We start from the raw sequence: 144,179 nt of genomic DNA, 5'->3' as shown, positions 1-144,179 counted from the left end.
TTATCCTAATAACTTTGATAACTATTAAAAGACATCTTGCTTTCAAGACGTTTTTAGAAGTTATTATTAACATCGAAGACATCAAACTTATTCCCTCTTTTACTACTTACAAATTAACTTAATTGATATAGATGAAGGATTAAACTTTTATAATAATTCAATTCAAGTGTATACCTTGTGAGTATTCATCATTCAAGGTATTGCATTTCCATAATATAGGATTTCTGCTTTGAAAAAGGGAAAAGTAAAGGTTTGGTATTGATAAGGTTACAATCATTTCTCCAAATTGTTCAAAAACGGAATCACAACTCAACGTTTTTACATATATTTCGTAGATAAGAACGATATCTTCCATTTGTCAAAGTCGCAGTTCTGCCCTTTTTTGATTGAACCCGTATGATATCCCAGGTTTCGACTTATTGCCAGAATTATGATTTTCAAAAGCAGATTAACAAATGTCACTAATGAAACAGAATATGCTTACCATTTTAGTGCACCTAAATACAACCCTTGATTAAATAAGATTCGTGTTCCTCAAACTGCAGTATGGTTTTGATTTCTATCTTGGTTGCTTTTTAAATCTATTTGTATTGGCCATGCTATTGTCTTTCTATAAAACATTTGTTATAGCAATATGGTTGGATCCTATATTTCAAACATATACAGTCGATATTGAAATTGTCGATGCTTTCAAATCATAAAGTTTTCGGTTGATGAAGTCCGTATTATGACGGCGAACGCTGTTTTTTTGGTTTGGTCCAACCACGTAAAGTTAACAACTTCTATTTGAACCTTTTGAAAGCGACGTTTTTAGAATAAACGCCGAGCCGTACAAAGAATGTGTCTTTTGTGTTGCGCAGAGAATTTCACAAATCGTCGTTAAGATACATTCTATGAAGTGTCACTATGACATTATCCTATTTTGTATTGTTTTTATAGGATATTAAAATATATTCAAAACTGTGTAAAGGGGCACTAGCTGTCAAATTTATGGTCACCGATTTTAATGAAATTTTCATAAAATTATATGATTTATAACAATGTAAAACATTTATCCAAACTATTAAAAGTCTAGAATAACGAATTTAAAGGGCACGGGCATGACGGTACGTATTTTCGTTTCGTGTGTATTTTAGTCTATACGCCATCTTAATAATTATCGAGTTGACCTCTAAAGTCATCCAATGACTATATAAGTGAGGTTAACATAAAAAAAAGATGTAGATAGATTATGCAAACTCGTGCTGTTAGATTCTTTTGGTCTGTCTTTTTAATTTCAAATTATAGATGAAATAAAAAGTTTATCGTCGTTTTTACCTGTATAGGAATGATTGTTTGTGGACCAAATCAGACAATCAAATGATTTACCTTTGTAAGGGGTTAAATCAAAATTAATATGAATACGGATTTAATGGTGTTGAATAATTTAATTGCAAGTGAATAATTCCTAATCGATGGGTTTTTTTAGCTTATTTTGACAAAATTGAACAATCCTGGCTGCTAAAAGCTAATAATCATTTCGCTATTTGCATTTCATCAATGATTAAGCAAACAAAATAATATTAGATTGTTTATATATCTCGTTGCTAGAGCCCCTTTTATTATTCTGGGTTTGTCTGAAAAGCTTTCCTTGTCATTGTCCAACATGGAGCATTATGTTCGAAGCAATGTCTGCCGACAATGGACATATATGTCCATAGAAAGCTAAGTAAACTAAAATAACTACTGTTTAACTTTCGTTTTTTTTTCAAATCAACTAATTTCGTTGTGAATTATATAAAATTAACGAAAAAAACATATACTGTGTGACTACCAAAAAGACAACTATATATTAAATGAATAGAAAGCAATTGACAAGGACATGAACAATTACAATTCACTATACTGTGTTCATTAATGAGCAAAATCCATACCATATAGTAGATAATTCAAGAAGATGTCATATAAAAAGTATTACAAAAATACTGACCTGCAGCGGAAATTCATAAAAGGAAGAACCATTAAAACTGGAAAAAACCGAACGATATCCTTATCAAAGGGTTACCTGTCGTCGTATGTATGAATGACATGCATTTGTATCTTTTAATCTTCACAATGTATTATACAAACTAATATGATCTTAATAATTCGTTTTCTACATCGTTTGTATGGCCCACGTAAATTAAGAACCGTTGAAAAGTGTTGCTTCCTTGTCCTGCTTTGTTATATTATTTTAAAATATTAAGTTGAATAATTAATCTGTGAGTAATCTTTTCAGTATAAATTCAAATAATCTGTCTAAAGTTTAGTATGACAAAGTATTATTTTTTTCTTCCTTAGCGTTCGAACTTTTTCGATCGTCAATAGATTAACTTTTTCTCCTAATTTGGTCGAAATAAAGTATAAAGTTATTTGTTTATATAAATAAGGCCGTTAGTTTTCTAGTTTGAATTGTTTTACTTTGTTATATCGGGGCTTTTGATATCTGACTATGCGGACTGGGCTTTGTTCATTGTTGAAGGCCGTACGGTGACCTATAGTTGTTAAAATTTTGTGTCATCGTGGTCTCTTGTGGACAGTAGTGCCACTGTCAATCATACCACATCTTCTTTTTTATAATTGCAATATGTTTATATGCAAAAAAGTACGACCAAATTCTTCTAAGAATATTTCAAACTCTACGTATTTCATTCAGTTTAAAAATCTAAACATTATACATAATTACACCTGTACTTTCCAATTGATCTAAAAGAAAGTTGCATTGTCTAAACACATACACAGAATTAAAATCTACCTCTACATAACAAACTAGCAATTTTAAAGACTGGCATTTTTCTTTTAATCATTCAACAAAAACAACAGAGAAAGTTAAAAACAAATCTTTCGCAAGAGCTGTGTGTGTTGACTAGAATCATAACTCTCATTTGAATACAGCTTGTAAGTGCGGTCATTAAAAGTTTTCTTTTTGTTTGATGGTGGTTTTTCTCAACCAACTATAACTTTAACTGAAAACGCAAAATTGTTAAAGAATGACAATCACTTTTGCAAGGAGTAAAATACCATCCCAACAAAACAGATGCATCTAAAAAAAAAAAAATAGCTTCGCCATTGTTTATGTTCATTGTTATGTACAAAACGAAAGATAACTCATAAATCGAAAATAAACGCCATGACTAAAAATGAAAATGACAAACAAACTATAGTTTGTACACATGACACAACATAGAAAACTAAGGAATTAACAACACAAACCCCACCAAAAGCAAGGGCTGACCTCAAGTGCTCCGAAAGGGTAAGCAAATCCTGCTTCACATGTGGCACATGTCGTGTGTTCATGTTATAACAAATCCAGTAAAAATATATTTCAGTAGGTCACATTCATGCAACGGAAGGGGATTGTAGTTACGACGTATGGAAAATATCCGATATATTTGTGAAACGGTTATTCCATAACGGTCAACCAACTCGTGATGGCGTCCGTAAAGTTTACGAACGTATGATTTCAACTTCACCATTTGGAACTCTTAAAAACTTCCTTGTAAGCAGCAACCCTCTATCTAGAAAATCATTATAGGAAATGCATGCAAGGGAATATCGTATCAATAGGGAAATTTATACCCCATATGCAGGTGCTGCTGGAATATTGCTACTTAGAAATGGAAAGTTCACAATTGGAAAGCTGAAATCATCTCTTTTGTTGTAAAGTTTTGTTTTCAACCGACCCTCATTGTCAATTTCTAGATGCTAGTCAAGATTTGAGGCCGACTTAACTGTATCTGTTGTATCCTTTAACTCTAGTTCGATGGGATATATGCTTTTTACATAGTCATCAATTTTGAATTACTTAGTGAATGAACAACATCTATAAAGCGGAAAGTATAGTTAAAGGATTATGCTAACATCCTATCTGTCTTCCTAAGAAGTTTCTGTTTGATGTCAGTCTCATTATAATAAAGAAACAAGTGGGCAAGAAAAGTGGCACAATTAGTTTCCATTTCCATTCTCAATTTTATTTTTTACAGAGTCTGTCTTTAACGCCGTGTGGAGACAGTAAAGTGCTGCAGGTTTATGCTCTTGTAATATACTAGATTACCGAGAATTTCTCTAGTTTATAACTTTATGCATATTTATCAAAAAGTAGTATTTGAATATTCAGCCCAATTCTACAATTTAGTCAGATGTCAATCGTATCCTGATATACCGTATCTTTTGTTTTATATTCGGGTAATTAATATGTATATCGTTTGACATCTTTAACTGAAAAGATTTATATTTTTTACAAAAAATAATTTATTGTATGCTACTTTATACTCTGGACGCCAGTCTTTGCTCCTTTCTAATATAATTCACAAACAAAAAACAAATATGAAGCTTAGAAATGGTAAACTATAAAATACTAAACTCGTTCCAAGGGTATCCACACGTCTCAATCTTCAAAATCACTTATCCAAGAATACTACCATTCTAACATTTTTACAATGAAAATCGTGATTTCCCTTCTATCGATTAGTGTCATGCCAAAAAATAACCCACATGTCACCGTTTTTCCACCAACAATACGGTAAGGTAAACGTTTAATGGCCGCCATTTTCTTTATATTTTGAAATTAATATAACTTGAAAATCAAACAGTATTACTTATTTACTCATATGAAACAAATCGGGATGCGGTATTGAGTACATAGGTGAAACTGGACATCTATATCTAGTTAAACGCACTCAAGAACAACACCTGTATCGTTTTAAAACACCCAATAAATTCAAAAGTATCATTTATCAACACCTTAAACCATTGTGATGACGTCAATCTATTCATTTACCGTGGATTCTTTTTCTAGAATCTATGTTTTCTAAATCCATTGCTGAAATGGACTCACCAAATTATATTCAATTGTGTTCTTTGTGTGTCTATTTTCATTAAGTTTGAATTGGCCAATTTACTGGTTTCTGTTCACTAATGGAATAATTTTAAAAACTTACCTTTATTTTTTGTAATTTCTATATTCCTGTATATTTAATCGAACCCGTCCATGAATTCTCTTAAGTGTCAAACATCAACATATCGACGAAACCTCTCGGCTACCAATTGGATACGATTTAAATGTCTAACTTATATATATAAATGAATATTTGATATACATCGGTACAACGGACACATATGGATTGTACCTTTATATATAAATTATAGGCAATCATAGTGTATGAGTTGGTAGCCGCGAGGTTTCATGGTTATGCTTAATGAGTTAGAATTTGGCGGTTTAGGTTCGAATCCTTGTATTATTTTTTTTGTTGCCTCCATTCTCTACTGTTTCCTGTTGTCGGTTTCTTGTTTTTTTTAAATTTTGTGGATATTTTGTAGATATTTTGTTGAATAACAGCGAGTTTCTTCGTTTATAATCTGATTATTGTTAGCTATCATCCTGTTTGAAATGGAAATGTTTACTTTCTAGGTGTTCAATTATGTTTTATAAATCAATATAGTATGATTTCATCTGTTTATTCGCAAATTCCTATGCTAGAGAATTGTGATATGCCTAAATTAAGACTACTTTGTTAGACATTTTGGACACATGCTTTAAATATATGCTATATATATGTGTTTGTCAAGTTGTTGTCCCCGGCTTTGACATATTCCCCATTTTCATTCTCAATCTTACTAGAAATTAGATAGAATATGTCACATTTTGTCAAAAATGTTCAGATACCTGATACGTGAAACTCTTTAAGGGCATACGTGGTGTGTTCCTGCGCGGGACGTTTGCGCTTTTTCATAGGACATTTGCGCTTATTTTTTTGAACACGTGCGCTTCAAATCATAGGACATTTGCTTTTTACATTGGACTCTTGCGCTTTTGCAATATTTGGTTTTAATAACTATCCTCATCTTTTATCTGGGCTTCGGACTCGCATGTTTGGACTGGCAGAGTTAAAATCATATTTTTCTTTATGGTTCAAAGTTTAAAAAATCTTTTCATAGCACATTTCATAACACATTGATATGTGCTTAAAGGTTTATATTCACTGAGCTAAAGTATATATGTGACCAGCTACGACATATCCAGGCTTATGGAGGTAGAACGTCATTGTAATAAAAACGCCGTAAATTATATGTGACTAACCACTTCCAGGCTTAGGAGGGAAAATTGTCTAAAAATTGCTTTTTTGTATATGCATGTAGAATATTCAGAAACAAAACAAACTCTCTGTCATGTTATTACATGTATGACATATTTGTTGTAATAGCAATGAAACGAGTCATTTCGAATAACGGTATGAAAATGAGACTGTTCTATGACGACTTTTATTTGTTTAATTTAGTTTAAACATATTTATTTATAGTGGATTGGGAAACACGTTTTGCAACTTATATTAATCCCTTTCCACTTTGCGGGTGCGAGTGCTGCCTTGTAGCGGCATTAGCCTACTCTTTTTCGAAATCTATTTTATTTGTTGAAGGCACATATATATAAAATACACAATTATTGTATTTATTGGCTCTTAGTGGTGTTCAATAGCGTATTTGAATAAAATTTCAAAAAAATAAATTTACTACAATACAAACAATTCTTAGCTCTATTTTAGAACATGTAATTTAAACTTGTTGAAATGAAGTTAATTTGAAATTTGTCAAAGAAAGCTTTAAGAATTCCCCCTTTTAATTTAGATTTATTATGCATGTCTCTAAACATAGTATGCGACGCGTAACAGTTTATAAGTAGATGTTCTCATATATGTATTTGATACGGTGCATTTATTATGGATATTTTTCAGACTTCGTTTATGAAAGAAAATCTTTAGAGCATTTTTGTTTTGTTTGTAGCTCAATTTAAAACATGTTATTTAAACTTGTTGAGATGAAGGTAGTTTAAAAGTTGTCCAACTAAGCTTTAAGAATTCCTTTTTTAATTTAGATTTATTATGCATGTCTCTAAACATAGTATGCGACGCGTAACAGTTTATAAGTAGGTGTTCTCTTATAAGCATTCGATGCGGTGCATTTATCATGGATATATTTCAGACTTCATTTATGAAAGGAAATCTATAGAGCAGAAATTTGATTTTTTGTATATTAATTTAAAATGTAGATTCAAATATTTTTCACTTAAAACGATAAAGTCAAACTTCAAAACGTATATATGATGTATAGTTCGGCGTCCGCATAAAGGAAGCCAAGGAATGTGTTTATCTTTTCTTCACAAATACGTTTTCATTGAATCTCGATATTTATCATGTTTATAATTTTTTAACAATGATAAGCAATATTTGATGAATAAAATTATTATGTAGTTAAAAAAAAATCAACAATGACGTTCTACCTCCATAAGCCTGCAAATGTCATGGCGGGTCACATATTCGAAAGCCATAAAACACATACAATCATCACTGGTAGCAAAAAGCGCAAATGTCCATAGTATTTAAAGTGCAAATGTCCATAGTATTTGAAGCGCAAATGTCCTATCGTTTTACAGGTAAAAAAGCGTAAACGTCGTGTGCCCGTGTGTTAAACATGTATTTGTATTGTTTAAACCATTTAATTGTTATAAATCATTTATTGTAATGCATCGTATGTCACGATAACATGGTTTTTTAAACTCACTTACAATACCTTATAATTAAGAATAGGCTGTAATTTTGAATAGATATTATCACAATAGTTTAAGTTATAGATACAATGGATAAGTGTTGATTCATGAAAAACAAACCATTCGCCCTACGGGCTCATGGTTTCCTTTTCAAGAATCAACGCCTATCCATTATATCTATATCACGTAAGAAGCACAATCATCCTATTAAAAATTTAGCAGTTCCACCTTTAGAAGTAGCAAATAAGCAGCATAGTAAACCTCATTCAAAGTTTGAACGATCACGGAATATTATTGAATTAAATTTGATTGAAAAATTACACAGTCTACCCTCTCGGTCTTAATGATATTATCATGGGAATTGGTAATATATATAGAACCCATTCTGTTAACATTTTGGATATAGTTTCTAAAACTGTTCGTAAAAACTGTTCTCATGGTCGTAGAAAACAATCGCAATCAAAGACAATTTCGGACCAATCATACCAATCTTTCGTACCTAACTTTTATTTTAAAAAACAACGACATACAGTATCTGTTAACAAGGTCTGTTCATTTCCGGTAAATAAGTTAACTAAAATTTTAGAGGATTGCAACACACTTTCATATAGCAGTCCTAAGTTTGAAATTGTTCAAATTATAATGACATATTGTTATTCAAACTGTTTCCAAAAAATGAAACACATTCCTGGATATTTTGATAATACTGAGCCCCCACTTATTTATAACATTTACAAGAAAACTACCCGGAAATTTGTGATTAATTATAACCAATTGTGTAAAGATGTTAATATAAGTGAAAATACACCTCATGTAATTGCAGTAATTCCGAATATATTTATGGATTCATTTCCCATGTTATACCAGGAGATCTTACCATCGTTCAAGATCGAGAGTTAAAATTAGGCCTCAATAAAGGACCTAAATATCGTTCCCCGTCAACTATTTATTGGAATGAGTGTCGTAAATGCATCCACGACTTTTTCCGTACTTACTGTTTGAAATGAAAAAAACGGGAAAAAGCTGACATCAAATATTTGGACTCTTATTTTGATTCAGTAATGAACATAGTTGATATACGTATTCAACATTATAAAAACATTTTACTCTTAACAATAACCACAATAAACCTATTTCTCATATCAAACGTAAACTAAAAGTACTAGCCAAGGAATTTGTGTTTGTCCCGGCTGATAAAGCTGCTAACAATATTATTATTGTTTGACGTAATATTTATATTGAGGTTCTGAAAAAAGAAATCACCAATTCACCAACATTCCAACTGACTCCATTTTCAGAAAACGACATCTGTAAAAACATAAATTTTAGCTACCGCTTTACCAGCAGAAACAAATACAATGAAAGTCCAAACTATGTATTGGCTTCCGAAGCTACACAAAACTCCTTACAAATATAGATTTATTTACTCTTCAAGCCGTCTTTCCTTTGCTGAATTGTCTATTCTTCTTACCAGTACACTTGGTACAATCAAAAATCTGATAATAAATTGTTCAAAGGAATTATGAACATGCTTTTAAAAAGTTAGCTGTTCCTTCGCCACTTGTAACAAACGGATTGAGATTTCACAAAATTCACGAAACCACGATTATGTAAAGTATCCACCACCTCTCATGATTGACATAACATGAAAGTTTGAAATAAAATCCTGAATCCAGAATTCATAACCTAGGATGGACACGGCCGTTGCTTTTGGCAACAACAAGTACATTAAGTTATGAATTTAAAGCAAAGATAACATGAACCCCTTTCATAACAAGGAATGAAGTTTGATCCTTCACCCTTTTAAGCAGTTCTTATTGCTATTGAAACATAACGTGTTACACATTGAAATTAATAGATATAAGTGATAACTTTCAGTCAGTGAGTCACAATTATAAAACAAATAAATGTTTTACAGGAAAATGTCAAGTGAATCCCCTACATGTGACATCTGCGAATCAAGGCATATAACTAAACCATCAGCATCATAGTGTTTTGAATGTAACGAGGGGCTGTGTGAGGAATGTAAAGAACACCATACCCTGAACAAAGCATCGAAAAGTCATTGTATTATTCCTGTAAACGAATTTCAGAAGTTACCTGTAAGTGTCCTTCAACTTGCAGAATCCTGCAAATTACATGGTGAAAGATATCAAGTTTATTGTCATAAACACGAATCTTCTTGTTGTACAAAATGTCTCATTGAAGATCATAAGAACTGCAAAGATCTCACAGATATAAACGATGTGGTTTGCAACATCAAGTCGTCCAACATGATGTTAGAAATTGAAAAGTCGATGAAGGAAGTTGCTGAAAATTTACAAAAGATTCAAAACAATCGGGAAGGAAATTTATCATCTCTCAAACAAAACAGACAGATGATTGAAAAGGAAATTCAGACAGCTAGGCAAACAATAAATGAACATTTCAATAGTCTTGAAAGAGAATTATTGAAAGAACTTCAGACAATTGAAAATGACGAAAGAAAAAACCTGAGCAAAATGTTGGCTTCTGTAGAGCGGAAAGCAAAGAAGATAGATGAACTTCAAATAAGCCTTGCAATTATAAAGCAGCATGCATCCGATTTACAAACTTTTCTTGTCAGTAAACATATTGAAAATGAATTGATGGTAATCGAAAGCCAAGTACAGTCCATGCAAGAAAATAATGAACTATCAGATGTCATCATGTCTTTACAAAAAGACGATTTTATTAAAAGAGTAAAAGGAAATATTAGTAGATTTGGTCGAATCGTTGTTCAGACCAGTCAAAGTGATATATCATTAGTGAGGCAGAAAAGTAAACAGGCACAGACCAATGTGGCTGCTGTTATCAGACGCAGACCTATCCATCACTATGAAAATGTGGAATTTGTAAATGGTTTGTTAAAATTATATGTATTTGTTAGGGTTTGACCGTTAAATATCTGTAGGCAAAATGAACTAGAGCACCTATTTTCGAAATAAGACCATTTTAAGAATTGTCTTCAACTTGATTATTGTATTTATCAAAGTTGTACAAAAGTCGAACATGTATAAGTGTTGTTTTTGTTTGTAGTTAAGGTTCCACTAAAGTCAAAATATAGGACACTTCATAAACATCTAAACTTTGCCTGTATTTTTCAACCTATAATGAATAAAGTCATAAACTATGAAAACATATGTTCATTTAAACATACTTTACATATACACACAGTGTAAATTGTAAATAAACTTCAAATTGTTATGTTGTGGCCAAACCGGTTCTTGGGGTAAACACTAAATTTTCAAAAAAATCGGCAGGCCTGCAAGACGACTTAATTTGCCAATTTATGTATTGAACCTTCCATATTCGTTCACTTAGATACATGAAATTAACTGAAACTCGAAAATCAATACATTTTATAAAAAATCAACAATGGCTTGCCCTGCATTACATGTAATAGTATTCGTCCATACCAATTTTAAGCAAATTAAGTCGTCTTGCAGGCCTGCCGATTTTTTTGAAAATTTAGTGTTCACCCCAAGAACCGGTTTGGCCACAACATAACAATTTCAAGTTTATTTACAATTTACACAGTGTGTATATGTAAAGTATGTTTTAATGAACATATGTTTTCATAGTTTATGACTTTATTCATTATAGGTTGAAAAATACAGGCAAAGTTTAGATGTTTATGAAGTGTCCTATATTTTGACTTTAGTGGAACCTTAACATGGTTTAGTTATTTATAGTAAGGTCGGTTTGAATGGGGTTTTAAGTTTCATGCACGAGTGAATTCAGGTAGTTTAAAGTCATTCGAGTCATTGCAGTTAAAGTGACCAGTAACACCTTTCCAAATAAATAGAATAATAATTTTATATTATTTATTTTCAGATTTGTTGACCTTTAGTATGCAGCAGTAACCATTACCAGCTGAGAATATTCGGTGTATTTACACAAAAACATTGATTTCATTATACCTTTACGATTAATAAAATGTGCACATGTCTCTGCAAGTGGTGTCTCCCATGTGAGAGTTTGTGGTTATTTGATGAATATTTTATATTCGTTTGAGTTAACGAATAAGAATTTACCAATAGTATGTTACATAAGAAGATTAAAGAATATTCAATGTGCAGTATCAAACCTTAATACACCCATACACTCCGTCCAAATCTTTTTCAAACGGAATTAGATTATGGTGAATTCCTGGGTTTGTTTTTTTTCTATTTTTTTTATGCATGGTCCCTCATTGTTTTATAATTTCAGTCAGTAATATTGTTAAACATCTCTATATTTAGTAACTGTGACCGTAGCCTAGTGACTTTCAAAGTAAATAGCAATCTTTCTCTCATCACATTTGATCACGAAAATTATTTGATACACCGATTACAAGCATAAATAATCAGTGGAAATTTTAAAGAAAGATGCGAGTTCGTGTATATTTTGGAATAACGAATAAGTGGCAACAGACATTTCACTATCCTTTTCACGATCATCAAAATGCGGTACCCGATCTTTTACTATCATGAATATCATTTTACAAATGTTACCGTTTATGTTTTTTAAGGAAACCTACAAATATAAAAAAAAAAAAAAGAAGATGTGGTATGATTGCCAATGAGACAACTATCCACAAAAGACCAAAATGACACAAACATTAACAATTATAGGTCACCGTACGGCCTTCAACAATGAGCAAAGCCCATACCGCATATAGTCAGCTATAAAAGGCCCCGATAAGACAATGTAAAACAAATCAAACGAGAAAACTAACGGCCTTATTTATGTAAAAAAAATGAACGAAAAACAAATATGTAACACATAAACAAACGACAACCACTGAATTTCAGGCTCCTATCGGTTACCATGGACATATTTCACAAACCGCTCGTATTAATACGAGTCAAATTCAAAAAGAATATTATGTGAGGCTTTATCTGCCAGAACTACAACACCTCGCGAACTATATATATACAACTCGTCTAAACATCAACCCAACAATGTTAGATCTGTAAATTTGCTTTTGCAATTTTTTGGTTCTCCCCTCGCCGGGATTCGTGACACCAAATCGCCTGCACTGCAGCCGTTCCGCTAGACCATACGACCACCTGGGCTCTAAAATAGAGCTTTCGCTGGCCGTGTGTTACCTTTCCTCGTCAGTTTTAATCTAGCGGCATACTACAGTACATGATATATAAGGCATGAAGATGTTATTGTTACAGATCAGCTAAATTATCTATAGTAAAGGATCCCCCAAATTAATGTAAGATACAGTCACAGAAAATAATTATATTCATAAGTACGTCTGAGTCAGTGACAACTCTACAACAGATGTATAGTATCAAATTTGTATCAAGATCAATTTTGTTACATCTTGTGATTAATTTTATTTGGCAATCGCTAATATAGACTCGTATATATATATTATAAGAAAATTATTTAAAGATAATAACGGTTTCAATTCATCTTTTTTACTAGTACTTTAACTGCTTTCACAGATCTTCAGGTATAATGTGACTTGTATATAAAACAATTGATTGACGTTAACAATAGCATGACGTTAACAAATACAAGGGAGACTACCAATGTCATTTGAAGTCTTTAAAATATAACGGTAAAATACGAATATCATTAATTTTATCATTTAATCCCGGTAATAATTTTATGAATAATTCTTCTTTCTTCCTCCGGAGAAAATCATTTTTTACGATTGACCATATACAATGGAAATATTTTAAATCGTCCATTAGAACAACGATGGGAATGATCGTTTGTCCTGATGAGTGTTAAATCTTCATGGTTGATTTGCTGTCTATGTAATGTCATTCTAGTTCGCAGTTCATTTTTTGTCTCTCCAACATAGAATTCCTCACTATTTGAACATATGAGAGAATAGATGATATTTGAACTTTTACAAGAAATATTTTGTTTAACAGTAAAATGATTTCCATTTTTGAAATAAAAAGAAACTTTCTTCTATTAAATTTAGACAAGTCATACATCGTTTATTGGTTTTAATTGAAAACTACGTTCAAACCTATGATTGCGTTGGATAAAAACCGCAATTTGTATACGTGTGCATGTAAACAAGTTTCGTTGTAGAAGGGTCTAAAAACAGCACAAACAACATTTTCCAAAAGACCGAAAAAGTGAATTTATACAACATGTTTCAAATATAATAAATACACATCAAGCGTATGATCCAAAGTTAATACCGACACAGCAGACCAAAGCCAATTAACTAATAAAACCTCAATGCGTTGACCTTAATAGACCTTTGATAAGAGAATTACAGGCGTGAACAATGATTAGAGATTATACAAATACATATAAATTAACCTTGACCGCAGATAATTGATAGCTTTTAATGACCGTCTATAAGAACGATCACAGACAATATACCATAATTACGAAAGTAGTTATTGTTGATATAAAGCCTGTAAACGTCCAGCAGGAAGTATTTCAAGATACCCAGTCTGATTGTTTGAGTACTGAAAGAATATAAAACATAATAAAATAATTATTTTTATTATACAAATATTTGGGCTTAAGGGCAACACGTTATGTTACAGAAAACTTCCTTGGCGTCAGTGAATAAAAAGCGATGAATGTAAACTAACTGACGCCAACATTATACTTAACTATCCGAGCAGTGTGCGCGGCACACTGTGTGAATGCTTGAGGATATTTTTTCTCTAGTATCATGTAATTCACTCAGTTCTGTCATATTGTAAATCAAGAACAAAACAAATTACATGCTACCTGCAGTTGACACAAAACACACAGTATGTACATAAAATGATAGTGTGTTCTCAGATAATTAAGGATAATTTGCCGCTAAAATACTGTGCCTGAGCTAGCCACATATCTTTGACAGAAATGCGTCACCATAGGGGTATTTGCATACACGTGTGTGTACGACTACCAGTCTACTTGTCTCAGAGTACTTTAGCAAGCCGTTCCCGAGCGATATAGCCTTACTTGATTTTCCACGTGGTACCGCATAAGAGTAAATCTTTGTGGGCATAGACCGACGTGAAATAGAGCTGTTGAGCAATCAAGATGAGACTTTTCCTCGTTAAGGCACGTAGGCACCCTAACTACTCAGAAAATGTTCATAAATGTCTGGCCTGATCATTTATTATAGTAACATAACGTGAACCATAAAGGCACAACATCTTCATAATAATCGGCGGTGTTGGGGCGGCTGGAGGGTTGATTTGAATTGTTTGCACTTCTATACTGTTACTATCTTATCAATGCAACTGACTGAATAAACCTGACAAAGATTGAAAATTTAACACGTGCACCAAGTCATGAGACGGTTAAGAAAACATTGCCGTCTCTACCACAGACATAATAAATCTAGTAATAAAATGTTTATCGTCCACCTAAATAAATAATGATTTTAACAGAAGCCGAGTCGGACAGAACATGAAACATTAATATAAACATCAATTAAAAATTTCTAATTTATACAACATGTTTCAAATATAATAAATACACATCAAGCGTATGATCCAAAGTTAATACCGACACAGCAGACCAAAGCCAATTAACTAATAAAACCTCAATGCGTTGACCTTAATAGACCTTTGATAAGAGAATTACAGGCGTGAACAATGATTAGAGATATGTACAAATACATATAAATTAACCTTGACCGCAGATAATTGATAGCTTTTAATGACCGTCTATAAGAACGATCACAGACAATATACCATAATTACGAAAGTAGTTATTGTTGATATAAAGCCTGTAAACGTCCAGCAGGAAGTATTTCAAGATACCCAGTCTGATTGTTTGAGTACTGAAAGAATATAAAACATAATAAAATAATTATTTTTATTATACAAATATTTGGGCTTAAGGGCAACACGTTATGTTACAGAAAACTTCCTTGGCGTCAGTGAATAAAAAGCGATGAATGTAAACTAACTGACGCCAACATTATACTTAACTATCCGAGCAGTGTGCGCGGCACACTGTGTGAATGCTTGAGGATATTTTTTCTCTAGTATCATGTAATTCACTCAGTTCTGTCATATTGTAAATCAAGAACAAAACAAATTACATGCTACCTGCAGTTGACACAAAACACACAGTATGTACATAAAATGATAGTGTGTTCTCAGATAATTAAGGATAATTTGCCGCTAAAATACTGTGCCTGAGCTAGCCACATATCTTTGACAGAAATGCGTCACCATAGGGGTATTTGCATACACGTGTGTGTACGACTACCAGTCTACTTGTCTCAGAGTACTTTAGCAAGCCGTTCCCGAGCGGTATAGCCTTACTTGATTTTCCACGTGGTACCGCATAAGAGTAAATCTTTGTGGGCATAGACCGACGTGAAATAGAGCTGTTGAGCAATCAAGATGAGACTATTCCTCGTTAAGGCACGTAGGCACCCTAACTACTCAGAAATGTTTTGGGGAAACGATATTATATTTGGCCAAAATAAAATATCATAGCCCAAAACGAAATATGTAACGTTATGTTGCCTGCCCAAGTTGCATATTGAGTAACCCCAAAAGATTGAAGATGTTGTGCCTGATGAAGCCTTGTGTCTTGTTAAAATTAAAGTTGATCTAGAGAAAAATTAATGTCAATATAAAAATCCTTAACCACAATATTGAGATCAACGTGAGAAGAAAAGACACAAGGCTAGGATGGAGGACAAATTACAAAGTTATAACCGATGGTAAAAAACGTTTTCGGCATTGTATCTTGTCATTTAATCTTTTCCAGCGCGGATTTAATATCCAATTTGGAAGTTCTAATGTAACGTTTAAAACAATCTGATTTCCAACGTCCCAGTGTTTGTATCATGCTGTCCTCAATACCTTGAGAACTAGCACTTGTGGCCGCACCTGATCGAAAAGAATGTCCGCTATAATCCTTGTCACTATATCCTAATGCTATGAGTATTGTTTTCAGCTTGCTTATAAAATAGTTCCGGGAAAGTGGTTTTCCGGTTTCTTCAACGAGAAACGAATCATTCTGCTTTGCGTTTAGGTTTAATCTTACACTCATCAGCTGGGATAGCAATTTATACGGACAAACGACGCCCTCTATCTTGAACAAGGAAATTATAATACCTTGTCGGAATATATCTGTCTTTGTAGCTTTTAAATTAACAGTTACTTCGCATTCTGAAACGAAATTTATGTCAGAAACGCATAAATTTGAATCTGGATCAAACACAGTTCTACATGTAAACTCATTGCATCTCAGAAAACCATAAAATGCCAGAACACACGCTGTTTGAAATGTTAAATCCATATAATCATGATTGAAAAATCCACATTGCAAACAAGTTACTATTTCCTGTAAAATTTTAAACGTTATTGGTAACTTTTGTCGTAATGGCTTACTCTCAGATTTTTTAACTCCATTTAACACATTTTGCAAGCGTTGGTATGTATGACCAAATTTATCACAAAGTGGGTTCACATTATCAAAATAACTCCATGAAAACGAACTCCAGCGAGATATAATTTGATTGTTGAATATTTCAGTTTTAACACTGATTGGCAATGGGCCACGAAATAGATCAATAAATCTTCCGAAACTTTAGACATATTGAAAGTCCTTGAGTTGAATCCAGTGATATGATTGCCACAAAATTGAATAAAACATTTATATCCTGTTGAATAAACATTGCGGGTATTCACGTTGATACTTTTATTCCATAAGCTGTCGACTGCTTGGTCTAACTCCACACAATTTCGGAATGAGGAGGGCAGGTGCATGGATTTGGCGAAGCTTCTGGAGCCAATTGTCGAAACCGCTTCATCTGGTAACGAGAAAGAGCATCTGCTATGTTATTTTCTTTCCCTGGTACATGTACAGCATGTACAACAAAATTAAATTTAGCCGCACACCAAGTTAAACGGCGAACAAGATTCATAATTACGTTACACTTTGAACGACCCTTATTAATAATGTACACACTAGACATATTATCACAATGAAAAAGAATGCGTTTAGTAGACCATTCATGCCCCCATAAAATAGCAGATATAACAATCGGATACAATTCTAAGTAAGCCATTGAGAAAGACTCCTCATCGGGCCGAATAAAATCGTGGGGCCAACTGCCTTGAAACCACCTTTTCCTAAAATAACCTCCGTATCCGATTGTTGATGAAGCATCCGTAAATAAATGAAAATCGGACGCATTAATAACGTTATCGCTGATAAAAAATGATATACCATTCCACTGACTTAGGAATTTAAACCACATTGCCATGTCATCTCTACATCCCTTTGTAATTGTAACGTGATGATAAAGTTCTTTAACGGAGTGTGCTAATGTCAATAAATACGACACAAACGATCTCTCTGGTATAATTACTTTACATGCATAATTGAGATGACCCAATAAACTTAACATTTCACGCTTAGTACATGAACGTCTATTAAGATAGCTGTATAAAATATCCTTAATTCTAACAAGCTTCTCATCAGGTAATTTAGCACGTGCCGCAAACCGTAATTATTTTGTAAGATCCAACATATTGCCACTGATAATGTATCGAATATCTTGGGAATTGAACGGCAACCAAATGCTAAACGAGTATAAAAATAGTACATGTCATTCCATTTTAATCCATAAAATCGCCATAAAGAATTATGTACAGGTATTAATTTGAATGCATCGGTTACGTCACACTTACATAATTGACTTTTAATTCCTAATGACTTAATTATATGTATAGCGTCGTCAATTCTTACATAGGTTAATGAATAGTCTTCCTTATTTATCAAATCGTTGATGCTGTGATGCTCATCATTGTTGTGAGGAGCCGAGAGGTCTAGAATTAATCTTTTCTTTTTTGAATATTTTCCTTCAACAATACCTATCGGACTAATTCTATAAGTATCAAACGGAGGTTTTGTAAATGGTCCAATAAGGTATCCTTTACGAAGTTCGTCATCTACCAGTTTCGTAACATCATCGGGAAATTTCTTGGTAGACAATAAATTCTTACATTCCAAAGATTTACTTGGTAGTACGTTTATGCCTGTGTCAAAACCATATCGAAGTCCATTAATTAAATTAAAAACAAAATTTTTATCTGGATAATGTGTAAGTTCAAATTCAAGTTGATCGATATCAATAGGCGTAGACACTAGTCAATTCTTGGCCTGCGCTTGTTCTTGTGACGGCCCATTGTTCGGAGTAGCACCAGTAGATGATCTAGTATTAACATGGGCGAATGAACATTTTGTCCCCTTGAAACATTTTCCTGATAAGAAATTGTTACACACTTCCCGACCACGAAAGAAAAGAACAGGGCGTCCTCGTATATCTGTATTGGAATCAACACGATCGTTACTCCCAACTTGTGATTTCTGAAAATGAGTTTGATTATAAGTTGGTTTCGGTCGATTATTCGATTGACCAAAGCTTGGTAACGTTTGACAAACAGCTGTGAGATGCCCAAGACTACCGCATGTTTCACATTCTTTAATTATTTGTCCACTTGTGATGGATGAATAGAGTTTTTCGTCTCTGATGGACCAATCTACAACTTTACCATGGGTCAGTTTGATAGCAGCTACCTTATTTGCGAAAGCCTTGTGATACTCGTAGAAAACGGGACCTTTATATCTTGCAGAGATATCAATGATATCTTGAATATACATATCGAATTCGATTCGTCGGTCTTGCTTTTCACAGATAATATTTTTGTAAATATTAAAAGCTTCTAGAAACTCTTGTATAGACAAGTTTCTTTGAAGGCGGGGATCGCGATGTTTGATTAACAATACGGACCCGTCAGATTCATCAACGGTTTTGTTATCTTGTACGTTTTCTTGATTGTTAAGAAGGGTAGTCAGATTAATGTACTTACCTTCTAAAATCTGCTTCCGAATGTTCGGTGCCACTGCTTGAACATGCGGAAACATGCCTGAGGAAACCTTGGTAGTGTGATAAGATCCTGTATCATGATGTACTCCATTATTTATATCACTCACGAATGCAGGTTGACTAATGATATTTGATTCTCTAACTAATAGCGACTGAATTAAAGTTCCTTGATTTTGAACAGTTTGCTCCATGTTGTTTAAACTGGTGGTAAGTTGAGTTAATGCTGGAATTTCGGGCATAACTGTATTATCCTATCCTGAATTCTCATTTAATAGTTCCAATAACTGCTCTTTTGTGAAAGTTGATGGAGCCCTGATGCCTTGCTTTCTTAGTTTTCCTTTAACTTCGTCAAGTGTCAATTCTGTATTAGAATTCTGTATAACTGGTGTGTCACTTTTCTTACTTTTCTTACTGGAAACACGCTTTTTACGAACTGGCGGCATTTTTAAGAAGTAGTTAAAAGTTATGAAATAACCAAATAATTGATTTGAATTGTTTGCACTTCTATACTGTTACTATCTTATCAATGCAACTGACTGAATAAACCTGACAAAGATTGAAAATTTAACACGTGCACCAAGTCATGAGACGGTTAAGAAAACATTGCCGTCTCTACCACAGACATAATAAATCTAGTAATAAAATGTTTATCGTCCACCTAAATAAATAATGATTTTAACAGAAGCCGAGTCGGACAGAACATGAAACATTAATATAAACATCAATTAAAAATTTCTAAAAAGTATGTTTAAACGCATTGGACTAACAGGTCGAAAAACTGATGTTCTTTAACCCTGGTGACTGTCATTGGCGATTGCCAAATAAAATTAATCACAAGATGTAACAAAATGAATCTTAATACAAAATAAATACTAAATAGAAAAAATGAACTATATATATATATATATACTATGAATGTATTGTTTATCATTTCAAGAATTTTTATTTTATTAAAACTCTCTTGTTATACATGTAATAGTAGGTGAGGTTCGACTATTTTTTTCCTTTATATAGGTTTGTGCATTTTCGTCGGATACAGGTTTCCATTGAAAAATCCACGACAAAAATCTTTGACATATTTAATATTCAAAGAGAGAGAATGTTTTTTCAAAATGTATAGAAACGTAGAAACAATATTGTAATTTTGATAATGATATTACATCAGACGTCCATCAAATACGGCGGGCTGTCAAAATATTAATTTTTGCGTTTGTGTTGGTTTCCTTATAATCATATGAGGTATAACATGTATATCAGTATTTTATAAATAGTTGTATGGACTGGTATTGTATTCGTATGATTTTTTTTGTTGTTTTTATTGAAAAAAAGGCGATATATGTTATGATTGCCAGTTAGAAACTTCATGACAAAGTCCAAATAAATTAGTTTGACCAATTACAGATTACAATAATGTCTGTAACAATATGAAAATCCAATACTGTATAGTCGGTAATGAAAAGCAGCTTCATGAAAATATGTTCCGTTGATGAGGATCTCGTTCTGCTTGTTTGTTTGTATATTTTTCAAATGCAAACCAACTCTGAAAGTTTAATGAAGGTTAAATAAATCGCATTAGATGTATCATACTCCAGGAAATATAGTTTGAATATAGTGTAATTTGTCTTATCTTTTCCGTTAGGATATTATTCATCGGAAAAAAAATGTTTTAAATTAAAATATTTTGGTACCTTATGAGTATATGAAGTTTTAAACGGATGTGCATCATTGCGTTTATTTTAAAACAAGGACATTAGAAGTGGTGATTAAAAGTTTAAGCTTATTATCGTGTTTGCTCCTCTTGCTGTTTGGTAAGTTGTATTACTGCTAATCAATAAAATGGTATTTTTTTACACTGGGAAATGCCTGTGCCAGGTCAGGAATATGCCCAATTGTTAAATGTTTTTAATCTTTTGATTTTGTAAAAGACTTTCCATTTTGAATTTCCCTTATGTTATCTTATTTTTTGCTAGATTTTATACTTAAATTTTGACTAAAGTACAAATAGAGCAGCTTTATATTATTTTGATAACTAGAAGTTCACATATTAACTAAATGCGGGTTGAATTGTGGTCTCGAATACGACCAAAAATTAAAATAACAAATAACAAATCGGAAAGTCCTTAAAAATGACACAACGAAAAGCTCAAAAAAAGCTTTTGATACCTTCTGGAAAATGTAATTGTAAATATACATATTATAATAATTATCAAAGGTACCAGGCTTATAATTTAATACGTCAGACGTGCGTTTCGTCTGCATAAGACATATCAGTGGCGTTCAGATCGAAATAATTTTTAAAAAAAAGCCAAACCAAGTAAGAAGATGAAGAGCATTGAGGACTCATAATTTCAAAATATTGTGCCAAAAAATGCCAGGGATAAGACAATCCTTAGTACCTACAAGTTAAGTTAAGGAAATTCTCTAACTTCATGCTTATTATCTTTTGTGCAGATAAAATAAGTTTTTATCATTTTATGCAATACTTGATATAGTACAGTGACAAAGTATATTGAAATGTGCCGCAACTATTAAATAACTTAAACGCAACAGAACAATCCGTATTAACTCATCATGTAAAGCAGCGAGAGAGTATGTTGACAGGAGAAGTGGGATCGTAGGTATATATCTCCTTGGAATATACTTCAATTAAATAAAGGCAACAATAGTATACCGCTGTTCAAAACTCATAAACCCATGGACAAAAAACAAAATCGGGGTAACACTTTGCAAAATTAACGAATTTTATATGTTTTTTTACAAAAATAGAATAAAAAGTATGGGTTACCGTGGGTTTTTTTTCATGGTCTTGGTCGTGCAAAATTGCCCACATTTGCATAAATTGTTCATAAAAAGGCAAATTTTTGTGACTTAAAGGATTCAAGAGATAAAATTTTGAAATAAGATATGAAAAGTCAAATTATAAAATAGGTTTTTTGAAAATAATTATAACAAACTTGTTTTATTTTTTCTTCGTTTTGTGTTTATAGCATAAAAGATAAACCTTTTAACTACCATTCCAGTACAGAATTTTCTCTTATAGGTGTTAAATGGCCAAGTTGACAAATTGATTCATCCCAACACAAGTGCTTGTCATTTGTTAAAACAATTTGAATAAGGTTATAAATCACTTATACAAATAAACATTCTTACATATATTCATAATCAGTCTTAAAATTTGCGATCACCAATCAATCAATTTATTTGAATTTGCGATTAAACTGAATAGACTGATAGTTGACCATGATGGAGGTATATAGTGAATCTGCATTCAGTTTAATACTAAACATTCATACCATCTGGAATACAAGCAGGTCTATACGGCCTTTTATCATCTCTCAAACGTTTGATAACTTAATGAAAACATTCGACATTTTTTTAATTAGCCTTATACTGACCAGTATATTGGGTTCTTACATTGAAAAGCTAAAAAGTTTCAGCACATTGTGTCCATTCGATTATAAAAAGAATGAAGCATGTTAATTGACAATTCACATGAGAATTCTGCGAAATAAATAATGAGTCAGACGTTTGTATGGATTGAGGTTATAATTAGATCACGAGGAAATATTCTTTTTTATTTTTACATATAAAAAAGAGACGCCCAACAATGGAATCAACAGGAAACATTGAAAAAGCTTGTTAGTTTAAAAAAGAGTATTCAATTATTTTTTCAAGGAAAACATTGGAAATAAGACCTATTTATTTCATTAACACTGAACAATGAATAAAACACAAATACAAAACACTATGAAAAAATATATCAGTGTGTGTTTTTTCTGTTGTTCAAGTTATTCATACCTTTTTATATAACTGAAATTGGACCATTTAATACTGAGCTGTGTTCACATAATTTTTTTAAAAAATCTTTATAGCCCAACTCCTGTGTAAAACTTCAAATACTTTGACTCTAAAATCTCAGATATTTACCACAATTTCAATCTTATTGCTATATATAGTAGATATATAGTAGTGCCTCAAGAGTTCCTGGAGTTAAAATTCCCTAACGAAACAGTGCATGAAAATTTGAAATAAGCATTTCAAAACGATACGGCAAATTCATTATACCTTCTTCTGAAGATACTCGATTAAACAAACAAAAACACTTAATCTTGTTACTTAAATGGTTGTAATTGTAAATACTTGGATTAAAACTCTTCATTTCCCAATTGCGTTTCATTGCTTATTAAAAAAAAAGACGTCCTGATTTGAAGACCTTTTTAAAACTTTTAATAAACAATGCTGACTTTAAAAGTGTTCTTTTTTACTGCTTACATGTACAAATTAATTTTATTAGTATGTATGAAGGAGTAAACGTGTATAATAATTCAATTGAAGTGTATACCATGTTAATATTCATCATTCAAATTAAGATCTAGAATTTCCATTTATTGACAGAAAATTGATTTTCAAAAGTAGATCAGTAATGCAACAGATTTTGCCCTTCATTTTGTTTACATTGACCTTAACTCGGTGTTGTGTTAGCGTACCTCACGCGTAAACTCAAAAAAGATAAAACCCAATGTTTACGTGTAGTTTAAATCATGGTTTGTCTACATGCAGTCGACAGTCAATGTAGGCCTTGTGTAGGTTAAGTGTAACACAAGACTGGGCATTTTGAACAGCAATTTTTTCATATATATTAAGAGAAGAACATATTTTTGTTAAATGGATATTATATAGATTAGACCGTTGGTGTTCCCGTTTTACACTAGTAATTTTGGGGCCCTTTATAGCTTGTTGTTCGGTGTGAGCCAAAGCGCCGTGTTGAAGGCCGTACTTTAACCTATAATGGTTTTCTTTTTAAATTTTTACTTGGATGGAGAGTTGTCTCATTGGCACTCATACCACATCTTCCTCTATCTATTTATTACAATTATTAATAAAGTTCTTTACAGACATATGTGTATGATCTTGATATACTTATTTGTTATAAATACCACTTAACGCTTCTTTATAACCCCCTTATCAAAACTCATAGCATCATCATTTTCGAACAAAATTTTTATTTGAAAAGGTCTTCTTGTACACAGAAATATCTGCCACTGGTCTTTACTCAAACAATGATTTACACATAAATGCATTACTAAAAACAGTGAGATATAAATTATTTTGTTTGTCTAGTATCTCAGATCCGTTAACATACACTTAGAAATATAAAAATAACATTACCCCCTACTTTTGCAAAATACTCCTTGGAAAAAAAATACCAACAAAAGAAAAAGAAAAAAAAAAACAGAAAAGATAAAAAAATGTAGTGCTCCTTAACATCTCAATTCTTTTTCTTCGTCTGTAAGCATGCTGATGTAGCCTACTGTTTTAATGTGTAGTCAAAAAATCTTGAATATCTCTTTTATTACTACATATCATCGAAATGGCTTTCATAAAGTAGCAACCATTTAACTTTAAAAGGGGTTGGGGTTGACGGTCAGATTGTCTTTCAGGCGAACGCGTTTGTTCAATTTTTTCGTTGCTAGCAATCAAATTTTATTTTTTTACAATATTTAACTATAATGTATGGGGAAGCTCTGGATTCCGATTTTTTTTAATCATCTGTATGACCAGATTGTTTTCTTCTTATCAAATTGGGGATCAGAATTTTTAGCAAGTCAAAAAGTCCCCCTTTTGAAGTCAAACGGTTGTTCTCTAACTGCTAGAAAAGTTGTCCGAAAAATTTGCATCGGTTCTACGTATTGAACATTTTAAAGACACATAGTTTACAAGTTTGAACAAATCTTATGTACAGGTAACTAAACAAGGTGTATGGATGTGAACAAATTTAGAATGAAACCAGTGTACATAATATTAAAAAAAAATGTAAACATTCTATTTATCAGTTGACCATGCTATTGTCTTTATTTGAATAATTTGGAAATGTCACTTGGTTAGATATTAATTTTTTTTCAAACATATAAAACCAATAAATAAGTATTGTCTCATGCATATATCGATGCCTTAAAATCATAAACCTGTCAATTGATAAGGTTCGTATTGTGACGGCGATGTTGTCGTTCGTATTGGTCCCACTGACATCTAACCTTACATCTCATATTTTAATCCTTAGACAGCTAGTCGTATAAAGAATGTGTTTTTTTGGCTCTAAGTTTTTCGAAATACATCGTCAAAATAATTCTTTACCTTCAGATCTGTCACTATGACGTTAAACTATTTTTTATTGATTTTATAAACAAAATATAATTGCATTGAACTACAAACCCAGTCTATGGAAGAAGCGAATTGATAAAAACTTTTCTTGTATCAACAAGCGATATTGTCTTATATCAACCAGTTGCATTGTGGGTAATTTCAGACTATTGTTAGCATTTGTACAAAGAAAGACAGATTTCTCAGTTAAAATTAATGACTCTTTTCCTTAAACAGGGTGACATTTAACACGACAAACGTCTGCTGTATAATTTCCATGAATAAGTGTATGTAATAACAAGCAAGGTATATTTAAACGAGAAAATTAAATTGTTGAATAAATGAAACATAAATGCATGATTTATCATTTGTAAATGTACACATTCAATAAATATCATGTAGCAAATTCATTGGAATGCAATTGAGATGAATTCAATTGTTTGTTAAGCCAAAATCACCTATTAGTCAAAGATACTGCTATATTTTATTATATCAATGCGTTGTTTATCTAATAACATAGCGATGTTTTTTTAATATCAAAAATTTATGAATGCGATATTTTCTAATATAACTGCCATAGTTTTCAAGTATAAAATGAATACGATGACACGTCACAATGCATGTCAAGAAAACCGCAAACATAAATTCACAAACTTAGTTCATGACCGGCTTCATGTTTGAGGATCAATATCACTAAAATTTCGTATCTGTTACAAAATAAACGCTTAGATGAACTTATAATTTCGAAAATGATTGATAGTTGAAAGTGTTACCAATCTGTTCAGTCTATTGTTTTCAATCACATGGTTTAACCGACTAATGCTATCTGAAGTGATGATGCAATGGCGGAATTTAAATGCGGTTGTAAATAGTCTACCGACCTATTAGATTCTAATATAGGTCCAATGGAGGATCCAGGTTGGTCCGGTGTTGGAAACCCCCTTTTTTGGCCGATCCATGCATTTGAATGGGGAAATATGGTTGAAACCCCCTCCCTCTTTATCCTGGGTTTTGAACCCCCTTTTGAAAAGAGATAGATTCACCCTTTGGGTCACACTGGTATAGCCTATCTACATGGGTAATATCGAAATAGACAAAAATATCATTACTTAAAAGAAAAAAAACATTCATTCAAACAAACCAATCCAATACAGCTCGCTGGTAATATATTCGTTTCTTCAATGAATACTTAAAAAATTATTAGAAAACAAATAAATAAGATGTAAATGTCTGTTGACGTTAGAAATGAGTATATTTATTTTCCATATTTATAAATTTAAATCGTTCAGTGCTGTTTATTTGGTATTTTTATAAATGAAATCGTTCTTGTACCATTATAACCGTCTTTACCGTTAAAGCTTTAAAAATGTGCTAGTTCATATTGCACTTTACAAAAGAATCAGCACCCAAATGAAGTTCTTGGAAGACTGGAAAGCAGTTATTTATAAGGGGAAATTTTAAAGATTTAGAGACATAAGAAGATGGTGCATGAGTTCGAATGAGACAACTTTCCATCATAGTTATAATTTGTTTCAAGTAAACTATACAGATCAAAGTAGGGCCTTAAACAAAGAGCCTTGGCTCACAGCCAACACCACGCTTTATAGAAACCAAAAATATACTTGTGTTCTACCATTCTAACAGGAAATCTAACTGCCTAATTTGTATAAAAAAGGAGATTAAAAAGTAAAGGTAAGATTTTGTCAAATCAATCTGAACGAGGACAGTATGATTCATCTTTGACACAAGTTAGTTTCATTGTTATCAATAAGGAAAGTGTTTCATGCGTGCGTTGCGAGCATATCAGATATATATTATTTCGGTGCGTTCATTCTACAATTTGCTATAAAATGTTATATATTTGACATTAGTTTTGATACTTAGATATTTGATTACGACATTGTTTATTAAACCCCATCAGTACTGTGTATTGAACCTGGTTTGATAGCGCTAAACCTCTCACGTGTATGACAGTCTCGTCAAATTCTGTCATATTTACAACGATACGTGATCAAAACAGACATAATAAATAAAATTGTCAAATATTGGTACAGCATTCAAATATTAATACTAATAAGAACTAATATTAATAAAAAAAACAAAACACGCTATGATATTTTAAAAGTATCGCATTGATATTAGAACTAAAAGCATTTGTATACTTTTTTATATAACTATATCAATGTCATCTTCACTCGTATAAGTGTTGTCTCGACTCATGTAAATGTTACAGCCAGTAGAGCAATTGTTTTGATAATTACCTTATTATTTACTCCTATAAAATGCATAACATTATAAAAGAAATGGTAAGATTTTCACGAGTCAACTTAAACATTTCAAACCCAAAGTGCAAAGTTAAATCTTTAATAATTTTGATGAAAAACCGTGAAGTTAAACATGTATTTCACAGTCAATGCATGATGATTCAATGAAGTGAATGTTTTACAGGAATATGGCATGTAATTCTCCACTTTGTGGCATATGCGATTCCAAACAAAAGTGTGTACCATCAACAGCATGGTGTTTTGAATGTAATGCAGGACTCTGTGGGGAATGTAAGGAACTTCATATCCTGAATAAAGCATCGAAAAGTCATGGTATTATTCCTGTAAACGAATTTCAAAAGTTACCTGTAAGTGTCCTCCAACATGAAGAAACCTGCAAATCACATGGTGATCGATACCAAGCTTTCTGTGATAAACACGAGTGTTCTTGTTGTTCAAAGTGTCTCATAGAAGACCATAAGAACTGCAAAGATCTCACAGACATAAAAGATGTCGTCTGCATGATAAAGTCGTCCAACATGATGTTAGAAATCGAAAATTCAATGCGGGAAGTTACTGCTGATTTAAAAAGAATTCAAAAGAATCGCGCAGGAAATCTATCGTCTTTAAAACTACAAAGACAGGCGATTAAAAAAGAAATTCAGAAAGCTAGGCATGTAGTGAATAACCACTTCGATCGTCTTGAAAGAACATTTATTGAAAGAACTCCATATAATCGAAAATAATGAAAGAAAGAAAATCAGCAAAAATGTTGGCATCTGTAGAGCGGAAACAAAAGGAGATAGATGATCTTCAAAAAAGTCTTTCAAAAATAAAGCAGCATGCATCCGACCTTCAAACGTATCTTATCAGCAAGCAAATTGAACATGCACTGATGGAATCAGAAAGCCTCATAAAGTCCATACAAAATAACAATGAACTTTCAGATGTCATCATCTCTTTCGAAACCAATGATATGATGAATAGTCTCGAAAATATTAGTAAATTTTGGAAAATTGTTGTTCAGACCAGCCAAAGTGATATTGCATTAGTGAGTCAGAAAAACAAACAGACACAGGCCAAGCATTCCAAGGTTGATATTGTCACTGACGGCTACCCTGAGCATCATTATGAAACGATAAAAACTAAGGAAGGTTTGTTGAAACATTATTGAGTTTTTATAATTTAAAAAAAAAATATGAAACAAAGATATCAAAATTTCACTGAAAACACCCTCGGAGTGTTCTGACACCATTACTTTATCAATAGAACCACACACTTTGTGTCTTTGGTGTTCTTATGCTTATGTTTTGCATTAAGTGTACACATCCCAACAATTACTTGGAATTCGGCATATAAATCAATATTTTACATTTTTACTATAAAGAATAATTTTCATTTGTATTTTCAAAAGAAATATACTATGACTGAAATTAAATAAAACATTAAAATTGTGCATTCAAATGCATGTTCATAAAAAATCTAGACCATTCCCTTCCTAAAAGATAGACTTCCCATATGATTTTTAATAATATACACTTTTAAAAACAATTTCACATATTTAGTTGGTACCCAACACTACAGGGAGATAACTCTGTAAAATCAGCTAAACGTTTTAATTACGTTGTGTTGTAAGAATGTTGTGGGAACATTAAGCTTCTCAATGCTCAAAATTGGTGTTTGTCAAACTGCTTTATAACCAGTGTATTTTTTCTGATAATATGGTTGGTTAAAAAAAAAAAAAAAAATTTATATATTTTGGTTAAAGGGTCAAAGTAAATACTTCGTCAAAATTTTATGAAAATTAAACTAGCCAAATTAATTTTAGGGAAAGTGTTGGGTACCACCTAAATAAACTTAAAATTGGTTAATAAGAGGAGAATTTGTACAGGCTTTAAAAGATACTTTCACACTCTTATCCATAGTTTTTGTCGCAAAAAGCTCGACATAGGAATGGTGATTCGAAGGCGGCGGCGGAGGCGTCTATGGCGATGGCAGCTTTACATGTAGTTCACTTTATTAAAGCTTTATATTTTAGAAGATGAAAGACCTCGATGCTTCCAACTTTGTATATATATGACTTATTTTACGAAGTTTCTGTCGGACAAATGGGCATTGTCCTTGACCTGATGTTAAGTCTATGTGATAGGTTTTAGGACTATCAACAAAACATCTATGGTTTGTAAAGAAAGTGAGACCTTTCAGCGTGTGCACTCTATCTTGTCTTTCGTTTTGGTAGATTTTATTCCCTTTTGTTTCTTTTTCTTTTCACTGTTTGCTCCATTTTATACAAATTAAACACCTACAATAGTAGAGGGGCATTATGTTTTCTGGTCGGTGCGTCCACTCGTTTGTTCGTCCGGATAAGTATAAGTTTTTGGTCAAGGTAGTTTTTTATAAAGTTGAAGTCCAATCAATTCGAATTGAGAACACATTTTCCCTACGATATAATCTTTCTAGTTTTAATGCCAAACTGAATTTCCCCTTTTAAACAGTCCACTGAACATAGAAAATGATAGGGCGAGGGGGCATCCGTGTGCTTGGGACACATTCTTGTTTGCAATACAATAAGATAAGACCACAATATCTTTCTTGTGGCTAGTGATTAAAAGTTGGACCCATGTATCAACAGATGATTGTTTATTTGCCAATCTAAAATGCCTATATATTTAGATTAATTTCCATGTGCTTTTATTTACATAAGAACAATATCAATTTACTACTTGTTGTGATATAATAATGACTTTTGGATTTTAACAAAATGTGTCGAATAATACTGTACTTACTTCAAAATTTTGTTATATGAAATACCTTCAAAAAATCATTGTTAGAGTGTAATGCTACCTTAAATAGATGATTTTTAATTTATACAAAATATTAAAAAAATCACTCTGTTGCATTATAATAACGATTATTAATTTCAAAGGACGTTTTTTTCTCATAGGAATGCACTGAAGATTATTTGTTTTTCATTTCAGATTCTTGTTTCATTGTCACTGTGAAACCAGCGAATGATGCCTTGAAATTTGGATTAAATGGGCAATACAGACTGTGCATTACGACACGTGGTTTTATATTAGAAGATATTCCGAAAAAGACACCAAAATGCTGTTGGTCATTCAGTATAGTAAGAAAATTTGGAAAAAGAGGAATCGAAAAAGAATTTGAAATCTCTGTAGGGAGAAGAAATTTATTAGGTGAAGGTACTGTCGTCTTGTTGTGTAGTTCAAATGATGAACCATATCAAATATCTCGAATTGCAGAAATCATTATTGAAGGGATGAATTCAAAGGTTAAACATTGAATTTCTAGTGTACGGATTAGAAATTAAACCAAAATGATGTCTTTCAGGAAGTTTGCTACTCTTGTTTTTTACTTTTTGTCAAACATTTGGAAACCTCGGTGTTATCTATGTAGTGCCAATATTTTTTTTGCACGTTAACTCCTACATTTTCTTTTCATTTTTTCTATTACATATAGTATCCAAAGTCTTTCTTGAACATCTTATGGAATACTTCTTATTTTTCATAGTTTTTAAGAGAAAATAGGTTCCAAAGTTAGATGCATTTTAAAAAACTGCAGAGAGAATCATTTCCTGCAAAAGTTTCAATTATTTATATCTCAAAAACAAAGACATGGACCAATATTTTTTTCTGTTTTTATAGTTCAGCTATTTATACTAACGCAACACACATGTTGTTGATTTTTGTACCAAGATCATGATTGATCCTCAATTAACTACATTCAAGCTTACCATACTTTTTTCTGTTTAAATATTCGAAATTCAATATCTGCCTTACCTGATGTTATTCAACAAATCTGATTATTCATGTTATTGAAATGTTCGATAAAAAGCGAGCAAATATTGTATTAACGTCATGTGTAATGGACCATTCAGTGGATTTAGATCCTGGTATGTCATCCTGGTATGTCGTGTATGTAGGAATGGTTGATTAGTTGATCATATTCTAACCGTCGTTTCGTTCGGTCATGACTTAAAACTTAAATATATATGACGCCCGACAAGCAAAAACGACCCTTATGGCAAAAATTATGAATTATCAGATTTTTAATTAATTAAACAGAAAATACTTATGCCAACACAATGTAAAAAATTTGAAAACAATCGGTGAAAAATTAGTTTAGAAATTTCAATTTTGGTAACACATGAAATGTGTTCTAACGTAAAATTCAACGTAACGTTGAAATCATACACTTTGACGTCGATTTAAGTTTGCTGCAATTTACTACTTTACTCTTCTCCTGGTGCTTGACAAAATGTAACCTGATATCCCTTCCTAGCATTTGGATGGTTTTTTTTATACATGCATAGATGTTCCTACCTAACACGTGCAGTTCTGGCTGCATGAATATCTACAGGACGAGCCAACTTATTGTCAAGGACGGTGCAGAGTATCTATTTCTTTTAATTTGTGCATTTTTTTTTGGCAAAATTAATTTCTGATTTATCATAAGCAATGATGAAATAATGGTACTTTCTGATCCAATAGAATAGGTTAAATAAACAGATAAGATTGGTTTCTAATCTATCCATTTTCTAAGTAGTTTCATCGTCCTCTTGCTTACAATGTTAACCGACTTAACTTATTGATGATGATTTTTGGAAGAATTCTGTAACATGCGATACAGTATCACAGTTTGATCGTCAATATTTTTTTTAGCTTGACAAAATCTACCAAACGTTTAATATGAACAAAGGCTTATTTGTTTCTAATATTGTCAAGTTACATGTAGCACACACATAGCAAGATAGTCAGTCATATACCGATTTTTTTCCTCTACAATAACAGAACCGTTGAATAAAGACTTTCATTTGTTGGATTTCAAATATAAAAGAATTCTTTTTATTTTGGTAGAAATTTCAGTGTTATCTAAAATGTATAAAAAAAAAACCAACACTGCAGTGTGAACTCCTGATTCTTACAGGACACTATCTGTTTTTCATGGGGTTCGTGTTGCTCAAACTTTAAATTTCTGTGTTATATATTGTATCACTCGTTTGATTTTAAGACATGGTCATCTGAGTTTTCTGTTTATAATTTATGATTGCACGCGTGGTGTTTGTTTATATTTATTTGATATTAAGGATCAACTTGACTCATTTTTACTCTTATTTGAACTTTCTCAGGTTCAGATTGAATCAATTCATATTGCCAGTTAAAACACTTTGTCCATTCAAAATCAAATTGACAATATTAAAAATTAGAAATGAAATATAGATTAAAGGAGCTCAATGTGGGAATTTGTCGTGGAAGGTCAGTGTTTTGAACATTTAATCTAAAGGAGTGGAATGTATTTTGCCAATAGGGCGTTTAATACTGGTATTAATTTACAGCCGATTCTATTGAGTGTGAAGGCAAAGGTAATATCTTTGGTTAGCTTGATTCGCGACTAGCTTAACCGTGAAGTCATTTTTAGTTCAGGTGAACTACACTCCTTTAAACGTAAATTCAACCGTCAGATAACCAATCTATCTGTCTGTTATAAGACCAGGCTACTCCGAAGGGATTGTCGTATACCTTAGCTAACCAAAGTTATTACCCTTGCCTACACACTCAATGGAATCGGCTGTAATTAATTGAATTGTTTCCGATTTTTCATATCGGTGTCTTTTATAGCCGACAATACGGTATGTCTTATCTCAATGTTGAAGGCATATACGTAGGACATGCGACTATTATGCTAGTATAAGAGTCAGATCTACGACATAAGAATATATAGATGCAAACATTATGTGCGGACAGCAAGGCGACCAGACATTTGTTCATTCTGTTCAGTGGACATATCTAGTCTATAAATGCTCCGTGTTGAAGACCGTACATTGACCTATAAGGGTTTACCTTTTTAAATTATGACAGGGATGGTGAGTTGTTTCATTGACACTCATGCTCATGCTCATCTTCTTATATCTACATCCAGTGCCATTTGTCTGAAATGCTGGTACATATGTGTCAAAAACCGACTGTTTTGATTCACAAGAAGATAACACAATCTAAGGTTCAGAGTCATGTCTTTTTATGAGGTACTGTTTGTGGTAAACCATGCAGACTAGCCTATTTTTTCAAATATTGTGCCATATTTGAAAATTCCCTCAAACGTCTATTAAAATTTTGATATTTTCTTTGTATTTCTATTACTATTGATGTGTTTAATCAAAGATTTTAAACGGGACTCTCGAATACTATTTCGCTCTCCGTATCTAGAACGGGATTTATCTACGCCTTTTTATTTTAATTTACCCAATAAGTACGTATCTTTGCCTTCTTTGGATAGTTCATTTCTACATGTATTATCTTCAATGTTATCGTTAAATGAGAACTGCAGCTGCGTGTGCAATTTCGTCCATTTCAGATATATTTCTTGCAATAAATATCTACGCATGTAAATGTTTACAAAACAAACTATAACGAACGTTACACTAAAAGTGATTTAAACGAAAAATAACATTTAAAAACTTTATTAAATAACATTAAAAATATATCTCGAGTGCGAAATTTCAATCTGTCCGTCTTCGTAATAAATATTAACTATTTTTATGTATTACTATAATTATAATAAGTTTCGCTGGATATCGATCGAAGTGAACTTGAAAATTTCAATATCATGCAAAAGTAAAATAGATCGTTTTTTAACATCTAAAGTATGACATTTCAAGATTGAAAAAAATATGAAGAACAACAAGATTATTTGATGTGATCTAATTATATGGTGTTTTTTTTCAGCTTGTGCTGCCTCAATAAGTCCTTGCTTCATGTTTACAGATCATTGTAATATATCCAGCATCATCTTTTTTGAAAATTGACGCAACATTGCAAAATTGCATTTGTTTCTGTTTCTGATTTTTACATGGCGTTTGAAAATTCCATTGAAAGTTTATTATCAGATTGTTAACCTTATCTATCCGCGAATTAAGAGATTTACACGATGGGTAATACAGTCAATGACTTCTGATCATTAAGTCAAAAACATCAATTTAAAAATTGTCTTCTCGTCGTTGTATAACCTTTCGTACTGGAGTTGCATATTTATTTCAATAAAGTTAACAACTCAATTTAAGTCAAACAATATCCCGCATCTCGTTTTATTCACAATCAAGACAAATGAAATTGAACTGCTACCATTAAATAGTATACATATATTTGACAACATTGTAACAATGATTAACCATAATGCAGCTTAAGCAATATCGTGTATGCATCCAAAATTGTTAATCATTTTTCGAATAAGCTCAAGCATCTAGCATCTTTTATTTTCGTTGTTTTTTCTTCCTTTCTTTGTTTTTTTGTTTCTTCATGGCCTACCACACAGACCATTCAAGAATAAAATATTAAAAGATTTTTTTCTCGAATGGAAGCAGAACACCTATATTTTGTTCACTTTTAGAAAATGTAAAACAATGATTACGATAAAACTGAATAAAATTGAGAAAGGAAAATTAATGCAGAATCTGTCAAAAAGACAACATCCTAGCCAAAGAATCGAATTGTAGGTTTATTATACTTTTTGTGCCGTATGAGCCGAGCTAATTCCATCCCCTTTCCACTTAGAAGATGAGTGGCCGGGACCTCTAAAGCCGATTTTGGCGATTGTAGTAGGATTTAAGTAAACTTTAAAGCATTTAAAGCAAGTGAAACTTTTGAGTTACTGCTTACTGATGATACCCCCGCCGAAATATTTCGGTAAACAGGAAGTGGTTGGTTGATGAATCTGAAAAACCATCGCACGATATAACTGAATGATATTAGCCCTGAAACCAAATTATAGAAATCCTTGTAATGCGACGAAAATTTTCCTCTCAAGACAGTAAGAATATGTAGCGTGTCAAAACAAGCATTTGAAAAGTTTTAATAGAAATTTATCACAAAATAAAATTTTTAAATCATAAATACGGCATTATTTTACAGAAGTATTTAAATGTATTAATTTAAGAATATACTGTTCAGTTCACATGGATAACGCTATGTTTAGAAAAAAAATATCTCAATTTCAACGTGCAATTTATCGTTTGTTTCTACGTTACATTCTAGCGTTGACTACCGATAACGACGTCAAATGCGATAAGGGTGATTTTTGCTTGACGGGCGTCATATGTATATACAACTGAAGTAATTATCTTATTTAATCTAAAATCTCTCGTTATAGTAGGCGAGGTCCGACTTAATTTTTCTGTGATAGGTTTGTCCATTGTTGTCGAATACAGGTTCCCACTGAACAATATGGTTTTCCCTGGACGGCATTGACTATCTTTGAGGGAAATATTTTTTAGATAGTTAAGATTTAAAAGAGAGAGAATGTTCTGTTATAATGTATAGAAACATAGAATTACGACATCTGTGTTATTTGCTGTTAGAAAGAGTTATGTATGTGTTATTATTACATTTATTCGGACATCCATCAAATATCGCAGGCTATCAAAAAATTGAAATTTGGGTCTGTGGTTTTCTCATCATCATAGGTAGTATACCATTATAATAACAGTATTTAATAAATCGGTTGTATGGACTGGTATTTTTTTCGTGTGATTAGAAAGGTATGTTATGATTGCCAGTTAAAAACTTCACGACAAAGTTCAGATGAACTAGTTTTGATCAAATTCAGATTACAATACTGTCTCTAACAATGAAAAAACCCAATTCCGTTTAGTCGGTAATGAAAAAAGTAAAATCACAAAAATACTAAACTCCAAGGAAAATCCAAGACGGAATGTTCCTAGTCAAATGGCAAAATCAAGGGATAAAACTTATCAACCGAACGGACCACAACTGTCATATTGCTGACTGGTTACAGGCATTTTCAAATGTAGAAAACGGTTGATTAAACATGGGTTTATAGCACTTTACCTCTCACTTTTATGACAGTCGCATCAAATGCTGTTATTTTTACAATTAATAAAAAAGGCAGCTTCTTAAAAAAAATTGTTTTGAACTCATGTTCCGTTGATGAGGATTTCTGGTTTGTGTGTTTAGTTCTATATTTTACAAATACAAACAAACTATAAAAGTTGAATGAAGGTTAAATTAATAACATTTTATTTACCAAATTCCTGAAAATTCAATTTGAATATAATGTTTGTCTCATCCTTTCTGTTATGTTATCTTTCATCGGAAACACAATTAGATTAATATATGTTGATAACTCAAGAAGGTATGAAGTTTTAAACGGATGTTCATCCTTGCGTCTATTTTTAAAACAAGGACATTAAAAGTCACTGATGAAAAGTTTAAGCTTATTTTTGTCTTTGCTCAGCCTATGTATCTGCTGTTTTGTAAGTTTGATTACTGCTAAGACATAAAATTAGTAGTCATTTTTTACACTGAGAAATTCCTGTGCCAAATCAGGAAACGACAGTCGTTTTATAATCGTTAAATGTGTTCGAGCTTTTGATTACGTAAAAATACCTTCTAGGAATGTATTTGTTAATTATACATGTCAAAAGTTAGGTTATAGTTTTGTGACTTAAAGAATTCCATGAGATAGAATTTTGACATAAGATATGAAAAAATATGTTTTATGATATGCTTAAGGAAACTTTCTAGTATTTTTCGTTTTTTGTTTGTACTAGTATAAATGATAACATTTCACTATTTTCTCTTATAGGAGTCTTAATGGCTAAGTTGACAAATTGATTCTTATAAACACAAAAACTTGTCATTTGTGAAAACAATATGAATAATGCAATAAATCACTTATACAAATAAACAGTATTACATATATTGATATGTATTATACACTATCAGTCTTGTTTGTTTTTTTTTGCCTTAATCACAATATATATAAGACTGTTTATTTGTTTATTAAGTGATTTATTGCATTATTCCAATTGTTTTAACGAATGACAAGTATTTGTGTTTATTTGAATCAATTTGTCAACATAGTCATTAGACTCCTATAAGATAGAATAGTGAAATGTTATCTTTTAGACTACTAAAAAAAATCCGATATATCAATTAGTCTTCAAATTTGAAATCACCAATCAATCAATTAATCGAAATGTGTGATTAAGGCAAAAAAAAACAAGACTGATAGTGTACCATGATGGAGGTGTAAAGTGAATCTACATTTAGCGTCAACTGTTAAACATTCAAATTATCTGGAATGTAAGCATATCTACACGGCCTTTTACCATCTCTTTAAAGTGTGTTTACGGTATTTTTCAATTAGCCGTACACTAACCAGTATATCGTATTTTTTCATTGCAGAGTTAACTAGTTTTATTTTAACACATTGCGTAAATTCTATCATAACAAAATGAGGAATGGTAGTTGACAAATCACATGATATTTCTTCGAAATAATTAATGACGTTTAGATGGATTAAGGTTATCATTAGAGCACCAGGAAATATTTGTACATATAAATACGAGAGGCACAACAGAGGGCGTTAACAGGACAAAATGAAAATGCGTGTTCCTTTAAGTAAGGGTTTTCAAATATTTGTTTCAAGGAAAATATTGAAAAAGTCCTAAATTTTTTATTAGCATATTTACACTAAAAAAGTAATGGTGACATATTATAAAATAAAAATAACAAAACACTTTGACATAATATATTAAGGTTCGGGTCTTTCTATTGTACAAGATATTCATACTTCTAATCAACTTGAAATAGGACCATTTAATACTGAGCTGTGTTAACATAATTAAAAAACTACGTAATACCATTTATTTGTTAAAAGAGGGACCAAAGATACCAAAGGGACAGTCAAACTCGTAAATCTAAAACAAACTGACAACGCCATGGCTAAAAATGAAAAAGACAAACAGAAAAACAATAGTACACATGACACAACATAGAAAACTAAAGAATAAACAACACGAACACCACCCAAAACTAGGGGTGATCTCAGGTGCTCCGGAAGGGTAAAACTGTTAATACTTTGACTCTGATATAAAGTAGATATATAGGAGTGCCTCCAAAGTTCCTGGACTTAAAATTCCCTAAACAGTGCATGAAATAATGCATTTCAAAACGATACGGCAAATTCATTATACCTTCTTTTAATGATACTCAATCAAACAAACAATCCTACAAACCCGGCAACACTTAATTTGTTACTTTTAATGGTTGTTTTTGTAAATATTTGGATAAAAACGCTTCTATAGCAATTGCATTTAATTGGTTATGTTAGAGGAACTCTATTGATACGAATGAAGGAGTAATTGTTTATGATAATTCAATTGAAGTGTATACCATATTCATATTCATCATTCAAATAAAGATCTAGCATTTCAATTTAAAAGGATGTCTGTTTTTCAAACAGGAAGAAAAGATTTGGTAGTTATTAATTTCAATCATGCCTCTAAATGGCTTAAAAACAGAATCACAACTTGTCTCTTCATTTTTACATTGTATGATTCATAGATAAGTAAGATAAGTCTCATTTGTCGAAGTCGCGATTCTGCTCTATTTTGCTCTCGTATAATATCTCCGATTCTGATATTTAAAAGCAGATTTAAAATGTCAATAATGAAACAGATGTGGCCATCATTTTAAAGCACATGAATCAAATACGTGTGAAAATAAGATCTGAAATATTGTTTGCACTTCTACATTTTCTATCTTAGTCTCTTATAAATTCTATTTATCAGTTGGCCATCTTATTGTCTTTCTTTGAATATTTTTTTTATTGTCATTTATTATTTTATTTCAAACATGAAAAGCCAGTAAAAAAAAATATAGTCTGATGCATATATCAAAATCATAAACCTGTCGATGGAAGAAGTCCGTATTGTAACGACAATGCTGTCGTCGAGTTTGATCTCTCTGACGTAAACCCAACATATCATATTTTAGCCCTTAAGCTTTGACGGTTAGTCGAACAAAGAATGATTTTGTTTATGTTGCGCTTAGAATTCCAAAAACACGTCGTCAAAATAGTTCTCTGAAGTCAGGTATATCACTATGACGTTATAGTATTCTGTATTGATTTTATAGAATCTTAAACTATTTTTTGTATTTAATAAGTACAACTTTTTGATTGTTTGTCTTAAAAGCTTTCCTGTTCACTATCTTACGTGGAACATTATGTCTGAAGCATTGTCTTCCGACAAAGGACATATAGTCCGTGGAATGATAAGTGGGTTAAAATAACTTCTTGTTAACTGTCGTAATTCAAATCTACTTACTTTGTTGGAATATATTTATAATACGCGAAAATATGAACAAACATATATTGTGTGATTGCTAATACGTCAACTGTTTATAAAATGATTAGAGACTAATTGACTAAGAACGTTAACAATTACAATTAACCATACTGCTTTAATAATAAGGAAAATCAATACCAAATAAACTGATCATAGATACCAGGACTAAATTTTATATATACGCCAGACGCGCGTTTCGTCTACAAAAGACTCATCAGTGATGCTCGAATCCAAAAACGATAAAAAGGCCAAATAAAGTACGAAGTTGAATACCATTGAAGACCAAACATTCTCAATTTTATTAATTAAAAGTTGAGGAGATGTGATATAAAAAGGTATAACAAAAAAAACTACAAGGAAAATGCCTAAAGGGGAAGACCACTAAAAGAAAATGACAAAATTAAACAATCAATTCACGATGAGAAGTGAAAACCAACGTCCATAGTCCTGACTTGGTGTAGGCATTTCCGAAAGCCTTTTAAACCCCAACTTGAATGTGAGTTGTTTTAGTGCTGTTCTATAAACAATTTGGTAAACGAGCCAAATAGACATAAAATGTTTATATGACAATTTTTGTGATCCAGCAGTCAAAACTGTTCAATATATATATTACAAACAAATTAAAAGAAAATGACTATAAGATTCAATAAAAATACCATCTCACAACGCCAACAACAGAGTGTAAATGAAAACACTAACTCATCAAAGATGCCAAGACCATTTTTTTAAGCAGTAAAAGTTTCGTCTACAAAAGACTCATTGGTAATTATTCATTAGAGTAAGCTTACTAACTAAAGCGTTGAGACAACGGAACTGCAGTTAGCAATTTAATTTAACTCAAACGTGTATACGCACTTGCCATTTTTACAAAAAGCAATCATGGTAACAGAAAGAAAAAGAAAAATAAGTGACTATTAAATATTGAGTTCATATTCACTTGAAATGAATATACCTTTTGGAACCTACAGTTCAAAACTATATAAATGTATACTACATGTGAATGTCAGATTAATATAATATAGAATTGAACTGACAAATTATCTGTTAATTTTTATCAGTCCATAGACCAATTCATATTTTTTTTTTTTTAAATCGGCTGGGGTGGTGGAAGGGGTAGAAAAGATTTACAAAAGTTGTAATTAAAAACTGTGAATGAATATTGATTATAGAAAGCAGGCATCGGATGAAAAATTAATCTTCTTTAATAGTTGTAGGATAAATATAAAGGGTGAAACACGAAAGCTGATGCCGATATTGGAAATCAGTCTGTTTCGTAAAAATAGGGGATCAAAGACAGATGACTCAATGCGCTATTTCACAAACACTAGTGCTACAGTACCATCTACTGTCTATAATTTGATGTTAGAACTAAGTTATTTCAGAGCCTTTTATAGCTGGTTTTGCGGTATGGGCTTTTCTCATTGTTGAAGACCTATAGTTGTTAATATCTGTGTCATGTTGGTCTTTTGTGGACAGTTGTCTTATTGACAATCATACCACATCTTATTTTTTTTATATTATGTTCTTTTTTAAGGTGCAACAAGTATATCGATACATTTGGAGCTAAAATCATTATTTTAACATTTTTAATGTATCTTTGATGGTATGAGGCTTTTATTTCTTCTCTGTTATACCTTCCAAAAAGATATATGGGAATTTATTTTAAAAAAGTTCATGGTTTTGATATTTATTGCGTTATATTACACTTTATTTACAAGCTATGAAAGAACAAACTTCAAAGATGCTTTGATAATAGAATCAATTTTAGACACTTCATTCTGTCAAAATACCTTGATCAGATGTTGATAGATCTAAAACATCAAAACCGAATATATCTAAATTCGTGACAATTCTTACATCTTTCAACAGCAAGACCTACAGGCGTGAGCTACTTTTTGATTTAGTTGCGAAAGGTTGTTCAAAAAGTTGCACATGTATTTGACAGTCAAGGCATGATGATTTAATGAAATAAATATTTTACAGGAATATGGCATGTAATTCTCCACTTTGTGGCATCTGCTATTCCAGACAAAGGTTTGTACCATCTACTGCATGGTGTTTTGGATGTAATGAAGGACTCTGTAAAAAATGTAATGGATATCATGTCTTGAACAAAGCATCGAAAAGTCATGGAATTATACCTTTAAACGAATATCAAAAGTTACCTGTTCGTGTTCGTCAAATTTCCGACTCCTGCAAATCTCATAGTGAAAAATATCAAGCATACTGTCATGAACACGAATGTTCATGTTGTACAAAATGTATCATAGAGGAACATAAGAACTGCAAAGATCGCACAGACATACATGATTTTATAAGCAGCATAAAATCTTCAAACATGATTTTGGAGATCGAAAATTCATTGCGCGAGGTAACTGAAAATTTGAAAAAGATTCATGAGAATCGCACGGTAAATTTATTATCACTCACACTCTACAAACAAGACATTGAAAAAGAAATTCGGAAATCTAGAAATGAAATGAATGAACACTTTGATCGTCTTGAAAGGGATTTATTGACAGAACTCCAAACAATTGAAAATGCCGAAAGAAGAAAAATCAACAAAATTTTGGAATCTGTAGAGCGGAAACAAAAAGAGATGGATGGGCTTCAGATAAGTCTTGCAATAATAAAGCTGCATGCATCCGACCTACAAACTTTCCTTGTCAGTAAACAAATTGAGATTGAATTGGTGAATACAGTCAGCATCATACAGTCTATGCAAGATAATAGAGAATTATCAGATGTCATCATCTTTTTCCAAACTAATGATAAAACGAAAAGTCTCGGAAATATTTGTAAATTTGGTGAAATTGTTGTTCAGATCAGTAAAAGGAATATGTCTTTAGTAAGACAGACAAGCAAACAAGCACAGGCAAGAGTTGCTGATGTGACCAAGTGTAGCCTTTACCATCAGTATGACATAATAAAAACTGAGAAAGGTTTGTTGAGATAATATTTTAGTTTTTGATGACGTTCTTCCTTGGTTCCCTTCATAAATACGTTTTTTTTTTGTGACGCTCTATTCACGAATCCTCACAATTTCAACACTTTCGGGATGGTTTTTTTTTTTTGCACTTCGGTGTTTCTGTTGTTTCGTTGTTTTCCTCTCTTACTTGATGTTTCCCTCAGTTTTTGTTTGCAACCCGGATTTGTTTTTTCTTAATTGATTTATGACTTTCAAATTGCGGTATTCTACTGTTGCCTTTGTGTACGACCGATTGAAGAGTTCTTATGATTTGTTGCATGCTATTGATGTTTTATTAGAGATTTAGATTAGATGACATTACCAATCTATCGGATCGTATCTTAAGTTGGATTGTTGTATTGAAGGACGACGGAGGGGAACAAAAACTGCATGGCTCGTTAAATACAAATACTTTGTTTTAATAGAAGCTATTTTTGAATTAGCACAAACTGCTATTTTATTTTTTTTATTTCGTACATTGTTATTAAATTAGGGATGCTTTAATTTGATGGATGTTTTTTGTGTTTTTTGTATATGTTTTTTTGTCTTGAGTGATGACTGCTGTAACCATATTTGATTATTTTACCGATATTTCTGTTTTGTTCGCGCACCGTTTTACAACAACTGTCATAAAAGTTGGAGGTTTAGCACTATAAAACCATGTTCAATCCACCATTTTCTACATTAGAAAATGCCGGTACCAAGTCAGAAATATAACAGTTGTTTTCCATTCGTTTGGTGTGTTTTATCCTTTGAATTTGCCATTTGATTAGGAACTTTCCGTTTTGAATTTTCCTCGGCGTTCAGTAGTTTTGTGATTTTACTTTTTCATTGACAACAACCTTTTAAGGAAATAATTAATTCTGTTACCGGTATCAACTGCATGGATCACTTATTTTGCTCGTCATTTCACTTGAGCAAAATATTTATCTCTCGAACGAGTAATTCTGAAAGATACTAAATCAAAACTATTTTTCAAAAAATAAAACAATATAGAATCTGAAGCGAAATCATATTCTGATTTTGTATTGAAGTTATCAGGTTAAAACAATTTTATTTTTATTTCTGGTGAAGCAAAGGAGGGACGGAAGATACTAGAGGGACTAGAAAACATGAATCGCACTCTTGCAAAGAGATACTGTCTATGAGAAATCCAGATTGGTGGGATTTTATCATGAAATGATGTTTTGTGTTCTTCAAATCCATATATCTCAATGAAACTACAGGTTAATGATTAAATTTTCAGTATTTAGTTACAGACAGGTCCAGATCAGACAGAATTATATGAATGACCTCCTCTTAAATGTTTTTATACAGATTTTGGAAGTTTAAGATCAAATATATCTTTTAACAAAATAACTTTAGCTTTTGTCAAAATTGGTTGAATAATTAAGTCTTCCCTATATTAATCACGGTAGAAAAGTACAGTCTACACAAAATAAGAATGCCAAGTGTCGGATAAAAATTTTGTTCAACGAAAGCAATTAGTGCTTTGTCAGGCATCGTTTCAGGTTTTAACTGGCGCTCAGTGTACTTTGCACTATGAATTGTATGGTCCATAATTCTTTTTATCCTCTTATTTAATGGGAATATTTTGTGAGGCGATTGTCTCATTTCGTCAGTGAAAATTACGCCACTACACTAATAATACTCCCCTTATATGAGGCCTTCTTAAAGGTTGCATTCCTCCAACATTTAAGGATGTCTGCTGGTCATGTTTTTGAATTCTTGTCATATTTTCGATTTTCTCAGGTTTTATCCATCCAAATGTATTAATTTTTTTTTTACACGACACCCCTATTTTGTCTTCATAAATCTGTTCAATAGATCATTTCCGATTTAGTGATCCGGCGGCATGAAATCCTTGTTATTTTTTCTTGGTTTAAAGGGTAAAAAACAATTCCAATGTTAACAAATAGTAAAGTCTGAAGAAAACCCTTTTCCCGCCATTTTCTAAATGTCTCGTATTTTGAAAACTACACACGAGACTAATGATTTTATTACTTTATTTTGTTTAAATATCAAAGTTGTTTTCATTTTAAGCAACCACATGAAATCCTTGTTATTTTAAATTAGAGCAGCAGACATCCTTAAATCAAATAGATAACAATAACACAATACACAACAATTACGAATGAGTTTTTTTTCTAGATAATAGTATAAAGACAATAATAGTGTATTGGCTTGACGTATAAACGATATAAGGATTCAGCCGAACCAGGAAAATGCTCGGCACGGCCTTGTATTAACCCGTTTCTTAGCCTCATCATTACAACGTTGATATGTCAATATGAAAAAGAAGATGTGGTATGATTACAAATGAGACAACTGTCCAACAGAGACCAAAATGACACAGAAATTAACAACTATAGGTCATCGTACGGCCTTCAACAATGCGCAAAGCCCATACCACATAGTCAGCTGTAAAAGGCCCCGAAATGACAATGTGACAATTCAAACGAGAAAACTAACGGCCTTATTTATGTAAAACAAAATTAACGAAAAGTATATATGTAGAACATAAACAAACGACAACCACTGAATTACGGGCTCTTGAATTGGAACAGGCACATACATTCATAATGTGGCGAAGTTAAACATGTTAGCGGGATCCCAACCCTCCCCTAACCTGGGACAGTGGTATAACAGTACAACATAAGAACGAATTATAAAAATCAGTTGAAAAAAAAATCTTCAGATGGACAAAAATACAAGTGAACGTGGCCGGGTACTTGTACATCCAAACAACAAAAGATACTAGGAACAGATCAGTGAGTTCTCGCAGTTATCTGACAGCTAGTTCAATATACTATTATGCTCTATAAAACCAAAGTTTCAATTTTATATGCTACAGTCATGCATTTTAGAGTTTTAAAAAATATCTTTTTTTCGTCCGTTCGGCGTCCGTTAGAGCTATCCGGTAAGGTCTGACTGCAGCATTAGATAGTATAATAATGATCTTTTGGCACTAATTTTTAGATCAGTCCAAACAATTGTTGATATCAACATATGATTCAACTTGCATACAATTTGGGTATGAATTGTACATATGAAAGCGCCTAAAAACAGTTCTCCATATCATTATATTTCTACGGGACACCACTCTTTTCACACTAATTTTTGAATTTGTCCAAGACATTGCTAATATAAACATAATATGCAAATTTTGCCAGAATTTTATGGAACTTACATAATGTAAGTTCCATAAAATTCTGGCAAGAATTGTATATTAAATAGTGCTAATAATGCAATTTTGAACAAAACTTTAAAAATGATTGATATGATATATTAAGTGTCATAAAAAAGCAGGCAAGAATTGTAAACGTGAGACCAGACGGATGAACGCACAGACGGACGGTCAAAAATACGAACGCCGCCGAAAATTTCCATTGACCCTGTAATGCGTTACGCGGGGTAAAACAATATATACATATACGATTTATCCGGCCTTTTTGCCGTTTGCGCCCAGCAAATGTGGTCAAAAGACTTGTTTCGCTCTGAAGTCAATTAGTTAATTGTGTTATTTTTCACAATCGCTTTCAAACAAACTATCAATATTAAGGTGCCACAAAAATGTATTAATTTTGATCTAAACAATAACAAATGTAACCAAAACCATGACGAATTTCTAGACTCTTAACTTAATCATGGCAATCGCTTAACCAAACCATACCAATTTAGATATCTTGGTTATCTTGCGTAAATTTCTTTAAAACAACAATTTCAATTTCGATTGTTTGACTTACAATATAGATTCAAACATTTAATTTGCTTTTTTTTTGTTCATTTGGGAAGCACTGAGTCATTCGTTTTTGAAAGTTTAATAACTTATCCATGACCAGCTTAACCAAATTATGACAAATCACTGTAATAAACGCTACTCAATATGACAACCTTACTACCCGTTGGTCCATAGTGCAAAACAACAACCATCGCGCTTTAGCGTGAGACACCATCGTACTTTAGCGTAGACCATCGCACTTTAGCGTGATCATCGCACTTTAGAGTACCATTGCACATGTTGCACTTTAGAGTCCTACATATACATGATTAATGAGTTAAAGTCTGAGGTAAAACACAATGAATTTATTCAAATTGTCATTTATTTCTCATATATATAGCCTTTGTTAGTCTTGTATTATTTTAATTTTGGTTTCTTGTGTACAATTTGGAAATTAGTATGGCGTTCATTATCACTGAAGTAGTATATATTTGTTTAGGGTCCAGCTGAAGGACGCCTCCGGGTGCGGGAAGTTCTTGCTACATTGAAGACCTGTTGGTGACCTTCTTCTGGTTTTTTTCTTTGGTCGGGTTGTTGTCTGTTTGACACATTCCCCATTTCCATTCTCAATTGTATAGTCAATTATATTTTCACTAATAATTTTTCCAGATATATATGTAGGACAAAAAATTGTTCCTATTATTTGACATTCCGTGATTGAATACATATATATTGGACAGTTTAGACAATCCACGTCACCGAAAAAGAAACGTTTTTGTTTTAGTATAAATTTCATTGTTATAAGAATTGAGCAAACATTTATACAAAAAGCAAGCAAGATAACCAAACCTTTAAACTACTAGCATTAGTATGATATAGCTTAAATTGTTGCTTTTTAGATAACAGAGACAATTCACAAAATCTTTAATATGACCATTTCAAATAGACAGATCTGTGAATTATTTGTAAACATCCCGACACAAACACTGTGTGTAACTCAAACTTGATTGAACTACAAATAGAGCATAATTGGTTAGCTCTTACACTAAATACGATCGTGTATTTTCTGATTTGTTGTTGTTATAAATAAATGATGAGAATAAGACACCCGTTGTATTAATTAATTTGACGACATTTACTTGATTAAATGAGCTCACAATATTGGCACGGTACAATTCATTCTCTTAAACTTGTAGTTTGTTTACTTTCTTTTGTACTGTTCGTTGTATATTTTTGTACTGTTCGTTGTGCAAAAGCCTATCAATATGTTAGAAATGAGTATGACACAAGTTTTCTAAGCTTTTTTAAGCGAGTTCTAAAAAATTTCAAGGAAAATTCGCCTTTAACATACGTTATATTCATGGATGTTCTGCACCAGTATATTTACGGATATATAACGTAATAATAGCAAGCTCACCAAAAAAATTGAATATGCATGATATGATGGTGGTTATACCAGTTATCAATGGTACCATGATTACAATTAATACACCAGACGCGCGTTTCGTCTAGATAAGACTCATCAGTGAAGCTCAGATCAAAATAGTTATGAAGCCAAACAAGCACAAAGTTAAAAAGCATCGAAGACCAAAAATTAAATAAAAGTTGTGCCAAACATGGTTAAGGTAATTTATCCTGGGATAAAAAAAAAATCCTTAGTTTTGTCAACAGGAAATTTATCAAAATGACCATATGATTGATATTCATGTCAACACCGAAGTGCTGCCTACTGGCCTGGTGTATAATCATTGATATTCGAGTAGACATCTACGACTAGCTTGCATTTTTAATTGTAAATATCATCTATATTAAAGTCATTTAAAATTTATTTTCAGAAGTTTTATGTCGAATTAACAAATAAAACAACAATGCAAATTCGTCGCACCTTTAAAAATTCTTCATCAGAAATGGTTGCACTTACAGTGATAATTCATTGCATCTATAGTTAACGGGAATCGCAACCAGTAATAAAGGTTATAGATTTTGCTGCTTTAATACCTCTGTTTTTACTTGAATCCTGTTATTATACATTAAAAAGTTATATTCTAATGAATTTGTGTTAAAACATACATTCAAATCAATTATTTGGTATTTCAAAAAAGTAAACAAACTCAGTTTTCCCCCATAATCGTTTATTATACTATAGACGTACTCGCATACAACAGTGAAAATGAACTTACTATATTCGCAGTTTATACACACTACATTTTATGTCATGATTAAAAATTATTCGAATTTCACTTTAGATCCTTGTTTCATTGTCACGGTGAAACCAAGTGAAGATGCATTCAACTTTGGATTAGATGGACGATATAGACTGCGTCTTACATCGAGTTGTTTTATATTAGAAGACATTGAGAAAATGACATCAAAATGTTGTTGGCCATATGACATAGTACGAAAATATGGAAAGACAGGAATCCAAAAAGAATTAACAATCACTGTAGGGAGACAGAATGTTTTAGGTGAAGGTACCGTCGAATTTAAGTGCAGTTCATTTTTTCACCCAGGTAAAATTATCCGTTTTTTTCAAATTATTATAAAAAAGATGCAATCAGATCTCAAACATTAAATTTAATATATGTTTGAATATTTCAGCGTGTTTCTGGACATATGATCGCGTTTTATAAATGTATATTAAAGATTGTTGTGACGTCGGTCTATTGTTTTGTCCGTTTTTTATTTCTGTGAGAAACCATTATGTTAGCCTTAAATCTCAAGTATTTATAAGAATAACCATCCTCTTTCTTAAAAATATTGTACAGCTAAAGGTAGCATAATTACATGTAAATTCATGATAGTTCAAGAAATGAAAGAAAATGAAAAAAATCGAAAACACAAATTTTAACTCCACAAAACATTTTAATTAAAGTCACCTTCCAAAACTATAATTTGGTCGCACATCAATACGGTTTCAAATTGGTTTTTAACACTGCTAAAACTTATTTCACAGCCAATTTTCTCATTTGTCGGGTTGTCTCCCGTAACACCAAATAGGTTGATAATTCTCTTTGTTGCTTTTATGTCTTGCTTTTTGCTGCAAAATATTATCCTTGTTTGTCTCTTTGGGTATTAAAATCGAACTCTGGTGTTGCTCTTATGCTTTTTGTGTGCGCTAGGGCATATATTTTCCGTTAATACTATCAAATGCGGTTGGTGTCTCCAAATTGTTAAAGACAATGAAATTATAATCGACGAGAGCAATGTTAATTTAATGATTGAAACAACACAATCACTAATAACAGGGGTTTAATCGTAGATGTGGTTGTAGAAACAGAAATCAATAATTTAATTTATTAATATGAAGTAAGTCATGTTTTGGTTAGACAAGACGTGGAGGTTTATCACAGTTGACGAAAAATAACTTATCATAAACATTAGGATTGAAAGTATGTAGGCCAGACATTCATTCTGTCTACAAAATACACATCCGTGATTCTAGAATAATAGAAATAAGTTTTGATAATAATATTCTAATTAATGTAGTTTTTCCAAGCAGGAAGTTGGTATAGATACCGATAATTCATCCTTTTAATCATTATGTTTTTAGTTTTGTTAAAAAATGTATACCTGTCAAATACTAAACCTCTGGGGTTGGTTTTCTTAAAGTTTCACAGTTTGTTGCCATGTTTTGTTAATAATTTAATTGATCTCTGCAATTTATTTGTGAGAAAATAAATGTTTAACTTGAAGGCAAAACAACAAATTAAAAAGGACATACTAGTTATAAGATAATTAATTGTTTTAGAGTGTTGGAATGTCGAACATTCGCCATAAAACATTTTTTAGTTAATTTTATTTCAGTTTTAACGTGTGTTACTAATAACTAATTGTCAAAAATGTAATAGAAATTCAAAGGATATTGTGTTCATCCATTTCACAAAATCAGTATAGAAAAGCAAAAAAAGACACGCAAAAAAGCAAAAGAACAACGCTTGTCTTCCTGCTCATCATACTGATAGGCTTCCGACGTAGAGTAAAACAAAGACTACCTAACTGCAAGTTTAGGAAGGCCCCTAGCACCAGTTTGAGAAGGATTCTTTGCATGATAATTTAAAAACTTTGTGTGTATGATGTTTCATCCCCAAATCATAAGCGAACATGATGAAAAGTAACACAGTTTTTTAAAAAAAATAGTTCCTATGCATAGTTGTTATTATAAAAAAGAAAAGGATAACACTACAGATGTTGGTTCTCCAAATGCGATCAGTAGGTCATGATTGTATCTGAACTAAATTCTTCAGAATATATTTAACAACCCAATCTTGAAAACTATTGTCAATAGAGAGAACCTTTAAATAAAAGAATGATCAAGTAGACAAAATATAAAAACAATAGTCAAACACGACCAAAATCGTCTGTTAAAAAAGAGGGACGAAAGATATCAGAGATACAGTCAAACTCATAGATTGAAAGTAAACTGACAACGCCATGGCTAAAAATAAAAAGACAAACAGTCAAATAATAGTACAGAAGACACACAAAATCGAAAAAAAAAGACTAAGCAGAACGAACCCCACCAAAATTGGGTGTTCTCTAGTGCTCAGGAAGAGTACGTAGATCCCTCATTTTAATTAGTAATTATAAAATTAAGCATTTAGCACCTTAAACTTGTAAACCAAATACTGGAGGAACATTAGCCGGAATCTGTTTTTCTATGCGTGTTTTTCAATAAGCAAATTAAAAGTATTCTTTCACTTGTCCTTTTGTAAATTTAAAATTTTATGTTTGATCCATTTTAATTATAATCCTGGTACCTTTGATAACTAGTAAGGTATATTGTTTCGGCGAAGTTCGATGTTTATACATTGTCATTGTATTATTGTGCTTTTATGAACTTTTTTTGTATTCTTGTCTTCCACTTTTGCTCATGTGTCATATGCCTTTTTACACAGTTGTTTTTTTATATAATGATTAGGATTCTTTCACAATGTTGATTGCTGTACCGCTTGTTTCTGGCATTCGTGCCTATTATGTGTGTTTGATTTACTCACACATTCTTGTCAATATAATGTAATTTTATGCGACTGCTATTATGTGAGAGGTTTAACTTGTTATATTACCATATTTAATCTACATAAGGAAATGTCTTTACCAATTTAGTAATATGATAGTTGTGCTCCATTAGTTTGATGTGTTTTGGCTTTTTAAATTGCCATTTGATAAAGGACTTTTATTTTTGAATTTTTCTTTCGGTTTTGTTGTTATTTTACTTTTTTGCGCTAAAATGATACTGTTACCTTTGTAATTAAGGATGTATTCCTCTGACGTTTCAGTCTCGTTGAAATCTCGTTCTGGAATTATTTCTTAAACATGTGATATAAGTGGAAAATATCAATGAATTTAAAAAATGTTATAATCAAAATTAGCTCTGTAAAAGAATTTCGGTATTTCCAATGAGTAGTTTTGGAGTAATCAATTTTTCAAATTTTTTACTAATCAAGTCAGTCTTTTTAGCCAATATTTTGAGAAAATGGTTGAGGAGTACAAAAAAGGATTTTTTTCAGAAACATGTACATCCTATTTCCTTTTTTTGTTTTTAAATTTCTAAGATATGAATTTTTCCAATTATTTATAACAAAGAAGTTGAAAAAATCTGGAAATTGTACTACAAATGGCGAAAAATCACAGATTGACAAAATTGACAACATGGTAAATTTGACACAAAAAAGCATCAAAATCTGATAAAACTTTCTTATAATAACACCTACCTATAGTTTTTATTTAGTTCAAATTTAGTATTAAGATTGGTCCCCTTCATCTTTATTGAAAGTATGACAAAAAAAATTAATTGTGGAATTGTGATTGTTATCATGATAATAGCTCAAAAATAGGTACAAATTGATGAAAAATGGGGAAAACCATCAAAATTGGGTACTTTCAAAGGGCTGTAGTAAAAAAAGAAGTGCATCACCATATGATTTTCTCTTCACCAATTATGTAACAGTGATATAAACCCAAAAATCAGGTTTAGAAAAAAAAGTTTAATTCTAGAAATTTTTGGCTCCTCAGAGGTGAATATCCTTAAACCAAAATATTTTTTGATACAAAACAAAATCCATTGTGAGATTATACTTGACAATCGGATGAAATGTTGTAAGTGTGTTTTAATCTAATGGTTAATAATTAAGCAAATGCAGTTTAAGTATCATGTTCTTAATATTATACCCATTTTTTATTTTAATTCTTATTATGAAATGTAACTACAATGACATTTTTTGTAGGAGAAACAATATATTCTTTCGTATAACATGCACACGTTATACCTCTTGGATGCAAAATTATAATGCAAATTGTTGTGATGTTGCATATTTCATATTTTATATTAATACAACTTTGATAATACCGTTGTATCGTTTATTCATTTGTCCCTAATCTATTTTAAAATCTCCCCCTTTGACACCAAAAATCTAAGGTGAGAATAACTTTACAGTACGAATATGTTTAATGTTCTCTACAAACGATCTTCGTTTTGTTCCAATAAATGAAAACATGGCTGCCACATGAGAAAAAAAGACCAATTGCAGTTTGTAGAATGAAACAGGAAACAACAAAATTAAACTCAACGAAACAAAAAAAAAAGAAATAAAACATTAACCAAATATATATTATAATAACTGCATACATATAAGAGGCAGAGACTATTAATTTCTAGTTTGACTTTTGACTTGGCCGGATTCCGAAACGACAATTGTCTGCAATTAAGACGAGCATGCCACCACGAAACCACTCTTTTAAATAAAAAATCATCATCTTCCAAAAAGCTGCAGAAGATACCAAAGGGATATTAAAACTCACAAGTCACAACGACATGGAAACTATCGGATAAAAGACGATGGATAGGTAATAAAAAACGTCTACTAAACACAAATGAAGAAATCATTTCGCAGCAACACGAACTTGATGAGAACCAATGCATAAAGTTTAATGATAAGTCTGAAGCGGTGATGTCACATTCAAAGGAAAAGAGTCTGAATTAAAATATAAACATTATGTGAAACAAGAGTTTCTTAGCTATCAATCTTAATTATATTGCGTTAACTTCTTGTACTTTTAATCAACAAATGCCATAGAACGATGTTGTGTTAAAATTTACTAACAATATATTACAAAATCATGGAAAGCGTGTCGGTCTTCGCCAAGGAAGGGTATTTTAACTTCGCATAAACATACTTACAACCTTTAATATTTACTAACTTAAAGTCATATGAAACGAGTGACTGGTGAAAAAGAATGTTTATCCAATTATTCAACCTATGCATGTATATATCATAAACTTGGTCCTCTGTGCACGATTTTATCATTTTTACGCAAATATATCGTATAATCGTCATTTTTTTTTCTCTCTGTCTGTTATGATTTAACAAATATGGCTGCTCATTAAATGCCGTGTTTTGAAACCGAAGTTTACCGATTGTAACAACCAACAAAAAGCATGGGTATTGAGCACGTGTTTAACATGTACAATCAGATAATTGTTTATTTTAATGACAGATCCATGCTTATTGCGATCACCGAATTTTTACGAGGAGGGTCACACTTAGGTTACTATGCATAATGAAAATATGTCGGCGAATTGCTTTCTGGTAGCAATCAATTAAAAACAAGTAAACTTCTTCTAAATGTGGACAAATAAAATAATTTGAGAAAAATGTATGTGTACATAAGTTGTATAATGAACGCTATCCATTTAGTTATAAAAACATATGCAGATATTTTTTTATTTTTTTTAGGTTTCATATGACTTTAAGTTAACAATTCAATATGTCATCATCAGCAACATGGCAAACTTGCCAGTATCAATGTAAAGATTTGTGTTTTCTACATTTGTTATAGTTATATAAGCGAAAAATCTTATTTATAATAGTTTTCACTTTTTAACTATATTCATCATACTGCTATTGCAATTACACTGTCATGATCAGCATTGCATTCAATGAATACCAAGTATTTTTTTTATTTTTTCCTAAAATGGTTATGAAAAGTAAAACGATATCTGTATTACACTAAGTATCTGCAATAAGGGAAATCAAATATGGCTTTATTGATTTTGCTATCGTCTATAAGGTCGTCATATCAAGGAGCGTATAGTACAGTGATTTTGTTATAGTTTGGATTAGTTTGACATGGTTAATTTATGTTACTTTCCTAAACCATTGCCTCAGTTCTATTCACACGAGCAGATGAAAAGCATATAAGATGTTTGAATCTTTATTGGAGGTCAAACGATCTACATTGGAATTGTTGTTTCACGAAATTAATGCAGAATAAGCAAGCTATCGGAATCGGTTAAGCGATTGACATGGTTCGGCTAAGAGTCTAGAAATTCGTCATGGTTTTGGTCAAGTTGTCATGGTTTAGATAGAAATAAATATATATGTGTTTCACTTTAACTTAAACTGAAAATTTGTTTGATAGCGCCTGTTATTGAACGAAGTTACACTATATATTAACTGCCTAAGAAGAAAGAAAAATACATGTTTAACCAAATTTAGTGGGTGTAATTGTCAAAGCGTATATTAAACATGTCATGTTACTTTTCGTAAGTTTTCTACAATGTAATTTTAAAAGTCACTGCTCTTTTAAACTAGCTTTCGATTTTATTATACAAATCAATACAAAGCGTTGCTTCTGTTTAACATAGAATCTTTTCTCCGTATGTCCGTGCTTGACTCTGTCAAGGATATCGTGAGTGGCATCGCTAGTCAAATAGCTAAAGACTTCTACTTAAAAGTAAAAAAGTATTTTTTGATTTTTTACATTTTTTCCTAGAAAACTATACACTTGTTTTTCTCAATTTTAAATTTTGAACCAGTTTATGACGAATAAAAGGAGATGTGGGTTATAGGTCCATGATACAGTAACTAAGCTACAAAACTAACCAAAAGATATTAAAAGGACATCATAAGTCTTCAACCATTAATGAAACCTGAATCGTTACGCGTGACATGGACAACAGTTTTAAAACTTATTGTTTTTAAAACTATATGTGAAATTACAATAAACAAGAATGTGTCCATAGTACACGGATGCCCCACTCGCACTATCATCTTCCATGTTCAGTGGACCAAGAAATTGGGGTCACAACTTTAATTTGGCATTCAAATTAGAAAGATCATATCATAGGAAACATGTGTACTAAGTTTCAAGTTGATTGGACTTCAACTTCATCAAAAACTACCGTGACCAAAAACTACAACCTGACGCGGGACGAATGGACGAACGCATGTGGGGCATAAGTGGGGCATAAAAACACTTTCAAAGTTCGAATTTAAAATATGAAAGATCACAATTTCAATTTGGATTTAAGCCGACATAACGTTCAAGTTTATCAATTTGTTATTACGAATCAATAAAAATCTTTGTAATCAGTGTATGTAATGTGCGAATCCTGAAATGCCATTTTCACTGTATCCGGGATGAATTTCTTATGTAGAATGATTAATAAACAGACGACAAATTCACGTTTTTTGAATAAAATTAAGAAATAATATACCATATGTACTGTTCGTATAAATTCATGATAAATGTATTTGATGCGGACCATACAGCCATCAAGGTGTAAAAGTGATACACATATATCTTGGACAGCTAAAGTAGCAACCATTTGATTTTCTGATGGAGGGCTTCGGATTTTTTTTACATTGAGCCAAAGTAACTTGTAATTTTTTTCCATGCAAAATAACTTGTATTTTTTACCAGGGCCAATTAAAAACAAATAATTTTTGTTCACGTAGTGATCCGAACCTGCTAGGAGGGTTTGTGTCCTCCTCCGCCCCTTGGAAACTTTTGAAAATTAGACTATACTCATTTTCCTCAATAAAACATTAATATAGTTATTTTTCCAAAAAGAAATCTGTTGTTATATAAACTTATGTGCCATTTCAAGTAACTCAATCCCCCCCCCCCCCCCCCCCCCAAATCAAATGATTGCTATCGGAAAAGAAGTTTACGATTCGGTCTAAATATACAGAACATATTTAAGACTTGCTTGCTTGGTTTGTATACATGTTTCCTAGGCATTGTAATTGAGATAAGAGCACACATTTATACTAAAAAAGCAAACAAGCCATCCAAACCGTTTAACTACAAGCATTATGAAAATAGCTCTAATGGAAGCATCTATGAAGATCAAAGACAAGTCACATAAAGATCTTCATTTCACGAGTGATAAGTGGTAACGTTTTCGTCTCGCACAAACAATTGCTTTACATTTGACGTTTGGATGGCTGCATAATTAATTATTGTAATGTCATTTTATATACATCTTATACAGTAAAGAAAGTTCGAGTAACAATCGAGTCACCTTGATATATGTTTGAATTTCCCATAACTATGTTCTCGATGTTTTACTTACGAACGGTACAGAACTATGACGGAAAAAAAACAGAAAATTAAGTACAGAAAAAATATCGATGAACAGTACACAATGTCCGAAATCAACCATAAGTTGGTTATACTCGTGTATATTCAAGTGATCATCTACGACCAGCTTGCTTTTTAAATATCATCAGTATTAAAGTCATTTTTCATTTTTTTAAGACTATTTTCAGTTATTGCATATCGAATTATCATATAAAATAATAACGAAAATTCATCGCACCTGCAAAAATTCCACATCAGAAATGATTGCACTTTCAGCGATAATTCATCGCAAATATATAGTTAAAATGAAAAGCATCCAGTCAACGATATTATAGATTCAGCTGCTTTAATTACACTTTTTTGGACTTTAATCTTGTGATTATACATTAGATAGTTTATTTTTATTTAATTGTGTTAAAACATACATTTAAATCAATTATTTCGGACTTTCAAAAAGTAAACAAACGCAGTTTTCCCCGTCATCCTTTATTCTAATAGACACACTCGCATATAACAGTGAAAATGAACAAACTGGATTCGCACTTTACATACAATGGCAGTAATATTGTATAAATGCATCATGTATAGTATTACTTAATTCTTTCAAATATTTTACTTTTTATGTAATGATTTAGTATTGTGTGTCCTAGAATTGAAAATATGTCTAAATTGTACAGCTCACAATATTGGCAGCAGAATTCCATCCTGAAATTTAAAAGAAAGCTATCTTGGAATCATGATTTTTTTCATAATTTGTTATTGGTTTGAAACTAGGTCCCACTAAATCAACTTGATTTTATTGTTTAGACCCGATCTGGTAAATCTTACATGTCTGCCATGGTTAAGGCGAAGAAGAGGTTGGGGAGCCCACAAACATGTTTAACTCCGCAATATTTTGTATATACTGTCTCAAGTTAAGTGTCTGTAATGCCGTGAATATCGTTTGTAACTGTATATCATATTTTGCTATTCGTTTTGAACAGAAATTAGGCTGGTGATTTTCTTATTGGAATTCCTATACATTGAATGTTGTCGCAGCCTTTTATAGCTTGCTAAGAAGTATGGTTTAGCTCATTGTTGAATTTTGAAGGCCTCTTGATGACATATAGTTGCTAACATCTACGTCCTTTGATCTCAGGTGGATAGTTGTCTCAGTGCAATCATATTGCATCTACTTTTCACATATTACTACATTGTATGTACGTTTTAATGCCCTTTTGTGTTTCAAATGAAACAATTGTTGTTAATTTTGATAGTAACTCTTCATTATACACGACAAGAATTACATAACTGAACTATGTTGAACATGAACTAAACCATGACACGAATGAACCAAACCATGACACAGATATTTCAGTAATTTTGAATTGAGTGCAAAAGAAGGTATTTTTCAGAATATTTGACGGCAGTATTATACCACGAAGAAATATGTGATGTAACATCAGAAAGATAATAACTTTTTTGATGCACGTTAAACCAATTAGCAACTTTTAAATTTTGACATACGCAAGTTTTGTTCTGTGTTAAATCATTAACTATATGCTATAACTTGTGATGTACTAACATATTTACTTTATACAAAGGTACTTACCACCTTGAATTATTGATAAGAAGTTTTTTTTACAAAATATCCGAATGTTTACATTTTTGCATTGATTGTCATCAAAAACACTTATCACCCTCATGTCAAACTTATCCAAACTATGACAAAATCACTGTACTAAATGCTTCTCGATATGACGACCTTACTACCCGTGATAAGGATATCTTACTGGTCATGATCATATAAAGATAACATTGTTTTATTGTCCCTTTGTTTCAATATACCTGCAGAAAAATTCTTAAAAATCATTTTTGAATCATATTATTTGTCTAGCTACATGTTAATATATGATCATGATGATATACACGAACTCTGACAATTAATTTCATAGTTTTTTTATTTATTATTTGAAAAATTACTCATTAGGTCTTTAGGATTTTTAGGTCGTAAATATTTGATGGAATAAGTATTTATAGTCTAACAGCATTCAAACCAAACAAAAGCAACATACATGTGATTTAAATGTCTCTTTCATTGTACCATATGTGACTTTAAATATCCAAATATAATGATACCTATAAAAATGCTGAATTTTTACTTTTTAGATTTTATTATTATACCGAACAATAAGCTATAAAGGGCCCCAAAATTACTAGTGTAAAACCATTCAAAGATGAATTTATTTATCAAGAAATACCTACAGAATAAACATTGTCTGCCTTTTTAAGTGCACACTTGCTGACCAAAAATGTAAAAACAAAAAATGGTGAAAATAAGAAAATAGCATATGAAGGTATCAATATACATGAAAATTCTATATCCAGTTTGATCTTATTTGCCTACAATGTACTGTTTATAATATATCAAACATTTTTTTAATTGGACAATGGAGAATACTTTGTAATTTCATGAGACATTCTAAGAATCACATGACATCTTATTTTACTGAAATTCATTTTTTTCTACTGGTCAGTTAATGTCATTTTATTATTTAAATGTGTAAAGTCACATGGTTCATTGGAACTGACATTTAAAGCACTTTTATGTTGTATTTTTTTTTTATTGGAATGTTGTTAAATTATGTGTTTATTGGTTGATTGTTGGTTGATTAACATCCAATGGTAGATTTTTTATACCTACTGAATTATTTTTTACATAAAAATAAAATTAACATAGAGACCTAGTACTAGTGGATGACTGTTTTTATTTGTAAATTCGTACATATCATAAATATTAACATACATTAAGGAAAAAGATAATGATTTGAGAAATGAACTTTATAGTCAATATATAGTATATAAAATAAAGTAATGGCAGCAGTTCTTTTGCGCCAATTACTGTTTTTCAGGGGTATCATTTGCGCCAAATTTTGTTTTCAAAATGTATCAATTGCGCCAACATTCGGAACTCATTTGCGCCAATTTACCTGTACACATATCTATAATCATAAATATTAATGATTAATATTTATTCTTATTTTTTGTCTTAAAAGAGGGGGGCAATAGGGTTAACATGATAACAACACCTCAATTTTGGCAAAAACAGTTAACAAATAATGCAAAAATGCCCATAACAGTTAACAACCTGGGTTGAAAACAGCTAACAGTTTAAATTGATCTCAGATAACAGATAAACATAACTCACTGTGATTATTTTAAATCATTCGATGTCTTATGATCAATGCAAAACGTTACCTGTCTTCGTGTTGCTTCCTTGTCCTGCTTTATTTCAACTTCAAGTATTGAGGTTAATAACTTATTTGATAGTAATCATTTTATTTTTAGATTCAATTAATCTTTATAAATTGTCCCCTTACTTTAAAATACATGCCTCAAATGACAAAAAATGAGTTGATTACTTCCTTGGCGATAGAACACGGCGGTAGCATTGACGATAGGTAAATATAAAATATTCGTCATAATAATTTTGTCGTGATTGAGTTTAAACTATTCAACATTGCGATGTGTTTGTATGCAAAAAAGGTAGGATATAATTCACCTGAATATATTTCAAAGATAAGAAGTTTAATACTGTTTAAAAATGTTAACATTACGACAGAAGCACATGAAAGTGTGTACTTTCCGATTGATATAGAAATATGTAGGACTTTCTAAACACGTGAATATATTCAAAATATACATCAACATAGCAATACTCTGTAAATTTAAATGAAAAACACATTTTAATTCTTATACACAGGCAAATTTAATTCACATCAATGTCACGTAAATTAAAATTCATGTGAATCTCACGTGAAATTCACACGAATTTCAACTCAAACCAGCTTATACGTGAAACTCACGTGAAATCAGTTTATGTGAGTTTCATGTGAATCTCATGTGAAACTAATGTGAATTTCACGTGAAATTCACATGAATTTTGTTCACGTGAATTTCACATAAATTTTTTAAATAAAGTATTTCAAACAACATCTAAATTTTCAAATTTAAATAAAATCATGACAAATACCAATTTCTTTTTTTGAAAAGTTCACGTGAAATTTATGTGATATATTTTACGTGAGAATCATTTGAATTTCGATTCACGTGAAAATCACATGAAAATTCACACGTGAGTTTTACGTATAAGCTCGTTTGAGGTGAATCTCACGTTTTCAAATTTTGCCTGACAGTGTGTAATCTTATACAAAATGAAGGAATCAGAAAGTATTTGTGATAACCAAATTTCTGTCAAAAAAGCTGTACATGGTGACTAAAGTCGTTACTCTTGTTCGGATACACCTAATAATTTCGATCATTAAACCTGTGTCTCAATCTGATTGTTGCTCCTTGTTGTTGTTTTCCACTACCTGTACTGCTATAGTTTTACCCGAGAACACCAAGTTTTGTTAAAATTGTAATTGAATTACAAAATATATATTACCATGAGTATAATACCCTTTACATCTGCAAAAATCGGGGTCGCCATAATGATTGCTTTTATTTTCGTAGTTCAGCTCATCCCAAAGGATTGACAAACCAACGTCGCATAAATAAAATTATGTGCAAGTAAATAAAAAAACTATACAGCATAACCAATCAGTTACCACCGAGGAAAAGAGATGTTAAAATTCATTCGGGCCGAGGAAGTGTCATCAATGACTTATGCTATGTATAATTTGGCCTCACTAAAATTTACTATCAATTTTAAATCGTCTTAGATATATTGTCAATTACATACCACGCAAGATTTTTATTTATATGACACCCTCCATTGTATTTTAGCTACAACCAACATTTACATGTGTGTGGTATTTAAATATGAGCATAACTATTAAATTCTTCAACATTAAATGTGAAATTTAATACTTATTCAATATTGTAGAGTGAAAAGTATAGTTAGATAAAGTATGTGTTGATAAACAAATATATTTCTTTTAACAAATGAAGGTGTGTTACCCCCTGGCCATAAAAAAAATTAACTTGTAACTGCCACGATTTTGTTATTTAAACTGGCTTTTGCATAGAAAACAATACCTACCCTAAGAAGTTATACACAAATCAGATGTAAGCAGGGTTTTTTTTATAAAACTTTTAGTGAATTCATACTTCAGGCTAGTATCTTCATTCTTACAAATTTTGCAAATATGGCTTTGTTTAATCACTTCTAGCACATATATAAGCTTAATTATGTTAGATAAATGGTTAGAGATGATACTGTTGTGACAATATTTCTACAATGACCATTTGAGGCTGAAAATGGGAACTTTCATTGACAAATAGGCATACAGTAAGATGTGGACTGGAGACAGAGGCAGATTGGACACTTTATATACTTTTGAATGGTAGATGATTGACTGCTAACCATTACTTTTTTTTTAGTATTCTGAAATGAAACCAATTATTTTCAGAATTGTTCCAAACAGGTTCTAGACATTTCATGTCAGAAAACATGCACATAGGGTTGGCTGGCAATCGTTAAAGTCTTGTTTTCAAATTCTTGAGAACAAAAGGGTTGAGGGTATAAAATGTATTGTAAAGGAACGCTTAGATTGTATGCAATGATTTCTTTAATGCTAGAATTCTGAAAAAAAAGTATTGTTATGAAAAAAGTGTTTTATAGAGGTTTTTTTGTATAACTGTTAGTTTAGGTTGCACTTTGTAAATACATTTCTGTCGTTTCTCAAATCACACCCCTTTTGAGAAGATATGTAATATTCATATATAATTAATTTTGTTGACAAATTGGTTGATAGTTATAATCTTGATGTTTCATTTCTTAGAGACATAACATGGGAATGTTATCAGTTAAAATACGTATGCATATTGATCATATTGATATCCGTGGAAATCCTAATTTCAATGAAGGGGTAGCTATTTTAGTGTAAATTTAAAGTCTTAGATATTCGGGGTTTATTAAAGTTGAAGATATGCCGCACAGCCCTATATTTTGACCTTTGAAAAAAATAGTAGTGCATATCCACTTTCCATTCTAGGATATAATTTTGATCAAACCTTCATAATTACAGCGAAACAGATTTAGCCGTAAAAGGAGTTCCTGTGGAAAATTTCATTCTCAATATGTATAGAAATGCAATCTATACATATCAATTTTGGATAAAATTTTAAGAACTTTGAAAACTAATTGCACGGTTGCCCACGTGTACAGCCTATTATTTGGTTTAACCTTTAAACTGGTGGTCTTTGCACAAATTGAACTATTTTGTCATCTTAAAAATCTTAGAGAGACTTCAACGGCGATTATGAGAATTAACAAAATAAACTCCCCCGGGTTAATGTACAATGGTACTATTTTTCTTACTTCATCACTATTAAAAAATAATTATACAATGTTTTCGTCAACACATTATTGAAACGCTAAAAAGTTGTTACACCAGCAAAGTTAAAATGTAAAGAGATATTTTGTTATACGCAGTTAGATTTAAACATGCATACTTTGATTTGGTACGGACAATTAAATTACACTATTAGACAGATTGAATTTTACAAAGAAATTATACATGTCGTTTTGCTTTTCAATGTTGAAATAGTTTTTATGATGATTACGAATATTACTACAAGGCGGAGGCGCTTCGTTCTAAAGATGTGCGCACGTTCAACGCGTTTACATCCCAATAAAATTACTAAAAGACGCATTTAAAACTTATGATAACATATTTTGCAAGGATCAGGAAAACACGATTTCTATTAAGTGTTTCTTTAATTTACTTGTGCAATTTATTGTGAATGCTCGTGTCATCACAAATGTTACATTTCTTTCTGATAGGATTGTTATTTAACAATGCCGGGAGATTGCTTTAAGCAAATCAAAATAAATTATTAAAATGAAACATACTTGTTATGTATGTTCCTACGTAGGTACATGTCTGTTGAATGTGTTTGCCATTCTTTTTGTGTTTTGAGCGTATGGTTTTGCAGTTTGATATAGGTCTTTTCGTTTTGAGTTATCAATGGAGTTCAGTATTTTTTTTTTCTTTTTTATACCTTATCTTCTCGTTTTATAAGGGTTTATTGCAACAAATGAGTTTCACGCAGCTGAAATTATTCGCAACGTTTATACTTTTCGAATGACCTCATACAGAGCAAAACAATCTTGGTAGCCTGAACGCTTTCATTTCATTGGTAATCTTTCGGAAAACAAACACTGGTTTTCTGTTCAATCGACACTATCTTTTACGTTCGGCTAATTCAATAAAAATGAATACCTTATAAAACAGAGGCGACAGGTACAAAGATCTACAAAAGAAAGAATCAAAACTCATATGTTAACGAAACATCAAAAGAATCTTTTCAAAACACCAAGATTCGGAACAAACACAAAAGCAACAGTTTACAAACCACAAAATAACTAAACACAACGATTAACAAACTAGAAACCTTGGTGACTGAAAGAGCCCCGGAAGGATTAGTTTAATCTGCTCTACCTGTGGCACCCGTCATAAAAATATAAAGCATATGAAACATATTAATTTTTTTAACAGCATATAAATAGAATTAATATAATAGATTTTGACTTGAATCAGGGTAACAAAAACTCTGTTGAAAGCTACAATCACATCATCCTTGAAAAAAATGGTGTAGACCAAAACAAATCAAAATTTCTGTTCAGATCAAAATGACAGTTTCAGTTTCAATATTGGTATACTAGTGCGAAAGTTTTGTATCTTGTCCATGAATTAGTTCAAAATGGCAAAACCGGAGTGACATCGTTTGATGTTGTTAATATTTTGTTGAATCCCTTTGTCAACTAATTAAGATATATTGTAGTTCCAGAGATATGAAAAATTTATGATTTATTTTAGCACATCATTTTTATTTCCATTCGGAAACGCAGGTGGGTGTCAAATAACAGATATAAAACGCGAACTTGGGAGATATAAATATTCATCAGATGTGGAAGGGAGACTCCAAACATATAATAGATATAGGAAGATGTGGTGTGAATGCCAATGAGACAACTCTCCATCCAAATAACAATTTAAAAAGTAAACCATTATAGGTTAAAGTACGGCCTTTAAAGCTGGTTATATGCACTTCTAGCTGGATAATATTGAAATCTAGCTATGTCTTTTCAAATCGAGATTTTACTTTAGCTGTATATACCTGTACCTTTGTAAGTTCTAATCTGGCTATGTACATTTTGTATTTCTAAAATCTTGCTCTGTTATTGTTTAGTTTGCACTCTTGTTGATTGTGTAATATTTGTTCCCTACATTAAACTTTAATTTGACGAGGATTGTGCTACATAGTACTTGTTGCCAATCGTCACAATTCCGTGTATCTGTTTCAGATTTTTCATTATATGACTTTTTCCCAATATTCGGTGTATATTTTCCCGTAAGAGAGTGTTGAGTTGCGAATACCTTGTCTTTAAATTAGTGTCTAACAAATGTTCTGTTGTAAAAACTTAATTCCAGTGCTATGCTGACAACTGGGTGCCTATAATTATGTCATTTGTCCAAATAATGTACTTGTTTATGTCCTTATTCACGCCGCTGTTTTCCGGAAGGCTGATTTGTTCAATGTTTTCGGAAAGCATTAGTTGCATTTTTTTCGACGTAGTCGATATAGTTTCGGTTTGTGCCCTTTGAACATAAGGACGCTTAACTATGGCAACAGAATACTTATGCTCGAAAACCCTTTCTGTGATTGAACAAAATGCTGTCATGGTGGGTGATTTGGTTGTGTTTGAAAAAACGTCTCGTTAATTAAATCGGGATGGAAAGCAAGTGAAAAACTATAAATATTTGAACTATATCTTACAAAGATTTATATTTTTATTAAAATGATTGTTTCTCCAATAGCTCTTTGCATCCATGACAGCTGTTTATTCGGAACAATTATGTAGTTTTTTAATGTAAGCTTTGTTGTACGAACGTACATGACTTTTAGAAAGCACCTACGCATGTGCACCAAGGACAAATTGTGTCAAACTATGCAGGTTTTCAGTGCACTGTCATTACAATATTCTTATATATTATTGCCTTAATATAACCAGACTTTCTTGTAGTTACATTCAGATGGAGATTTAATTAAAGATTTCATTGTGCTTTTGAAGGTTATCGAAATGATAGTTTTAGACAAATACTAAAATTTAAATACGTCGGATATCTTTTTTAAAGATAGTTCTTGTTTCACATGACAATATTAACACAAGTGAGGTAAAGGTAACATGAACCCTTACAATAAAAACGAATATAGCATTAAGTGCCAGTCTGCCTAAGAATCAGGCAGTGGTGAAAACATGACAAAAAAAACCGCCCAATTTGACATTGATTTTAGTTCATAATATGTAGCTATGCACAAAAATAACATTCATTTCCGTTTTCTGTTCTGGTAATAGAAGATACAATTTGGTTGAAATGCACTAGAAATTAACAAATAAGGGGAGATAACTCTGTAATTTTCTATCATTCTAACCAATTTTCTAACCATGTTATTTGATATTACCAGACACACACAAACAAAAGACATATAATTTTTAACTCAGGATGGTGGTTAGTATTAAATAACATGATTAGCTCGGTGGGTTTTTACTGATCATGTTTTGATTTTTACCTAAATTGCCTGATTTTAACAAAGACTGGCACAAAACTCTGTTCTTCCAGGCACTATTGTTACATGTACGCTTAGTGTACCACATTGGAGGTACATTTGTTTATACATTCCCGTCGGTATGTCAACAATACAAATTTGTCTTACAGGAAAATGGCAAGTGAAACAACTGCATGCGGCATTTGCGATTCCTTGCATATAAGTAAACCTTCAACAGCATGGTGTTTTGAATGTAATGAAGGACTCTGTGAGGAATGTAAAGAACACCATGCCCTGAACAAAGCTTCGAAATATCATGGAATTATACAGGTTAACGAATTTCAAAAGTTATCTTTAAGTGTCCTTCAAAATGCAGCATCCTGCAAATTACATGGTGAAAGATATCAAGTTTATTGTCATAAACACGAATGTTCTTGTTGTACAAAGTGTCTTATAGGGGACCATATGAACTGTACAGATCTGACGGATATAAACGATGTCGTTTGCAAAATAAAATCATCAAACATGATGTTAGAAATCGAAAATTCTTTGCAAGAACTTTCTAAACATTTAAAAATGATTCAAAAGAATCGTAGAGGAAATTTGTCATCTTTCACGCTATATAGACAGAATATTGAGAAGAAAATTCAGATATCTAGACATACAATTAATAAACATCTTGATTGTCTTGAAAGTGAATTATTAAAGGAACTAACAAAAATTGAAAATGAAGAAAGAAAAAAAATTAGCCAAATTTTGGCATCTGTAGAGCGGAAAGAAAAGGAGATAGATGAACTTCAAACGAGCTTTTCAATAACAAAGCAGCATGCATCCGACCTACAAACTTTCCTTGTCAGTAAACAGATTGAACATGAATTGATTGAAACCGACAGTAGCATACACTCTATGCAGGAATACAATGAACTATCAGATGTCATCATCTCTTTACAATCTGACGAAATAGTAGAAGGTGTAAACAGAAATATTAGTAAAATTGGAGAACTCGTTGCGCATACTAGTCCATGTGACATGTTATTAGTGAGACAGAAAAGTAAACAGGCACAGGCCAATGTGACTGCTGTTATCAGACGCAGACCTGTCCATCAATATGAAACGGTGGAACTTGAAAATGGTTTGTTAAAATAATATGTATTTGATGGGGGTTTTCCGTTACATATCTCTAGGCAAAATGAACTAGAGAACCCATTTTTAAGATAAGATCATTTAAAGAATTGTCTTCATCGCAATATCTAGCGGTTTTTAACTTGATAACAACAGTTATGATACATAGGAAGATTAAAGAACATTCAATGTACAATATCAAACCCTCATCCTCTTTAAACGGAATAGATTATGGTAAATTCCTGGCTTTGTTTTTTATGGTTTTTGTTATGCATGGTCCCCATTATTTTATAATTTCAGTCAGTACGATTGTTAAACATCTCTTTATATAGTAGCTGTGACCTTGCCCTAGTGACTTTCAAAGCAAATAGGAATCTTTCCCTCATTACATGTGTCCATGAAATTTATTTTGCAATCTGTTATAATAGTATAAACATGTAGCTTCTTAGTTATCATCTGGAGAAAAAAAAGTTAACAAAAATACCAAACTGTAAAGAATATTCTAAACAGAAATTCCCTCAGCAAATGCCAAAATCAAAAGCTGAAACACATCAAACGAATGGGTAAACTGTCATATTCTGGACTTGGTAAAGAAATGTTTTATTGAGAAAATGGTGGATTACATCTACTTTAAAAAAAAAATAAAAAATAAACCTCTTATACGATGGCAGTCGCATATAATTCCATTTTATTGACAACAATGTGTGAACAAGTCTAATTGACAAGATAGGTGATAATGTCAAAAATAGGGGTACGGCTGTCACTTTTCTGCATCAATGTTCGGCTATTCTTCGGGTTTTTTTTAGCTTGATATTATAATGAGTGACCGTGGCTCACAAATATTACAGGTCTTCTTTTTATTATACCCAATCATTTATCCAGGTAAATTGCAATCTCGTTCCGGGATCAAAATTTCAGGGATTGAATTTTCGGCTCTCTCTTGCGAGTATGCCTCCGTATGGCGAGTATGGTCTTAAAAAAAAGTCCGTCCGCCGGGATTCGAACCCATGCTACCGAGATATCGTGACACCAAATCGTCTGCACTATAATCGTCCCGCTAGACCACACGATTATATATATATATATATATATATATATATATATATATATTATGTAATTCTTAAAGGTTAGATTTCTTTCGCTTCAGATTCTTGTTTTATTGTCACGGTGAAACCTGGGAAAGATGCCATGAAATTTGGATTAAATGGGCAATACAGACTGCGGATTACACCAAGTGGTTTTATATTAGAAGACATTGAGAACATGATTTCCAAATGTTATTGGCCATATAAAGTAGTGCGAAACTATGCGAAATTTAAGACCGGAAAAGAATTTGAAATCACTGTAGGGAGAAAGAATATTTTAGGTGTTGGTACTGTCTTGTTTTCGTGTTGTTCAAGAGATGACCTAGATGAAATGTTCCGCCTCTTACCTGGGATAAATCCATGAATGTTTATATTCAGGTTCCAGCTGCTTTAACCCATTATCATAAAAAGGATGCGTTCTGCAGTCAAACATCAATTTAAAAAGGAAAGGATTAAAATACAAAACAAACGAAGCCAATCAAGACAAAAAAAAAGAAAAAAAGAATAAACCTACCCAATATTTTATATTGTAATTCCTGAAAGGTTACAACTTTGAATATTTTTTTTAATGAAAAATTATGTAAAATATGTACCTGACAGGACAATTTCATACAATATTAACTGATACGTATATTTCTATAAATTAAGTTATATTATGGAAACATAAACATACATCATTTTGAAGCTGGACTGACATCGATGTCCTGAACAAAACACTTAAACTATGGATACATGTAACCAGGGACGTATATAGAGGGATAGGTAACTACTTAACAATCCTTGTTGCGATAAAAAAAATATGTAGAGAATCATTGGAGAAACCACACTGTACACCTTAAAACTTTAAAAGTTGTTGATGGATTTTAATGAAATAAAGATTTTCTTAAACTTAAATGATTCCTACATTGATAGAGTTAATTTGTTTAATAATTTTCATGTCCTTCATGTGATTTGAATTATTTAAGAAAGGAGGGTAATTATTTTTAGGGCATTATTCTACATTTTGTGTGAAAACAACAGTAAAACATAGTTCAACTGTTCAGCTAAAAACTTAAAAAGTTCTTGATCGATTTTGATGAAATTTATTTTGTATGAAGTCTTAATGTTTTTTACATGTACAGAATAATTTTCATGTTATCAATAAGGTATAAGATTAAATATAAGCAATTTAAAAATGTATAGAAGATATGTTCAAATCCAACGATTCTCTACATATTTTCCAAAAATTATGAGTTTCGTATCCTTCTATATAAGTCCTTGATGTAACATGTAACATGGATAATGTGTACATTAGATCTTCATGTATCTATGGAGTATACAAACTCTGGGCTTTTTTCCGACTTTGACTTTGACTTGATAAGACGAATTGTTTATTGTTTATGTAGTGCGTATATGTTAGCTTTATCGTTTGTTCATATTCATTTCAGAAAATAACTGAAAATTAATTGTCTTTGGTTGCATCTTAAGTTTCAGAAAAAAAAATCATTGCAAAAAATAAAAATCACAAAATACTGAACTCCTATGAAAATTTAAAACGGAAAGTTCCTATTAATTAAATGACAAAATCGAAAGCTCAAACACATCAAACTTATAATGGATAACAATTGTCATATTCCTAGCTAAACCACTCACCTGTACGACAGCTGCATCAAACTTCATTATATTGACACTGACGTGGGAACAAACAAAACAGACTACATATTAAGCAAAAATGTCAAAAACAGGGTTACAGCAGCCAACAATGTGCCATAACCCAAATTACTTTAAAACAACCAAATAAGTAGCGAGGAAGCACAAATATGCATATAAACAAAGAACATAAGCAAAAATGAAAAACAAGTATAAAAAAATATCATAGAAAAATAACGCAAAGGCGGCATAAAAAAGTACAGAGTCACGACAAATAGATACCCCAAAAACAGACTAAACAGTAAAAGTGGTATTCATAAAGACAAACAAAAGAATAAAATAAGACGTTATTAAGAAGATAAACAACGTCAGTATCTATAATACTAGAATATACTAATATACTTCAAGACCATCGTGTGTTATTTGTGAAATTGAAACGGAATATTTATCAACAAGAGCTTAAAATTGGTACCTTCTACTGGACTTTTTTTTAAAGAAAAAAGACGACACGTTCTTTGACATACCCCTGGTTCATCAACTTTTTGCTCAGACACTGGTGACTTTTTACAGAGTAGAAGCTGCAAGCGCTGCTTACCAAATAAGTTGGAATTGTTTTCCCATTTTCAGGTGAAGTTGGTATATTGCAAACTACACCAAAATCAAATGGAGTTCAATCTAATTTTCTACATGTTGAAATGACACCACTTTATGTCTTATCCAATAAGACCAACTTGTAACACCAGTTCCAAAGTAAAAAAATCTTAACACGCACTAAGATTCAGCATATAAAAGAATCCCATATGCATTTAATTTCAGCGGACATAAACATAATCCAATTTTGGACCCCATTTTGGACCAACTTAACAACTGGTTAAAAATCTCAATACATGTTGAGATTCAGAATAACAAAGAATCCCTTGAGTTCAAATAAAGATAAATTTTTGACCATATGGACCTTAATGTGAACCAAGTTGAAATTAGGCCACAATGCTAAAACCAGATGCTCCGCAGGGCGCAGCTTTATTCGACCGCACAGTTGGAACACTGAATAGTTGGGGCAAGTATGGACACAATATTCAAGCTTGATACAGCTCTGAATCTGGATTGTGATTAAATAATTGACACAACAAAGGTTTCTGACACAGAATGAATGTGATCTAAAAACTTAAACTTAAAAACTTAAAAATTATAAATTGGACATTGACCTATTATGGTCCAATTTCCAAAATCTAAAAACATGGTTAGATTCAGCATATCAAAGAACCCCAAGAGTTCATTTTTTTTATGAAATCAAATAAAGTTCAATTTTGGGCCCTTTAGACCTCAATGTGGACCAATTTGATATCCTGATCTAAATATCAAAAACCTAAATACATGCATATATCAAAGAACCCATATCTTCAATTTTTGTTGTAATCAAACAAAGTTTAATTTTGGACCCTGATTTGGACCAACTTGAAAACTGACCCCATACTCAAAAATCTAAGTACATGTTTAGATTCAGAATATCAAAGAACCCCAGGAATTCAATTTTTGGTGAAATCAAACAAAAAGTTTAATTTTAGACCCCGATTTAGACCAACTTGAACACTAGGCCCATAATCAAAAAGCTAAGTACATGTTTAGATTCAGCATATCAAGGAACCCCAAGAATTCAATTTTTGTTAAAATCAAACTTAGTATAATTTCAGACCCTTTGAACCTTAATGTAGACCAATTTGAAAACGGGACCAAAAGTTAAGAATCTAGATACACAGTAAGATTCAGCATATCAACGAACCACATTTATTCAATTTTTGATGAAATCAAAGAAAAAAAGTTTAATTTTGGACCCTTTGGGTCCTTAAATCCTGAACTGTGGGGACCAAAACTTCCAAAATCAATACCAAGCTTCCTTTTACGATCATAAACCTTGTGTTTAAATTTCATAGATTTCTATTTACTTATACTAAAGTTATTGTGCGAAAACCAAGAAAAGTGCTTATTTGGGCCCTTTTTTGGCCCCTAATTTCTTAAATGTTGGGACCAAAACTCCCAAAATCAATCCCAACCTTCCTTTTGTGGTCATAAAACCTTGTGATAAAATTTCATAGATTTCTATTTACTTTAACTAAAGTTATAGTGCAAAAACCAATGTGTCTTAGGACGACGAGGACAACAGCAACAACGACGACGCCAACATCATACCAATATACGGACTTTGCGGTAGTATAAAAACTGAATACAAGGTTAAATTCTGCAAATAAAAGAATCCCAAGAATTCAAGACTTGAATTAAACTCCATTGAAATAGGTCTAGAAATAAGCAATTTATGCAATATCATTAACGATACCAATTTTCCTGCACCAGATGCGCATTTCTACAATACATGTCTCTTCAGGGATGTTCGCGGCCAAAGAGTTTGAAATCCAAAACCTGTAAAAAAGATGAAGTGCTATAATCTTAGAGGTCCAAAAAGTATGGCAGAAATTGTGAAAGGAATCAGAGCTTTGCATGAGGGAGATACATTCCTTAATTTATAAAAGTATGGTTTATTGATCCCTTTTCCTCAACAGTTAAGATCATTACTCCCACAATTGATCACAACCTTCATTTTGAAATTTTCTGTAAAATTTTATATAGATCCATACTTTTGACACAAGTTATGTGTCCTGAAACAAGAAAAATGCTTGTTCCCTAATTGCACCTTATTCCTCAACAGCTAGGACAAAAAACCCTAAATTCATCCAAACATTCCTATTGTGGAACGGAACCTTTTGCGACAATTTCATAGAGATCCATACACTAATACTCAAGTTATTGTCTGGAAACCAAAATATATTTGAACGAAAAGGAGCTTCAGAAGACGACACAGGCATGCCCAAAAATCATACAAACTAAAAAATGCTAGGGTCATATAAAAAGAAAACGATTTAAATACTTATTGCACTATTACAAAATGCAACACAGAAAACCAAAAACTGAGCAACAAGAACCCCACTGATAAAAAAGGATGTGATATCATCATATCAGTGCTCCATAAAGGTAAACAGATCCAGATCATTCATAAAACATGCAGAATGTTTCTCTGTGCCATAGATCACCCACTTGTAAATATATGTACGAGTACTTTGTACTAATTATTGACACTTCTTTTCTTTTAAAGACATATATTTCTACTTGTTGTTTAGCCTTTTGTCACGGTACACATACAGACACAGGATTCACATAGTTATGACTATTTGGTGATACAAAATAAGCATGAGTTAATTTGTGTATAAGTTTCATAACATTTGGTCCAGTCACACTAAACTTAGAGAACGGAAACAATAGATTTAGCCATTTCAATGTTTATAAAGGGGCATAACTCATAAACGTTAAAAGTGATCCACCTCATTGCAAACTCGGTCTGTTTTTTCTGTTGTAATTAGTTTTCTTTTTCATAACATTTGGTTGAAACAAAACAGAAATAACAAAATAAATTCAGCTATTTTAAATGTTATAAAGGGGAATAACTTATGAACAGCAAAAGTGACTCCACCCAATTTCAAACTGGATCTATGTTTGATCTGTAACACTTAGTGTCCACTTCGACTAGCAGCAAGGGCATAAAAAAGAAGTCTAAATTGTGCTATACTGTTTCATTATCTGCAATAACCTGACAAAATATATACAAGAAACTTATTTCAAATGTAAAAGTTACTAAATAATTATGATAATAAGAATTAAATTAATTACTTCATTTGGAATCTAAGAGATAAATATCTCATTGGCAATTATACCAGATCTCATTTTCTTATATAAACTATTCACATTTATTTAAAAATATTACAAATCAAAACAGAATATATGTAAATTATAAAGTTTTATTCATAAAAATAAATTAACATAAACATAAACATAAATATACAATTTCAACATAATTTAATAAAGACAACATGGAACATATATAATTAAATGGATGAAGTTTACAATACTGGAATGTTTGCACCAGAAACTAGAGGCTCTAAAGAGCCTGTGTCGCTCACCTTGGTCTATGTGAATATTAAACAAAGGACGCAGATGGATTCATGACAAAATTATGTTTTTGTGATGTGTTTGTACATCTTATTTTACTGAACATTCTTGCTGCTTACAATTATTTCTATCTATATTGAACTTGGCCCAGTAGTTTCAGTGGAAAATGTTAGTAAAAATTTACAAATTTCATGAAAATTGTTAAAAATTGACTATAAAGCGCAATAACTCCTAAAGGGGTCAACTGACCATTTTGGTCATGTTGATTTATTTGTAGATCTTACTTTGCTGAACATTATTGCTGTTTACAGTTTATCTCTATCTATAGTAATATTCAAGATAATAACCAAAAACAGCAAAATTTCCCTAAAATTACCAATTCAGGGGCAGCAACCCAACAACGGGTTGTTGGATTCATCTGAAAATTTCAGGACAGTTAGATCTTGCCTAGATAAACAATTTTACCACTTGTCAGATTTGGTCTAAATGCTTTGGTTTTGAGTTATAAGCCAAAAACTGTATTTTACCCCTATGTTCTATTTTTAGCCATGGCAGCCATCTTGGTTAGTTGACCAGGTCACGCCACACATTTTTTAAACTAAATACCCCCCAGATGATTGTGGTCAAGTTTGGATTAATTTGGCCTGGTAGTTTCAGAGGAGCAGATTTTTGTAAAAGATTACTTAGATTAACGAAAAATGGTTAAAAATTGACTATAAAGGGCAATAACTCCTAAAGGGGTCAACTGACCATTTTGGTTATGATGACTTATTTGTAGATCTTACTTTGCTGAACATTATTGCTGTTTACAGTTTATCTTTATCTATAATAATATTCAAGATAATAACCAAAAACAGCCAAATTTCCCTAAAATTACCAATTCAGGGGCAGCAACCCAACAACAGGTTGTTGGATTCATCTTAAAATTTCAGGGCAGTTAGATCTTGCCTAGATAAACAATTTTACCACTTGTCAGATTTGCTCTAAAAGGTTTGGTTTTTGAGTTATAAGCGAAAAACTGTATTTAACCCCTATGTTCTATTTTTAGCCATGGCAGCCATCTTGGTTGGTTGGACAGGTCACGCCAAACATTTTTTAAACTAGATACCGCCCAGATCATTGTGGTCAAGTTTGGTTTTATTTGGCCCAGTAGTTTCAGAGGAGAAGATTTTTGTAAAAGATTTCTAAGATTAACGAAAAATGATTAAAAATTGACTATAAAGGGCAATAACTCCTAAAGGGGTCAACTGACCATTTTGGTTATGTTGACTTATTTGTAGATCTTACATTGCTGAACATTATTGCTGATTACAGTTTATCTCTATCTATAATAATATTCAAGATAATAAGTGAAAATGGACAAAATTTCCCTAAAATTACCAATTCAGGGGCAGCAACCCAACAACGGGTTGTCCAATTCATCTGAAAATTTCAGGGCAGATAGATCTTGACCTGATTAACAATTTTACCCCCATGTCAGATTTGCTCTAAATGCTTTGGTTTTTGAATTATAAGCCAAAAAATGCATTTTAGCCCTGTGTTCTATTTTTAGCCATAGCGGCCATCTTGGTTAGTTTGACGGGTCACGCCACACATTTTTTAAACTAGATACCCCAATGATGATTGTGTCCAAGTTTGATTTAATTTGGCCCAGTAGTTTTGGAGGAGAAGATTTTTGTAAAAGTTAACGACGACGACGACGGACGACAGACGCCAAGTGATGAGAAAAGCTCACTTGGCCCTTCGGGCCAGGTGAGCTAAAAAGGACCTTATCAATTGTGAAGTGTGTTATGACAAAGACAGGAATGCAGAGTCACGTTTGACATATTATTTTATATAATTTTATTTTAGCATTAATCTTTCAGTTTAGGGGCATCTGAAGCCAAGTGGTCTAAATAGTCTATCTACAATAGCATTAGCCTGTCAACACTGATATTGTGAATTTTAAATTCCACATGTGGCATGTGATATGGAACTCCAATCTTAATAATTGATTATAATTGTCAGTATTCACACTAAACTGACTAATGGTCAGTGCAGAGACGGAATAAGATGGGGTTTCAGTGGGTTTAAGCCATGCCATTTTGCATTTTTGAAGGGAAGATTTGGTTGATTATTAAAAGAATCCTACTTCCCCAGTCATTGGAACACCCTTATTAAAATTTATGGATCTGCTACTGCAGTGATTCTCTCCTGGCACTCTGGCTTTCTCCACAAATAAAAAATTATGGTTTTTAAATCAAATGGATTCAATTAACTCAACATACATGTCCCATTTCCATTCTTAAATAATTTTATGTACATGTAACATAAAAATGATTCAGTACAACAAAAGCTGTCTGTAAGTTTCTCTTTAGGTGTAATACCACCATTGATTTTCCCCTATTAGTCTTTGTTAAATTTGCACTTTTCAAAAAATTGTGTAGAATTTATCTTTGTTTCAAATAAAGAAATACTTGGCATGAGTAAAGTTTTATCCTGTCCAGTTCTATAGAAAAAGTTTCACATAACAAACATTTCATTGCATATAAGAAAATAACCATCATTGGAAGTTAACCAATCAAATTTCTCCCCTTATTCTATCTGTGTACAAGGTTTAGTCACCATGTAACCTCAAGATTACAAAATTTTCTATAGAAATCACAAATAAAAAAGAATGGTGTTTTGAAATACCCAAGACATATGTTTATGACTCAGAAATAGTTTTACTGCAATAAAATGTAGGATTAATTACCTACAAAGGTCAAATTCAAGGGAATATTTTTTTAGACCTACTTTCGTATGCAACCGGATGTGAAATACCATGATTTGGTGGTATTACACCTTTATACCTTTAAGAAATATTCAATGCTATCGGACATTTTTTTCTGTTCTATTTAAAGATTACTTTGGCAAGTTTACAGAACAATTAAATATAGAATCACAAGAAGATAGTTCTTTTGAATAAATATAAAAAAAAACACTTTTTTCTTCACTACATGTTAGATTGCATTAAAATTTCAAATTAAAAATAAATTATTGTGAGAGATTTATTCCTCCTCAAACATCTCCCCATTTACAGACCATCTCATGTGAAAAGGTTGAGCCTTACACATCATAAGTTCAGGTTTGACTTTATAAACATTAGAATACATTTGCATGACTTGGTATAAGTGATTCACATCTGGTACCCACTCAGTATCTTTTTTATCTGCTGTTATTTCTTTACCTGACAATAAACTTAAAAGTTGCACTAATGAATTTAAATTTGTCTGAGATGTCTGTTTCACCTGTTTTGGTAATATTGCTAATTCTTTAATGGCAGTGTTACTATTTTTAGACTGATTATCAGTACTTTCACTTTGTGAATGTTTTGATTGCAATTTTTCACTTTTAGTCAATTCTGGACTTTTTAGATCAATGTTCACTTGAATTGAACTATTTTTGCTACTAACATTATCCGATGTTACACTGTCTAAACTTTCTTTTTTATTGTCAAAATTATCTTTTCTAACATCCATATTATTATTCTTCTTTGGAACATTTTCATCTTTTATATCTCTTTTCTCTCCATTTTCTTTCTTCTTGTTATCATTTTTCATATAAATACTTTCATCTTTCTCATCTCTTATTATTACATTTTCTTTATTCTTATTCTCATTTAAATTTTCATTTTTTTCAACTATTTTCCCGAACTCATCAATAATTCCTGTTTCTCCTTTTAATTTTTGACTTTTTTCTTCTTTCTTTTTCTTTAAAATTAACTTTTCTCCTATTATTGTTTCTGTTGAATCGAGGATATCCAACAAGGACAAAAGATCTAAATTATCATGCATTCCCTGAAGTATTGCATCATCTTCTTTTTTAGCAGCACTACAACAATACACAGCAGCAGAATCTATTGGATGAGCTTCTGTGGTGAAGAAATATCCTCCTGCATCAATTACACACTCTCCGTTGGGGGTCTGTATAACGGTTCCTGAGCTACCGTTATTGTGAATGAAATTATCTGGGTCAAAGAGAAGATACAAATATTTGGTTGTCTCCGCCAGAAAAAAACTTTCCATCCTGTTTTCAAGAAGGTGGTTATTGACATCTTTAACCTAAAATTTAAAAAAATCTGTGCTATGAATTTTGTTCACAAATATCAAATTACCAAAGTACAACTTGAATAATGCTCGTGCCTCATACTAAATTCACCTTCATATCCCAATGCACTTTAAAAATTCATGATGACACATGCTATCACAAGGTTATTCAAATAAATAGATGATAAAAATTGATTTTTTTTCATGATCATTGTGAAAAAAATGTAATTATAAGTATTGAATGCTTCTTTAAATGATTTCAAAGGGTTGTAAAAACGTTGACTGTAAGCACATTTTTAGAATAAAGAGCTTCTATGCTTCATACAAAATGTACTTAGGTCAACGTGTTTACACATCAATGAAGTGAAGCGCACATACATATACATTCTTATGTTTCTTTTTTTAAGTCTATTTAAATCAATGCTAAAATTTGCCAGTAATTTCTTGGTTTGTACAGGAAAATAAAAATAACATTTCGTCATTAGTTGTATATCCTTTGTTCAAGTTGTTGTCTAACAATAACATCTTTTTGGTGTACGCTTTTGACAATATACCCAGAATGCATTGGATTTTGATATGACAAATTTTAAAATGCTGATGACTGTTCTGACTGGTTCCCCAAACTATCATTTATCTATACTTACTGTAGCATATCCACACTTAGTTTTAGTAGATTGTTCTATAGCCTCTATAATGTCTATACTTACTGTAGCATATCCACACTTAGTTTTAGTAGATTGTTCTATAGCCTCTATAATGTCTATACTTACTGTAGCATATCCACACTTAGTTTTAGTAGATTGTTCTATAGCCTCTATAATGTCTATACTTACTGTAGCATATCCACACTTAGTTTTAGTAGATTGTTCTATAGCCTCTATAATGTCTATACTTACTGTAGCATATCCACACTTAGTTTTAGTAGATTGTTCTATAGCCTCTATAATATCTACACCTATATCCAGTAGAAAAGGATCCTTTGTTGCTCTATACAGGTACATCACACTTTCTATCAACTCTGAAATAATTCATTTAATCAAGTAACAATGCTGTCAATTCAGGTTTTACTAACTTATGATTTTAACCTTAATACCTTTGATCAAAACTGTATCATATTCATAAATTCTAGTTTTTTCTCTTCTGCATCATTAAAGCATATCGTAAATTGAAGATTTCATAAATGTTAATAATGCAACTGGGTGACTATCCCAATAATAAGAACTCACTTTCTAATATCTGATGCATATGTCTGTATGCAGATTTTCCAGACATTGCAAAAACTCGTTTCAGTTTTTTGTCAATCCTTCAAAAATTACAATAATTAATACATTCAATAATTTCTGAAATTATTATATTCTGAAAATTCTAATTTTGCCCTTGTGAATCCCAGTACACATTTGTTGATCAATTGGAATATATATATATATTATACATGATATACAACTCGTCTAAACATCAACCCAACAATGTTAGATCTGTAAATTTGCTTTCGCAAATTTTTGGTTCTTCCCTCGCCGGGATTCGAACCCATGCTACTGTGATATCGTGACACCAAATCGCCTGCACTGCAGGCGTCCCGCTAGACCACACGACTACCTGGGCTATATGTTCTCGTAAAATTACACTATTTTTTAAATTCCTTCTTGATTATAATTACTCACTCTTTCACTATTTTTCTTGTCAATATTTCATGATTTCTTTGTATCCATGAGATATTCTATAGATCTCTTCAGTTTAGCTGTTGATTTTATCTAAACAACATATATTTCCAAGATATGTTGCATATATAAACGAATACACAACATATAAAGAGCATGATATATCAGGCCTCTTAAAAACAAATTGGGAAAAAACAAAGTCCTATTCATTTTAGAAATAGATTTTAGAGGGATCCAATTGTCACATTACCTGGTCTAAGAGGGTATCCTTCTCTCCCTTTGTGAGCCTCATTTTTAGGAATATTATAATATTCTGGAGTAAATCCATACTGTTTCCAAACCTGATGGAAATTATGTAATGTCTTCATTGCTTGATCATTATCACCAAGCATACTCTGAAATAAAAATATGATTTTCTTAATACACATTTATATGACTATTCAAACAGGAACCATTATAGAATTCAGAAATTAATGTAAAGAGCTTGTTAATTCTTAAACTGTAACCATATGAACATCCTAATATTAACTTCACATTTTCACTCATATATTTTGCCATCAATATTTCACATCAATTGATAAGAGATATGGTATTGGAAGTTAATTATCAAATATTAACAATTTTTAATAATCTTATTAAATCATGAATTAACAGTAATGAGTAAGCAGCACATCACTTCAGGTTTTCCATTTTCAATATATGTATAAACTTTCCCCTATCTAATAATTTAATGCATCTTTTTGTAAATTTATTAGTGTGTAAAAGCAAGGAATGAAGTACATTTTGTATGAAGCGTAGAAGCGCTAAATTCTGAAAATGTGTGTACAATCAACACTTTTACAACCCAATAAGATTACTTAAAGAAGTATTCAATACTTATAATAACATTTTTTTGCTAGAATCATGAAACCATGAGTTTTACGATGTTCTTCTTTAATCTATTGTAGAAGCTCATATCAATGAAGGTTAATTTCAGAATGACTTGAGATTGCGATTAGTCAATCAAAATAACATATTAAAATGAAACATGGATTCAATTTAATTATTAATTGATTCAAATATGTCATGTAAGTAAATAAAAAAAGTTAAAAATTTGTAATATATACAAATTAATGAAACCTCAAATTATCATATTTCATAATTTTAAAAAAAAGTGTATGCATAAAACTAAATACATAAGCTACCCTGTTGGGAAAAATCTCTGTGCAAGCTGTAGAAGTATCATCACTCTCTCATTATCTAACCTTGCAATCTTGGGAGTTTGTGCTCTTTTCATTACTATCCATAGAATAATCAGTTCCAATATTGTATTTAATGAATTGCATGCGGTATGGGCTTTGCTCAATGTTAAAGGTCATACAGTGACCTATAGCTGTTAATTTCTGTGTAATTTGATCTCTTGTGGAGTTGTCTCATTGGCAATCATACCACAATTTTTTTTAAATTACTAATGTCTACTGAAAATACAAATAGCATGTGTAAAATTTTTTTATAATTTTTACCAGTATTCCAGGCCAATATGCATCTAGAGATGTAAACATAGGTAGAGTTATTCCCCCTTTATTCATGTTTGCCCACATATACCAGTCATCTCTCTTTATGTATTTCTTTACAGCTGCATGGTATTCTGAAAAATAAATATATAATTTGAGTTAATTTATAAAACAAATTTGTATGATATGTCTTTTCTTTAATATATTATATTCGATAAGTATACAGGCCTCTAGTGATAGAATATGAACATTTTAGTTTAGTTTAAACATATTTATTTAGAGTGGATTGTGAAACAAGTTTTGCAACTTATATTAATCCCTCTCCACTTTGCGGGTGCGAGTGCTGCCAATTTGATCCCCATATCAAACTAAAGTTTTTAAATTTTGTATAATTGCATGCTGCTTCTCTACCTGACATTAAGGAGTAAAAGTAAAATGGTCACTCTGAGTCAGAATACTCAGTGTGTCTATGTAGGGTGACATGTTTTCTGATGCCTGATGGATTGTTACTTTGTAAACTAGCACAAATTAAATTCGGCTGAGCATAACATATAATTCATTCAAAGTACAGTACAGCCTGTGACATCCTCTTAGTAATGTCCACCCTCTTGAATGGTCAACATCCAATGGTGGACATTTATTGGGGTATTCAATTTTGAGATGTTGGCCATTTATTGGGGGTCATAAATCATAGGTTGATTTTTTATCTAATTATGTTACCTGTTAAAATCAGCCTGAAGTTTTCAGCTGGTATGTTTTATTAAAATTTACCTGTACAGGTAATTTGGGTTTCTTTTAAAATTGACATTTCACCTTTTTTGGAAAATGTAGAATAAAAAATTGTTTCACTAAGTCTGTTAAATTTTATAATTTTTTGTCTTTTATTTTATTTAATTTTTTTTTTTTTTTTTAATTGTTATTTTTATTTCATACTGTTTTGTTTCTTATTCTTTAATAATTTCTATTTATAGTCAGAATCTTGAGTAAAAATGGCAAAAAGTCAAAGATAAAGTTATTGACTAGAATTTGAAATAAACAGACTTTTAATAATTGTTTTTTAAGTAAAAGGTTTATATAAATGTACATGTTGTACATTGTATTCAATCGTTTCTTAACATTATTAAATGAGTTATTACTATTAATAAAAACTAATAATCATGCAAGTATATTTTAAATAAAAAAATAAGATGATCAATATCTATCCTTTTACAATAAATTTTGATAACATCTAATGTCCTTATATATATATCTGAATAAAGTGAATCTTATGAAAAGAAATTATTTAAAGAAATTGTCTTGAAACTTATTAAATACGTTTTCTTCAGTTTGGTGAATTTTTTTCAAAATTTGTCTCCAGAAAAAATGAAGTGCACTTCTAAAGATGGTGACACTTTTATGGTCTATTATTTAAATCATTTTTTTCCCAGTGTATTATACAGTCAATAGTGCTGGACTGACATGATACATATTCTTGGTATACATTTTATACTATGATTTACAAAGAATATGTCAATTAACCTAGGCCTTTCAGATAAAGTTAATAATTGCAGGGACTTGAATGAATTCAGACTCTTAAAGTCCTTAATAAAAACTGAATTTAAATCAAAATCTAAAAATAAAAGTTTATGATAAAAACTGTAAACTTGATTGTGTCAATAGGTAGAGAAATTTTGGTCATAATTTAGTAATAGAAAATAAATTCCTAGAAGGATAGAGTGTGTAAAATTATTTACCTTCTCATTATAATGTCTCTTACCCAAGAACAAAAAGTAAAAGAAATGCTTAACCTCTAAAACATGGATCATGTTTAAAATATCATATGACAATAACAATATTATCAAATTTTGCTGTAATGAATATTTCAAATACTTATAAATATTCTAATTAATAAAGAAATAATGAATTGCCTAAATTTTATTTAGCTTAAGTCCTAAAGACAATCTTAATCATTTTTTAAACCATGTTGAATGCAGATCAGTTTATCTACAATAATAAAACATTTTGATTTTAGAAAAATAATTTGAGAAACACTTTGTCTATAAAAAAAAAAAAGGCATGCATTGTAAATGATATTCATTTATTCTTCACTTACATGACTTACAAAAATGACTTACCAAAAAATAGAATTATTATAAAAAAGACTTAAAAAATTATTTAAAGGGTATAATAATAAATATCAAAACTAATAGTCATGAGACTTTTATTTTTTAATTAAGCTGTGTGTTCAACTAGTTTTATTATTTCATTTTATATTCATGATATTTGAAAATTCTGGTCATTATCACAGTTATTAAATTTGACAAACACATACATGTATATTTTACCTGAGACATGTGACCTGTAAGTTATATAATTTTAACACTTGAATGCATTCAAGATTTCCCTTTATCCTTGACTAGTTTTTGATTAATACCTTGTGTATTAGAAAAGCAACCGGGGTATGATGATGGACATATAGGGCCACCATGGTCAACATAATTTTTATGGCCACCATTAATAAGATAAAGTCACAGGTAGTACTGCAGTACAGCCTGTGACATCCTCTTAGTAATGTCCACCCTCTTGAATGGTCAACATCCAATGGTGGACATTTATTGGGGTATTCAATTTTGAGATGTTGGCCATTTATTAGGGGTCATAAATCATAGGTTGATTTTTTATCTAATTATGTTACCTGTTAAAATCAGCCTGAAGTTTTCAGCTGGTATGTTTTATTAAAATTTACCTGTACAGGTAATTTGGGTTTCTTTTAAAATTGACATTTCACCTTTTTTGGAAAATGTAGAATAAAAAATTGTTTCACTAAGTCTGTTAAATTTTATAATTTTTTGTCTTTAATTTTATTTAATTTTTTTTTTTTTTTTTAATTGTTATTTTTATTTCATACTGTTTTGTTTCTTATTCTTTAATAATTTCTATTTATAGTCAGAATCTTGAGTAAAAATGGCAAAAAGTCAAAGATAAAGTTATTGACTAGAATTTGAAATAAACAGACTTTTAATAATTGTTTTTTAAGTAAAAGGTTTATATAAATGTACATGTTGTACATTGTATTCAATCGTTTCTTAACATTATTAAATGAGTTATTACTATTAATAAAAACTAATAATCATGCAAGTATATTTTAAATAAAAAAATAAGATGATCAATATCTATCCTTTTACAATAAATTTTGATAACATCTAATGTCCTTATATATATATCTGAATAAAGTGAATCTTATGAAAAGAAATTATTTAAAGAAATTGTCTTGAAACTTATTAAATACGTTTTCTTCAGTTTGGTGAATTTTTTTCAAAATTTGTCTCCAGAAAAAATGAAGTGCACTTCTAAAGATGGTGACACTTTTATGGTCTATTATTTAAATCATTTTTTTCCCAGTGTATTATACAGTCAATAGTGCTGGACTGACATGATACATATTCTTGGTATACATTTTATACTATGATTTACAAAGAATATGTCAATTAACCTAGGCCTTTCAGATAAAGTTAATAATTGCAGGGACTTGAATGAATTCAGACTCTTAAAGTCCTTAATAAAAACTGAATTTAAATCAAAATCTAAAAATAAAAGTTTATGATAAAAACTGTAAACTTGATTGTGTCAATAGGTAGAGAAATTTTGGTCATAATTTAGTAATAGAAAATAAATTCCTAGAAGGATAGAGTGTGTAAAATTATTTACCTTCTCATTATAATGTCTCTTACCCAAGAACAAAAAGTAAAAGAAATGCTTAACCTCTAAAACATGGATCATGTTTAAAATATCATATGACAATAACAATATTATCAAATTTTGCTGTAATGAATATTTCAAATACTTATAAATATTCTAATTAATAAAGAAATAATGAATTGCCTAAATTTTATTTAGCTTAAGTCCTAAAGACAATCTTAATCATTTTTTAAACCATGTTGAATGCAGATCAGTTTATCTACAATAATAAAACATTTTGATTTTAGAAAAATAATTTGAGAAACACTTTGTCTATAAAAAAAAAAAAGGCATGCATTGTAAATGATATTCATTTATTCTTCACTTACATGACTTACAAAAATGACTTACCAAAAAATAGAATTATTATAAAAAAGACTTAAAAAATTATTTAAAGGGTATAATAATAAATATCAAAACTAATAGTCATGAGACTTTTATTTTTTAATTAAGCTGTGTGTTCAACTAGTTTTATTATTTCATTTTATATTCATGATATTTGAAAATTCTGGTCATTATCACAGTTATTAAATTTGACAAACACATACATGTATATTTTACCTGAGACATGTGACCTGTAAGTTATATAATTTTAACACTTGAATGCATTCAAGATTTCCCTTTATCCTTGACTAGTTTTTGATTAATACCTTGTGTATTAGAAAAGCAACCGGGGTATGATGATGGACATATAGGGCCACCATGGTCAACATAATTTTTATGGCCACCATTAATAAGATAAAGTCACAGGTAGTACTGTACATGTTTTTTTGTTATTTCAGCACTAGATTCCGAGATCAATTCATTTTTGTAATTTAATATTGGATTGGTCATGATGCTTGAAACAGACATGTATTTTTGTTTGGTTAATAATGAAATCTTGTGCAAATCTTAAAATTAAATCTGTTGATCCAAAACTATAATACCATTCATTTTCTAACCTTTGTTTCAAAGTATTTAAGTAAATTAAATTTTACACACACCATGAAAATTATCTAAGAGTTCAGGAATGTTAAACATGATGCCTCCTTTGACCAAATATTCAAAGTATGAATCTATTCCGCCACCAATACCAAAATCAAGAGCAGTCCATTTTCCTGTCTTTACATCAACATGGTTTCCCACCTGTAAATATTATTTAGCAACATATAAATCATTCTCATGCATACAATAAATGTACTGTTGTAATTATGGTGCAAACACAATGCAGGATTGTCACTTACTTCTTATATTGTAACGTATAGACTTTATGGCGTGTCACTTGTATACTTGGGCTTTTATAGATCGATTACACATATTAGAACATGCAACGTTTTCTTACTTAATTCACGTATTCCCCACATGTACATTAACTGAAAATGTCAATGTCAAATATTAAGTTGTAAAACAGATCAGAAATGTGTGAGTTTCAATAATTTAATGATAAATTAGTAATAACTGCAAAAATTAACAATTGACAATTATTATTTACTAAAATGTCTGTTTTCTTATTATACATGTTATATCACCATTTTAAAACTTTGATATCATTAATAACACTAGAAAAGAATATTGTTAACTAAAACTTTATCATTTCTCATAACATAATTTCACAATGATTCATGAAAAAATTCCTTTTTTCCAAATTTCTACTGAATTTTTTTCCAGCTGTGTTCTACTCTCTTTCACTTTTTCTACACTTTAAGAATAATTTCATTCATTCAGGAGTATAATTTTAAATCAAAAGTCATGACACAAAAATTATAACTTATAAGAAATTGAAGATAATGTAATAAAAAGAATTAAATTGTACTGAATGCTTACAAATTCTTTTTCAGGCCCATTTTCTGAATTCAATTTGGGTCTTATTGCATTTCTTTTGATGAATGTATGAAAATGAAATTATTACAAACACTTGTATGGAGAAAGACATTTATACGCCTGTTAATGGGGTACCAATATACATGTAATTGTTCCATAGTTTTATACTAAATATTACCATTCCAATTGGAGAGCGAACATTCCAAAGAGCTCTGAGTGCTCTCATGGCAACTTTTTCAAAAACAGGATCTCCAGTGAGACGACTAAGTGTTCCAAATTCAATTAGAAATGTTCCCACACCAGCAGTACATGTAACAGTTGTCTCCCCTTTAGGTACACCATGTCTTAGGTTAACTGTTCCATAGGGCATGCCAGTCTGTGTATCAAAAGCTAAAATTATAAAGAGTATAAAATAAAGCATGAAATTTGGCTATTTACAAGTGTTATGACATAAATTACTGTAGCACAACTTTCTGGAATTTTCACGCTTTTCAACTTTATACTTGTTTGGCTTTCTAACTATTTTAATCCCAGCATCACTGATGAGTCTTACGTAGACGAAACGCAGGTCTGGTGTATCAAATTATAAGCCTGGTACCTTTAAAAACCAATTATGAAAGGTTAAATTAAGAAGTAAGAAATTTGATACAATTTTAATTGCTTTTCTTTTATCATACATGTGTTTATACAAAAACTTGACATTTTTCCTGTGGTAGTACACAAAGACAAGAATTTGTGTCCATACACACTATGCTCTAATTGAAGCTATCACATATCCAACTTCAGATAGCCTTCAAATCCTCAACTCATACCCTAATTTGGCATTTATATCTTTTATAAAGTTCCCGTCCTAATGAAGACATTCAAATTAAAATCATATCTTGCAACGACCAAGCATAAAAAGATAAGCAAGCGCAGAGATTTAATTTTGATTATATTGTAATGAAGAGTATGTTCTTCCACATCTTCAAAATACCAGAAATAAAACCATTCAACTTGATATTTTATGGCCAAACAAATTGATGCATACACAGGCTGAAAAACTTCAATTAGACAAAACGTAAATACTATTTTTTTTTCAAGCAGTCACTGAATCTTGTATAAGAAAATCAATAAATTACTCAAGATCTACTTTGATATATAAAAATGTATACAAATTGTTTACATCATCACCATCTCCACCAATTGCAGGCATAAAAATCCCTATGTTTTACATTCTGTGACATCTGTGGTAGGAAAGAAAATATTTCAAGAATATAATATATTAAAAGTTTAAACAGGGTGTGTTTTAAATTTGTTTAACAAGCTTGTGGAGGCTACATGTTTAATATTCAATAAGGTATAAAATAAGGATGTTATTTTCCCACTCATCCCTCAATAAAAAATAGTATTTTCTTTTTACCAGGAAGAATTCTCCTTGCTACATCTTCAGCTAACCTCAACAAAGGTCCTGAACATGGCCATCCTGGTTCTAACTCCATTCCTGTTTTCTTGTACAATAAATGAGCAGACAGTAATCCACCTAAAACTAAAATATGACAATTTGTTTTTTAATAATATGCATTGCATTTTTGACCTAGGCAACACTACAAAAGCTATTCAAAAGTTAAAGTCAGAACATTTGACTTTTCACATTTGATGATCTTTGCCACAGCGTGTTTGCAGGTACAAAAAATAAATGAATGCATTATCAATATTGCATATATGCATTGCATTTTTGACCTAGGCATCACTACAAAAGCTACTCAAAAGTTAAAGACAGAACATTTTACTTTTCACATTTGATGATCTTTGCCACAGCGTGTTTGCAGGTACAAAAAATAAATGAATGCACTTTTAATATGTTTTGCTTTTCAAACAATTTCACCCACTTTTGGAGTAAACACGGATTACTGGTAAGTATAATTGCTCATTGTTGAAGGCTGTACGGTGACCTATAGTTGTTAATTTCTGTGGTCTCATTGGAAATCATACCACATGGTTTTTTTTATATAATAACAATTGACAATAAGTGTATTCTTACTTCTGATATTAGTTTCAAATACAGAAGCATTGATGTCTATATCAAAGTTGATCATGTTAGATACTAGCTTGGCAACACGTTGAAATTCAGAGTAGTTTCCCATGATGGCTAGAGTATCTAAAGCATCTATCAGTGTCAAGGAATAACTGAAATTGAAACAGAAGCATTAGAAATTAATCAAGAGTGCCCTGAGACTTGAGGAAAAATAGTGTGATTAATTATATATTTGAAAGCAGTTCAAAGTACATGCAATGTTCAAGCTTAAATTTAAGGGGAAAGGTTTTTAAGTGAGGAACAGGTGACAGGAGTGATGTTTCGATTCTATCCTTCAAGGGACAACTTAACCAAGGTTCTGAATAATCTACATGTTAAATAGTTGGATCTATATTCAAGTGGATTATAAGTAAGTAAGTAAGTAAGTAATTTTTATTGGTTTGAAATCCAAAATTACAGGATTGATACCAAGACAATACACATTGGTTATTCACAAACATACAAGCATATATATATCATAAGAGATTTTTGCAGTATAAACATTTTTTCCCGCTTACAATTATCAAACGAAATGCAGCCATAGTTGAGCTAGTTAAATGTATATCTACTTCAGAAAGCTTATTTTTAGTACTTCTTTGTGTGTTTGCAATTGGATTTGTATTCATTGAATTTTTCACCTCTCATAGATATTTTTGAATCATTTTTAATCTTTAAAAAAATAGACATACCTTCCCCATGTGTCATGACCATCACAAGTCAAAGGTCGAAGTTCATCATAGGGATAAGCATATTTTATGTAGCCATCGTATGCATGGTGAAACATCTTCTCTACCTTGCCTCTGAAAAATGAAAATGATTGTCATGATTGTGTAAAAAAACAATATGAAAATAAGAAGATGTGGAATGACAATGACAACTTTCTACTAAGACTGAATGACGTAGAAGTAATCAAACTATATAGGTCACTGCAAAACCTAGCCTTCATCCTTTGAACAAACCCCATACTATATGTACAGCAAATAATAAAAAGCCTTGAAATTTCTGTTCTGGCTTCCTGCTAAAAAAAATAGGTAAAGAAGGTAGGGATTTTTTTTAATTTTCAATGTTTTATTTTACATTGAGTCTATGTGAGTAACTTAACATTGTGACCTTAACAGTGCAAAATCAAAAATGGTGAAAAAAAACCTTTAGGGTAGGCATGGTAGGGGATGGAAATATTTAATAAGGTTTAGTAGCTAGTGGTACAGTAAACACACATACTTTTTGTTTGCCCTAAGAAAAAATTGTACTTGAATTCAAAATACTTAAAAATGAACTGAAAAAATGCAATTTGAACCAACTGACATGACAAAAATTTAATATTGCTGTGAAATATACACCGCCTTCTCTAGCTATATATCATGTATATATGTATATAGGTCAGATCTACATGTACAAGTCAAAATGATATGTGCTATTATGTGGCATGTTATTAATCATGTTTATAGAAAAACAAAGAATATGAACTATCCACGAAGAGCAAAAAATCACACATATTGCTTTTCTTTCTTTCAGTCACAGTGAGGCCTTCAACACCAACCAAACAAAAACTCAAATTGCTACAAGTTACAGGGACTGGTGGGTATAAATATCATGTATTTATAGGTAATATTGGTCTCACTATATCCGTCAACATGTCAAATTATACTAGACAATGAAACTGACCATGTGAGGCCCATTCAGCATTGATATTGGTGCCTTTTTTCAAAACTACCTCTACCCTTTTTTATTGGGAAAATATGCGTCATTTGCATCAAATTGGGAAATTTAAAATAAATCATGAATTTGACTGAAACTTCAATTCACAGACCCATTTTCAAGAGTTAAACCCTGCTTTAAAATAAGACCCTATTTTGTCAGTGATGATACATGAATAGACCCTCAAATGTGCACATACTGACATATAGTCATTTTAGACATGAAAAAGGTTTAAATGAGTGTTTTTCAGTTTGCATTCGTGCACAATTACTACTGACATGACTGAGACTGTACTGTTAGGGGAAAAAATTGTCTTTTTGGGAATAATTTTAAGCCATTTTTTCTCAAATTGGGATTCTTCTCCAGGGGAAAAAGCCTGTATTCTTCACTAATTTAAAGCTAAAACGATCCATAATTATCACTGTAAATGGGTTTTTTATTTGCTAGGAGTCAAGCTAAGAATGATGTACTTGCTCATTTGACTTATTGCATCATGGCCAGCATATTAACTACCAACACTCAAACATGTCAAATGACAAAATTCCAGAAAACTCCCACTTGAACCCTCAAGGTAGTATAGAATCCAAATATTTTGTTGATAATCCTGTGTTCATAATTCTCTTGATTTTTCATTAATTTCAATAGACAACGATAGAAATCAGTCAGTAGTTTTTACATTGTACATGTATGTTTGATATAAGTTAATGTCAACTCCAACAAGATAAAGGTCTTTGTCTGGACCCAGCATTATTGTAAAAAAAAAACAACTGCAAATCGTAATGTTAAGCAGATTTGAATGAAAGATTTTTAATCTTAATGACTAAGTTCACTAGTACTTGACAATGAATCTTTTCGCACAAAATGTTCAATTATCTTTTCATTTTCTTCTGGTGGTCTTCACGATGCTTGAAAGCATGCATGCAAAGTGTGAGACCCCCAGCAAAATCAAAATATAGGATGTAATGAGTTATGAGACTCAGAGCTGAGGTATTGAAACAGGCTGTAAAAACATGTATACTATAGATAATAACAATGAATTGAAAAAATATAGTATATATATTTACTTGTATTGGTATTTAGAATATGATGAAATTGAGAATGAAAAAATGGAATATTTCAAAGAGATAACAACCCTACCAATGAGCAGACAACAGCCGAAGGCAACCAATGGGTCTTCAACGCAGCGAGAAACTCCCCCACCGGAAAGTGGTCCTCAGCTAACACCTTAATAAAATTGTGTACTACATTGTAGTTTTCTGAAAACTGAGGTCACAAAAAATATAAATGACTTAAAATAAAAATAAACACACAAATAAAAAACAAAGTCCAGAGGCAGAGGCTACTGACTTTGGACAGGCACACAAATGTGGCGTGGTTAAACATGTTTTATAAGATCTCGGATCCCCCCTTCACCTCTAGCCAATGTGGAATATACAAACACATAGCAATACACAAAAAAATACATAGTTCAAACTCAGGTCAAAAGATTATGAATGAACAGGTACTTGAAAAAATTATGAGGAATATTCCCATAAGAGTGGGGGCAAATACATATGCAAATCGGGTTTTAAAGTAACCTGTATTTTAGGATATCATCTTTTGAGTATGCTTTGCCCAAATGAGAGCATGTCAATTCGAATAAAGCAACAAAAACTATTATTACTGCCACATATCGACATTTCATGGGGGCTGACATTGCGTCTCGTACTACGCGAGATTTGAATAATTGAACTTCCTTTTCCGGTCTGTCGTAAATAAGTGCAGCAAGTGAGTGAAATTTTTAAATGAATCGGTTAAAATCTTGTCTAATTTTCGTCATCATAATGAAACGATTAGCTACAAATAAATAATGAAATGCAGGAAATCTTTTGTTTTGTCCAAATTGTCGCAGATCATATCGAATTGCGTACAGTTAAACTTGAAATGTGCACCAGTTCGTTCGGTTTTCACACAGGTTGCATATATCTCCATTATTTGCAATGCACGACAAACGAAACACTACCATCATTCACACACAAACACAGGGTTTATTGGTAACTGTGTTCGAATGCTCCAATGTCAAGTCTTCCTATAAACTTTTACTGTTGTGCCAGAAGCAGGACCTTGTTTTTACAAATGTGTCTTTAATTTCTGACATTGTTAAATAATTTCTGTTGAATTGGTTGCATAGTCTTCTTAAACACACCGCTTTAACTATTATACAGTAGGAGTAAATAATGATAGTCAAAATAGTTACACCTAAAGTGTCTGGGTATGGTGCGGACCTGTAGCTTTAGGACCTAAGATTTGGTTAAAGAGCTACGGTTCCGAGCTACTATAGTCGCCTTCAGCTGAAATTCGTAGCGGTTATCGGTAAAAATAATATAAACTATCAACCGCGTTCTCTCGAGATATAGTTTTTCTCGTTCCATTCATAAATCGCGAAAAGAAAAACCACTACTGACCTACCTTTTAAGTGATCGCACTGTGATAATCCTGACCTTCACATTTTCCAGAATGTTTTCCATTGTAATTCCGCCATCTTCGTTTCTATGAGGATCATTTGTTTACATGTGAAATTCGTCATTTACGCAGTTTCCTGAAAAGTTCTTTTCACTGATGTGATACGGTTTCCCGCGCTTTATGCAAATGTTATGAAATTGAACTCCAGGGGAACACTTTTGGAAAAAACAATGGCGGATTCCAACATTCAAAATAGTCTTCGAAAATGTGAAGGTCAGGATTATCACAGTGCATTCACTTAAAAGGTAGGTCAGTAGTGGTTTTTCTTTTTGCGATTTATGAATGGAATGTGAAAAACTATATATCTCGAGTGAACGTGGTTGATAGTTTAGATTATTTTAATTGATAACCGCTACGAATTTCAGCTGACGGCGACTATAGGTATGGTGTTTCTCAAATATGGTGGCCTATGGATAATATACCTTAGTGCTTTTTGTTCGCCATTACTGGATATCACACAGGTTCCTAAAAATTTTGACGTCTGAAAACAAAATATCTGACACCACACTGGAATAGTGATTATTGTATGTTTCAAAAGTTCAAGTGGCTGGGTAAGCCCGGATAAGTGATGAGGTGTATTGACGTGTGCGGAAGGACCCAAGAGAAAGAAAAGGGATTCTGCAGCTAAAATGTGGTATGAGTGCCATTACTGGATATAACAGAATTTTCTTATCTCGCTTGATTATATCAACATCATCATGATAGAAAATATAAAAGTTTAAAAGAATAAAGAAGTTACGCCCCCGCTCCTTAATGAAGTAAAAATGGTCAATTTTCCCACATTCCAAAAAGAGATGAGGTTGACAAAATGTAAGAAACTGCATGTAGTCCAGTTTTCAGTCATATTGAATAAGGGCTGCGACTATTCACGAAAAAATATAAGAACAGCTTATACTGATGTGTATGACATTACAAGTTTTCCTATTCATTAAAATTTATGTGAAAAGAGCTGCAGAATTTTAGATGGAGGTGAAAGTTTTAGCTTTTACCTTCACATACATGTACAGGTACATGTTTTCCTATATATTTTTTTTATATATAAGTTTCTTGTTTCTGAAAATAAATTTACATGTACTTATTTCAGGATGTTGATGCCCAAGAAGAACAGAGTTACAATTTTTGAATATCTTTTCAAAGAAGGTGTTCTTGTAGCTAAGAAAGATTTTGGTGCCCCAAAGCATCCAGATATTGATGTTCCAAATCTTCAAGTTATTAAAGCATTGACAGTGAGTACGCACAATCTAACTATCATGTATTTATATACTGTAAATTCAGAAATTAATGCAAGGATTTTATTATTGCAAAAAATGCGACTGAGTTGTAAACGCAATAATTTAAACTCATTTTGAAATATTTATCTGAATCGGGATTTTTCTCAACATCGTAAAAATTAAAATCGCATTTCAGTCTAAAATGACAAAATCGCAATAATAAATGCACGCAATAATTTCTGAATTTACAGTGGTACTTGCACTCTGCATTATCCTATGAATGATAAGTCAATTATTCATAAGAGATAAAGACATCCAAGAACACATCATCAAATCAAGTCTTCACGCTGAGTGGCAGCCCAGACAGCCCAGGCTAGTAGAATTGCTCTCGGGCCTTTGAAAATCATATCTACAGGCCAAAGAAATCTAACTAAAAAAATCAAAAATTGACCTCTGGGCCTGTAGTTTTTATAGTTCATCGTGAAGACTACAGCAATCAATCAAAATGCTTAACAGTCACAAAATATACAAATACTTCTACAGCAAGATCAAATTGGCCACCACATTTTGTAACTGGATGCAAATGCCCTCAGCTGTGCACCAGTCCAATGAACTTTTAACAAGACTATCAGTTTCGGGCATCAACTTCTGTTGCCAATCTGATTTAATTAAATTAATTGATGATTTCATATTTTTGCTATAACCAATTTAATTATGATAACATCTTACTGGAGATTATTTAGGGAAAATGTAATTAATGACATGTATATTTAATGCCAAATCTGTTTTTTCTAGTCTTTAAAATCACAAGGATATGTCCGAGAACAATTTGCTTGGCGTCATTTTTACTGGTACTTGACAAATGAAGGGATTGAGTATTTGAGGAATTACCTCCACCTCCCAGCTGAGATTGTACCAGCAACACTGAAAAGACAGACACGCCAAGAGGCACCAAGGCCAAGACCTAAAGGTATAAGATATGTGTAAAATTTGTTTGAATATTATAATTATTGAAAGTGTAAATGAGTAAAAGAACATTGAAATTCCATGGTACCAGAAAATACCACATGGGAAGTTAAAAGAAAACATGCAGAAGAATGACACGACATTCTGACCAAAAGAAAAAAGTTAAAAAATGCAATAATGAAACGCCTAACAGAAAACTTAAGATATTGATCAAGTGTACACTGGTATGTTAAGCAATACCTCCTCTACATTGTTGAGGGACTTATGGCAATTTATTTTAAGAGGTAGATAAAAGTTGTACCTAATGCATACTATAAAGAATTATATAGAAATGAATCAATATGAAATTAAGTTTTCAAGACTTTGAATTGGATGTGATTTTCCTCTTTCTTTTCCTGAATAATTAATCTAATTTAGCAAAAAATATGCTTGAAGCCACAACTAAAAATATTTTGGTTTGCCCAAACCCTGCCCAAGGTTGAGGCAGTGTTCTCCCCAGGCCGTTTTAGCGCCGCGATTTTCAGCGCTATTTCAATTTCCCGCTGTCCTATTGCACTGACCGCGTCGCTATATTTTTTTAATTTTTTTTTCGTATTTTTTCAAATTTCCCGCTTATTTTTCTCTTCGGATCACGTGATTGACTGGTTTACAATTTTTGAATGAATTATTTCCGTTGTAATTAAGTAACTCCGCGGGACCAGTCTAATAAATTTTACAAAATGGCGTTTTTGAAAGATCATAATAAACAAAGATTTCAACATTGACATCAATTTTTTTAATTTAAAGAAAATATAGAGGCATATATGAATGAAATGTGAAGAAATGAATTGACCGCATTTCTCGACGTCACTCACAAACTTGTTTTACGAACTTTGAACAAACGATGATTTTAAAAACGATCAAACACAGGAGTTTACTATCCATACGAACTCCGAAAATGAGCAAGTCTTTTAGTATTAATTATCCCCTATTCGAACTTATAATTGTTTGGTCAGAAATTCTACCATTTGATAACAATTTGAGAGGATATGATTAGAAAAACAAACCCCAAGCTGATACGACTTAAGAAATTTTACTTTCTCGATGTCCAGCTTGGATGAGGCCATCTAAATATTATAAAACGTTTAGCCTTTAGGTCATAAAAATGAGAAATCTTTATGCTAAAAAATGTCAATTCCTGTCAAACGTCGTAAGGTAACAGAACACTGCTACAGTTGGTTACAAAACCAAACAAGCTTACAACGACTTTATTGTTGGTCCTTCAAGTTCTGCAACATTACCTGATCGTGCTAAGAAATCTTGGCACAGGCAGTCTGGTGTAGATCCATCATGGAAAAAGACTTCTCCTTCAGTTTTATACATAGATAGTTTGAGGATTTAATATATGAATTTACAATGGAGATTCACAAAAAAAGACTCTTCTTCTATATCCAGACAATAACATTAACAAACAAAGCCTCATTAAGGTGGCTCGGCCCTTTAACAATGCGCATATTTTAACGCATGTTTCTTACGACGAGTGCCTTGGAAACGGTCGCTTTCAGGGGTCTTCTCAAAAATAGCGTTGACGACTTTGGAACGCGGGCGTGTATGAAAGCACCCTTGACGATGTAAACAAGTGATGCAAAACGTTCTTCAAAACAGGAAATACGAACGGTCAGAAATTCAGAGTGCTTTCTTCATTTTTCGCATAAAAGACTAAAAGGAGAGAAATATACGTGATTTAAGCATATTAACATTAAAAAAAAGAATATATAAATACTGACAAAGTCACATGTATGACTGCGTCGACGGTGCCGCTTCGCTCCAAAAACGCATTCTCACCTTACACGGTCCATTTCGTACCATATTTTGAATTAAATATCGGTTGAATATTAAATGATGTCTTGGAGATTTATTTTTGAAAATGTTTTGCCCATGACGCAATGATAAACTTTGAACAAATAATAGCGATGTAAACAATTGCATGTCATCGTACAGCTTTCAAAAGCAAATAAACCCCGTATAGTATGCTTTAAAGGCATTGGGGCGGGTACTTATCAAGATATCTGTTTAGCGTTTTATAACAGTTTGTTTCTGTCATAAATCTCTTTAATATCTTTATTTCCAGTTATTTTCTGGGTTTAATTATTCCCGATAATGAGATATATTTTTACACTGCAAAATTTTGTTAATTATAGTTAAATATTTTCAAATTAAATAAAAAGAAACATCATTAAGTGAATCAGAGCAAGTGTTATTATTATAAAAGACTAATGGATCCAGCAACTTATTTCACAAAAATGATTATTGGTTTTCCTGCAGAAATAAAAGGACACTTCAATAATTGGCTGTTTTCCGCCTTTTCATGAATATGAAAATTGATTAATCGGGGCGGATTCAGCCATTTTAAAAGGGGGTTCCCAATCCAGGACAAAAAGGGGGGTGTTCCAACTATATTTTCCCATTCAAAAGCATTGATCGTCCAAAAATGGGGGGCCCACCCCCCGGAACCCTCCCCTGGACCCACCGCTGTCAAAAGTAACCGGGACTGGCCTAGTATTCCGACCTATGATATAATTCCTCAATACTGCATGCTTTGCGGACGACCGCAAAATTTTTGGTTACTTTGTCGGGATTTTTCTAGGAACATCCACAGCGTGTCGGGCAGTCACAAACACTACTTAAGACTTTATATATATATAAATCTATACTACTACTAAGTTCAGGAAAAGTTTGGATGGTAATTTTTAAACTCCACCCAGTACACAGGAACGCTATATTAGCCGGGCAAATTTTAACTTCTATCTATTTTTGACATGCTTTTTTAAAAGGTGAGATAATAAGGGAAATTCTTGATGATGAAAATAATTATAGTGGGGTAATGGCATTGCGGCAAAAAAATGTGAATGACAATTTTATTTGTGAACACTGATTTAATGGTCTTTGATCTTACCGTGGCAAAGAAATGTATAACTAATCTATGCGCGATGATAAAAGGAGATGATGTTTTTTTATTTACTTTATTGAATTTCAAATTTGAACTTTGGTGGATAGTTGTTTCATTGCCAATCATACTACATCTGCTTATTTTCAAATCTTATGTTTAACATAGAAATATGACTAATCTGACAGATGATCCCTTGATTATACAGGGTGCTCAAACAGCTGGATGTATACATACGAAGCCTCGTAAGGTCAAAAGGGTGAATTTTGCCTATACATGGACCAAGCATAATTGTTCACTCATTCTTACCAGCACAACAACAATATGGCAGTCCATATATCTAGCTCATTTTACTTTGCATAACTTACATAATTGATACTTTTCTATATGTTCTCATCCGTCTTATGTTTGAAATATTTGCCAGTGACGATTCAGTATGAACAAATTAAATATTCATTATGTGCAATAAATACAAAAAAGTAATTTCTTGGACTTTTAATTGTTTGACTGTGTGGTATATGGTTTTATTGGTAATTGTACGAGGACATAATTGTTATCTTCTATGTAAATTGGTCTCCGGTTTAGAGTTGCCTCATAAACAATGATGCCCCATCTTCCTATTTTTATACACAACAAAACGGAGTTGCAAAGGGTATAATGTTTTTGACCCGTCTGTACAGTCAGTCTTGTTTCTTGTCATCACAACTCCTCTCAAACAGAATTTCATGAAACATTTTTAGATAAGGACGTACTATGTAGATGTGCATGTTAACAGGAAATTACAATTCATTTATTTTTTCTAGGAGTTATGCCCCTTTGAACTTATTTACTGCAATATAGCACTGTAACAGTTTCTCATCATCTCTCAAAACGCACATTAGAATTTTTTAAAACCTTTTTAGATAATAAGGGCATACTATGTAGATGTGCATATCGACAGGAAATTATGATTCATTTTTTTTCTTTAATATACCATTTGTTTTCTTATTTTATTCCTCCAGTGACAATGTGGGAACTGACTGCCAAAGCGGGACCGGCTACAGTTATTCGCAATGTTATCAACCAATGAGCCCGCACCCTATGTGTGACTCTCTAAAAATCATCCCATCAACCAAATATTTTGAAACATATTTAGAATTAAGAAATAGACAAATCCATGAAATTAGGTTAAGTTCAGATAAACCCTGCAAGACAGACATTTTTGTTTTTTATTCATTATTTTGTACACAAATCACCCATTAGTTTTCTCATTTGAATCATTTTAAATTGTTCATTTGTCATTTCGAGTCCTTTAAACCCAACTATGCAGAATAGGTTTTACTCATTGTTGAAGTCTGTACGGTGACCTACATGTATAGTTAATTCTGTGTTGTTTGGTCTTTTGTGTCTCATTTACAATCATATCACATCCTCTTATTTGATATTTTAATTTGTTATAATACATTTAATACACCAAATATTCATGATTGATTGATTGTTGGTTGCTTAACATCCACCAAATATACATGAAGATGACCTATTGATTACACAATTTAGCATATGAAAACAGAGGACTTACTGATGATCAATGAACCATACAAATGATTATGTGGTCCATGATACATTGGAATTGACAGAATTGTAAACTTCATGTATTGCACACAAATAGTTTATCTACTACATGTACCTTTTAGTATTTATTAAATGAGTGACTGACAGTCATTGGTATACCATATTACCTCCTGAAAACAGGCATAAACAAAGGCTCAACTAAATCAAATTTTTGAAACGTTATTGATTTTATTCCTCAAATGTCTCTGAGATCAAAATAAAACATGTATTACAAATGTAATATTGTTAATTTAAATGTTCTAGTATACATGTAAGCATTGTTGCCATTTATACGTCATGTACATGTACAATCATTAGCTGATAAGCTCTATATCTTCATAATTTTTATTCTCCTTCACTGTTTTTTTTATAAGACTCAATATATATATATATATCATCTTTATTCATCATTGGGACAGGTAGGTGAAGCAGGTACTTTTGATTGCATTTTTTAAGGATTTTGACAGCACTAAGGCATATACATGTAGTTCCAATTTATAGTTGACCTCTGCTCCTCAATTGGATTGTGGCAACACATATTTGCATATACATGTAGAATGTTGTTCTTAAGTTTCAGCACTTTACACATAGTTTCCAGTTGCAAGACTAGATGATACTGGTTTCTCATAAAATTCTGTCAGTACTGTGCCAATAGTTTCCAAGTAAAGTTGAACATTCCAAGATCACTCCTTCCATTTGCCTGTACATGTACAAATGTACTTGCAGCCTGAAATTAAATATCAGAGTAATTCTGTCAGAAAATCAACAATTATTGACATTCAAAAGCATATAGATGTAGACTTGTTCATAATGGGGAATGTGTCCATAGGACACAGATGAGCAGCCGCTTGCATGTAAAGAATGAAAAGAGTGACCCCACCCAAATTTTTACTTAATCTGAGTTGTGTTGTAGTAAGCATTGCATATAAGTATCACAATATTTGAATAAAGCAAACTTGTGTTAAAGAAAGGAACAAAAATTTAGCTATTTTAAAATTTAGAAAGGGGCATAACTCTAGAAAAGTAAAAGCAACCCCACCAAAAATTTAAACTTCATGTGTGTTTGTTGGTAACAAGAATAATATATATGCATTAATTGTGAAATTTATTTAGTTTAATAACATTTGTAGAGACAAACTGAAGTTAGAGAACAGAAAATTTCGGACGTACATGCAAGTTTGATAAGACTGACAATGCAAGGAAAATCTAACTTAATGCCCCTGCCACTATGGTGTAAAAATAATGAAGAATTTGTTGTGATCAATAACTAGCAAACAAAATATAATTACATGCACAACAAGTGTAAATAGTGATTTTGTTTCTATAGGTTGAATAAAGGCTTCTTGCTGTTCAGCTGCCTTAATTTTGAAAATGCAGCTCATGCAGTCCTCATGAATAAATTATGCTGAGGCTTTTTGTACCCTATTTGGAATATAGGATACACAAATTTTGTATTTATTAAAAATTACTATGCACAAAGCAACAATTATTTTCAACTCAAAATACAGTACCTGGCCAAAAGTAGTTGTCACCTGCATTTTTTTGCTACATGTATATCATGTAAATATTTTATATAAAAACACATTACTTCAAAAAAATATTTTGAGGGCATTTAAAAATGTATGGTTGGATTTAATTTATATCTACGAGAGCTTAAAAGAAGTAGAATGGTCTATATTAATATGTGTTTATTTGATAATGGGTGCGTTTTAAGTGTTTTTGTCTTGAGAATGCATAAAATATTTTTCAATAATTATTATATTAATATATAGCAAATGCAAATTTCTTAACAGAAAATAATGAAAATGAGACTAAAAAAGATAAAACCACAATATACAAACCTGTGACAATATTGCTTCTATTGGTACCAGGTTGCTTAAAATCAATCCAAAATGACCCAAAATTATTTTTTTTAATGTTGTTTTAAATACAATATATATATGTTTAAAAGATGTACAGATGTATTGCCTCCTACTGTAAGGGTTATCATTTACAAATTAGGCCAATTATGTAATATTCTCAAAAAAAACAAACAAGTCAATCAAACCCCTTGATAACCTTAATTGATTATTATTTGAGGGGGTGGTAAGGAGACAGGGGAATGAGGGATCAGAGAAAAGGGTTATCTTGGAAATACATGTTGTCATTTTTATTTTGTCTTTGAACAAGGAGATGGAAGTATTGAAGTAAGAGGAGAGAGTTTTAGGGTAAAAGGGAAGGGAAATATAGTTGGGACAAGGGAGTAGAAACCGTACATGCCCTAGGGAAGTTATGGGGTACCCCACATACATATGACCCTAACTCTATGTAACTTGGCTACGAAATTAGATTTACCAAATGATGATTAAAAAGACTAATTCATTGACATTAACAGTAGCGTAACAATGACAGTTGTGGTGGTTCATAGTAGGTAGATGTCATCCCCTCCTCTTCGTCCATTTGCACACGGATATCTCTCAAAACGGGCCAGACATGTTTACAACTTGCCAGTAAAGGGTGAAAATACTAAGATAAACACATAAATAAGATACCAGCTATAACGATTAAACATGGAACAGAAATTGTGCTCGTACAAGTCTCAGTCGCAGTGCTTTTCAACAGTAGCGAGTATTTTGAGACAGCCCCCAAGTTTGTATTTTTCGTGATACTGGTAACATTTGGCTGCCTAAAATATCGAAATATATGTTTTCTTATGTAATAACTCTACCTTCATCGTTGTATATTCACCACAATGTCTGTTATGTATGTAAATGGTAGTATTCATCAATGTAGTATGCTGATCGACAATGGCGACCTTGAAATTCCTCTGGTCCGATAATGGCGCCAAATTAGAGGGAAGCAACTCGCGCCAGACAAAATTACCGTATTTCACCTAAATAATCAAAGTTTCGCTTCTTGATAACAAACAGTCATACGATAACCACATTTATTTTCAGCCATCGTTTATTAATATAATTTCAAACATTATTTTATTTAAGCCACCAATAAAGAATTCACAATTAAGTAAATAATGGACTGCATTGAAATCAGACCTTATGGGGTAGAGGGGTTAAACAAAAGCTCGTAACTTTTTAAAAAGCCTGGTGACCCCCATTTTATTTTACCTTAAAATGCTCGAAAAGTTCATAGCTTTGACATATCTGTTTTTTAAAAAAATCTACCGGGAAAATTTTCCGAAAAATCGATTCAATCAATATTTTTTGCCTTAAACTGACATTAGAAAATGCAAAATTTAGACATAAATCTGAAAATAAAAGGATTTTTAAGTAAAAAACAACAACGGGAAAGGTTAACATTTCAAATTCTAATATTTTTTCATATAAAAATTATACTGACTTGGTTTTAAAACTCTTTAAATTTGATGTAACCGTTATTGTTGTAAGGGTGGACATGTTTGGAAAAAGGGTCAAAATCGCACATTTCGCTTCAATTTGAGGGGAAAACGAGCCTGGTGACCCCCTTTTTTCTTTGCATTTTTGGATTCAGCATAAAAAAATCTACAGAATAAGTGAAAATAAAAAAAATCTACCGGGGGTCACTATTGGGGTGAGCCACCTTAAGGGGTACATGTAACTTCCATGAGCATGACAAGGACATCATAACAAGAGGTAACATCAAGGCATGATATAATAAAAACACATAACAAATCAATTACAAACAAACCGCGCGCAGCGATAAAGTTGCTGAGAATTGTCGAAAATTACGCGCTTACCACAGCGCTATCCAAAAATCCTGGGGAGAACACTGGTTGAGGGGTAGGTACATTTGAGGTAGGCAATTTTTTTTTGAAATTTACGTATAGGATGTTTATTAGTCTTCATGCCTATCTGATTAAAAAAACACTTCTTCAAATCAAGACAATAAAAGAAGTAGGCAGCTTTTTATACGACCGCAAATTTTGAAAAAATTTTCGTCGTATATTGCTATCACGTTGGCGTCGTCGTCGTCCGAATACTTTTAGTTTTCGCACTCTAACTTTAGTAATAGTAAATAGAAATCTATGAAATTTTAACACAAGGTTTATGACCATAAAAGGAAGGTTGGTATTGATTTTGGTAGTTTTGGTCTCAACATTTTAGGAATTAGGGGCCAAAAAGGGCCCAAATAAGCATTTTCTTGGTTTTCGCACTATAACTTTAGTTTAAGTTAATAGAAATCTATGAAATTTTGACACAAGGTTGATGACAACAAAAGAAAGGTTGGGATTGATTTTGGGAGTTTTGGTTTTAACAATTTAGGAATTGGGGGCCAAAAAAGGGCCCAAATAAGCATTATTCTGGGTTTTCGCACAATAACTTTAGTTTAAGTAAATAGAAATCAATGAAATTTAAACATAATATTTATGACCACAAAAGGAAGATTGGTATTGATTTTGGGAGTTTAGGTCCCAACAGTTTAGGAATTAGGGGCCAAAAAGGGACCCAAATAAGCATTTTTCATGGTTTTCGCACCATAACGTTAGTATAAGTAAATAGAAATCTATGAAATTTAAACACAAGGATAATGACCATAAAAGGAAAGTTGGTATTGATTTTGGGAGTTTTGGTCCCAACAGTTTAGGAAAAAGGGGCCCAAAGGGTCCAAAATTAAACTTTGTTTGATTTCATCAAAATTGAATAATTGGGGTTCTTTGATATGCCGAATCTAACTGTGTATGTAGATTCTTAACTTTTGGTCCCGTTTTCAAATTGGTCTACATTAAGGTCCAAAGGGTCCAAAATTAAACTTAGTTTGATTTTAACAAAAATTGAATCCTTTGGGTTCTTTGATATGCTGAATCTAAAAATGAACTTAGATTTTTTATTATTGGCCCAGTTTTCAAGTTGGCCAAAATCGGGGTCCAAAATTAAACTTTTTTGATTTCATCAAAAATTGAATAAATGGGGTTCTTTGATATGCCAAATCTAACTGTGTATGTAGATTCTTCATTTTTGGTCCCGTTTTCAAATTGGCCTACATTAAGGTCCAAAGAGTCCAAAATTAAACTAAGTTTGATTTTAACAAAAATTAAATTCTTGGGCCTCTTTGATATGCTGAATATAAACATGTACTTAGATTTTTAATTATGGGCCCAGTTTTCAAGTTGGTCCAAATCAGGATCTAAAATTATTATATTAAGTATTGTGGAATAGCAAGTCTTTTCAATTGCACAGTATTGTGCAATGGCAAGAAATATCTAATTTCACAATATTGTGAAATAGCAATTTTTTTTTTAATTAGAGTTATCTTTCTTTGTCCAAAATAGTAAGCAAGAAATATCTTATTGCAAGAATTTTTTTTAATTGGAGTTATCTTTCTTTGTCCAGAATCAACTTAAATCTTTGTAATATACAATATACAATGTATATTCACTTTTTACTACCAACTGATAAATTTAAATAATCTTTACCATTCAGTGATAACAAGCAGTTTTTTTACATTTTATTTACAGTTTATTTTATGATGTATTTAAATGAGTAGTTATTGTTGCAAACTCCATTAGAATATTTTAATTGAGATTAGTTTTGGAATAAGGGAAAGGGGGATGTGATTAAAAAATTGGGTTCAATTTTTCTCATTTGAAATTTCATAAATAAAAAGAAAATTTCTTCAAACATTATTTTGAGAGGATTAATATTGAACAGCATAGTGAATTGCTCTAGAAGAGAAAACAAACATTTTAAGTTCATTAGAACACATTCATTCTGTGTCAGAAACCTATGCTGTGTCAACTATTTAATCACAATCCAAATTTAGAGCTGAATCCAGCTTGAATGTTGTGTCCATACTTGCCCCAACTGTTCAGGGTTCAACCTCTGCGGTCGTATAAAGCTACGCCCTGCGAAGCATCTGGTTCTGGGTAGGTAGGGTTTGGGCAAACAAACCTATTCTTTTTTATGGCCTGAATAGGATGCAGTCTACTTATTTATTTTGACCAGAACCTGTGATGTTATTAGAGACAGGAATTGACTCAAATTCTATTCAATTATTAATCACATTTTCATCATATTTAGTTTTGTATATATATCAAAATTAGTCTGAGCCTTTAGTCACTAACCCTGGTCCCTATGCCAGAGTCTAGAAATAATCGATCCAGGCTAATTAAATTTTGTTTACTCACATTTATGAAGGAAAAATGTTGAAATGTAGCTTTAAATGTTTTGGGGAAAATGTCCTGTACCAAGTCAGGAAAATGGCCATTGTTATATTATACATGTAGTTCGTTTCTGTGTGTGTTACATTTTAATGTATTTCTGTTGTCATTGTTCTCCTCTTATATTTGATGCATTTCCCTCAGTTTTAGTTTGCAACCCAAATTTGTTTTTTCCCTCAATTGATTTATGAGTTTGGAACAACAGTATACTATTGTTGCTATTATTTGGCACACACAGGTCAAAACGTACTATTATATGACTTCTGAATAACTTGATTTTCTTGCAACATGTATTACTTGCTCATTTTTAATACTGTATGATATTATTTTTGTTCAGGACCAGATGGACCTTCTAGAGCTCCAGGTGGTGGTGCTGACCGTGCTGAATACAGAAGAGCAGCTCCAGGTTAGTGCATTGTTCATGTGATATTGGGATATCCTTCTGGCCTAGACATCACTGTCATATTGGGATATCCTTCTGCCCTAGACATCACTGTGATATTGAGATATCCTTCTGCCCTAGACATCACTGTGATATTGGGATATCCTTCTGCCCTAGACATCACTGTGATATTGGGATATCCTTCTGCCCTAGACATCACTGTGATATTGGGATATCCTTCTGCCCTAGACATCACTGTGATATTGGGATATCAATCTGCCCTAGACATCACTGATATTGGGATATCCTTCTGCCCTAGACATCACTGTGATATTGGGATATCCTTCTGCCCTAGACATCACTGTGATATTGGGATATCATTCTGCCCTAGACATCACTGTGATATTGGGATATCATTCTGCCCTAGACATCACTGTGATATTGGGATATCCTTCTGCCCTAGACATCACTGTGATATTGGGATATCCTTCTGCCCTAGACATCACTGTGATATTGGGATATCCTTCTGCCCTAGACATCACTGTGATATTGGGATATCCTTCTGGCCTATACATCACTAAATACAAGTCACCTTTGATATTGTTTCAGTCTGTGCCAAAATGATTAGGATTTATCTGTCTGACCAAAACAGAAATTTTAACTTTTCTTCTATATCATGTACATATTCAACTAAAAAATCTTGAAACTTTTGTCTGTACGAATATTTTTTTGTCTGACATTTTTTCGGTTAGACAGAGAGAGACATTGTGGTTTGTTATGACATTTCCATTAAAGTTTTGTTCCCTAGTGATGATAAAAGTATCTTTCAACAAAACCTTTTCATATTAGCAAATTATTGGTATTCACAAAAATACATCTCACATTTTATTAAATGGAAATTTGGATTTGTCATTTACCTGAGTTTTTTTTATCTAATACACCTTAAAAAGCATTGAATTCTTTATACAGGTGTACAGATATTTTTCACCTTGGATAAATCTGGTAAAAGTAATATTCTGATCCGTTCCTTAGGTGGAGTTTGATTTGTTTATCAAAGTATATTAATAGTTTTATCATTGCAGGGTTAATTTGCAGATTTCAATTTTGTTGGGTCGCACTTTGATATTTATTGTTTTCAATGTAGCTATTTTATGGGGGTAGGCTTATTTCCTCCAACACTTGTGTTAGAATCTGTCCCTGTAATGACTGGTTCCTTGCCAAGAGCTTAAAATTCAAAACTCTCACAATGTCAGTAGATTTGTAATGTTGACATGGGCCAGTAGTATTTTTTTGATCATCGCAGATGGCTTCTTTGGTACTGATGAGATGGTGAAAGGGGGAAGAAACTTAATTTGTTTTCAAGATAGGAGTCTCTTTTATCTTAAGAAATTAAAAAGTAATTATATTTCATTTCAGGAATTGTTGAAAAAATATAAGGGGTTAGGTTTTACTTTGATTTTAATCATCTTTGAAATACTCAATTGTTACCCATTGAAATATTAATAAAGTTGAATATATCGATCCCAATATATTTCTTTTACTTGAAATTGGTATGTTTGTATTTTGATTTTCCATGGTTTGCATGTTAACAGAAATATTTTAATCATCATGATCATGGTGATATATAAATAAATTTCAGAATTTATTGAAATACAATTTATAATACTAAAATTACGAGGTCCAATTTGTCAGCTGTCATCACGTGAAAACGATGAATCAAAGAATTCAACTTTATATACAACTTATATAGTACAAAGGTGTAGATTAAAAATTACACCACTCCAGGCCCTTTTGTTTTCCACGTAATTAATATTGCCAATAATGAAGAAGTTCCGGGTAGAGTCTGATACTGATACCAATAGTATAATCACCTGTTACTTATTACCTTATCTGTACGTTCCGCATCTGACAGGGGCACCACTAAACAGTGTATACAGAATTAATATGCTATTTACACGGGTCATAATCACAGGGTTCAGTGATATTGTTGGCTTTTTTCAAAACTACCTCTACCCTTTTTTATTGGGAAAATATGTGTCATTTTCATCAAATTGGGAAATTTAAAATTAACCATGAATTTGACTGAAACTTCAATTTACAGAGCCATTTTCAAGAGTCTAACCCTGCTTTAAAATAAGACCTTATTTTTGTCAGTGATGATAGATAAATAGACCCTCAAATCTGCAAATATAGTCATTTTAGGCGTGAAAATGTTTAAATGAGTGTTTTTCAGTTTTTATTCATGCAAAATTTCTACTGAGACAGCACTGTTTGGGAAAAAAATTGTCTTTTGGGGAATAATTTTAAGCCATTTTTTTTTCAAATTGGGATTCTTCTCCAGGGGAAAAAGCCTTTATTCTCCACTAATTAAAGGCAAACAATATCACTGGGGTTGACACTACTAAATTGTCAAATTGTTACCTGTTGTAGTATTTTAATCAGTAAGACTTTCTAAGATAATGATACGAATACTAAAAATCTGGACTAAAAATAAGGCGTATAGGTACAGTTTTCAATTTGTTAGCGGGCACGAGTGACGTAAAACAGAGAATCAAAGAATTCAACTTTATTTAACTTTATTTATAACTAATATAGGACAATGCTGTTGATTAAAAAATACTCCATTCCAGGACCTTTTGTTTTCCAAATAATTAGTATTTATCATGACCAATAATTGATAAGTTCCAGTTCAACGGGTTCAAACAGAAAGATTTGAAAGCAGAGAAAACTGTGTATCTTATAATCAGCATGCTTTTATCAGATGACAATACTAATACTAAAGTAAGGCTTGCGCATACTTTAATTCAGTCACGGGTGTGTTCTAGTAGTAGTTAAAAGATTGTTCTATTTTGAATTTAAATAGAAATCGTACTGAAGATTTGCTGAGTTGAATAGAAATTTAATTTATGTACGTACCATCAACTAGAACAGGTTACATGTTCTAATATTCGTCCTTTTGATTGGTACTTAATGATTTAATTTGCTATAACATGTATAATACTTGTTTGAAATAAAATTTAGTTTATTAAGATTGGAAGAGAAAGAGAAATCTGTTAGGGCTATTCCAGAAAAAATTGTATGGGGGGTTGGAAGGCAGTTTTTGTCAGCACCCGCCACCCAGACAATTGTAATTGAGAATTATAGTGCATTATAGTGTGAAAAGTCCTCTAATACCCATCACCCATGTATTATTAATACAACATGCCTTCCAACCCCAACCCCAACCCCCCCCCCCATACATTTTTTTCTGGAATAGCCCTTAGAATAAGCTAAGTTTCCATACAATGAATTAAAAATTTATTTTACTACTCAATTCATACATTTTCTTTGCTCTAAGATATGTTGTAAGATTTGAATTCTTAATATTGGAAGTAAACATGGTAAAAGAGTTAATTTATAATTGAGTTTACATACAAAGATTTTTCAAATTGTGTATTAGACGTCTTTTAATAAATATCTCCCTACTTTATCAAAATTTAATGATTTTTAATTACAGGTGGTGGTGATGATAAGAAGGCTGATGTTGGAGCCCCAGCAGACGGCAAATTCCAATTTGTAAGTTCACACTATCAATCACATGGCTTTTTTCTCAATGCTTTAAACATGAAGGCTAGTTATAATTAACTACTAAAAAATAGAGCTTTTCAGAAATTGTTAATTATCATTGTCTGTTACCTGTAAACAAATCCAGTAATCATGTTTGTAAGTGGTAAGATTAAGAAAAGAATTGTATGATCTTTTTAATTTTAATGTCAAATTAGAGAAACTTTGGTGAATTGTTTGTTTATGATGTAAGCTCGCTTTTGATTTTCATATATTTTTTATATGACATAGAGAATTAATAGAACTTTATTCTTTGAAAATGTGACAGGCGTATCATGCGCTCATGGTGCAGCTGTTTATTCAATTTGAGCTGTCCTTATATTCTTGTGTTTTATTTCAGCTTTAGAAATATAACATAAAAGTATTCTAAGTATAGAGTTTAGAAAATGCTTTCCATGTCGTATTATTTGTATAAAAGATTTTAGTACAGACGTATCAAAGTAAAACATTGAGAGTGATAGATTTTACATATCCAAACTTGTTAAATTATGAATTCCTATGAATTTATGCAGCCTGTAGTTTGTTTATTTACTGATTATAAATTGTTCTTTATTTATTTTTCAGAGAGGTGGATTTGGAAGAGGAAAGCCATCACAAGCCCCACAGTAGTGACATGGACATTGAACATTTTGGGGGGAAATAAAAAAAAAAAAAAGAAATAACATACATACATGGCTTTGTTTTGTTCAATGTTAAGCTACACACAACAAATTTATAGAAGTTTTCTGGACCCCCTTCCAAATTTACCACAACTCCTTAATATTGGGACAGTTAAATTTGTTCTTCCTCTGCAAGAGAATGGAACAAAACTAATTACACATGTAGGTATATTTATGAAAGGCAATACTATGCCCCTGCCTTAATAGAAGGGGCATTTAGTTTTACCCTTGTCTGTCTCTACGTAGTTTCGAAATTTGGATTCTGTTCTCAACTAAATGTTGTGAATGCATATTACCACAAAACACAGATCAAGTTTAGATTTTGTTGGGGCCACTTTAACCGTTCTAGAGTTAATCCCCCTAACAAATAGAAAAAAAATGCTGAGTTTTTGTTTCTGTTCACCCAACTCAAGATAGCCTCAACCAAATGTTTTGAAGCTTATACAAAATGTGTATTTATACCACAAAATACAGATCAAGTTCAAATTTTGGTGGCCTGACTTTAAATTCTCTTAGAGTTGTACCCCTTTACAAATTGAAAAATTGCTGAATTTTTCGTTTCTGTTCTGTAACTTGTTTGCCTCAGCCAAATGTTATGAATCTTATACACAATACTAATTACCTCAAAACTTGGATCAAGTTCAATTTGGGTAGCGTCACTGTATCTGTTCTGAGGTTATGTCCCTTCATAACATTATATGTTATGCAATCAGGGGCATCATCTGTGTCTCCTGCTGCTCTCATGGACACATTCCCCATTTATTTTCAACTAGATCATTCCTATTTTAGAGAGGAAACAATAAGTAGGCCTTATTTAGTCCTACTTGAAGATATTGACTTGATATTTGTTGTATAGATTACAACATGACAGTTTTAGATCAAGTTAACATTTTGTTCCAGTACAATAAGTTTTTAGCAGGTAGGGAATTGTGCAATACTAAAGTCACAGAATGCTTGTTCCTTTAAAGAATAAGATTGATGAACCAGATTTGACAAATTATATAAGGAAATTGGCAAAAATTAATAATTAAAAAAAAAACATTTTCTGATTAAAGTCTCATGTTTTTTGTTTATAAGTCAAGTACTCTGTTCCAACTGGCAAAAGTGGAATAAAACCAATGGATGAACTTTTCTAGAAACACTAGAAATGCACTACCAAACTTGTAACCTTGAAAAATTCAAAGAATAAAGTAGTTGTCATAGTTGGTTCCAATAGTTTCTTGATGAGAAGGGAAACAGTTTTTCGATTGTATATTAGAGTTTCTGGAAGATCAATGGTGGCAACCGTGGGCCATAAAAAAGAACTGGTCAGCAAAAAATGTTAAAAAGCAAGATGCATGCTGTTTTAGACGTTGGTGGCACTACTTTGTAATAAGGTCGAGTTTAAGAAATTATATTTGGTGTGCAGATGTATTAGCATGGCACATTTTATTTCCTGGAAGATTTAACTCCTCGTGGGTTCATTGACTGAATGTTTTGCATTATATAAATGTTAAACTTATCTTAAAGTCTGGTATGCAGTTATATTTTAAGTTTGTTAGTGTAAAGGAATCCATGACTAATCACCTCACTTTTTCACCAACTCTACCCACTTTCTTAAAATATCCCCACATTTTTGTTTACCAACTCCCCACACTTTTGAAAAGGATAAAATCCCATAGAAAATAGGTTGGATAACTTGCTCTATTTATTAAAACGGAAAAAATCTCTGATATAAGGTCTGCAAACTCGCCAAATCCTGATGAATTTAGTAGTGCCAACTCGACCAACTCGTGAAAAAAGATGGAATCTCTTGGTATATCTATGTTTCTGTCCACTAATAAATAAAACCAATACCTATCAAAACCTTTAATAGATAAACATGTTTTTCCCGTTCGAATGGTTTTTCGCTAGTCATTTTTTGGGCCCTTTATAGGCTAGCTGAATGTTTGATGTGAGAAAAGCTAGGCTCCGTGTTGAAGACAGTTCTTTGACCTAAACATAATGTTTTTTTCTTTTACAAATTGTAACTTTGATGGACTTCTGGTATATAATTTGTCATGAGTTCTTTTCTTTTTGTTGAAATAAAGCATACATAATTGAGTATCAGTATTTTTTGTGACGTGAATGCCAACTAGCCACCACCAAAGAAAATTAGAAAAATCCGGATGAATTAAGTCATGCCAACTCTCAACGTATATTTGTTCCGCCTAACAGAAGTTCCAACTTTGTAATAAACATTGTCATAATATCTATTATTGTTGGAACAAATATTCTATACCATTTATTCCGTTAGGAACAACTAGAAAATACCTGATGAATCACGTTGAGTGTCAAAAATAATGATTTAACAAATTTTCGTTTTCTTGTATTCTGTGTACATAAGATTAAGTGGGGCAAGTTGGCAGATCGGAAATTATATATTCATCTAGGTTTTACATTTTTCATTAAGTTGGGCGAGTCAGTAGGAGAAGAAAATAACGGGATTTAACTCTTTTCACAAGTGGGGCGATTTTTCCTACTTATATAGAACAGTCCGGTTTTGTTATACTATACTGTCTTTGATTTTAGGTGTGCAGTTTTATAAGCATAGACATCTAGTTCCTGAAAGTTGTTTGGCTCTGGCTACACCTTTTTTAAAACAGTAATGGTTAAACGGTTTATTGACTGAATGATTTTCATAGTTTTAATACATGTATTGCCTTCGGCTGTTGTTTACTCTATGGTCGGGTGGTTGTCGCTTTGACATATTCACCATTTCCTTTCTCAATTTTATATGTCGTGTACAAGTTGCAATTTTGTACAAAAATATTGTACATGTTATAACCTGTACAATGCTAAAATACAAGTTATAACATGTACAAAAGTACCTTCTACATGTTATAACATGTACAAATTATTGCTTAAAAAATGGTTTAACCTGTACAAAATTTGAAAATTATAATAAAGCAGAATATACATGCAAGATTGAAATTTATTTAATGATAAAGAACAATAATCAAAAGCAAAAGAAGAAAATTGACCAATGGACACTAAAATTTTACCCTGAAAAATGTAAAAACATGAAAATATGTAAGAAATCAAATAACAATTACCACTCAACAAATCATACAATAGCAAAGGTTATAGAGAAAACGATTGAATAAGGCCAACTAAAATTTTGAAGTTCACAAAAGAACTTTTAAATACTTGGGTACTGAGACATTCAGACCATTGTATAAAACCATGGTAAGAACTCCTTTGGACTATGCTAGTTCAGTATGTTCCCCATACAAGGACAAACGATATTGATAAAATAAAAGTAGTCCAAAGAAGGGTAACAAAACAACTGCCAGGTCTCAAAGACACAAGTTATTCAGAGAGACTAAAAACTAGGCTTATCTATACTATCATATAGGAGAATACAAGGGAATATGGTTGAAACCTTAAAAACATTGTGTATGATATGTGTACCATGATCTACAATGCTGTTAGGCGAGCTGTATTTATATTTGATTTATAATTAAATTATTTAAACTTGTTAGTTTTATCATAAGTATATGCGGTCCTTTTCAAGAAATAATGTTATAAGTCTTGAAAAGAACGGCATAATCATATATGATTTATTTTATCACCTTGCACTTTCACATTTTGACTGAACAACTTGTTCAAATTTCTGACCAGTTGAACAATTGGTTTAATAAAACAAATTGTAATTTGGTCAACATTTTGAATGAGTTGCAATTTGTGGATAGCAACCGACTAACAGTCAAGTCACTGCAATCATTTTAAATTACTTTAGTAATTCTCCCTCGAGCAGAGTTTTACCTTGGATGTTGTTCTTGTCCTCAGGTACCTTTTGTTCATATAGCTCCTCACATATGCAAGTTGCTTTCAAGATACTAGTATTCATATCCAAATCATTTTCTAAAAGCGTATCATGCGCTTAGCAGTTCTATATATTACATGTATGGTTTAAATAATAAAGTTTCGGTTTCAAGACAAATCCTAGCTTTTTTTCTAACAGTCAGATCATAACAGCTCCAAGTATATTTACTAATAGGCGCTCTGCTCCCTGAAATGTCAAAAGTCTGACAATAATATACATCTACACAACCTAAAATACACAAAAGACTTAGCAACACGAATCCCACCAGAAAACGTGCTTGGGGGGGGGGGGGGGGGTGCTCAGGTCTCAGGTGCTCCGGAAAAGTAAGAAGATCCTGCTCCACATATATGACACCCATGTGTTGCTCGTGTAATACACACCCGGTCAACCAACTCGTGAGGGCGTCCGTATTTTTTTCCCTCGAATGAATGATTTTAACTTCATCACTTGGAACTCTTGGTTTACTAGCTTCCTAGTGAGCACCAAATTTCTCTCAATGAAATCATTAGAGAGTTACAACCAATCGAATATCGTATCATTGAACTGGGAGATATGTACTTCATATACAGGCACTGCTGGAATGTTGCCATCTAGAAATGGAAAATTCACAATTGGGAAGCAGAAATCATCTCTTTTGTCGAAAAATAAAAACCAAAATACGATTTTTCCCTATTACCTACGTTGGCCCTTATTCTTTTAATATGAACCAAAGCAGGACATTAACTTTTATCAATTACCGGAAAAAGTAACTATGCTTTTTCGGAACTCGACTCGTTGATTATTATTGATCCTTTACTCTAGGTCTTATGAGAGCAAAATGTCAATTGAAAAGATAAATGATTTTCAAAACGCGTGAATGAAGAAGACTAAACATGGAGACGTGGTGGATGGTTGTTGGCATTGTAACATGCACAAAATTGCTTTTATTTCCATCGTAGTATGTATTTATACTATTTTTCACCTCAAACAAGACGGAATATTTTTACTTTTTCCAAAATTATGCATGGAAAATTTACATTTAATGAATTTCAACAGAAAAAAAACCAAAAAAAATATTCATTAGTGAATTACCTCCCCCTTTCCCTTATATTAATGAAAATTGAAATAAGTAAAAAGAAAAAAAAAGTTTTTAGGAGAAATGAAGCATTCTGAAATTTAGATTTTTGTTGAAACTATTTAAATCGCCTTTTCTATAGTCTTTAGTCTTTAGAAGTGTCAACTTGACACTAATATGAGGCAGGCGTAACCTGTGAATGGGGACGAAGTCTGTATGTATTATTTTTTTCATTCAAAATGTTGATAAAAGAAAACGAAATACCGTGCTTAACATTCCCGATTTTGGTTCTGTTGTTAGGGAATTAGCTGTGACGTTCTTTAAGTTATGACGTCATATTCGATGTAAACAAAAGAAACGCTTTCATCAGATAAACGTTTTTTTCATATCAAACAATTATTAAAATTGAATTTGTATTGAGATCCAATGTAATATTTCACTAGACTGATAAATAAAAAAAAAATTCAAAGTCTCATGCAAACAAGACAGTTATCTGCGCAAATGCGTGGAAAACCGGAACAGGAAGTAGATCTGAAAAAAAAAGTTAACGATTTTGAGTTCATTAGTACAATGAAAAATTCGGGAAATTTTCCCGATTTTTTTTTTTTTTTTTATTGATTTTTCTACCGTAATTGGGGACTTCGTCCCCATATAACATGTATAATCTCTCTGTAATTTGAATCACACTGGGGGTAAATTTACGTGACTTTTGTATAAAACTCATTGGTACATTTGTATTTATGATGTGGCACTGCAGAAAAAATATATAACTAAATAAATAATTAAATAATTAATTACCCAAAAAAATAAATTAAAATTGAATAAATAATTAACCCTTATAAAACCTTAACTATCTATTTTGTGAACCTTCCAGTATCTTTAATAAAGACCCCTAACAAATGTTGAATATCTTCTATGTGATGTTTGTAATTATCATTTTCTGTTGTTGCTAACAATACTTCAGATTCAAGTGTTAGTTTTGCTGTTATGAAGTAGAGTGCTGAGCGGAGTTTTTCTCTAGCCTCCTCATAATTTTCACAATCCAGTAGGTAATGGTCAACTGTTTCTACTTGTCCACAGCTGCATTTGTTGATGAGTGCTGGGCATATTGTTGATTTGTAAAAGTTTAAATTGCAATATCCTGTTCTTAGACTAGTAGTTATGCTGAAAACCTTATCAGGTTGCTGGTTCAGCCTTAGTGGTTGCCAGGTTGGGAAGAACCTGCCAAATAGTTGAAATGGGGAACTATTCCTAAAATCAGTCAAATGAGTAAAAATCATTAATTTGAGTTATCATTTAAGAGTGCCAGAAAGGAACATATATATTGACGCACCAGACACTACTCTGGTTCCTAATCAAAACCCATTTTATCGTCAGGTCATAGACGGGATAGGATATGTGGAAAGTATGTAATTGCTATTATAATGATAATTTCTGATATAGATTAGATGTCATTCAACCTTAGTGGTATATATATACATATATATATACTACAGCTCAGGTGGATTTTGCTTTATCCACCCGTCCACAGTGGGAGTGGGCACCAGGTGGGCCAAATATCTAGCTTGTCCACTCTGCCCACCCATAGGAGTGGGCATGCAATTTCTTTTGTTTAATCAAAACACTGGCAAGTACATACAGTCAATTGAAAAAAGCAGATAAGCATTTGTAATCACTATTTTTACAATAAAAGAGATTATAGCTAGGGTTGGCACGGGTGGGCTGCCCATGGTGGGCCTGTGGTAAAAGCAAAATCCACCCGGACTATTGTATATGCCCCTATAGCATGTATAGCATATCATTACTTTTTATATGGCTTCTTAAATAAAAAAAAACCCAAGTTGTGACTAAACTAAACCAAATGAGATTTTACACTTTATTTAAAAAAAAATTAAACACTACTTTTTATTGTACAAAAATATAATAATGATGAAAACATCATGAACATGTCTCTTTTTTATTTCAGCAAATCCACTGATTTTGATGTTCACAGAAATTGGTTGGCAATCACTCATAGTCTTCCAATTAGCAAATGGTATTATGAGGTGAGTTAAAAAAAAATATCTGAGAGTTTGACATTATTGAATTTTGCCAGTCACAAGCCAAGGTGATCGATTCAAAAGAGGGAAGAAAGACAGTGGCGGATCCAGGGGGTGGTCCAACGGCGCACCAGACCACCCCCATGACGAACCTCAAATTTTTTAAAGTGTCTATTTTTTCAATAACTATCTAATTAACAAATTAACACTTAAGATTAATCCTTTCATCGCACTAATTGGTTATGGATTACCTGGATACCTGGAGGTGTCACAATGATAGAATACGGATCAATGCGTTTCACCTGTATACATGTAATTAAATTGTCAAAACAGCTCGTCAATATGAAAAAGTTGACTTCTTATTGTGAAAGGTAAATACAAATTATTTTTGTATTTTTAAGTGAAATTTCCATATATAATTGCATTCTCCAACTAGCAGAGTCTTGGTTTTAAATTTCATTTATGTACATTTTGAAAATAAAACAATCATTATGAATGAATTAAATTAAATTTGTTTATCTATCTCTTTGAGCCCCCCCCCCCCCTTTTCCCCCAACATCAACAGCAATTCAAGCACTAAAGTTGGTACCGGCATTTGTACAAAGCGCAACATTTGATGAAATTAAACATTTTGTAGACTTTTACCATACTGGTTTGGCAAGTCCATCTACAATGCCTTCCGTACTGCGTTTGTGGCGCAGTCAATGCTTTCAAAACCAGAAAGTGAAGCCGGTGCTCTGAAAGAATGTTGCAAAACCGACTTTCCAATTATTTCTGTTATCTTAAAAATCATAGCTACCATGGGGGTGACGAGTTGCGAATGTGAGCGATCCAACAGTGAGTTATCACTTCTAAAAACCTACCTGAGAACAACTATGGGACAATCACGTTTAAACGGACTTGCGTTGATGCAAGTGCACTACAGTTTGGAACTAAACATAATACAAATTATAGATAACTTTGCAAGGAAACCCCGTGAAGCATGATGTTGAATGACCTCATAAATGACTCTTCAGTTTGTTAAATTAGTAAATTTTGAACAATTTTACGTACAACTTTTTTTACCGATTTGGAACATTTTAGCTAAACCTTTTTTACAGCTTGCCTTATTCAGATGACAGTTGTATGTTGTGCTACATTTTTTGTATTTTAGATTGCAAGATATTGTAAAGAGTCTTAAGTAAAAATCAGTTTTACATGTCTTTAAATTCCTTTACCTACTAACTAGGAATATGTGAATCGCATGGTTTTTGTCCAAATTCATGATCTTCCATAATGTTGAAGGTATTTTTTTTCATACCATTTAATATTCATTTGGGACCACCCCCAAATTTTTTTCTGTATCCGCCACTGAAAGATACCAAAGGGACAGTCAAACTCATAAATCAAAAATAAACTTACAACGCCATGGCTAAAAATGAAAAAGACAAACATACAAAACAATAGTACACATGACACAACATAGAAAACTAGGGAATAAGCAACACGAACCCCACCAAAAACTAGGGGTGATCTCAGGTGCTTTGGGAGGGTAAGCAGATCCTGCTCCATATGTGGCACCTGTCGTGTTGCTCATGAATGTATTAACAAATCCAGTAAATAGTCTAATTCAGTAGGTCACATTCATGAAAGGAAAGGGGATTGTAGTTACGACTTAAGGAACATATCCGATAACATATGTGAAAAAGTTATTCCATAAAGGTCAACCAATTCGTGATGGCGTCTGTAAAATTTACGAAGGGATGATTTCAACTTAAACCCTCTATCAAGAAAATCATGATAGGAAATACAAGCATAGGAATATCGTATCAATCATTGTCAATTGGGAGATATATACCCCATATGCAGGTGCCGCTGGAATGTTGCTACTTAGTAATGGAAAGTTTGCAATTGGAAAGCTGAAATCATTTCTTTTATCGTAAAGTTTTGTTTTAATGGAGGCGTGCTTGTCTCAAGTATGGTTGATCATTTAATCGATGATCAACCAAACACTTGAAAATTTAAATACATTTGTATGTTGCTTTGTAAGGGTAAACAGTTAACAAAGACTATTTGGCCCAGAAACAGATTAATATCATATGTCAATAAAACATGTTTAAGGTGAAGTATCTGCATGTAGTTATTTACCCCGTGAAAAATAGATCAACATTCTGTCTTAGATTGTTATTTTTAGCTCACCTGGCCCAAAGGGCTAAGTGAGTTTATCTCATCACTTGTCGTCTGTCGTTGTCGTCATTAACTTTTTACATTTTGAACTTCTTCTAGAGAACCACTGAATGGAATGAAACCAAACATGGCATGAATGTTCCTTATGAGGGGCTGACCAAGTGTTGTTACCTTGTAGCCGTTCCATCATCCAAGGTGGCCGCCAGCGGGGATCTTAGTTTAACATAGGACCCTATGGGAAATGAATACAAATGACTTCTTTTAGAGAACCACTGAATGGAATGAAACTAAACATGGCATGAATGTTCCGTATGAGGTGCTGACAAAGTGTTGTTACTTTGTAGCTAATCAATCATCAAAGATGGCCGCCAGCTAGGAACTTAGTTTAACATGGGACCTAAGGGAAATACATACAAATGTCTTTTAGAGAACTATTAAATGGAAAGAAACCAAACACAGCGAGGGACTTAGTTGAACATGGGACCCTAAGGGAAATACATACAAATGTCTTCTTTTAGAAAACTATTAAATGGAAAGAAACCAAACACAGCGAGGGACTTAGTTTAACATGGGACCCTAAGGCAAATACATACAAATGTCTTCTTTTAGAGAACCACTGAATGGAATGAAACCAAACATAGCATGAATGTTCCTTATGAGATGCTGACAAAGCGTTTTTACTTTGTTGCCGATCCAACATCCAAGATGGCCCTCAGCGGGGACTTAGATTAACAAAGGACCCTAAGTGAAATGCATACAAAGTCTTTATTTAGAAAACCACAGAATGGAATGCAATATTAAACCAAATTTTATCTTTTTTTATATAATTTAAAAAAAATACCAAGTAGAGTCAGGTGAGCAATACAGGCTCTTGAGAGCCTCTTGTTATATGATTTAAAAAAAAAACAAGTAGAGTCAGGTGAGCAATACAGGCTCTTGAGAGCCTCTTGTTATATGATTTTTTTTAAAAACCAAGTAGAGTCAGGTGAGCAATACAGGCTCTTGAGAGCCTCTAGTTTAACTACATGCTAGGTGCATCATACTCTGATCATAATTTAAAAGGCTTGCTGGTGTTTAACAACCCATCTGTTAGTAAAAAATATTTTGACAGATTCAGTAATTCCAAGTAGAAGATGATTTTGGTAAAATAGCATGAACAACATCCAAGAGATAAAACATTTATGTTAGGAAGTGTTTTTTATAAGGCATAATGTAAGAAATAATCATAATAATTTTTCATTTTCTTTTATTTTAGGAAACTTCAGAATGGACATTAGATTATCCCCCTTTATTTGCCTGGTTAGAATATCTGCTGTCACAGATTGCACAATTTTTTGACCCAGACATGTTGAAAGTAGAAAACATCAACTACAGATCTGATGCTACAGTACTGTTCCAAAGACTATCTGTTGTACTGACAGATTTTATATTCATTTATGCAGTGAAAGAGTAAGTACATTATGATTCTTGTTTGAATATCTTAGAAAATCTTAGAAAACAACAATTTGATTGCCATTTATATAAAAATGTATAATGGACTTCTATAACAAAATTAAAAAAAATTGGTGTTGTAATATGTAGTTTTTAAGATAAAAATAGAAATTAAAAAAAAACTGAAATAAATATGAAAATAAGAAGATGCAGTATGGTTGCCAATGAGTTTTCATGTGTTATTTAACTGAAAAAAAATCATCTCTCTATATATTTTATATCTATATTCTCACAAACCAAATTACAAAGGTAACATGGCCAGTGGCCACACAAATGTACCCAATATTAAATTATCAATTGTATTTTTTTTAATTATTATACATGTAATTGATGTTTTTGATTTTTTTCAGATTTTGTACAAAATGTATAAAACTCCAAAGAAAAGATGAGAACAAACAAGACATCTTTACTTCACCATATTTAATACTTACATTATTACTGATTTGTAATGCTGGGTTGATGATAGTTGATCGTATCCTTAACAAACAGTAATCTGATGATCATTGTTAAGGGCTTGACATATGGTTTACAAAAAAATGGTTTATAATCTCATGTTCAAGAATTGTTAAAATTCTTAATTTTATGAAATATTTGCTAATGGATATAACTTAACAAAAAACAAATATCCAATAGACATAAGAAGATGTACCTTTTGTGGTATGAGTGCCAATGAGACATCTCTCCATCCAAGTCACAATTTGTAAAATTAAACCATAATAGGTCAAAGTAAGGTTTTCAAAACAGAGCCATGGCTCACACTACAGCAAGCTACAAAGGGGTCCAAAAATGACATGTGTAAAACTATCCAAGCTTTTGCTGATTGATGACTTTCAGGTAATATTTTTCTAAAAAAAATAAATATTTTAAAACTTTTTATATGTATTTTATGCCTTTTGAACATCTACCAAGTTTTTTTCAATATGGTGAGGTAGGGATTGTTCATGCAACTTTTTTTTTTAGTTTTCTTAATAGCATAAGAAATTTAACTAATTGCATCTTAATGGAAACCATGAGGCTCTGAGTCATTAGTCAACAATTTTAATCAAACCAAAAATGGTCTCATTTCTCTTTTCATGAAGATAACATGTAAAACTAATTAGACAAATTATTAGCAAAGTTATGATTATTCTGATATAATTCTTATATGATTTGCATATCTATAAAAACTTGAATTGGATTGGTCAATTAGAATTTTTCTCTAAGTTTACACTTCGATAAACCATGTTTCCGAAACTACTTTTTTGATCTATTCATGCGCGATACACAAGCTTGCAGTGATCCCGGGATTTTCAGCAAATTGAGATTTATAAACAATTGCATAACAGTTGTGACTATTCTAGTGCATATATAACAAAAAAAAAAAAAAAATTAAAGGAACTAAAGCTTCGAAAATGTATAAAAATAAAATTTAATAAAATTCCGCGAAATTTCATGAAGGATTTGGCGAATTTACGTCATGGCAAAACACGACGTCATACGAATGGAAATTTTCAAGAGAAAGATTATTTCGTTACGTGTACGCTTCAAATTCGGATAACATTTAATTAAAATGAAGTTTTTGAGGTAGGTGCTATTTCATTTAAGATTCCGTTGTATTTATCGGAAATTTATGGTTTTTAGAAAGTCAAGATGGCGGCGTACTCCTTAGTTACGACTTGCCATTGTGCTTTTGATTTGTGAATATATATAGTAGCCATATGCATCAACAAAAAATGTTTATTAAATATCACAAATGTTTGGTTGAAGAATTATAAGGATTAAACACATTTTTTCTAGAGGTTATTGATGTGTAAACCGGGGCTCTTACTCACAAACTCAACATAAAAGTCCTTCGGACTTTTATTCAGTTTGTGAGTTAATCGCCCCGGTTTACACATCAATAACCTCTAGAAAAAATGTGTTTAATCCTATAGTATTTGATATCAAGTTTCCATAACAGTTTTCAGACATCCATTTTCAGTATAATGGTTTTCTGTTTGGAATACTACTGCTATCCATAACCAGATTATATGAGGTTTGTATAAGGATACCAGTAATGTAAACAATGTGCCTTATTTATAATGAATGCACACATAAATGACTGAACTAAGATCTAGGAATGCATTAATGAGACACCAATTAAAAAACAAAATAACCAAAAGACGTCTGGAATACTACACACTCTTTTGCTAATATACAGGTGTTGTAAATGAATTGAACCAAAACAATCAAAGATATGGCATTTACATTCTTAATCTGTTCTAGCATATATATGAATTTGTGTGTTTGTAATTGTTTTGTCAATTTTCTTTGCTGGACAACCACAAATCAGGAGTTATTAAAAAAAAGAAATAATTAAAACGTATTAAACGTGAAACAAAAACAACTTAAGATAACAGTCCAATTTTCACGGAATAAAAGAAAGCATGTACATCAATAGGTCATTATCTCTCCAAGTTTAAAGAGGTATACAACTTAAAAATGCCATTAGAAAAATGATGATAATCATGTGTTGTAACTATACAAATTAAATTGAGATTAAAATCCCAAACTATAACTTAAAACATTTTATTATCAAGATTTATCTCCCATAGCTAGTTAGATGATATAAGATAAATTCCTATTTCAGAGTAGAAATATAGAAGGAGCCCTATGGTTTGCTGCACTACTTAATTTTAAACACATCTACCTGTATGTAGCACCTGCATATTTTGTTTACCTTCTCAGGTGTTACTGCTTTAAGAGTGATGGTAAATATAGCTATTCTCACATAAGAGCAAAGACTGCTGTAACTTCATTTGCTAGAAACAATAAGTCATTGTATGTTCATTTGATCTTTGACTTTATTTAATTGAAACATCAAACATTTTTTTCCAAAGCCCATGCTCTACATATAAAAATCAGAAGCAAAAATGTTATTATTTAAGGAATGACTGTAATATTTTTTCTGTCTATGAAGAAATAACGTAAAAAATTTGGTGCACACTGAATAACGCCCGTATCGGGTTATTTAACAGTGTGCAACACATTTTTAGCTCACCTGGCCTAAACGGCGTGAACTTTTACAAAAATCTTCTCCTCTGAATTTTCTGGGCCAAATTTAAAAAACTTGGCCACAATCATCATTGGGGTATCTAGTTTAAAAAATGTGTCCAGAAACCCGGTCAACCAACCAAGATGGCCACCATGGCTAAAAATAGAACATAGGGGTAAAATGAAGTTTTTGGCGAATAACTCAAAAAACAAGAGCAAATCTGACATGGGGGTTATATTGTTCATTAGGTCAAGATCTATCTGCCCTCAAATTTTCAGATGAATCAGACAACCCATGGTTGGGTTGCTGGCCCTGAATTGGTAATTTTAAGGAAATTTTAAGGAAATATTATTATAGATAGAGATAAACTGTAAACAGCAATAATGTTCAGCAAAGTAAGATTTACAAATAAGTTAACCTGATCGAAATGGTCAGTTGACCCCTTTAGGAGTTATTGCCCTTTATAGTCAATTTTAAAAGATGTGTCCCTTGATTCGGTCAACTAACCAAGATGGCTGCCATGGCTAAAAAAAGAACATAGGGGTAAAATGCAGTTTTTGGCGAATAACTCAAAAACCAAAGCATTTAGAGCAAATCTGACGGAGTTAAATTGTTTATCAGGTCAAGATCTATCTGCCCTTAAATTTTCAGATGAATCGGACAACCCGTTGTTGGGTTGCTGCGCCTTAATTGGTAATTTTAAGGAAATTTTGCTGTTTTAGGTTATTATCTTGAATACTATTATAGATAGAGATAACTTGTAAACAGCAATAATGTCCAGAAAAGTAAGATTTACAAATAAGTCAACATGACTGAAATGGTCAATTGACCCTCTAAGGAGTTATTGTCCTTTATAGTCAACATTTCCACTGACACTACTGGGCCAAGTTCATTATAGATAGAGATTTGTTTAATATTCTCATAAACCAAGGTGAGCGACACAGGCTCTTTAGAGCCTCTAGTTTTATGTTATTTCGAATAGACAGAAAAAATATTAGTCATTTCTTATAATTTTATTCTAAATTCCATGTTAAACCATAGAAAACCATGAAAAAACGTTGATGAAGTCACGGTCGCGTTACTAAATTATGTCTATGGGCTGATAACAAGATAACATCAGCCAGTCAGAAGACTAGTTACATCCAAAATAAAATTATTTAGATATATTCAAAAGAGGAACAATTAAAATCCGTATATGATCTGCACAATATTTGGTAAGGAACTATATTTACATTGCATTTCCCATAACCTGATTATATTATGTGAATTTGCACCCATGATAGAAGAACATAATCAATGTTTGTGAATCTGATCTTGGATTAAAATTACATTTTTTTTATCTGTATAGGTGTAGCAGCTAAATTTTCCTGGAGGACATTTTCATTCACAAGAATTATCATGCTTGGTTTTGTAGTTATATCTGTGTTTTGTCTGTCATTTGGACCATTCATAGTGATGGTAAGTTTTAATGCCCCACATATGATAGAAGAGGGGCATTATGTTTTCTGGTCTGTGCGTCCATTCGTCTGTTTGTCTGTCCAGTTTCAGGTTAAAGTTTTTGGTCGAGGTAGTTTTTGATGAAGTCCAATCAACCTGAAACTTAGTATATATGTTCCTTATGGTATGATCTTTTTAATTTGAATGTCAAATTAGAGTTCTGATCCCAATTTCACGGTTCACTGAATATAGAAAATGATAGTGCAAGTGGGGCATCTGTGTACTGGGGACACCTTCTTATTTTTGTCTAAATATGAAAGAGTATCTGTACATTGAATTTCTTTTAACAAATAAATTTATAGCTTTTGATGTTACAAACGGAATTGCAGAGAATTTCGGCGCTTTATCATATTTAATTTATAAATGTAGGCAGTTTTTTATGTAATTAAGTGTGGTTCAATGATAGAAAGCCTTCAGATTGTTATACAAGATATCTTCTAACTTGATTGATTGATTGATTGTTGCTCTTCTAACTAGATTATAAAGAGTAACCTAGTACTTGACACTGTCAAATTTTAACATTCCATCTTGTTTTCTTCACTTCAACATATATATTGTATACTCCTTAATCTTTAATTATTATCTACCTCTTCAAGCATTTGAAATGCATCATGTCTATAGAAAAAATATTATATTATTTGTTGTGTGAGTTTGTTTAACATGTATTCTTTGTTTAAAGTATTTATTATATGATAATTTAACATACATACATATGACTTTTTTTCATATTAAACATTCTGTTTTTTTATTTCAGGATCAGATTCCACAGGTTCTTTCAAGATTATTTCCCTTTAAAAGAGGTCTTTGCCATGCATACTGGGCACCAAATTTCTATGCATTATATAATGTGGTTGATAAAGCAGCTACTTTGTTTTGTAAGTATTTTAATTTATATATTTTATTTCAAACATTAGGTAGATATAGGAAGATGTGGTGTGAGTGCCAATGAGACATCTCTCAATTCAAAAACAATTTAAAGTGTTAACCATTATAGGTCAATGTACGGCTTTCAACACAGAGCCTTGGATCACACTGAATAACAAGCTATAAAGGGCCCCAAAATTACTAGTGTAAAACCATTCAAACGGGAAAACCAACGGTCTAATTTTACTTTTAGGCATAGTAAAACCTGTTCTCCATATCTATTGATAACCAGTTTCATCCTACACTTTACCATTAAGCTTTATACACCAGTAAGTAACAGATGAACTAGCTATTGTTCTTTGAAAGACTTGCAACCTTGTAATTTTGTTGATTGATGGTTAAGTTGATCAAGAGTTAGGGGACTTTAACTTGTGAAAAAAACTGTCACAAAACTAACCTTTGCCTTCAATTTTTTTTTATATCAAACTGTAGATTTTTTAACCCAATTTCATGGTCCACTGTAAATAGAAAATGATAGTGCAAGTTTCAGGTTAAAGTGTTTGGTCAAGGTAGTTTTTGATGAAGTTGAAGCTCAATGAACTTGAAATTTAGTGCACATATTCCCTACTTTTTCTAATTTTGATGCCAAATTAGAGTTTTGATCCTAATTTTATAGTCAATTTAACATAGAAAATGATAGTGTACTATGGACACATTCTTACGGCAGATAATTTATTTTTAGGTAAAAAATATAATCTACTTAATATATCTGACACAGGATCTGCTATGATGACGGGAGGACTTGTACAGGAGTTCCAACATACAGTGCTGCCATCTATATCACCTCTCGTCACACTTATATTAACAGGTTTGTCTATACTGGTAAGGCTGGAATCTTATATGTTTTATACTGAGTATGAAAAATGGAAATTTTTCTTTGTGATTGGTTATCATAACCAAGGCTTAGAGGAACATCAATGAGACAATGTCCTAACAGTATAGTATCATTATTCACAGGACTTTAAGCACAACACAATCAATTAATGAAAATATGATTATAAGAAAGATCTGTGACATTTTGATGAAAATTGATCCACATCAACTCAAACTTAGTTTAATGATTAAATTTATAAAATGGATGATTTCATAATTTCACTCAGATTTTAAACTACAGTTTTTTTTAGATGTCTAAAGATGTATTTGCTGCATGACCTAAACAATAAAAAAGCTTGAAATATTTTCATTCTACAAATTTTTTAACTTTTTACACTACAACATATAAAAACCCTATAAAGTAAAAGAGAGATGAAAGATACTAAAGGGATAAATTCAAACATAGTTGATAATAAACTGACAACACCATGGTTAAAAAAGAAAAAGACCAGACGACCAACAAAACAATACAAAACTCAACAAAGAAAAGTAAAAGTTCTGATAAATTGCCATGATAGACATTTACAGCATTGAAAATGTGAATTATTTTCCCTATTTTGACACAAATATAATTTTCAGGAAATGGTAGTCCTGTCATGGAATAGAAGTTCCTTCATAATATAAGTTCCAAATGGAAAAACTATTCTGGAATATTATTTCCACAGGAATAAATATTACAGTAGATGTTCCTAACGGAATAAATAGTATAGAATATTTGTTCCGACAGGTACAGGTATTATGACATAGTTTATAATAAAGATTCCACTGGAACTTCTGTTAGGTGGAACAAATATACTTTGAAAGAGTACTATTTCTTGATTTTATTCTCTTGTTTTTCCTATTTTCAGCCAGCAGTTTTACACCTTTGGATTTATCCTAAAGGACCAAAGAGTTTCCTAAGATGTCTCGTTTTATGTGGATTTGGATCTTATATGTTTGCTTGGCATGTTCATGAAAAAGCCATTCTTATTATAACCATTCCATTCAGGTAATTTACAAAAATATGTTATTTATCTTACATACAAGTATTTAAAACAACTAGATTTGAACCAGTGGCGGATCCAGGAATTTTCATAAGTGGGGGCCCACTGACTGACAAAAGAGGGGGCCCACTCCAGTCACGCTTCAGTGATTCCCTATATAAGCAACCAATTTTTTTCCCAAAAAGGGGGGCCCCTGGGCCACCCCCCTAAATCCGCCTCTGTGAACAGTGGGAAAAAAAATAAAAAATATCCTAGTCCTCTATAAAATATTCTTAACACCAAAATAAAGCACAAAAAATATGTTCCTTAATTTTTTGGGAGAAAAATACCTTTGCGATCTGTTGATCGTTTCAACAGCTCATTATCTTAAACAAGATAGATATATTTGATTGATTAATGGACTGTTGGTATTAAAAGTATAACCTTCAGTAATCATTGTGGACAGTGTTCATTAGTGTAAAAAATCAGAGTACCTGGCGCAAACGATGTCCTTTGGTTGGAAAACTGGCATTCTTGATCAATTCAAGAGTTGTACATGTTGACTGACAAATGAAGTATTCTGTAGCAAATCACAAATTATGGTGTATTACTTCATGATACAAAACTTCTCACCACTTAACATAATCTAAAAACTAGGAACACTTCAACAGCTTTGGATTGCTATTGTTCATCTTAAAAATCATATTTTCACCATCAACACTAAGCAAAGGCTGACACCACAATAAAGGAATGGTTTTGTACTATCTAATGAGTTCTACACTTACTATTTTGTAGTTTATTAGTATTGGCTAAGAAGAGATATGCACAGCTATTCCTCATTCTGTCTACAGTAGCTCATTATTCATTATTTCCATTAATATTTACAAAAGCAGGTAAGTAAGAAAAAAATGCATATTAGGAATAAGAGTTATATTTGAAGAGTTGCCAATGTTAATCAAAAATTGATGGTGGCAACTATTTAAGTACAGAACTGTTAGTTCTGTTCTAATGCAATATTCTGAAAAAGTTTAAAAATAAATATTTGAGTATCACTTAAACTTCAACAGCAAATTCATTGTTGTTTTCAGTGACTCTTAATTAAATATATAGGAGGCGTCATCCAATCAAAATTGGTGTTATATGGCTAATTTCATAAAAAAAGTAATATGACTCTCGTTAAAGTTTTTTATATTGGACTGTAAAACCTGGTTAAGGATGTATTCTTCTGACATTTCAGTCTCGTTCAGTCTCGTTGAAATCTCGTTCTTGAATTAATTCCAAAACATGTGATGCAGGTGGAAAATGTCAATGAATTCCAAAAAATATTATAATCAATATATCTCTGTGAAAAAATTGTGTATTTACAATGAACAGTTTTTGAGTAATGCAGTTTTCAAAATTTTACGCCATTCAAGTCAGTATTTTTAGCCATAATTTTGAGAAAATGGGTGAGGGATACAAAAAATGATTTTACAAGAATCATGTACATCCCATTTCATTTTGGTCTTTATAAATTTCTTAGATATGTTTTCTATCAATCATTTATAACAAAAAAGTTGAAATAATATGCATTTTGTTCTTTAAACTGAGAAAAATCACAAAAATAGAAAAATGACAGCATGGTAAATTTTATCCCAAAAAGCGTCAAAGTATGATAAAACTTTCTTATATTAACACCTTCCTATAGTTTTTTTTGGTTAAATTTATTCAGATTGGTCCACTTCATCTTTATAGAAAGTATGAAAAAAAGTTTAATTGTGGAACTGTGATTTTTTTCCAGATAATAGCCCAAAAATAGGTAAAAATCGATGAAAAATGGGAAATTTATCAAAATTGGGCATTTTCGAAGGGCCGTAGCAAAAAAAGAAGTGCACCACCATATGATTTTTTCATTGCCAATTATTTTGTTACAGTCTTATAAACCCCAAAATCAGGTTAAGAAAAAAAGTTTAATTCTAGAAATTTTTGGCTCCTCAGAGGTGTACATCCTTAAGCCAAATTATATTAAAGTGGCTGTGTACCAAGTCAAAAGTAGGATCGTGTTTACTCTTGTAACATTCAAATAATTAAATTGATTGCTAGAGAGCATACCATGTTTATGTTTTGATTTGTTTTGAAGTTTGATTCCATTAGCACTTGAACATATTCAGTCAGCATCTTTGTATTTAAAAGTTATTATCAATTTTTTAAGGCATGCAAAATTAATAAAAAGCCATACCATGCTTGCTTCCCTTTTATGTGTGTGCTTGTGGGTTTGATTCCTGACAGGATATCCAGAAAATACATTTTTTCCCCTATTCCATGAAATAAGTATTAACAAGAATAAATGTAACCAAAGTATGCATTACTGATGAATAATAGAAGAAGATTAGGGCTATATCTCAATGAGACAGAATCCCAAATCTAAATTATTTAGAGGTTGATATATATTGTCTTGAACAGCAATAGACAAGTGTCTATACAGTATACAATTGTTAATCTCTAAATTACTCAAATACCAGAAAAGTCCTTGATATTTTTTGCAATTGATACAAAATTTTCTGAATGACAAAAAAGACGTATATACAATTTTCTTTGCAGAAACTGTGATAAAGATCTGTATGGTGTTGCTGTATACAGTTTATTCATTTTATAGTCTGGGAAATATCTACAGGTAAGTAGTTGCTTGAGTGGTAGAGTGGGGCGCCCATATTTGCCAGGGACACAATTGCACTGTTTAATGATTTTGAGGTTTAAAAACTTCAAAGGATGGCTGAAATGGAAAAAATATGCCGGTAAATTATATTTTGATAACAAATATAATTATTTTTTAAACTGAGACAAAATTTCTGCACTTACCACAATCAACAAAAAAACGGTCAACGATTTTCAGCCAATTTCCTGAATGTAAAACATGATTTCCAAGAAGTATTTCTTAGTAATTCCTTGACTGATTGCCCCAAATTTCAGTTGTTTACACCTTTAAAATGTCTGCTATTCATCTATAATGAAATTGGTATGATAAATATTGTTTACAGCTGCAGTTATTTGGTTTTTTAATAGATGTGTAAAAACAGCGAATATGTGTCCCCCTTTGACCAAAAAATAAGGAAATTTCAAACACCCTTTAATCTAACTTTTCAGATGATTCTTTTTCAAACATACTTGCTTTCAAGCTAAGAAATATTTTGAATTTGAGGTTATCTTCCTATAGAAATATCAGTTTACTTCAAAACCTGAATATAAACTGCAGAAAACGTGGAAAGATATGGCAAAAATGAGCACCCCACTCTAGTGACAAAAGTTAACCAGATTTCTTCTTTTCGAATTAAATGAACAAGAAATTACAGATTTTTTACAGAATACATTTTTACATTGCAAAGAGTATAAGACTATCAGTGTATTTCAAACTCTGTCTGACTGACAAAATGTCAGACAAAAATTCATTTGAATAGACAGAAGTTTTAAGATATTTTGGTTGAATATATAATAGAAAAATCCAAATTTCTCGTTTGGTCAGCAGACAAACGCTATAACATTTTGGTACAGACTGGTATGTACCTTCCTGCTATTTCATAAAATGGTATCACCATTAACTAGTATCACATAATTAGATTACAGGTAGTGAAAGTTTGTAATTTGAAACAAAGCATTTCCCTTTTACCACAAAATTATGTTTTCATTGTGAATATATGCTTCATGTATCAAAATAAAGTTATACCCTGCTTTAATGATTATATATCTGTTTAATTTCAGAATACCTTGGACATTAACCCAGTTACCTCTGTGTTCAACTTTAGAAACATTATATCTGCTTGGTATAGTACCACTAGAAATATATAACAGTATAATACATCCTGTTTTAGGATTAGATCAACGACTACCATTTATACCATTGATGTTGACATCAGTATATTGTGCAATAGGAATTATGTACTGTTGGATAAAGTTCTATATATTGACCTTTCAAGAGAAGATGCCAAAAAGTCACAGAGAATAAATATATTTATAATTTATGTGTTTTGTTTATGTTATGGTTATTGTAGACCATTAATAATTGAAAAGTATTGCAATTCCCACTGGTTTGTCTGCTTATTAGAATGATATAGTGTATTGACGATTTTGTCTTTTTGTTTGTGCCTGTGTTTATCTATTTACCTTCTTCTCCAAAACTGCTTTGAAAACCAAGAACTGAATTTAAATGAAACTTACAGATAGTTTATAAAACCTAATGACATTAAATCTATTTAATTTCATCATCCATTTTTTTTGGAGGGGGATTTCAAATCACAAAGCATGGACATTGCTATATTTGACAAACTGAGTGATACCTGCTTGGTACTACTAGAAATATATAACAGGAAATACATCTAGTTTTAGTATGTTTAGGGATATGTTATATATATAATAAGTATACATAGCTCTGGTGTTTCTAGAGTTATAAAGGCTGATAATACTGCTTCTTGTACACAAATCATAGTCTGTGCTCTGTGTATAGTTGAGAGAGATTATCCTGGACATTCATGTCAGTTCTAAAGAATTAAGCTCATACAGCCATTTGAATATGTGTTGCAGAAACATTGTCAAAAAAGTTATCATGTGTCATACAATGAAGGTTAAATGACCTATATCTAACAGTTCAGTGGGTTTGATAAAGTGAGGAAAGTAACATTTCTAAAACAAAGTGTCATTCTGACCTACTTCTCATGCTTTAATGACATTAATGTTTTTTATGCAGGTTTTTTTTGCTAGATGCTAAGTGACCTTTTACTAGGGGTAAGAGGCATCTATAGGTAACAGTATCACAGAATGATTAGATCACTATGATCTACATGTTACATCTCATTGGTTTGTTTAATTGTAAAAGTCCCAAGTTCATTTCTCTAATACAAATGGACATAAATTTCACTTCTTTTCACACTGAAGCTAAATTCAACTTCAGTAAACATTTGTTAAACCTTGACATCTAACTCTTTAACTAAACCATTTTCTTTATCTTTTTCTGTTACACATATTATGTTATATTGGTCCCCAACCGACGAAGTCGAAGGGGACTTTAGATCTGTCTGTCTGTCTTTTCTTCATACTTGAAGATATGGATTTGATATCTGTTGTATTGTTTTATCGTGACAAGTTACAGATTAAGTTTGGATTTTTGGTCTTATTTGATGATTGTGTGCAGAGTTATGGTCCTTTGACATAGAAAATTCACACAAATAATCAGTTTCCACATTTTTTTTTGTCATGCTTGACGATATTGATTTGAAAATTTGTATATAGTTTTATCATGACAAATTACAGTTCAAGTATGAGTCGGATGATTATGTGCAAAATAATCAGTTTTCCACACTTTTTTTTGTCATTCTTGAAGATATTGTTTTGATATCTGGTGCATTGTTTTTATCATGACAAGTTACAGTTCAAGTTTCAATTGTGTTCCAGTTTAATGATTTTGTGCAAGTTATGGTCCTTTGACTGTGAAAATTCACTAAAATAATCAGTTTTCCCCACTTTTTTTGGTCATTCTTGAAGATATTGATTTGATAATTGATACATTGTTTTATCATGACAAATTACAGTTCAAGTATGAATTTTGTTCTGGTCTAATGATTTTGAAAAGAGTAATGGTCCTTGGACTTTTGAACACTTTTTTTCGTCGTTCTTGAAGATATACCCTTTTAATTTGTTATAAAGTTTAAACAATGACAAGTTATAGATCAAGTAAGAATTTCGTTCCTATTCAATACATTTTTAACCAGTAGGGGACTATGTATTGTACTCACAGAATGCTTGTTGGTTCAAGGATTTATCTTAGAGCTAAGTTCACAAGAATTAATTGACATCATGCAGTCTTATTACATTATGAAGGGATCAATGTGGAAGTATAACTACCTCCTAACAAAAGCAGATCACAGTAATTTTCTTTTCATGCTTCAATGATTTATATTTATTTTTCTACTATATAGGAATTAAACAACTTTTTGGGTCTCACTTTGTCAGCTTCAGCCTTGACATTTAAGTTTAGTTTGCAGAAGATAAGTGACTATCAATTAAATAAATTCATTTATAACAGCTTCTACCAGAACTGACTGGCATTTCATGCTTCAATGGATATGACAAATGAAAGTGTTCTCCATATACAGAAACTATGCTTACTTTACAAAATTAGGTCTCCATGAACTGCATTTTGTTTCATCAGACGATTAAATTGTATGTTGGACTTTTTTTTTGTATGCCGAAACAGAGTTTTGACCACAATTCCTTGGTCCACTGAACATAGAAAATGGTAGTGCAAGTGAATATATCCGTGTACTATGGACACATTCTTGTTCTAGTTTTATTGTCGAGCCTGCAACTTTTGTTGCAGAAAGCTTGACATAGGGATAGTGACCTGGCTGTGGCTACGGTGGCGGCATTAGCTAACTTCTTAAAAGCTTTATATTTTAGAAGGTGGAAGACCTGGATGCTTCATACTTTGTATATAGATGCCTCATGTTACAAAGTTTCCGTCAGTCACATGTCCAATGTCCTTGACATCATTTTCATGGTTCAGTGACCACATGAATAAAAAGTTCAGATTTTTTATAATGTTGAATTCTCTCTTTAATATTATAAGTAATAGGATAATTATATTTGGTATATGCATACCTTGCAAGGTCCTCATGACCGTCAGACAGTTTTCACTTGACCTTGACCTCATTTCATGGATCAGTGAACAAGGCTAAGTTTTGGTGGTCAAGTCCATATCTCAGATACTATAAGCAATAGGGCTAGTTTATTCGGTGTATGAAAGGACTGTAAGGTGTACATGTCCAACTGGCAGGTGTCATCTGACCTTGACCTCATTTTCATGGTTCAGTGGTTATAGTTAAGTTTTTGTGTTTTGATCTGTTTTTCTCATACTTTATGCAATAGGTCTACTATATTTATTGTATGGAATGATTGTAAGGTGTACATGTCTACTGGGTAGATGTCATCTGACCTTGACCTCATTTTCATGGTTCAGTGGTCAATGTTAAGTTTTTGAGTTTTGGTCTATTTATCTAATACTATAAGCCCTAGGTCAACTATATTTGGTGTATAGAAATATTTTATGATATATATGTCAGTGGCGCAGGTTTTATTTGACCTTGATCTTATTTCCACGATTCATTGATCAGTGTTAAGTTTTTGTGTTTTGGTCTATTTTTAGTATTTTAATTAATAGGTCAACTATAATTGTTCTATGGAAGCATTGTTAGCTGTGTATGTCTGCCTGGCATGGTTCATCTGACCTTTACCTCATTCTCATGGTTCATTGGTCTATATTTAGTCATCTTGGTTAATGTTAAGTTTATGTGACAGTTGTAATAAAACTTTATACTTATGACTATTAACATAATATCAATGATTAGTAAAGAAGGCTAGACATTTCAGCATGCGCACTCTTGTTTTATCTTCTGTTTTTAATATTTTTTGTCTTAAATTGTTTTACCCTCATCTACCCCTTTATCAAAGCCGATTCCTTTCCTATGACTTTTAAATGTATATAAAAAAAAATCTCTTTAAATATTTCCATTGTTATAAACCTGAAGTGAGACGTCTGATTTATTCTTTATTATATATTTTTTTCTGATGATTTTTTTTTTTATCTTCGATGAATAATGGCTAGATTTTTTTTTTATTAACTTGAATGATAGCTCCATACAGTATTTAATGGCGATCAGTGCAATTTGATTGTCTAGAATTTATTTGCAATCTTGTATACTGAATTGCCCTCTTCAATCCATTTATATTTGAATATCCTTATTTATGGTGTGAAAATTATCTTATTGACTTATACAATAAAGAGCATCATATTTTTTCTTCCAATGCCTCCCCTACTGTGTCAAGAGGTGAATTTGAATTCTATTAAAACTTAGGACTGCATAATTTGATTCTACACACTTCAATGAAACTTTGGATACTTGCTGCAATAAAGGGGCTAAAGTAGGGGAAATGTTTTTATTTTATCTTTTTTATGGGTACAAAAAAAAGTAGTTGGGTTGTTTAAATTTGGTTGCACCATAATTGCTAATGTATGCATCTGTTTCTCACTTTTATTGATTTGAGCCTTTATTTTTTAAATGAAAGTTCACATAAGGCTTTTTTGGTTTGATTTTGGGCATTCATTGTATTTAGATAAATATAAAAAAAAAGAAGATGTGGTATAATTGCCAATGAGACAACTATCCAGAAAAGACTAAAATGACACAAACATTAACAACTATAGGTCACCATATGGCCTTCAACAATGAGCAAAGCCCATACCCCATAGTAAGCTATAAAAGGCCGCGATAAGACAATGTAAACAATTCAAACAAGAAAACTAACGGCCTTATTTATATAAACAAATGAACAAAAAACAAATATGTAACACATAAACAAACGACAACCACTGAATTACAGGCTCCAGACTTGGGACAGGCACATACATAAATAATGTGGCAGGGTTAAACATATTTGCAGGATCCAAACCCTCCCCCTAACCTGGGACAGTGGTATTATAGTACAACATAAGAACGAACTATAAAAAGCAGTTGAAAAAGGCTCAACTCATCAGATGGACAAAAAAAACAAGTGGACGTGGAAAACCTATGTTAACTAACAATGACAATCTGAAAAGGCCTTTATGGTTTATTAAGTTAAAAGATTATCTTATGTTATTGTTCAAACATTCTGATTTTTAAAATTCAATAAAGTTAAGAATTCTTTTGAAGCTTAATAGTATAGTTGTTATTTTATTTTTTATCTCAAAATGTAAGCTTGTTTCTACAAAAATAGTTACAATGTCAATTTATTTTATAAGTATACATTGCTTCATCACCCACATTTTTACACCCACCAGTGAAAAGAGGGTTTGTTAAGGACTTTTTGGTAATTTTATAGTTTTGTCCATGCAGAGTTATAAGCCTTTTTTTTTTTAAAGAAATACATGTTTCTTTTTTAACTAGCTTTTTTGGATTGAATGTTAAAATTGCATTAAATTATTAGAAATGGGTAGTATTTATATTTTCAGATGATTCTATTTATGCAACTTTAAAGTGTGCAATAGTTTGTTTCAAATTGCTTAAAAATTACATTTTATATGAATAAATATGGATTACAGATAAAACTCAAATGAGGCAGCAAGCGATCAACATAGAACCTTAAACATTTGCTAATTAACATTATACATAACATAGTATGTGAGGTCCAAAATTGGCCAATGTCTGAATAAAAGTTGTAAAAAATTAAGCAGAACCTATTAAAAACTTTTTTTTTCTTTTTGAAGGTGTTAACATGTTTATTTTTGTAGATTTATACTTTTGTCATTTATGAGCTACACATTGACCCAATCTGGAATTATCTTGATGTCTTCAACCATAATTTAATTGTTTGTACGTTCCATCCAGATGGCCTTTTTTGCTTTTAAAAAAAAGTAATCAATTTACAACCCAACACCAGGCCCCACAATAAAATCTTAAAAGTAGCTTAATGCAAATACTATGCAGATAGCTGCACAAATGTCAATGGTGGAAATTACTTTATAATTCAGTTGATAGATTTAGTTTGGGTCCTCTAGTTGATTTATTGCAAAACCTTTGAAGTCTTTTTGCTGAAAAATTATTAAATTTTTGTTTGAGTTTGTTGCAATTGATTGTGACTAAACACAAGAAGAATTTCTATAAATCAAACTTTTCTAAAAACGATCTCAAAAGTATAAAGGTAACTTAATATAACTATTAAATCTTTCAAAGCAATTTTCCATTTCCTCTACTTTGAAAAGTAATAACGTTTAAATTATTTATTATTTATTAAAATCATCTTTTGATTATATGTTATACTTGCACTTTATGAATTATTTCATTAAATTTTTAAAAACATGTTAAATTAATTGATTACATATAAGCTTGATATTATAGAATTATAAATTTCGTTAATATTGAGGAATATTTAAATTTGAAGTCATTTTTTTTAGCAGTTTCAAGGATTTGTATAGTTAGTCTAACTAAACAAATCCATGGTAGTTTCTAATTTCTATCCATCTAAATCCAACAGCATTGTATTGGATTGCTATGGTATCTTCTAAACTGCAGACTCATATTAAAAAAAATCGAAGACTTTTCATACATTATGAAAAAATTGAAGACTTTTCATACAACATTCTGAAAAAAAATCGAAGACTTTCCACAAACCATTCTGAATAAAAAAATCCAAGACTTTCCATTCAACATTCTGAGAAAAATCGAAGATTTTCTGTACAACATCATAAAGAAACAAGAATGTGTCCTCAGTACACGAATGCCCCACTCGCACTATCATTTTCTATGTTCTTTGGACCGTGAAATTGGAATAAAATATCGAATTTGGCATTAAAATTAGAAAGATCATATCATAGGGAACATGTGTACCAAGTTTGAAGTCGATTGGACTTCAACTTCATCAAAAACTACCTTGACCAAAAACTTTAACCTGAAGCGGGACAGACGGACGAACAATACGACGGACGGACGAACGGACGACCGGACGCACAGACCAGAAAACATAATGCCCCTCTACTATCGTAGGTGGGGCATAAAAAATTCAAAGTCCCTCCATAAAACAGTTTACACGAAGTAAAAAAAACCGACCACTCTCCATTCACCATTCTGAAAAAAATCGAAGGCTTTTAATACAACATTCTGAAAAAAATGACGAATGTATTATATAATATATTTTGTGTAAAACGTATTTCAGGGGGATTGATTGGTGAAAGAATACCAAGAAGTATTTAAACAAATTGAATGCAAAAAGACTTTATTATATGATTTGGAATAAAAAGATATAGATTGATTGCCACAGTTACCTAACAGACTGAAATGAATCGACTATCAAAAATGAGCGAACACCTATGATACATGTAGGTATGACGTATATATATCAACAACGACAACAACTGAATTAAAGACACTTGACCCTATGATGGGACAGGCACATATAGAATGTGACAGCATAAAACAGGGGACAGTGGTGTAACAACACACCTTAAACCTGGGAAAATCGATGTAAAATTACTCGACATGAAAAACGAACAAAAACTACATCTAAGCCGACAGCAGATATTGTCAAGGATCAATACACGTTAAGGCCTTAAGATTTCACTACAATTTCTAATTCTTCTATACATGCTTTACATTTTATCTTTTTCCTGTTGATAATGAGTATCTAGTATGAAAAAGATATAATTGCAACAAATGACAATTTTGTATGCTCTTAATAAAATGACACACCATGGCCATTCATAACAGTTATATTATAACACAAAACAGAACAGAACAAAACAAAACAAAACATATCATTTACAATATCATTACATTACAATGCACAAAATAGCAATACAATACAATGCAATGCAATGAAATGTAATGAAAAATAATGCAATGTAAAATGCAATACAATACATTATACAAACAATGCTTATTAGCTTTTAAAAATAAATGACTTGTGTATAAAATACTCATAGATCAATTCTCATTGTAGACGCAAATTGAACACATTTGATTTTTGGAATTTTCTGAAGTTCACCATTGTTTTTTTTACAAACATCCATTAATATATGTTCTCTATATAAATTTAAAAAAAAAATTATATAGAAAATAAGGTATTATATTTATTTTTTACAAAACGAAGAACATTTGGTTTCAGGCCAAGGACTTTTACGTTTACTCTAGAAATTCACACGTATATTTCAAGTAATTCTTCGTTTGTCTTTCAGTTCACATACTTCAAACTTCAATGCAGGTCATAAAATCGAAATTTTAATATGTGCAAATTGTAATATATTTCAAATTACTAAGATATATAAAAGTCGTGACGTAATAATGAAGTTTTAATAACCAATTTTATCACTAATTCGGTTATTAATTCGACAAACAATATCCCGCTACCCAAGATGGTATCAAGTGTTTTCTCACAAGCATTGGAATTGACACCTTAAATATAGTGATATACTCCTTCAAATTGATAAAATTGGCAATTAAGTATATAAGTGGTTCCTTTACTTTCCGTTATCAAAGTTGTTGACACCTTATGTGGTACCATTAAATAAAATTTGTTGTTGATTTTATTGCTTTGTTTCAATTTGTACAGTATAATTCGATTTCTATTGTCAAAACTTGTCAGATATACATGTATTATTGACTCGGTATTAACCACTTCAGGGCTGTCGTCGACAGGAAACCAGTTTATCTTGTTGGTACAAGTCACTTTGGCATGATTATGATTATTTTGGATTATTAGATATAATTGAATAATATTTTTTTTGTTTTTTTTATTTCTCATTTATATTTTATAATCAGTTAAATATTCAAAATGCTATATTACTAGACCCAAACTCGAGAACGTATTCTAGTTTTAACCCACAGCAATGTCTTCAGGTTTATATACCCTTCATATATATGTCATCGTCTTACTTCTTCGAGAACAGTGTGTGCTTTTATGTTGCTTAATCACATCGGAATATCATTTCTAAATAGTGGGTTTTTTTTATCATTGAAGAAAGATGTTTGGCATATTTGAAATTTTTTACATTGAATTTCTTTAAAAAAATCTGTCTACTGATCCTTCAAAATGTAACAAAACAAACACAGCTACCAGATATAAACCAGCACAACTTTCAACAGGACAAGGTAATTAAACCTGCATTTGTTTATACATCTAAATGACAATTCACTATGTAATCATGATTAAATCTACAATTATTTAAAGTTGTGTAAATACGCATATGATAATTTCTATAATTGCTGTAAAATTCTTACGATCATTGTGAAATTGTATTTCTTTAACTGATGAATAGACTGGAGTTAACTTGATATCTATATATAACTATTCGCCTTTTGTATAACCAGATAATTGGTTTTATCTCAAATTTTGTACCTCACAAAAGAAAGGAAATTTACAAGTATAGTAAGTAAGCGCTGATATTGATGTAAGTATATGGATTGCATTATATAGTTTTTAATTATTGTTTTGACATTTCTTTGCCTGCTATACATCTGTTTAACTCATCTGTATGAATAACAAATAACAGTTAAGATGGGAGCAATACCTTTTTATGTTAACCTGTTCTTGTCTTTTTCAGAGGTTGTTAACTGTTATCTTAGATAAATTTAAACTGTTAACTGTTTCGCCCAACTGTGTTAACTGTTATCATCATTTTCACATTTGTTGTAAACTGTTTTTGCCAAAATCGAGGTGTTATTAACATGTTAACGGACCTCCTATTGCCCCCTCACTCCCGGCAGTCAAGATCTGGAACCAATGTCAATCGAATTCCACTAACAATATCAGTCAAGATCCCCTTCTGATATCAGTCGAAATCTCAGGTACCAATATCAGTCGAGACCTGTACAAATATTAGTCGAGATCTTGTACTAGTATCAGTCCATTTGACTTCTGATATCAGTTGATATTCGATACCAATATTGTGTAAAATCAAAACATATTTGCACTAAGAATATTGAAAATTCCGAAAAAAACATCGTATTCTAATGTCATATCCTACTTAGAATAATGATTTTATTTCTGGTCCATGTGTCATTGTTTTATTATTTTGAATGGCGACCCGACAGGCGCCAATTGTACATATATCATTTGTAAAAAAAGCTTTAGAGATGTCTCATTGGCAATCATACTACATCTTCTTTTTTTTTATATTTACACAACGCCAGTTTATATTTATATGGATTCTCTATAAAAAAAAAGTATAGATTTCTTATATCTTCGGATCTTTGGTGTTTTAGTTTTTGGAATCAGTGTTATTCATAACATAGTGAGATGTTTCGTGATCTAAGACACACAATTAAAGTTATAGAGAAAAAATAAAAATGGTTAAAAAAACAAAATAATACAGAATTGAAGGACCATCCACCTACCCCTCTAAAGTCGACCCTCATAAAAGTTATTATTAACTGTGTTGAGGACTGAATAGAATGTATGAAATGATGAAACAAATCACAAAAAAGACTAGTCAATACAACAACCAACATCAACCAATACCTGCTTCCTTTTAAATAAAGCAAAAACAAAACGGACGTACGCACAAATACAATACTAGTAACAACACACGATCCAAATATCAATAGCCTGACTTGGTATTGGCAAACAATGTGGTGGCCTCAGGCTGGGGCAATTTTTTTTGTGTTCCAGATAAAATTAATTTCTAGACAGAACCTTTGGTGGCTTTCGGCTGTTGTTTGCTCTATGATCGGGTTGTTGTCTCTTTGACACATTCCCTATTTCTTTTCTCAATTTTATTTACTTAATTACCGTATATTGTCAATACAAGTTTATATTGGATAACCGTATTTTGAATATCCTATTTGGAATTAAGAGAGTTATGGTCGTGTTGAAATGAGTTGAAACATACATTAACACGAAATGTACTATATAAATAACACATAGCTGATAGGGTGCTAGAGCATATTGTTGCCCCGAGAAAACATTGTTGACCACGGTGGACAATGCTTTTTTCGAGGGGTACTAATCTGCTCTACCACCCATTCTTTGATATTCACTTACAAAATTGAATTTTGAGTACAAAACCACAAGAGTCCCATTCGGCGCCCCGTAGCTCAGAGGGTGATATAGCAGATTTTCACCTCGAGAAAACATTGTTAACCGAGGCCAATGATTTTATTATTATTATCCTTATCAGTATCAGTATCAGTATCAATATCAGTATCAGTATCATTATCAGTATCATTATCAGTAGCATTATTATTATCATTATTATTATAATTACTATTATTATAATCATTTTATATACTAGTTTATAAAATCAAATAGTCTTCCACTTTTTTAACCATCTGTTACAGTATATATTTCCAAACATCATTGCAATATACTATGGATTAAACCCTCAGTTTCACTATGCATATATGCGAGAAGACCCTGCTTGAATTTGTGATACTTTAGAGTAACTTTGAACAGATTGTTGATTTAGATTAGATGCCACGGTAGGATAAAGATTTTTTTCTCGGTGAATTGGTCTTAAATCAACGTTTAATCATCTGCTTCTGTATTCTATGTGGTTTCCCTTTATAACGTTTTTCGTTTCATAAGATAAATATGCAAAACCGTCCATCAAGACTGATTTAGAACTTTCATTGATGTTGCTGTTTCTGTTAAGACCTGTTTATTGATGTTAGGTCTTCGTCTCACTTCGTTTCAAAGAATCCTCATTCAAATTGCTTACATGCAAATAAGAATGAATTCATTGCCCCGTACATAATCCTCAGCCTTCAGTTTGTATGTTATCTATTTTTTTCTTTGAACCAATAGTCCTCCGCATTGTGATGCAGAATTTAAAAAGCCCGATAGAACACAGCCTGGTTTCTATTAATTTTTTTAATTCTGTTGGCTGTAGAACAGTTCTCAATCTTACCAGCTTTTATTCGTGTGTCTGTTTTCACATTGTATCTGGTTTCCAT

At 31.6% G+C, this 144,179-nt stretch overlaps 7 protein-coding genes and 1 long non-coding RNA gene across 8 annotated transcripts; 5 read left to right on the top strand and 3 right to left on the bottom strand.

The window, feature by feature from the left end:
• Positions 1–15,263: 15,263 nt before the first annotated feature.
• On the bottom strand, positions 15,264–19,600 carry LOC134684675 (uncharacterized). The gene is made up of 3 exons (XM_063543979.1): positions 19,393–19,600; positions 18,269–18,558; positions 15,264–15,335 (listed from the first exon to the last, which is right to left on the bottom strand). The coding sequence occupies exons 1-3, from the start codon at positions 19,598–19,600 to the stop codon at positions 15,264–15,266; spliced, it is 570 nt and encodes a 189-aa protein (XP_063400049.1).
• Positions 19,601–28,002: 8,402 nt separating this feature from the next.
• On the top strand, positions 28,003–28,560 carry LOC134684674 (uncharacterized). Its single transcript, XM_063543978.1, has one exon. It carries the CDS (start codon positions 28,003–28,005, stop codon positions 28,558–28,560), a length of 558 nt encoding a protein of 185 aa, XP_063400048.1.
• Positions 28,561–37,033: 8,473 nt separating this feature from the next.
• LOC134683942 (uncharacterized) lies at positions 37,034–49,600 on the top strand. The gene is made up of 3 exons (XM_063543254.1): positions 37,034–37,100; positions 41,964–42,922; positions 48,916–49,600. The coding sequence occupies exons 2-3, from the start codon at positions 41,968–41,970 to the stop codon at positions 49,239–49,241; spliced, it is 1,281 nt and encodes a 426-aa protein (XP_063399324.1). The 5' UTR covers positions 37,034–37,100; positions 41,964–41,967; the 3' UTR covers positions 49,242–49,600.
• A 17,145-nt stretch (positions 49,601–66,745) lies between these two features.
• LOC134684673 (uncharacterized) lies at positions 66,746–69,246 on the top strand. The gene is made up of 2 exons (XM_063543977.1): positions 66,746–67,703; positions 68,841–69,246. The coding sequence occupies exons 1-2, from the start codon at positions 66,746–66,748 to the stop codon at positions 69,140–69,142; spliced, it is 1,260 nt and encodes a 419-aa protein (XP_063400047.1). The 3' UTR covers positions 69,143–69,246.
• Positions 69,247–74,238: 4,992 nt separating this feature from the next.
• LOC134683017 (uncharacterized) lies at positions 74,239–77,381 on the bottom strand. The gene is made up of 2 exons (XR_010100943.1): positions 77,227–77,381; positions 74,239–76,754 (listed from the first exon to the last, which is right to left on the bottom strand). It is a non-coding gene; the product is annotated as an uncharacterized LOC134683017 (long non-coding RNA).
• Position 77,382: 1 nt separating this feature from the next.
• LOC134683015 (ER degradation-enhancing alpha-mannosidase-like protein 2) lies at positions 77,383–92,698 on the bottom strand. The gene is made up of 10 exons (XM_063542011.1): positions 92,470–92,698; positions 89,884–89,994; positions 89,162–89,307; positions 88,541–88,666; positions 87,317–87,528; positions 86,322–86,463; positions 81,631–81,755; positions 80,379–80,523; positions 79,367–79,488; positions 77,383–78,485 (listed from the first exon to the last, which is right to left on the bottom strand). Exons 1-10 carry the CDS (start codon positions 92,586–92,588, stop codon positions 77,433–77,435), a joined length of 2,301 nt encoding a protein of 766 aa, XP_063398081.1. The 5' UTR covers positions 92,589–92,698; the 3' UTR covers positions 77,383–77,432.
• Positions 92,532–110,863, top strand: LOC134683016 (small ribosomal subunit protein eS10-like). Its single transcript, XM_063542012.1, has 6 exons — positions 92,532–92,659; positions 94,479–94,620; positions 95,401–95,575; positions 106,558–106,626; positions 110,099–110,157; positions 110,770–110,863. The coding sequence occupies exons 2-6, from the start codon at positions 94,480–94,482 to the stop codon at positions 110,812–110,814; spliced, it is 489 nt and encodes a 162-aa protein (XP_063398082.1). The 5' UTR covers positions 92,532–92,659; position 94,479; the 3' UTR covers positions 110,815–110,863.
• A 4,647-nt stretch (positions 110,864–115,510) lies between these two features.
• On the top strand, positions 115,511–132,725 carry LOC134683014 (probable dolichyl pyrophosphate Glc1Man9GlcNAc2 alpha-1,3-glucosyltransferase). The gene is made up of 13 exons (XM_063542010.1): positions 115,511–115,648; positions 117,732–117,810; positions 121,226–121,419; positions 121,812–121,933; positions 123,408–123,475; positions 124,070–124,190; positions 125,823–125,932; positions 126,726–126,846; positions 127,578–127,717; positions 128,617–128,756; positions 129,526–129,623; positions 131,311–131,383; positions 132,466–132,725. The coding sequence occupies exons 1-13, from the start codon at positions 115,584–115,586 to the stop codon at positions 132,707–132,709; spliced, it is 1,575 nt and encodes a 524-aa protein (XP_063398080.1). The 5' UTR covers positions 115,511–115,583; the 3' UTR covers positions 132,710–132,725.
• Positions 132,726–144,179: the final 11,454 nt, after the last annotated feature.

Source organism: Mytilus trossulus, chromosome 9 (genome assembly GCF_036588685.1).
Source record: "Mytilus trossulus isolate FHL-02 chromosome 9, PNRI_Mtr1.1.1.hap1, whole genome shotgun sequence".
Lineage (NCBI taxonomy): Eukaryota > Metazoa > Mollusca > Bivalvia > Mytilida > Mytilidae > Mytilus > Mytilus trossulus.
This window is presented reverse-complemented; position numbering and strand designations above follow the sequence as displayed.

Bases quoted from the DNA above. Each gene is read 5' to 3' on its own strand.
- LOC134684675 (XM_063543979.1), bottom strand. From the start codon at position 19,600: ATGGAGCAAACTGTTCAAAATCAAGGAACTTTAATTCAGTCGCTATTA. The intron at 18,559-19,392 runs GTAAGTACATTA...GTTTTGACACAG, and splicing joins TCGGAAGCAGATTTTAGAAG to GCATAAACGTACTACCAAGT. The intron at 15,336-18,268 runs GTAAGAATTGAC...ATATTCTTTCAG, and splicing joins AAGACTATTCATTAACCTAT to TACTCAAACAATCAGACTGG.
- LOC134684674 (XM_063543978.1), top strand. From the start codon at position 28,003: ATGGCATGTAATTCTCCACTTTGTGGCATATGCGATTCCAAACAAAAG.
- LOC134684673 (XM_063543977.1), top strand. From the start codon at position 66,746: ATGGCAAGTGAAACAACTGCATGCGGCATTTGCGATTCCTTGCATATA. The intron at 67,704-68,840 runs GTTTGTTAAAAT...CTTTCGCTTCAG, and splicing joins AACGGTGGAACTTGAAAATG to ATTCTTGTTTTATTGTCACG.
- LOC134683015 (XM_063542011.1), bottom strand. From the start codon at position 92,588: ATGTCAGCCCCCATGAAATGTCGATATGTGGCAGTAATAATAGTTTTT. The intron at 87,529-88,540 runs GTAAAAAGAAAA...TTATAATTTTAG, and splicing joins AGCAAGGAGAATTCTTCCTG to CTTTTGATACACAGACTGGC. The intron at 79,489-80,378 runs GTAATGTGACAA...GAATTATTTCAG, and splicing joins AGGATACCCTCTTAGACCAG to AGTTGATAGAAAGTGTGATG.
- LOC134683942 (XM_063543254.1), top strand. From the start codon at position 41,968: ATGGCATGTAATTCTCCACTTTGTGGCATCTGCTATTCCAGACAAAGG. The intron at 42,923-48,915 runs GTTTGTTGAGAT...ATTTCACTTTAG, and splicing joins CATAATAAAAACTGAGAAAG to ATCCTTGTTTCATTGTCACG.
- LOC134683014 (XM_063542010.1), top strand. From the start codon at position 115,584: ATGGAGACGTGGTGGATGGTTGTTGGCATTGTAACATGCACAAAATTG. The intron at 124,191-125,822 runs GTAAATATAGCT...TTATCTGTATAG, and splicing joins TTACTGCTTTAAGAGTGATG to GTGTAGCAGCTAAATTTTCC. The intron at 129,624-131,310 runs GTAAGTAAGAAA...TTTTCTTTGCAG, and splicing joins ATTAATATTTACAAAAGCAG to AAACTGTGATAAAGATCTGT.
- LOC134683016 (XM_063542012.1), top strand. From the start codon at position 94,480: ATGTTGATGCCCAAGAAGAACAGAGTTACAATTTTTGAATATCTTTTC. The intron at 95,576-106,557 runs GTATAAGATATG...ATTTTTGTTCAG, and splicing joins ACCAAGGCCAAGACCTAAAG to GACCAGATGGACCTTCTAGA. The intron at 110,158-110,769 runs GTAAGTTCACAC...TTTATTTTTCAG, and splicing joins CAGACGGCAAATTCCAATTT to AGAGGTGGATTTGGAAGAGG.